Here is a 144,179-nt window from a genome sequence, read left to right on the forward strand (position 1 = left end):
TACTTGGTATTTTCACAATGCTTTTCTGATTGTCACTTTTGAGGATTTTGAGCATAATTTTTGGCTCGCATATGATTTTCCACTAAAGCACCTAATATTTTTAATTGTGACAGATTAACCATATTTTTCATTACACATGTGCATGTTTGTGTTGTAAGATAATAGACACACATTTCATTTATATATTTATTTTTTGTTTCACGTAATTCGTTAAATATCACGCATATAGTGGAGTTTGGGAGATTTCCACATTAGGTCTCGTTTAACTCTTCAGAGTATCAGCATTTATATTTATAGTACACAAAAAGGTTTTAGCGCCAAAGCTCAATTTACTTTTCAGATTTCTAGCCTATTCCCATTTATAGGGATTAGTGATGGACGAACTTCCGACGGGACGTTTCGCGAACGCGAAACGCGAACGGGCACAAACGTTCGCGAAAACGACCGTTCGCCGCGGGCTCCATTGACTTCAATGGGAGGCGAATTTCGCAAACCTTTAGGTCGAATTTGCGGCCACGGGGTAATTATTAGGGGGTAGCACGTAGTCCCACCACCTGGACAATAGCATAATACATGTATGAGGTGAATTTGGGATCGATAACTACAAGCATTTTTTTTTTATTTGGGAAATTGTTCTGACAATTCAGGACTATGGAGCTAATGAAGGCAATGGAGGAGAGGGAAGGTCAGGGACCAGGGTAGGCAAACAAGAGGGTGCAGGAGATACAGAGCACTGACAGCAGCACCGTAATACAGAGCACTGACATCAGCACCGTGACATACAGCGCTGACAGCAGCTCCGTGACATACAGCGCTGACAGCAGCTCCGTGACATACAGCGCTGACAGCAGCTCCGTGACATACAGCGCTGACAGCAGCTCCGTGACATACAGCGCTGACAGCAGCTCCGTGACATACAGCGCTGACAGCAGCACCGTGACATACAGCGCTGACAGCAGCTCCGTGACATACAGCGCTGACAGCAGCTCCGTGACATACAGCGCTGACAGCAGCTCCGTGACATACAGCACTGACAGCAGCTCCGTGACATACAGCGCTGACAGCAGCTCCGTGACATACAGCGCTGACAGCAGCACCGTGACATACAGCGCTGACAGCAGCTCCGTGACATACAGCGCTGACAGCAGCTCCGTGACATACAGCGCTGACAGCAGCTCCGTGACATACAGCGCTGACAGCAGCTCCGTGACATACAGCACTGACAGCAGCTCCGTGACATACAGCGCTGACAGCAGCTCCGTGACATACAGCGCTGACAGCAGCACCGTGACATACAGCGCTGACAGCAGCTCCGTGACATACAGCGCTGACAGCAGCTCCGTGACATACAGCGCTGACAGCAGCTCCGTGACATACAGCACTGACAGCAGCTCCGTGACATACAGCGCTGACAGCAGCTCCGTGACATACAGCGCTGACAGCAGCACCGTGACATACAGCGCTGACAGCAGCTCCGTGACATACAGCGCTGACAGCAGCTCCGTGACATACAGCGCTGACAGCAGCTCCGTGACATACAGCGCTGACAGCAGCTCCGTGACATACAGCGCTGACAGCAGCTCCGTGACATACAGCGCTGACAGCAGCTCCGTGACATACAGCGCTGACAGCAGCTCCGTGACATACAGCGCTGACAGCAGCTCCGTGACATACAGCGCTGACAGCAGCACCGTAAGCAGCCCCAGGAGGAAGTCAGCACAGCACAGGGATGGTGTGATCCCCTCATAATAAGAACCCCCAGGAGGAAGTCAGCACAGCACAGGGATGGTGGGAGCCCCTCATAATAAGAACCCCCAGGAGGAAGTCAGCACAGCACAGGGATGGTGGGAGCCCCTCATAATAAGAACACCCAGGAGGAAGTCAGCACAGCACAGGGATGGTGGGAACCCCTCATAATAAGCAGCCCCAGTAGAAATATGACACCGCTCAACCTCTTCAAAGAGGAGGGTAGGGGCATATAGTACGGTGTGCTTTTTTGGGTCAGGGAAGTGAGCCAAATGAATTAAGAAGGTCTGTGTGCTTGATTCCAAAAATTGTTTATAGACATATACATGGTCTACTGATCACATGTGTTGAATTCCTCCGAGATCCATGCCTCATTCATTTTTAGAAATGTGAGGTAGTTAACACTGTCGTGAGCTAGGCGAGTACGCTTATCGGTCACAATCCCCCCTGCTGCGCTGAACGTCCTTTCGGACAGGACACTGGATGAGGGGCAAGCCAACAGTTCGATTGCAAATTGGGCAAGCTCTGGCCAGAGGTCAAGCCTGCCCACCCAGTAGTCTAGGGGTTCATCACTCCTCAGAGCGTCCACATCGGCCGTTAACCCAATGTAGTCGGACACCTGACGGTCTAGGCGTTCCCTGATGCTGGATCCGGATGACACCTGTCGATGGGTCGGCTGAAAGAATGACCTCATATCCGAAGTCACCAACACATCTTCAAACCGGCCTCTTCTTGCAGGCGCTGTTGGATTGGTACCCGCAAATCCTTCTCTGGGAGTGGGAATTGCTCCTCTGCCAGCGCACGCAAAAGCAGAATGCAGCATTTCTCGAAGCAAGGCCTGGAAGTGCTGCATTCTGACAGCCCTCTGCGACGGCGGTAACATTTCCGCCATTTTGTGTTTGTACCGGGGATCTAAGTACGTTGCCACCCAGTACTGGTCCTTGACCCTCATGCTTTTTATACGGGGGTCCCTATTAAAACACTGGAGCATGAAGGCCCCCATTTGCACTCAAGCGGAAGGTATGTGGTGGTGGTGGTGTTGTTGGTGGTAGTGTCTTTGGGGGTGCACATAGCAGAGAGTGAAGAAGAGGGTGCAGATCGAGAGGATGAGGAGGGTGCAGAAGAATAAGGCTGAGTGAGCCACTCAACCAAGTCTGGTGCGTCCTTTAAAGTAATTGAACGCACCTTCTGCAACTTCCCACTTTGGCTCAAGGCTGTTGCTCCTGCCCTACCCCTACCACCCCTGCGGAAGGGCCTGCCTCTTCCTCTGCCTGTCATTTTTTAAATCACCCTGTGACAAAACTCTTAGTCCCTATACCGCTGAAGGACTGCTGCAGTATAGGGCAGCGGTCAGCAGTAGTGCACGTCAACCCTATGTATTGTGGACCGATAGCGGTCCTTACAGAACAGCAGACTGTACTGCACTCAGGCCTATGTACCGTAGCACCCTATACCAAGTTACCAGTCCTTATAAAAACTTTTGTGGACCAAGCAGGTTGTGTGTTAGTGATTAGCAGACTGTACGTCAGTCCCTATACCAATGAAGGACTGCTGCAGTATAGGGCAGCGGTCAGCAGTAGTGCACGGCAACCCTATGTATTGTGGACCGATAGCGGTCCTTACAGAACAGCAGACTGTACTGCACTCAGGCCTATGTACCGTAGCACCCTATACCAAGTTACCAGTCCTTATAAGAACTTTTGTGGACCAAGCAGGTTGTGTGTTAGTGATTAGCAGACTGTACGTCAGTCCCTATACCAATGAAGGACTGCTGCAGTATAGGGCAGCGGTCAGCAGTAGTGCACGTCAACCCTATGTATTGTGGACCGATAGCGGTCCTTACAGAACAGCAGACTGTACTGCACTCAGGCCTATGTACCGTAGCACCCTATACCAAGTTACCAGTCCTTATAAAAACTTTTGTGGACCAAGCAGGTTGTGTGTTAGTGATTAGCAGACTGTACGTCAGTCCCTATACCAATGAAGGACTGCTGCAGTATAGGGCAGCGGTCAGCAGTAGTGCACGGCAACCCTATGTATTGTGGACCGATAGCGGTCCTTACAGAACAGCAGACTGTACTGCACTCAGGCCTATGTACCGTAGCACCCTATACCAAGTTACCAGTCCTTATAAGAACTTTTGTGGACCAAGCAGGTTGTGTGTTAGTGATTAGCAGACTGTACGTCAGTCCCTATACCAATGAAGGACTGCTGCAGTATAGGGCAGCGGTCAGCAGTAGTGCACGTCAACCCTATGTATTGTGGACCGATAGCGGTCCTTACAGAACAGCAGACTGTACTGCACTCAGGCCTATGTACCGTAGCACCCTATACCAAGTTACCAGTCCTTATAAAAACTTTTGTGGACCAAGCAGGTTGTGTGTTAGTGATTAGCAGACTGTACGTCAGTCCCTATACCAATGAAGGACTGCTGCAGTATAGGGCAGCGGTCAGCAGTAGTGCACGGCAACCCTATGTATTGTGGACCGATAGCGGTCCTTACAGAACAGCAGACTGTAACGCACTCAGGCCTATGTACCGTAGCACCCTATACCAAGTTACCAGTCCTTATAAGAACTTTTGTGGACCAAGCAGGTTGTGTGTTAGTGTTTAGCAGACTGTGCGTCAGTCCCTATACCGCTGAAGGACTGCTGCAGTATAGGGCAGCGGTCAGCAGTAGTGCACGTCAACCCTATGTATTGTGGACCGATAGCGGTCCTTACAGAACAGCAGACTGTAACGCACTCAGGCCTATGTACCGTAGCACCCTATACCAAGTTACCAGTCCTTATAAGAACTTTTGTGGACCAAGCAGGTTGTGTATTAGTGTTTAGCAGACTGTGCGTCAGTCCCTATACCGCTGAAGGACTGCTGCAGTATAGGGCAGCGGTCAGCAGTAGTGCACGGCAACCCTATCTATTGTGGACCGATAGCGGTCCTTACAGAACAGCAGACTGTACCGCACCCAAGCCTATGTACCGTAGCACCCTAGACAGACCAAGTTACCAGTCCTTATAAGAACTTTTGTGGAACAAGTGAGTTGTGAATGATTAGCAGACTGCAGCAGAAGGGCAGCAGTCAAGTATAATATTCTTTCTATATTTGGAAGAAAGAATATTATACGTGTACAAGCCTATTACCGTACCACTGATACCAGTCCTGAAAAGAACCTTTGTGGAACTAATAGTAACAGCAAGTCTTTAAAATTATCCTCACTGCCTGACACACTGCTTCCTGCCTGTCCCTATACAAATTGGCAAAAAAGAGTAGGCTGGAACGATTAGCTGGAACAGCTCTTTTGTGGACCTGATAGTAACAGCTAATGATGATGATGATGATGATGATGAAGAAAGACTAATCTGGCTGAGCTGTCCCTAAAATAGCAGCATACAGCGCTCTGTCCCTTTATCTAAACTGACAAAAGAAACTCAGGCTGCTGACCTAACACCTATACCAGTCCTGAAAAGAACTTTTGTGTACCAAATAGCTAGCGTTTTCTCTGTCCCTACTCCACACAGGATCCTTTCCCTACAGTGACAGAAGAAAGAATGTAAAATGGCCACCGGATCGGGTGTATTTATAGGTTAGGGGGAATGTCCAAGTGTCCATGAGCTGTCATGTCTCAATTGGTTGTCCTGTAACACATGATAAACGTGTCACGAAAGGTTAAAGTTCTTGTATACATTAAACACGTAAGTCCGCCGGGGCGAACGACGGAAAAAGGCGTTCGAACCCGCGGACGGCGAAAGTCGGAAATTCGCCGCGAAACGACCGCCGGGCGAACCGTTCGGCCATCACTAATAGGGATAGGTTTCAAGCACAGGCAGCTTTAACCCCTTATAGTTCACTTCATTTTAGTTATTTTTTAACCTGTCTGGTGAACAGGTAAATTTGTTCATAGCGCAATCTTATTTTTCCCTATAACCAAATTAACCTGTCTAACAGTATGCGTTAAAAACAGGGGTTTAGTCCACACGTATTTGCAAACGCATGCTTGAGCCACAGAGCCACATCAAGGCACCCTGGTATCTGTGGTCCTAACACTAACATAGTGTCCCCACAGTGGAGGCACATGCATTCTGATGTTTAGATGAGGGCAGGTGGACTGAAGGGGAGCCACCCCTCCTTAAAGGTACAGGAACACACCAAACACCCAGCAAGAGCACAATGGCAGCAAAGGTGTTGGTGCATTGCTGGACCAATGCAAACACTACCGTGTTATCAAGAACTTGCCCACCGCCCTCATCTATAGCTGGCTATCGCAGTAAGTGGCTTTGGAAGGCTAAACAATAGGTAACAACAAAGTCTGGGGAATGCCCAGGGAAAAAAACCAAAGCCTACTTACCACCAGCTCACAGACAACCAAATTAACCTGTCTAACAGTATGCGTTAAAAACAGGGGTTTAGTCCACACGCATTTGCAAACGCATGCTTGAGCCACAGAGCCACGTCAAGGCACCCTGGTATCTGTGGTCCTAACACTAACATAGTGTCCCCACAGTGGAGGCACATGCATTCTGATGGTTAGATGATGTATGATGATGTATCTAAATGTACGTTTTTTTCCTTAAAAGACCCTCCTAAAAAAAAATTTCCGTAAAATTCCCTCCTAAACTTGCGGTGCGTGTTATAAGCTGACTTGTGTTATACGCCGATAAATACGGTAAATGTATGCATTAAAACAAAATAATATTTACTTGCAATGGGATTTTTCGTCTTCCATATGGAGAAAATTAACCTGAAATACTAAATAAAAATAAAAAAAATCAGAGAGATCCTCAATCCTACACTTATAGAGACAAATTACAATGTTTTGTCTTACTGGTATACGGTGCCACCGATAATCGCCAAGATCTTTCCTGATGCTTCCCTTCTATGTTTCCGAGGTTGTGGACTGGAACAACCTTCTTATGACTTGTTCTTCTTTTCTTTTCTCTTACCTCAGGTTTTATTTCATTTTTTCAATTCCTTTTTTCATTTTTTTTTTCTTTTCTCTCTTTTCCTTTCCAATTTATCTTTTTTTTTTTTTTACCCCTTACATGGTAAGTTGACTTCATATGTTCAAGGATCAACACTTAAATTCTGTGGATTTCAGTTTACTACTCATCAGACTGTTTATCTGTTAGATCAGTGTTACAATGGTCTACTGTGGTGGATACTGCTTCCTTCAGTTTTTTTTTTTTTAAATATTACAATAAATATAAAAATAATAGTATTATTATATTATATTAATTTATTATACATTTATAATATTATTATAAATGAAAATAAGTCATAAATAAATATTTAAAAAAATAAAAAAAAAGATTGAAACAGAAATACTAAATTAAAAAATCTGTACTTTTCGTCTTGGTAACCATATCTTTTGTCACTGCCTTCCTTCAAGTCAGGGGAGGCCAGTGTATCTTCTGCTAAATCTCTAGGGGTACAGTAAGCCAAAACAGCCCACTCCCTTGTCAAAGCTGTCTGTAGGAGCACATGGAGCCGCTTCATCGCCAGCCATCGCCAGCCATCGCCATGGAAACAGGATAAAGCACAGATCTAGAAATGGCAAGGATGCTAAATATGGTTTGTGATGCATTGCACGATTGTTACATTCGCATGAAGGCCAGACTTGTATTCTATCTATAGCCTAATCAGGCATAAGGAGAAAGAGAAATGATTACAAATTAAGATATTTTAGTTAAATACAACAGTTTAAGCAATAAAATAAAGATTTTACGAAAAGAAAAGAGCCTTATATTACCAAATTGAATTTACCAAGGTATCTACAAACATTTTTCAATTAAATAAAAATAAAACAGAAGGATTTGGGTTGTCCATAAATATGTGAAAATGTATTATTATTTTTTATTGAATTAGAGTGTTATTCAGTTATAGGGGTGCAATGGATTTTCACCGATCCGTGATCTGAACGGGTCAACCTGTTCGGATCGGCACACCACGCGATTCGTGGAGCGCCCCATGGATCGCGTGGCTTTGGAAAGGTCGCGGCTTCGGCCTAGCTCCGGAGCGGTGGCCATCTTGGTACACCCGGCCGCAGCCGCTGTCTCATCTGGAAGTGGCTTTTCGTCGCCGCCATCTTACACCCCACACTCCTGCACAGTAATGATAGAGTGAGAAGGGGGCAAGCGGACATATTGCTACACCCACCGGAGTTTTAGATTTCACAGTCATTTTCAACACAAAACAGAGCTTATATGCTTAAATACAGTATTTGTAAATCCGACGGACTGTTTAGAATAGATGTTAAATTTTAAAAGCAGCAGCAAACCTGCTGACCTTACATGGTTGCTAATGTGACAGAACACCTCTGATTTTCACATTTAACATTTAGTCCGTCGGATTTACAAATACTGTATTTAAGCATATAAGCTCCAATTTGTGTTGAAAATAACTGAAATCTAAAACTCCGGAGGGTGTAACAAGATTTGTCTTGTCTTTTTTTTTTTTTTTTTTTTTTGCTGATCCAAAAAAAAAAAGATCCGATCCGTGACTCTGATCTGGAGAACGATCCGATCCGTGAGTTTTTTGATCAGTTGCACCCCTAGTCAGTTATGAAGTCTTTCCTAAGGCATTATGTTTTCAGCCACGTGACCTTAATTCTCTCATTGGACTCAAACTAAAAATACCTGCCACTTAGATATAATATTAGAGATGAAAATAAAAATACTTATCCTGGTGTGGCTGCTTTATAAATTGAGCCTCATGCATTATTTAAACTCCATTAGCAGCTAAAAATGTGTTTGGTTGTAGTGATGAATGGTTATATTCCAAACAGTGAGGTACTCCTTAAATATTATACAGTATGATGGTAATCCACTCAGGTCTTGTCAAACACAATAGTGATATCAATATAATATCACTTATAAAGACCTGGGGGGTCTGCTCAGTAAAGGATATCACATGTGATATTTGGATCACGTGACCCATTTGATCCAAATATCGTATGCAATATTGAAAATGTTAATTCATTATCAGTTCATGTGGTATTTACCACAAAAATAACATACGCACAATAAATACCATATAAACTAACTTTAGGCTGGGTTCACACTGCTGCGGGGGGAGATCCGGATGTGATTCGCACAGCAAATCACATCCGATCTCCGTAGCAATGCGAGTTCAGCCATACAGATAGTATGGCTGAATTCGCAGCGCTCCCGCAGCAAACTCGCACGGGACCCTTTTTTGGGTCCGCAACAGAATCGGATCGCATGGGGGTTCACACCATGCGATCCGATTCCTGTGCGAGTCGGCAGATCGCACTGCGATATGCCGACGGATCTGGGGGTGTCATTAACATAACATTGACACTCCCAGCCGTCCGCATAGGGCAGTGTGAACTGCCGGCGGGAGTAATGCGATGCGGGAAAACGCCGCGGATTCGCGGCGTTCCCGCATCGCAGCGGTGTGAACCCGGCCTTAATGAGTGAGCACCTACCGGCATCCCAACAACCATGACTCCTTTTGCTAAATTTTCATCTTGTTTCTTGTGATTACCAGCAGAAGCCAGTTAAATCCAGTTGAAGTCAATATCAGATTAGATAAAGAGAAAGTATACCTTTGTCAAGTACTATAGTACAATTGTACGATGACTCTTGGGAAAACACAGAATATTCTTAGAAAGCATGTAATACAAATGGGAAGTACATTTTATTTCCTAAAGGGCAATAGGACAAATATCTCGTATATTACTAACACAACATTTTAGTTATTCATAGCAACCATTCATCTTTTACCAGTATTACCATACTGAGATTTCATTTTTATAGGCTATTCAATTTTCTTTCTTGAAGAATCTCTGTGCACCTCGCTATATAACATTGGATTGTATAAACGAAATTGCATATAATGTGTATGGACAGGATAATAATGGATGGTATATAAATGAAAGAACGTTACTTTAAAGAAGTCTCACTTCAATTTTTATTAGCGTGTTCTGTTCTCTAAGGCAGTGGTCGTCATCCTTTCGGACCTCATGGACCACTAAACTCACAATTTTGAATCCCACAGGCCACTAACGTGAATTTTACATGCCTTACACACAATGCTCCGGCTCTCTGCCCTCCTGCCCCGGATCACACTTCTGCTCTATACATACAGTACTGCGGCTCTCTGCCCCTCCCTCCACACTCCGCATTACATTGCTGCAATACACAGACTCATCATTAGTTCTCACCTCCTCATCCAGTCATGTGCTCAAGCTCCTCCCAAAGTCTGTGATTAGCACAGAAGTCCCCTCCTTCCTCACCTCCCACTAACTGCACTACTCCCGGCGCCTCCCTCTGAGATTACAGTAGCCAAAACTATAGAGGAGGCATCGGGTATCAATGCACACTGACAGCACAGCACTGACTGTCAGCGCGCATTGAGAACAGCACTGGAAACAACATTGGGCAGTATACATCTGCCAGAATGTTGATTTGCAGGGGAACCCCAAATCATGGACCACTTGTTGGCGACCACTGCTCCAAGGAACATAGTTATACCTCCATCTTCCTAGGTGCTGTCTAAGGATAATTACAATTTTTGAATCCTTCTGAGACTTTTTGGCTACTCCTAAAATTCTCACAAGTTTAGTAAACTCTTGAAAATTCCTTTATTTTTACTGTCTTTATAAAAAATTCTGTTCATATATATAATAAATTTTTTCTCACATTGCATGTTTATGTATTTTTTTATTTCACGTAACTAATTCTCATCATGGCCTTCTTTAATTTTGATTGGGCCCTGGGCAAACATTTTCTTGGGGCCCCCCCTCTATTCTGAGACATACAAAAAATAGCAGGTAGACTCAAAATCAGTTTACTGCAGCAGATCCCGCAGTGATTGCAATTGTTTGCCAGAGGTTACAGCCTATCCTTACTGCTCGCTGGCTGGTTGCTAGAGGTTACAACACATAATTTCTGCTTGCCGATTGGTTGCTAGAGGTTAATGCACATCATTACCACTTACTGATTGGCTGCTAGAGATTAAAGCAGATCACTACGGTTCGCTGATTGGTTGCTACAGGTTAATGCACATCATTACCTCTCACTGAGCAGTGGAGCAATCCTAAATAATTGAGCAAGTAAAGGGGCACATTAATACCCTTAATACAGGAGAGTGTCAGAGAGTGCAGACATACTACAGGAGAGGTTCAGAGACTGCAGACATACTGCAGGAGACAATCAGAGACTGCGGACATACTGCAGGAGACAATCAGAGACTGCGGACATACTGCAGGAGACAATCAGAGACTGCGGACATACTGTAGGAGACGATCAGAGACTGCGGACCTACTGCAGGGGACAATCAGAGACTGCGGACCTACTGCAGGAGACAATCAGAGACTGCGGACCTACTGCAGGAGACAATCAGAGACTGCGGACCTACTGCAGGAGACAATCAGAGACTGCGGACCTACTGCAGGAGACAATCAGAGACTGCGGACCTACTGCAGGAGACAATCAGAGACTGCGGACCTACTGCAGGAGACAATCAGAGACTGCGGACATACTGCAGGATACAATCAGAGACTGCGGACATACTGCAGGAGACAATCAGAGACTGCGGACATACTGCAGGAGACAATCAAAGACTGCGGACATACTACAGGAGACAATCAGAGACTGGGGACATACTGCAGGAGACAATCAGAGACTGCAGGCATACTGCAGGAGACAATCAGAGACTGCGGACATACTGCAGGAGACAATCAGAGACTGCGGACATACTGTAGGAGACAATCAGAAACTGCGGACCTACTGCAGGAGACAATCAGAGACTGCGGACCTACTGCAGGAGACAATCAGAGACTGCGGACCTACTGCAGGAGACAATCAGAGACTGCGGACCTACTGCAGGAGACAATCAGAGACTGCGGACCTACTGCAGGATACAATCAGAGACTGCGGACATACTGCAGGATACAATCAGAGACTGCGGACATACTACAGGAGACAATCAGAGACTGCAGACATACTGCAGGAGACAATCAAAGACTGGGGACATACTACAGGAGACAATCAGAGACTGGGGACATACTGCAGGAGACAATCAGAGACTGCGGACATACTGCAGGAGACAATCAGAGACTGCGGACATACTGTAGGAGATGATCAGAGACTGCGGACCTACTGCAGGAGACAATCAGAGACTGCGGACCTACTGCAGGAGACAATCAGAGACTGCGGACCTACTGCAGGAGACAATCAGAGACTGCGGACCTACTGCAGGAGACAATCAGAGACTGTGGACCTACTGCAGGAGACAATCAGAGACTGTGGACCTACTGCAGGAGACAATCAGAGACTGCGGACCTACTGCAGGAGACAATCAGAGACTGCGGACATACTGCAGGATACAATCAGAGACTGCGGACATACTGCAGGAGACAATCAGAGACTGCGGACATACTGCAGGAGACAATCAAAGACTGCGGACATACTACAGGAGACAATCAGAGACTGCAGACATATTGCAGGAGACAATCAGAGACTGCAGACATACTGCAGGAGACAATCAAAGACTGCAGACATACTGCAGGAGACAATCAGAGACTGCGGACCTACTGCAGGAGACAATCAGAGACTGCGGACCTACTGCAGGAGACAATCAGAGACTGCGGACCTACTGCAGGAGACAATCAGAGACTGCGGACCTACTGCAGGAGACAATCAGAGACTGCGTACCTACTGCAGAAGACAATCAGAGACTGCAGACTTCCTGCAGGAGACAGAGACTGCGGACATACTGCAGGAGACAATCAGAGACTGCGGACATACTGCAGGAGACAATAAGAGACTAAGGACATACTGCAGGAGACAATCAGAGACTGGGGACCTACTGCAGGAGACAATCAGAGACTGGGGACATACTGCAGGAGACAATCAGAGACTGCGGACATACTGCAGGAGACAATCAGAGACTGCGGACATACTGCAGGAGACAATCAAAGACTACGGACATACTGCAGGAGACAATCAGAGACTGCGGACCTACTGCAGGAGACAATCAGAGACTGCGGACATACTACAGGAGACAAAGACTGCGGACATACTGCAGGAGACAATCAGAGACTGTGGACATACTGCAGAAGACAATCAGAGACTGCAGACATACTGCAGGAGACAATCAAAGACTGCAGACATACTGCAGGAGACAATCAGAGACTGCGGACCTACTGCAGGAGACAATCAGAGACTGCGGACCTACTGCAGGAGACAATCAGAGACTGCGGACATACTGCAGGAGACAATCAAAGACTGCGGACATACTGCAGAAGACAATCAGAGACTGCAGTAGGTCCTGCAGTAGGTCCGCCCCGTGCAGCCTGTATGCTTGGAACAGAGCGGCTGTAGTGAGTGCCAGTGATCGGAGTGGGAGTGTCAGTGGAGCTCCACTGACGCTCCCACTCCGATCACTGCTCTAACTACAGCTGCTCTGTTCCGAGCATACTGGCTGCACGGGGGCGAGGTCAGAGCGTCAGTGGAGCTTCCGGCCCCGCCCCCTCTCAGCTGGCTAGCGCGGGAATACAGCCTCCCGTGTCCTCTGTGCACTCTGCAAAACCTTCATTGGGGCCCCAATTCGCGGGTAGTAGTGCGGGCCCCCCTACAAACATTGGGCCCAGGGCAGGTGTCCCGTTTGCCCTGCGCTAAAGTCGGCCCTGATTCTCATCATATCTTCCAAATACACCTAATCCTATATCCATGTCAGAGTGGTCCATTGAGGAATTTCTCTACACGTTTCCTCAGGAGAAACGCTCTATAATGTAATGTAATCTATAATGTACCAGTCCAATTGCCAGCCACCACATAGAAGCATGAATGTTCTGTGAAAGCAGCCATCTTCATGCCTGCTGCATATTCGAACGGCCGTAGAGTGAGGAGGGGCGCCCTGTCCTATCTCACAGCTAACTTTAGACAGCACCTGAGAAGATGGGACAAACTACTGCATGTACTCACCCATTCATTTTTATGTTTTTTACTATGTAATTTTTGATTATTTTTTACAGTTTGTTTTGAGCCCTGTTGGGGAGGTTTGGTGAAATATCAGGGGTCTAAACAGACTTCTGATGTTTCACCTTTGAGAGATAGAAAGAAGATTGGGGACACAGCCCTCAATCTCCACATCTGCAGCCTCAGATGCACAAAATTAATGGACAGGAATGGCTCTGTACAGAACTTCCAGTTTATTCAAACTGAAGCATAGTAAACACTGTTTATTATGCTTCAGTTATGAATGGACAGAGTCAGTGATCAGTACCGATCACTGACTCTGTCCATTCAGAAAAGGAAGGGGCTGGTAAATTACATATTTACTGGCCCCTTCCACGCTCTCCATCCTGACACATCACCGACAGCAGCTGGGAGAAGGGAGAGGAGGACCAGAAGAGCTGTGGGGGCAGGAGAGCGCACATGGGGAAAGCAGGACCTGAACAAGAGGGGCAGCAAGGGGGCATCATGTACAGAAACTGATCCCCTCTATTTTCCTCCTGCAATGGCTGAATGCCTGCAGGAGGCAGAGGAGGAGAAGCAAGCTTTCAGCACCTGCAGGGGGGAAACAGAGGGGATCGGTTTCTCTATATGCCATCCCTACTATCCAGGTATACAGAGGAGCCGCATGGGCCCTCTGGAGCATATGGCCGGGTCACAATTGTGACCCCTTTATTTACACCCCCGATTCTATTCCCTGCAAAACAGAACATATGAACAAAAATATTTTCAAATCTATCAAATTTGGAGCAAAGGAAGTATTTTGAACAGCATATGGTGAGATATAGTATACTGCGGTTTATATTTCTGATATCTAAGCTAAAATACGATTAAGTGAACATATACCCATCATTTATGGGCAGTGTATACATATCAGAGTGTGTGGGTAGGATGAATGCTGCAGCAGGCACGTACAACTCTTGGAAACAAAGGGGAGGTGAGATCTCAAGAGCTCTACATTATCAGAGGGTCACCATGCCATGTAAAATTAGGGACGAATGACTGTTAGTGTAGCCCTGGGACTTTGAACTTGTAGACAGCAGTGAACTGAGGACAGATTCATGGTCAGGATGTGGAGTGATGTGTATTAAAGTCCAACTTGCAAATTAATGTGGATTTTCCTTTATCATTGTAATCACTCACCACATTACTGTGTCATGTGAATGTAACATGTTTACCTCCCCTGTACCTATACATAACCTGGTTGTACACCAGCACTTTGAACTATGTACAAACAGCTTTGCAAAAAAAGGTATATGCTGTCTATTTAGCCAATGTTGTTGCCCAGGGGTTGTAAGGTCCTAGAGGGCCCATTTGGGAAGAGTTCAACTTTAAAGGCAATTGTGTCAGTTACCCGGCCACTCATAAGGTGACACCCTATTGCAGTGGTTCTCAACCTGGGGGGTGGGACCCCTTCGAGGGTCGAATGATGATTTGCCAAGGGTCATCAAATCCTGGGCTGTTCCAGAAGCCCACACCGCTCTCCCAGCCTTTTTGCGGCCGCCCAGCTGGGCTGTTCCTGGAGCCTATGGCCACCCAGCTGGGCTGTTCCTAGAGCCTGCGGCCGCCCACTCGGCCTCTTCGCAGCTACCCATTCAGTTCATGGCATGGCTGGGGGGGCAGAGACTTGAGGTTAGCTGACTGGTGAGGAATGAGAAGTGGGAGGGTCTGGAGGAGACCCTATCTCCTGATTTCAACATAGGTGTCACTGCTAAGAGACACCACAAAGTCGGAGACACAGTGAGTAACACTACCTGTGATTATAGTTGCCATTAAATGTCCCCACTACAGTTCTCAGATCAGCAGATGACCTTGACCAAGAGCATCTAAGTTGGCCGATCAGAACTTACCCCAGCATTGCCACCCATCCCAACTCCCCACCAGCATGGCCACTCATCCAATCCCCCGCCAAGGAGTAAGAAAAGGAATAAAAATAGAGAATACATGGAAGGGGGAGGAACAAAGAAAAAGGGAGAGAAGGAATAAGAGAAAGAACAAGAAAGATGGCTTGATGGGGGGAAAAAAACAAGAAATTAGGATAGAGAGAGATAAAAGGGAAGAAAGGAGAAGAGTGGTACAACCTAAAATGTACCATAAGGGGTTTTAACACAGTACGAGAGGAAGGGACTCAGGGAACGCTAAATGTCTGTAGGTTAGGGGCGCAAATGACTTGTCTTGCCTTGGGTGCTGACAACCCACGCTGCGAAAATAAATTTACTGTGAGGGGTCACCACAACTTGGGAGGTTTTATCAAGGGGTCATGGCACTAGAGAGGTTGAGAACCTCTGCCCTAGTGGGTAAGTGCGCACATTATTATTATTATTATACAGGATTTATACAGCGCTTTACAATCTAAAAAGGGAGACAGTGTAATTACAATACCATAAAAGGGTTAAGAGGGCTATGCTCAAAAAAGCTTACAATATAATAGGGTGGGCAAGTGGTACAAAAGGTTATAACTGTGGGGGATGATTTGATGGAATTGAATAAATATTAGTTGGAGGGTGTGATAGGCTTCCTTGCAGAGATGAGTTTTCAGGGATCGCCTAAAGACAGCCAGAGTAGTAGACAGATTGAGGTAGAGAGTTCCAGAGGATGGGAGAGGCTCTGGAGAAGTCCTGGCTGACTGGGGGGTGCCTGTGGGTGCCTGTGTGGCTGCACCCACCCCAAAAAAAAAACACCAGCCGACTATCTGGGGAGGGCAATAGACAATGCTAGGATATATATGCTAGGATATATACTACAGTGCATAGTATGAAAAAGAAATATGGGAATATAGCATGCAGCAAAGTGTATGTTATAAACTTGTGCATTTCAAAGACAAACACAAGTTTAAATGGTTTATTTCGAAAATGCAAGAAAAAAAAAAACAGGGCGTGAATGAAGACGTTAAATAATTAGAGAAAACAAAAATTTGAGATACAAATTTTTGGGTTACCAATTTTTTTTTAGGGTTACCTATAAAAATGTATTCAAGGATTGACCAAGTCAAAAAAATAATGTAGTTTGTGGGCACATAATGAGAGAGAGACAATCAGTAAAAAAGTATACATTTTATATAAAATGTATACTTTTTTACTGATTCTCTCTCTCATTATGTACGCACAAAGTCCGTTCATTTTTTGACTTGGTCAATCCTTGAATATAATATATTTTGGATGTTGGCATGGTGAGGGTCTTCCCTACTTACCTATACAAATTGAATTCTGTAAGTTTTCCCTTTTACAAAGGCACTACAATCATAAATCTGGTACAAACATTTTATTTAAAGCGGGATTCCACCCTAAAGTGGAACCTCCGCTGATCGGATCCCTCCCCCCCTCCGGTGTCACAATTGACACCTTTCAGGGGGGAGGGGGGTGGAGATACCTGTCAAAGACAGGTATTTTCACCCACTTCCGGGCATAGACTCCCACGGGAGTCTACGCCATTTCCTGCCCTGCCGCGCTGTCTGCTGGGACACACACGGAACCCAGTGACAGCGCGGAGATTTCCTATTGCGCGGCGCGGCTCGCGCATGCGCAGTAGGGAACCGGGAAGTGAAGCCGATTCGCTTCACTTCCTGATTCCCTCACCTGGAATGGTGGCGGCAGCAGCCGAGGGCCGAGCGATCGATCGGCCTCGGCTGCCGGCATCGCTGGAACCCGGGACAGGTGAGTGTCCATTTATTAAAAGTCAGCAGCTGTAGTATTTATAGCTGCTGGCTTTTAATATTATTTTTTTTGGTGGAATCCCTCTTTAAGTTGGCACTAAAAATAAGAATGAATGCAAATTTAAAATGTTTACATACAAACGAAAATGCAACATCTGCAAGCTCCCTCGCTAGAACCAAAATCTTCTCACTTGCTTCTGTCATGTGTAAGATCCTTGGCTATTTTGATTGGCCAGGCCGGTGTTCTGCCGAGAACTGTTCCCCCATCAGATAGTGTCCGCACCGTACTGTACAGGCGCAGTGCTTGCGCAGTACGGAGGACAAGGAGACGCCGAAAGTCTCCGAAGATGAACGGCAAATGCGCACTTAAGAGTACCTTCTGCCCTGAGGCCAGGTTAAAGCCCCACCATGCAAGTGGACATACGGTAGATGATGTTAAACAGCACTTAGTAAGAGGGCCCCTCGTGTGCTCGCTTTGCTCGTCATGCTTCGGGCACAGACTCGTTTCGCTCTGCAAATTTTTATTCTAACTCTATGTCCACTTGGATGGTGGGGCTTGACCTGAACCTGGACTCAGTGCGCAGGCGCCGTTCATCTTTGGAGACTTTGGGCATCTCCTTGTCCTGCGTACTGAGCAAGCGCAGTACAGGGCGGACACTATCCGATGGGGGACAGTATTCGACACCGGGATGACATTACCCCTGCACATGCACACAGGCATTAATTCATCTCAGCAGATGCTGAAATTGTATAATTATATATACACGTGCAGCTCAACCGACGCAGTTTGTGGGGAGGACTGTAAGAATTGTTTATTGCAGATGAGACAAAACATGTCTCTTCTGCAATAAAAAAACTTTCCTGCTTACAAATTTTGAATTAACCAACATTCTTATTTAAAGTAGAGCTAAATCTAATCAGTAAAATCTCATACAATCTTAATTACAGACATTTTTTCATTATTTCTAAATCTGCAGCCTTCATTAAAATATTACTGATGATTAGGGATGAGCTTTGAGTTCAAATCAAACTCATGTTCAACTCGAACATTGCCTGTTCACCGAACAGTGAACAATGAACAATTTGGGGTGTTCGCGGCAAATTTGAAAAGCCGCGGAACACCCTGTACAAGTCTATGGGAGAAATCTAATGTGCTAAAGGCTAATATGCAAGTTATTGTCCTAAAAAGTGTTTGGGGACCTGGGTCCTGCCCCAGTGGACATGTATCAATGCAAAAAAAAGTTTTAAAACAGCCATTTTTTCGGGAGCAGTGATTTTAATAATGCTTAAAGTGAAACAATAAAAGTGTAATATTCCTTTAAATTTCGTACCTGGGGGGTGTCTATAGTATGCCTGTGAATAGGGCGCATGTTTCCCGTGCTTAGAACTGTCCCTGCACAAAGTGTCATTTCTGCAGGAAAAAAAGTCATTTAAAATCACTCGCAGCTATAATGAATTGTCGGCTCCCCATAATACAGAGAACAGTCATTGATAAACAAAAAAAAAAAATAGCGTGGGGTTCCCCCAAATTCAATTACCAGGCCCTTCAGGTCTGGTATGGATTTTAAGGGGAACTCCACGGCAAATTAAAAAAAAAATGACGTTGAGTTCCCCATAAAAATACATACCAGACCCTTTATCTGAGCACGCAACCTGCCAGGCCGCAGGAAAAGAGGGGGAACAAGAGAGTGCCCCCCCCTCCTGAACCGTACCAGGCCACATGCCCTCAACATTGGGAGGATGCTTTGGGGGTCTGTGACCCTTCAAAGCACCTTGTCCCCATGTTGATGAGTTGCCGGTGGTTGTGGGGGTCTGCGGGCAGGGGACTTATCAGAATCTGGAAGCCCCCTTTAACAAGGGGACCCCCAGATCCCGCCCCCCTGGTTTGAAATGGTAAGGGGGTACAAAAGAACCCCTACCATTTCACAAAGAAAGTGTAAAAGAATGTTAAAAGAGACACACACACCGTTGCAAAAGTCCTTTATTAAAAATAAACATTTTTAAAAAAAGATTCCAGCAGTGCTAATCCACTCTTTCTACCCAGCAATGGATGATCATCTCTCCGGGGTCCAGCGATGGCTGATCTGATCCAGCGACATGTGATCTCTCCCTCCAGCGCAGTGCATCCATTCTCTGTCTCCACTGGCGGAGACACTGCGGGGATCCCGGCAGCCTGACATTTCTTATATGTTTCCGTTACATCAGAGGGGGGCGGGGTCACCCACACGTCATTGGGGAAGCCAGGCTTTCCCACTTGCGTCAGAGGGGGGTGGGGTCAGGTGACGCATGGCACCGCCCTCCTCATATAAGAAATGTCAGGCTGCTGGGATCCCCGCAGTGTCTCCGCCAGTGGAGACAGAGGATGGATGCGCTGCACTGGAGGGAGACCCCCAAAGCATCCTCCCAATGTTGAGGGCATGTGGCCTAGTACGGTTCAGGAGGGGGGGTGCTCTCTCGCCCCCCCTCTTTTCCTGCGGCCTGCCAGGTTGCGTGCTCGGATAAAGGGTCTGGTATGGATTAGGGGGAACTCCACACCATTTTTTATTTTATTTGGCGTGAAGTTCCCCTTAAAATCCATACCAGACCCTTCTCGGGTCTGGTATGGATATTTAGGGGGTTCAGGTCTGGTATGGATTTTTATGGGGAACCCAACGTCATTTTTTTTTATTTAATGCGGGGTTCCCCTTAATATCCATACCAGACCTGAAGGGCCTGGTAATTGAATTTGGGGGAACCCCACGCTTTTTTATTTATTAATGACTTTCAATGACTGTCCTCTGTATTACGGGGAGCCGACAATTCATTATAGCCGTGAGTGATTTTAAATGACTTTTTTTCCTGCAGAAAAGACACTTTGTGAAGGGACAGTTCTAAGCATGGGAAACATGCGCCCCTTTACAGGCATACTATAGACACCCCCCAGGTACGAAATGTAAAGGAATATTACACTTTTATTGTTTCACTTTAAGCATTATTAAGATCACTGCTCCCGAAAAAAACTGCCATTTTTAAAACTTTTTTTATGCATTGATGTCCCATGGGGCAGGACCCAGGTCCCCAAACACTTTTTAGGACTAACTTGCATATTAGCCTTTAAAATTAGCACTTTAGATTTTGAACATTCCAGTCCCATAGACTTTAATAGGGTTCTAAAGTTCACACAAAGTTTTGGTCTGTTCGCAGGTTCTGGTGCGAACCGAAGTGAGGGGTGTTCGACTGATCCTTACTGATGATCCTGCCATGAAGGTCTTTGATGAAGCACTTCACTTTGCTACTCAGCTTTACGGATTATGTTAAGTTATGATATTGTATACCAGTGACACCTTGTGGACAATGATTGTATTGCATTATGTTCATGAACTGCAGAGAAGCATCTACTGATTTCAACTGTGCACAGTCACCTGCTGAGTATTATTAATTCTAAACTATTGGCATTATCTTAGAGAATTACATTTGGATTCAATTATTTATTGCAATTTGTTGTTATAACACATAGGGGGTTATTTACAAAAGGCAAATCCACTTTGCACTGCAAGTGCACTTGGAAGTGCAGTCGCTCTAAATCTAAGGGGTAGATCTGAAATGAGGGGAAGCTCTGCTGATTTTATCATCCAATCGTGTGCAAGCTAAAATGCTGTTTTTTATTTTCCTTGTCTGACCCCCTCGGATCTACAGCGACTTTACTTCCAAGTGCACTTGCAGTGCAAAGTGGATTTTCCTTTAGTAAATAACCCCCAAAGTTGTCCATTTGTTTTATAAAAAAAAAAAAAGAAGAAAAAAAAAAACACTGACAAGTTGTTTTTACAAAGAAATCATTTTAATATGATTTCAGAGATCAATACATACTTATGTACTTCATAACTACATGTTGCATAATACTGGTAAATGAATAGTTCACCATAAGGCTAGCCTGCAGCATTATACATTATTTTATAACGCAATGTTTAACACTTATACAAGTATAACACTTACTGATGGTACAGTGTAATGGAAGAACACTGGATATGTCATCCTATCGAATGAGAAGGTTGTGCTTATTAAAATGCTACATAGCGATTTTAAAGGGAATGTGATTTGTGCCAGCAAATATCCCTCAACTGGAATGCATGATGAATGCATGGTTAAATTAGTGAATGACAGAAAAGCTATTTGCTTAGAATATGTCAGAAAGCTTTGCAATTTTAATTCTAAGGTTTCATACATGGCCCAAAACATTGCACAGAGATGAATGGCTGGATCCACATCAGTTTTTAGTGAAAAGTTATTTTCTTTAGCACTCCAGTGCTTCTACCTCAATATAATCTGTTACACCTACCCAGCTATATCTGCCCCTGTAGACCCGTTCCTCTTCATCATTTTCCCTGGAGGAAGAGCATAGAAACAGGTCCAAAGCCAAACACACAAGAGATGAGATTATGCTTTTGGCATATATACACATTAGGATAAAAGTGATATTGAACCCCAAAACAAAAAATTAATGTATTTCAGGTTATTAATCCTTACATTTTAGGATTTTATTCCATTTATTTTCACCTGGTGATCCGGCCAGTAACACACTTCCTGTCTGATGCCCCGTACACATGATCGGACTTTCCGCAACAACATTTTTGTTCGAAGGGTGTTGGCTCCAACTTGTCTTGCATACACACGGTTACACAAATGTTGGCCAACAATTACGAATATGGGAATGTGGTGACGTACAAGACGTATGACAAGCCGAGAAAAAGGAAGTTCAATAGCCAGTTCGGCTCCTTCTGCTTGATTCTGAGCATGCGTGAACTTTTGTGTGTTGGACGCACGATCGGAAAATTTGAGAACCTTTTACAACAAATGTTCAATGGAGCATACACACGGTTGGACTTTCAGCCAACAAGCTCACATCCAACATCTGTCGTCGGAAAATCCGATCGTGTGTTCGGGGGCATTAGAGTGTCTCCATTCTATAGAGGAGGAATGGAGATATCTTTGGACAGCAACATTGTCAGTCTGGGGGGACAGTAATGTTAGATGCATTAGCAGATTTAGATGAACTTGACTAACACATTGAAAATGAACTCCAGCTAACACTTTACAAGCAGTTGCAGCAGCAAGTTTTCTATTTGAGCTAAAGATTTCACATGAATGAATAAAAGCTGATCATTGTAAGCACCCCTGTCGGTGGTAAATGGTTTATCTCAACCCTATAAATTACACTTTTGCTGGGCAACTTTGAATGTTAAAGTAAGCCGAAAAATAACAGATTTACTGGCTGGATCGCCAGATGATAATAAACGTATAAAAGCCTAAAAGCTAGAAATTAATGAAGCTGACACATCTAACAAAGTTTTGAGAAGAATATAAATATTAATTTTCACAAAGTCTGCTGCCTCCGTTTTTATGCTGGCAATTTGCATATACTCCAGAAGGTTATCAAGAGTGATCAGATGGATTGCAATTAATTGCAAAGTCCCTCTTTGCCATGAAAATGAACTTAATCCCATAAAAAACATTCTTCTGCATTTATGAAGAAGGCTTCAGGGCGCCCAAGAAAGTCCAGCAAGCACCAGGACAGTTTCCTGCAGTCAATTCAGCTGCGGGATCGGGGCACCACCAGTGCAGAGCTTGCTCAGGAATGGCGGCAGGCAGGTGTGAGTGCATCTGCATGCACAGTGAGGAGAAGACTTTTGGAGGATGGCCTGGTGTTAAGAAGGGCAGCAAAGAAGTCACTTCTCTCCAGGAAAAACATTAGGAATAGACTGATATTCTGCAAAAGGTATTGGACTGCTGAGGACTGGGGTAAAGGCATTTTCTAAGATGAATCCCCTTTCCGATTGTTTGGGGCATCCGGAAAAAAACTTGTCTGGAGAAGAAAAGGTGAGCGCTACCATCAGTCCTGTGTCATGCCAACAGTAAAGAATCCTGAGACCATTCATGTGTGGGGTTGCTTCTTAGCCAAGGGAGTGGACTCACTCACAATTATGCCAAAGAACATCGCCATGAATAAAGAATGGTACAAAAACATCCCCCGAGAGCAACTTCTTCCAACCATCCAAGAACAGTTTGGTGAGGAGCAATGCCTTTTCCAGCATGATGGAGCACCTTGCCATAAGGCAAAAATTATAACTAAGTGGCTTGGGGAACAAAACATCAAAATTGTGGGTCCATGGCTTGGAAAATCCCCAGACCTTAATCCCATTGAGAACTTTTGGTCAATCCTCAAGAGGCGAGTGAACAAAAAAGCCCCCACAAATTCTGACAAACTCCAAGCATTGATAATGCAAGAATGGGCTGCCATCAGTCAGGTTGTGGCCCAGAGATTGATTGACAGCATGACAGGGCGCATTGCAGAGGTCTCGAAAAAGAAGGGTCAACACTGAAAATATTGACTCTTTGCATAAACTTCATGTAATTGTCAATAAAAGCCTTTGACATTTATGAAATGCTAATAATTATACTTCAGTATACCATAGTAACGTCTGACAAAAAGATCTAAAAACTCTGAAGCAGCAAACTTTGTGAAAATTCATATTTGTGTCATTCTCAAAACTTTTGGCCACGGCTGTATATTACATTTTTGTTTTTGGGTTTAATACCACTTTAAGTATCAAAATTATACAGGAGACATCTACTTATCATTCATGCGTCAGGTTGACCATACACTACTCTTGCACATGATATGGCTGATCTGAGTATTGCTAGGAGTAATAAGGTATATCAGCAGTGATGATGCAGCTGACCATGGCAAGGCATGCTAAAAAATCTATTGTGATTCTATCAAATCTATTTCCGAAAGAAAAGACCACAATCTTATTACTGTGTGCATACTAAAAAGAAGGAGTAGCATGTGCATCAATGGCGGATGTAGGGGGATTTTTTAGGAAGTCTCTTACAAGACCTGTCTGTCTTTGGCTAACCAAGCAATAATGTACTGTGATAGAAAGACATAGGAGTGATAGAGTAATAGCCATTGAAATAGTAATATCCGATCTTCATTCAATTTTCTACAAATCAATGCCTGGATTGTGTATTCACCTATTACAGACCGGAAGCCAGCATCACCAATATACCAGCACTATGAACCCATGTTGGAGGACAGAATAGACACATTCAAATTTAATATTGTTTCATATTATTTACATATGAATTGACAATTAACACACAAAATCTAAACATCAAAATGTGTGATCTGATATGCAATTGCCAATAATATGTCAGTATAGTCTTAAAGGAATCCATAAAGGCCTATGTACTATCAAAGAGCAGTTACTGCCTCTAACAGCAACCATTAAGGCAATGACTGGATGACACATGCAGGAAGACACGCTAATATATAATGGGTTACTATGGGTCCTTTCCTGTATACACCTCATTTCTATCTGCACTATTCTATTAGATAAAACCCAAAGACATAAATCCACAATCATCATTTGATCTCGGGGCATTTTTGCATCATGTGTTCAATTTATAAAAATAAAGATTGCATCATCTGAAATTGATATTTTCCACATGAATAAAACATTTAAAGTCGTATTAAACCCCAAACCAAAAATGTAATATACTGCAGCTTACCAATCCTTAGATGTGGTGCTCGCATTTGTTTTTTTTTCCCCTTTATTTTCGCCAGGTGATCTAACCAGTAATGCACCTTCTGTATTAGAATGCCACCACTCTGGATAAAGGAGCACAGGCGGGACAGCAGCATTGTCAGTCTGGGGGAGTGGAGGGTTAAATATACTAGCAGATTTATACACTAACACATTGAAGCCAAACTCCAGATCACACTTTGTAATCAGTTACAACAAACAGTTTATTTTCCTTTTGGGATAAAGATTTTACATAAATAAATAAAAGCTGATCGTTGTAAGGAGAAGTATGGCCAAAGCTTTTTTGGCTGTACGTCTCCTATGGATCATGAGTGGAGTTTGTTCTGCCCTCCTATGACCCGTTTTCAGCCGACAGCGGCTAAAATCTGCTGTCGTCTGACATCAATTAGCTGGTCCAGGCTCTGGAAAGTTCCTGACTATATGGTTGTTATCTGCCCAGAAGCTTGGAATAGCACCTGGCTCAGCCCCTCAGCAATCCACTGAAAACCTGAGCCAGCCCTCCCCCCCTCACAGCCCAGTGCTCCAGTGAGCGCTGGAGGGGAAAGCAGAGAGCTGCTGACTGACCGTCACATCTCTCTGCTCAGAGCGGAGGGGGATAACTGAACGATCAGCAGTGTTTGATCGCTCAGTTCTCACTGCAGAGCTGGATTGATGCTGCATCCACCTAGGTGAGTATACATGTTTATTTTTTATTTTTTCAAATTCTGAACTTCTCTTTTATAAACAACAGGCTTACTGGATGGATCACCAGATGCAAAAAAAAAAAGAAAGCCTACAAAGAAAATGTATCCAGACATCGTATATAAGTATTGGTACAGTGCAAAGGGGTCTGGGACTTCTTTTGTGTGTTTTTTGCACATAGGGCAATCCCTTGAAATGAATAGAAGAAACAGAACACTGGATAGCCGCACTCCAAAAAAGTTCACCTTTATTAAAAAATGGATATCAAAGCATCACAGGGCAATAACTTCACAGCTGCTGACACGTTTCACACCAGATATGGTGCTCACCAGACATATCTGGTGTGAAACGTGTCAGCAGCTGTGCAGTTAGTCTGCATTGCTCTGTGATGCTTTGATATCCATTTTTTAATAAAGGTGAACTTTTTTGGAGTGCGGCTATCCAGTGTTCTGTTTCTTCTATTCATTTCAAGGGATTGCCCTATGTGTAAAAAACACACAAAAGAAGTCCCAGACCCCTTTGCACTGTACCAATACTTTTATTTCTTCCATTATCTCTGTTGCAAACAGAGCCAGCACCCTGCCTGATTGCGGAGACAGCTGTTCTTAGGAGAGGTGATTACTTTGGAGCGGTGCACTCCCATGTTCCCCTTGAAATTAATGGATTGTCCTACACATGATGTGCGGGAACCGTAGGCATGCTATGTCACACCTACATGGTGGGAAGCAAGCCTAAAAAGAGTTTCAGGGATAAATGAAAAGTGAACTGCGACATTTGTATCCTATTTGTAATAATTCAGCGACTCCCTGCTAGCAGGCAGTATTTGGCTACTCTTCTGCCAGGTATACTTACATACTGGGGTAAAGACAGGCAGGGGGGGTTATTTACTAAAGGAAAATCCACTTTGCACTGCAAGTGCACTTGGAAGTAAAGTCGCTGTAGATCCGAGGGGGACATGCAAGCAAAATAAAAAACAGCATTTTAGCTTGCACATGATTGGATGATAAAATCAGCAGAGCTTCCACTCATTTCAGATCTACCCCTTAGATTTAGAGCGACTGCACTTCCAAGGGCACTTGCAGTGCAAAGTGGATTTGCCTTTCGTAAATAACCCCCAGAGGATTCTAATATCCAAAATACTATATATTGTTTAAAAAGCAGATGTTGCTGCAAAGGATCAGTGCTGCTCAAGGTTCCAGTAAAATTAGACAAACCACACCTAAGCTGTGACAGCTATTCACTATAAAGAGTTTACAATAAGGCCCCTTTAATACTGATCTGGTGCACCAGAACCATGGGACATAATAGAAGTCTATGACAAAGTGCAGCTAACCAACACAAAAACCGCACGTACACTGCGCTACACCCGTCCTGCGGGAGAAGGGCTCCAGATCATTGTGAAAGCTCCCTAATTCCTTTTAAAGCTACAATATTATAGGATGTATAAGTGCTGGTGAACTGCACATTTGCAGGAAGACCTATGCAAAAACAGCTTGCTTTGGGAATTCACAGTGAATGGTACAAAGCTGGTGTAAAAGATTGGGGTGCAGAAGCTGTGCAGCTTATGGTCTATGTTATCAAAGCTTTATTTTCCACCTACCATGTCCCTATGAGACCTACCTGAGGCCCCATGCACACTGGGCTTAAAAAAAATGCCTCTTTTACAGGCAATGGACGTTTTTTTTTTAGCCTGTAAACACACCTCTATGTTAGCCTATGGGGGTTATTTACAAAAGGTAAATCCACTTTGCACTACAAGTGCACTTGGAAGTGCAGTCGCTGTGGATCTGAGGGGTAGATCTGAAATTAGGGGAAGCTCTGCTGATTTTATCATCCAATCATATGTAAGCTAAAATGCTGTTTTTTTATTTTTCTTGCACGTCCCCCTCGGATCTACAGCAACTTTACTTTCAGTGCACTTGTAGTGCAAAGTGGATTTGCCTTTAGTAAATAAACCCCCATGTGACTATGCACACATAGACGTTTAGAAGGATATTAGAAGAGGGGCGTTTACAGACTGGGGAAAAAAAACTTCAAAAGCGTGTTCAGGAGAGGAGCAGAAAAAATGCCTGACGCCCCTAAAAGTGTGAGATGCGTTTAGCGATTGAGCATTAATTCATTCATTCCAATAAAGAATACATTTATATTCTTGCCAATGGAATCCATAAATTCTCAAATGTTTGACGCTCCTTAATGCCTTTGCAATACACAGCTTTAGGTGAGCTTTTTTTAGGCTGCTTTTTCTTGTTCTGAGTAAAAAGTTTTTTAGAGAAGAAATTCAAACACATTGGGAGGTTATTTACAATAACTGTACAGAGCAAAACCTGGTGGAGCTCTGCACAGACACCAATCAGCTTCCAGGCTTTAGCCCTGGTTCACATTGAAGCTACTTTAAAATAACGCTACTTCCCTTGAAGTAGCGCAATTTCAAAGTAGTAAAAAGTCAGCGCGATTTCAGGTGCTACTTGATAGACGTCTATGTGGCTTCATGCACAGATGTCTATTGAAGTCGCACCTGAAATCGGCAAAAAGAACTACAGAAAAGACTTTTGCAAATCGGTCGGGCGCCGCAAAATCAGTGTCGTACTGATTGGAACAGTGCCATTGCCTCCAATAGGCTGCAACTTGTTTTGCGATTTGATCTCTCAAATCGAATGACAAATCGATCCAATGTGAACCTAGGCTAATTGTCAAAGCTTAACCACTTCACTCTCCGGAAGATTTGGCTGCTGAATGACCGGGCCATTTTTTGCGATTCAACACTATGTCGATTTAACTAACAATTGCACGGTCGTGCGACGTTGTACGCAAACAAAATTGAAGTCCTTTTTTCCCCATAAATAGAGCTTTCTTTTGGTGGTATTTGATTGCCTCTTTGATTTTTATTTTTTACGTTATAAACAAAAAAAGAGCGTCAATTTTGAAAAAAACGCAATGTTTTTTACTTTTTGCTATAATAAATATTCCCCAAAAATATATAAAAAAAACATTTTTTTTCCCTTAGTTTAGGCCGATATATATTCTTCTACATATTTTTGGTAAAAAAAAAAAATCACCAGAAGCGTATATTGATTGGTTTGTGCAAAAGTTATAGACAAAATAGGGGATAGTTTTAAGGCATCTTTATTATTATTATTTTTATTTACTAGTAATGGCGGTGATCTTGCGATTTTTATCAGGACTGCGACATTATGGTGGACACATCAGACACTTTTGACACATTTTTGGGTCCATTGGCATTTATACAGCGATCAGTGCTATAAAAATGGACTGATTACTGTAAAAATGCCACTGGCAGAGAAGGGGTTAACACTAGGGGGCGATCAAGGGGTCAACTGTGTCCCCTGTTTGTGTTTCTAACTGTAGGGGGAGGGGACTGACCTAGAGGAAGTGACGGATCGTGGTTCCTAGCTAATAGGAAGTCATGATCTGTCAAGCCTCGCAGAACAGAACAGGGAAGTGTTTGTTTACACACACTCGTCCCTGTTCTGCCTCTCGTGCCCACGATCGCTCATGGCCGACGGTCATTGCGACCGTTGGCCACTAACATCAGCACCTCTGCTGTGCTTCCTTCGGCACTTGTGCGCCTGATATCCTGATCAGAGCAAGCTACGCCGGATCACGGGATTGTGCCGACCTGCCGCAGTAAAATGACGATGGCTGCTCGGCAATCAGTTAATTGAACAAGCTGAAGTTCGAAGCTGATTGGCTGCAATGCACAGCCGCATCAGATTCTGAGTGCTCCAGTCTTAGTAAATCTCCCCCACTGTGTGCATGAGGCCTTAAACTGGCCATACATCAGTAGAAAGTTCTTCAAAAATGTTCATTTTGTGAACATTCGTTCAATTTTTTAATGGTTAGTAGAGTAAAATGGATGTTCATTTTGACCCGCATGATTAGAAAATTCGAAAGAGCAAGAAAGAATTTTTTTTCTCATATTTCTAACAGTGAATGTAGTTTTCATTCATGAAATTCCATTCATACCAAAATCAAATGTTAAAAATAAACAGAATTTTAAAGTACTTTGTCTCTGATGACATCATCGAAGGTATGATTTTTTGTACAAACGTTTGTTTGAAAATCTACTGGTTTATCGCCAGCTTCATATATTCATGCAGTTATCACTTGACTTAGCAGAGGTTAATAAGTATAACAATGAAGTAAAGTACAGTAACCAATGAAAATGTGCCTTTCACTAGCTATAGCCTGAACAATAAAATATTTATGTTGATTGGCTGCTATTGGTCTGTACACTCTGCGCACATTTCCTCCATGAATTGGAGTGCAGGTCATATGTTGAAATCAGATGAAGCTTGTGACTCTAATCTATTATCTTCATTGTTATACATATGCAGTACATGATGTACACATTTACGTTCACGCACAATGTTATACATACTGCATATAGGTTAAATGTCTCAGGAGTTTGGTACATATTCAGTAAATAATCTATTAGTGTTCTCAATGAAATACATAGGAATATGTTTAAATATCTGATGTCTCTGTTCTTGTATCTCAAGATATGTTTTAAAGTAGATCTAAACTAGAAAAAAAAAAAAAATTAATTTAACATGGTTATGTGTTTTCAATCTTTTTTGAATATTGTATGATATAAGGTCCATGTTCAAATAACTCCTGTTAAAGGATAAGTGCGCCCTAACACTAAAATCTCTACATCTACAGACACCCACGATCTAACACTAACCTATCTAGACTTGTAAAGAAGAAATCAGTATACATACCTTTTTTTGATCCCATGCTGGGCTGTCACCTGCGGCTTTTCGCTGTGGAGGCAGGTGCAGAGGACACAGCCGACAACGGATTCCCCATAGTCAGTCTATTGGTGATGTCACTTCCCATTCATTTCACAGCTGTTTTCGGCTGTGTCCTCTGCAGAGCTTCCGACCGCTGGAGACTGGATCGGATCGGCTTTAAAAAATGTATGTATACTGATTTCTTCTTTAGAGGGCTAGATAGGCTAGGCTTACATCTAGGGGTGCAACAGATCAAAAAACTCACGGATCGGATCGTTCCTCGGATCAGAGTCATGGATCAGATCATTTTTCGGATCAGCAAATAATAAAATTTGCAAAAACCTGTGAAAATTCCACCACCATATAGTCCCCACTGTAATATCCACAATCTCCCCCACTGTAATATTGGCTGAGTATGGCTGGGTACGGCTGAGCATAGCTGAGTATGGCTGGGCACCGCAGAGTATGGCTGGGCACCGCAGAGTAAGGCTGGGTATCGTAGAGTATGGCTGAGTATCGCAGAGTATGGCTGGGCACCGCAGAGTATGGCTGGGCACCGCAGAGTATGGCTGGGCACTGCAGAGTATTGGCAGGCAGGGTATCGCTAGAGTTATGGCAGGGTATCGCAGAGTATTGCTAGAGTATTGGGGTATTGCTAGAGTATTGCTAGAGTATTGGGGTATTGCTAGAGTATTGGGGTATTGCAGAGTATTGCTAGAGTATTGGGGTATTGCAGAGTATTGCTAGAGTATTGAGGTATTGCAGAGTATTGCTAGAGTATTGGGGTATTGCAGAGTATTGCTAGAGTATTGGGGTATTGCAGAGTATTGCTAGAGTATTGGGGTATTGCAGAGTATTGCTAGAGTATTGAGGTATTGCAGAGTATTGCTAGAGTATTGGGGTATTGCAGAGTATTGCTAGAGTATTGGGGTATTGCAGAGTATTGGCAGGGTATTGCTGGGTACTGCAGGGTATGGAGGGATGGCTGCTTCAATCTCAGGATCTCTCCCCTCCACTGTACAGGTTAGTACAGAGAGGGGAGAGAGGAACCGGTGTCATGACATGACGCTGGTTTGTTTACAAGTGATCGCTCCATCAGAGCGATCAGTGTAAACAGCCTGGGTGTAGAAAGATGGCCGCCACTTTGGAGCTAGGCCGAAGCCGCGGCCTTTCCTAAGGCCGAGACCGCGGAGCGCTCCGCGGATCGCGGCATGTGCCGATCAGAGCGGGGTGACCTGTTCGGATTGCGGATCGGTGACCCCTACTTATATCGTGGATGTCTGTAGATGTAGTCATTTTAGTGTTAAGGTGGACATATCCCTTAAAGGGTGGCGACTGGCTCCAAACTGTGCTCCTGTGTTGTCACTTTCCCACATTACCCATTGCCCACTCTTGGTGGTGACTACAAACATCCATGCCAATACAAATGGAGCAGGCATGGTCCACCATTGTCACCACTAGGAAGCCAGTCAAGGACAATGATATGCAGGGGTGTAAGTGCATGTAGAGAGGAGGTGGCTGAAATGGGCTAAAGGGGTATTCATAGCACTGAGGTGCAAAAAAAAGGTGAAAACACCTTAATACAACTAATACAAACCCCATAATACAACTATGTTATCAAATGTATCTACAATGATGCATCCTGGCCTAGGCCGACAAGGCCCAGGCCTAGGGTAGCACGGAAAGAGTCCCGGCTGGCTTGCAATATACTGTTACTGTAGCGCCAGTCTTATGGGGCAGACTGGGCCGAGAGGCAAATTAGACTAGCGCCCCCATAAAGCGGCAGCACTGCTTCCGATATGCAGCCGGCTAGCATTCCACAACTGGGTGGGGAGGCACCGGTTCTAATTTTGACTGTCCATTCATCCTGGACCACAAACTTTCCTCACTGTTCTGTTTTCTGCTGCACCATTGGCATGGTTATATCTTCTTAGTCCTCTCCATAAAATTATCAGAAATGTATGCTTAAAGTAGAACTATAGGCAACACTTTTTCTTTATTTATTTTTTATCTTGGATAGAGTAAGGGAGGGTTAAACCCCCTGTCAGTTTATTTTTTACCATCCCTGTGCCATTGCAGAGATTTCCCTTCACTTCCTGCCCCATAGCCAAACAGGAAGTGATAGGAAATCTATGCAAATGAAGGCAATCCATTGCCCCCCCCCAGCCCTCAGAACTAGTGTCTACACTCGAAAATTTCAGGGCAGGTCTTAAACAGCAAGGGGTGTGGCCTTGACAGGAAGGGGTGGGTCATATTTAAATTAGGGTGTACAAGAGTTTAGTCAAGCCTAGGGCAGCACAAAACCTAAATACACCACATCTATTTAGAGTTTGAATCTACTTTGAGCATCCTGGTGAGTCATACTGGGAGTCCATATAGATACAGTGGGGGGATTTACTAAAACTTCAGTGTGTAAAATCTGGTGCAGCTCTGTATAGAAAATAGCTCACCTTCAGGGTGCATCGAGTTGCAAAAACGGATAAGGCTTACTTACTTGAAATCAGCAGAATACTCATATGCAGTTAGTGTGCAAAAAATAAATCCCATATTTGGTGCACAGCTACACACTGATTGCACAATCGCTGCTGATTATTCTAGCAGTAAAGAAGTCACACTATTCCATATTCAGTATACTGTATATATATATATATATATATATATATATATATATATATATATATATATATATATATATATATATATACCTTCATTTTAAATGTTCACAGTGACATATTCTCTCAAAGGCAAGAAAAAATCAATACAGCTTTAGTCAGATCACTTACCTGTAATAAAGTATAATCTGACGTTGTACAGGCTGCTGGATTCTGGTAAAAATTTCACTGCGGTGATGTCCTGTCCTCTTCCTGTCTCTGAATTTCCAGCCTGCAATGGTTAACAGCTTTGGGTCTTCAGGCAGAACAGCAGTACAGATGATCCAATGGTGCCCCTCCTTCCTCCTCCTCTAGAGAACAATTTGTTCTCCTCTGAGAACAATTCTTTCATTGACTGCTTGTAACTTTATGAGTGAATCGGGGAGAGAATCATGTGACTGACCAGGCTCTCCTCCATTCACAGATAATGTTACAGGAAGTGTAATCAATGAAGGAAAAGGGAAGGGCTCGTTCCCCATTGGAGCATCTGTATTACTGTTCTGCTTGCAGACATAAAACTGTTAACAATTGCAGAAGTACAGAGACAGGAAGAGGACAGGCATGCATGCAGTGAAGGTTTCGTCAGGATCCAGCTGCCTGAACAATGGGGGACATACAGTACTTTATTACAGGTAAGTGATTTGACTAAAGCTGTAGGGATTTTTTTTGTTTTGTTTTTGCTAAACTTCAGCATTAACAGTACTGGAAAAATGAGCACGAATATCCCTAAAATACCATCCCAACAGCAATCAATGGAACTACATTACTAGAATGACTTACGTGAATAAATCCCAGTTATATTTGGAAAATAATACATGCAAGCTCCAGCATGAATCCAAGACATTTATGAAAAAATGTAAACACTGAATCCAGTTACTATGTCTTGTAAGCACCACATCAGGTTGTACACATCAGATATGTTATAGTACTGATGTGGATTTAGTTATATCCAGGTATATTGTAGAGCTTTATCTAATAACATGCAACAAACAGGAATGTGCAATAAAACACAGCAATCCATTGAAGATCAGCTGCCACTCTACTGTATATAATACACTTAAGATGAATCTCAATTGGATGCTGTGGCAACATGCTATCAGTAAAGCCCCATGGAGCTCCGAGGCTTAACATTTCTTGACGTCCCCTACATTTTTGGATTTCGGTTATCTCCATCAGAAACATTATGTTGGACCATCAAACATTCTTTACAATGTCATACTGCTATAAAGACAAAGAATGATGTATTAAAGTCCAAGACCAGCCCAAACTGTTTTTTTTTTAATAGAGTGGAGAAGGGTTAGAACCTCTGTTGAGTTTTTGCTGCTGGCTGTGTCCCTATAATTGAAATTTCTTTATGTCCCCGGGTGTGATATTGGCAATGCTAATATCCCCAGTGGGGACAAATGCAACTATTACATCTGTCAAACCAGCAACAGGAATTACCCCACAACCTTTTAAAGTTATCTATTCAAGGTACACTACATTCCAAGTATTCCCGTCTTCTGGAAGTTTGAAGTCCTGATTAATTGGGTCTCCTTTAACCCCCAAAACACATCAATAAGTCAATAAACAGTCTTTCCTACTTTCTGTAGAGCATTAAATCTTGGCAGAGGTTCTAACCTTTCCACGCTCAATCCAAAGATTATAAAAAAAGATGTAAAGATAAAATTAGTTTTTCGTTTTGGATAGAGTGGGGAAGGGGTGAAACCTTTGTAAAGTTCTTAATGCCATCTTTGTCCCAGCTGGAGAGATTCACCCCTCTATTTGTCATTCTGACTATTGCAACTGTGACAGAAAGAAGAAGAAAGAACATTTTAGGAGTTATCACCACAGCAAGAGGTGAGGGTAAATCATACGATGGAGACACCTGTTCTGGTGACAATTATCTGGCTAACACCCCTCAATTTGGAGAGATTGCTCCTCACTTCCCATTGACAGGGAGGTAGTGTTCTCTAATACAAAAAGTGAATGAAGATCTCCTTAACAGGACACAGACAGCTTCAAATAAACTGAAAGTAAAACTTAAAAAAAAGTGTTTTTTGCTTTTTAAACACCTTAAAGATGGGTTCCAAGAGGGATAGAAATGAGATGTCTGATTGGGGCTCCTCTATGCAGTAACATAGCATGCCCTCCACAATTTTGTAATCAATAATAGGAATACAACTACTCAATTACTGCATACAGTACTCTGACGGTTGTCTGACCACAGAACACCACTGTACAGCTATGCTGTAATATCAGATTTTGGCAACGAAAATTGTAATCTAGAGTCTTTATCCCAGAAAGCTAGGAAGTGGACTCCCTTCTGGTTTCTACAGTGGTGTGAAAAAGTGTTTGCCCCCTTCCTCATTTCCTGTTCCTTTGCATGTTTGTCACACTTAAGTGTTTCGGAACATCAAACCAATTTAAACAATAGTCAAGGACAACACAAGTAAACACAAAATGCAATTTGTAAATGAAGGTGTTTATTATTAAAGGTGAAAAAAAATCCAAACCATCATGGCCCTGTGTGAAAAAGTGATTACCCCCCTTGTTAAAACATACTATAACTGTGGTTGTCCACACCTGAGTTCAATTTCTCTAGCCACACCCAGGCCTGATTATTGCCACACCTGTTCACAATCAAGGCATCACTTAAATAGGAGCTGCTTGACACAGTAAGGTCCACCATAAGATCCTTAAAAGCTACACATCATGCCGAGACCCAAAGAAATTCAGGAACAATTGAGAAAGAAAGTAATTGAGATCTATCAGTCTGGAAAGGGTTATAAAGCCATTTCCAAAGCTTTGGGAATCCAGCGAACCACAGTGAGAGCCATTATCCACAAATGGCGAAGACATGGAACAGTGGTGAACCTTCCCAGGAGTGGCCGGCCGCCCAAAATTACCCCAAGAGCGCAGCGACGACTCATCTAAGAGGTCACAAAAGACCCCACAACAACGTCCAAGGAACTGCAGGCCTCACTTGCCTCAGTTAAGGTCAGCATTCATGCCTCCACCATCAGGAAAAGACTGGGCAAAAATGGCCTGCATGGCAGAGTTCCAAGGAGAAAACCACTGCTGAGCAAAAAGAACATCAAAGCTCGTCTCAATTTCTCCACAACACATCTTGATGATCCCCAAGACTTTTGGGACAACATTCTGTGGACCGATGAGACAAAAGTGGAACTCTTTGGAAGGTGTGTGTCCAAGTATATCTGGCGTAGAAGGAACACTGCATTTCAGAAAAAGAACATTATACCAACAGTAAAATATGGTGGTGGTAGTGTGATGGTCTGGAGCTGTTTTGCTGCTTCAGGACCTGGAAGACTTGCCGTGATAAAAGGAACTATGAATTCTGCTGTCTACCAAGAGATCCTGAAGGAGAATGTCCGACCATCTGTTCGTGTACTCAAGCTGAAACGAACTTGGGTTCTGCAGCAGGACAATGATCCTAAACATACCAGCAAGTCCACCACCGAATGGCTGAAGAAAAACAAAATGAAGACTTTGGAGTGGCCTAGCCAAAGTTCTGACCTGAATCCTATTGAGATGTTGTGGTATGACCTTAAAAAGGCCGTTCATGCTCGAAAACCCTCTAATGTAACTGAATTAGGACAATTCTGCAAAGATGAGTGGGCCAAAATTCCTCCAGGAGGCTGTAAAAGCCTCATTGCACGTTATCGCAAACACTTGGTTGCAGTTGTTGCTGCTAAGGGTGGCCCAACCAGTAATTAGGTTTAGGGGGCAATCACTTTTTCACACAGGGCCATGATGGTTTGGATTTTTTTTCACCTTTAATAATAAACACCTTCATTTACAAATTGCATTTTGTGTTTACTTGTGTTGTCCTTGACTATTGTTTAAATTGGTTTGATGTTCCGAAACACTTAAGTGTGACAAACATGCAAAGGAACAGGAAATAAGAAAGGGGGCAAACACTTTTTCACACCACTGTATATGATACGGTGACCAGACGTCTCCAGTTTTGGGCAAAAAAACATCCCAATTTCACCCCTAGTTAAAAACAATGTGTTACGATTTCTTTCCAGCATGATCAATGGCGTCCCTGGCCCAGGCAACTGCAGTGTAATCCATTTTAGCAATATTTCTGTCATTGGCCTGGAGCGGGAGGGAAGGAAGGGGCGAGCCTGCTCCCGGCTGTGTCTGGGGACATCGATGATGTCACATATCAATATTACATGGTGCAGGAGGTGAGGATATAGATTTGCTGCATTGCCTTGCTTGGGACAGTAACCTGCAGTACACACCTGGGCTGGCACTCTTGATCCAGAGTAAAGTAGGCCCGGGTGTTTTTAGGTCATAGCCCTTTAAGTCCCTTCTACTGTTTGTCTACAATTTGTCCACACCCAACATTTGGTGTGGCACTCTTTACATGCTGCTAATAACCCCAACCCCTGTTTGGCCCATATCCCACCCCAATAAAAGTGGGCATGTTCAGTAGGGTGTTCCCAGATTGTATTTTGTAAATCTGGTCACCTTACTATATAAATGGCCCCAAACAAACAAGGAATGTCCCTGACCCCTTGATGGAGGCCACATGCATATATGCGGCTGCTCAGCGAGTGGGCCTTAATGCCAAGTGGCCGCATTTATGCGGCCCTGTTAAAACAGCCTGCAGGTAACAGAAAGCTCCTGGTGCATACTAGTGATTGGGACCTTTCTGATCATGTGACCGCTGTGACAGGAAATCATAGCGGTCACATGACCCGAATCCTGCGCCCCCACCTCATGGCTTTTAGGGAGGCGGTCGGCGGGAAGGGGTTAAAGGGAATCTGTGAGGTTCAAAATATGTAAGCAGCCATTACTGAAATTAATTTTACAGGGGCAGGCAGTGCCATCCTTATTCAGCCTATAATACCTAGTAAATCACTGACTTGATCCCAGCGTTTAGGAAGTAAAATCTGAAAATTCTCAATTCCTGAGTGCTTCTTTCAGGTCAGTGACTATGTAATGAGAGGCATGACAACCCTCCTTTCCCTATGTTTCAAAACAGGTCAGAATAACAGTCCACATATTTCTGTAATCATAGGTTCCCTTTAAAAAAGAAAAATATGGTTGTGTGGACTATGGCACATTTAACATCTCCACATGATTCCCATGAGTCAAAATCCAAAAGACCAGCGTTCCAATGTGAAAAAATCTAGTCGTACAATGGCCGTATCTGCTAGTGTATGTGGCCATTATACAATTGCTATAGTGTTTCTCAAGACCTTGAAAATCTCACTATGTGTGCTTTATCCATGCTGGTGTTTAGCCGCTCTTGAACTTTGTAAACAATCCCTAATGTATAAATCTCTGTGTGCTCATTTTATCACCATTGGTGGAGTACCATTTATGAATGAATTGTTCACACACAGAATCTGTGTAATCTTGGGTGTGTTTTCACAAGCACTCACATGCTTCTCAGTTATCATTGGATCCCACAGCAGCAAAATAGTATATCTGTGTATTGGTAATTTATGTTGTCCTTGCACTGAAATCGCTAAGATTCAATGACGTAGAAGCCAAGTTTTGCCACTGACATCTCTCGGCGAAGTCTCATGATCTCCCAGAATATAAACTCAGCTGTGGGGTAAGAGAAAAGATACAGTCTTTAATAGTAATAATAGCATGCAGAGGAAATTTTTTTAATACTGTAAAGAGTAGATACATTTATATAGTTTTAAAGATATAACTGACCATTTGAGGGCAACCATAATGCTGATGTTTTGATGAAGGCTTTTTAGCCGAAATGCGTCAGCCTGTACCCGTGTACCCATGTAACGAAATAAAGGACTTTTATTCAAGAGCATCTGAGTCGCCAGCCCTTTTCTGATTCAAGTACTGCATTTTGGGGCCTGAACGTCCTGGTTAGAGCACCAGTCCACAGTTCATAGGTCATCATATTGGCAGTGGAGCTGGGGTATCATTTTGCTTCTATAATGCTGATGTGGCCCACAATTAAATTGAGTTTGACACCCCATTGTCAGCTCCTACTAGTGTCCAAAATGCAGTATATTTTTCCCATATAGCAAAATGAGAAAACGTTACCACATATTGGCCACTAGATGGAGATGATGATGCCGGCGTTCTATTAAATAGTGCCCTCCATCGAAAAGTGCCCGCACATGTGCAGTACGGAAAGGGCACTCCAGCTGTTTTCCCGATCAGCTAGCGTGATGCTACCATAGCGCATGCGCACATCGTAGGAGGAATTTTTCTACGGGAGAGACCATGTGACAGGCACAGTTGAACACTGGAGGGAGACCATAGCTGTCAGGTCGTGCCTCGCTGTTGCAGGGCAGGTTTACAGTGTGCTGAAGGTCCAATTGTCTGTGTGTTGCAGGGTGGGCTTGGTGTGTTGAACAGCGGGTTTTGCCTGTGTCTAAGGGCAGGTTGAAACACAGACAAAACCCATCTTTCAACACAGCCACAACCCGCCCTGCAACAGCGAGACACAATCTGACAACTACGGTCTCCCTCCGCTGTTTGCATACAGTATATTTAAATTATGCCCGTTAAATGGTATCTCCTGTTGAAAAATGCCTCCTATGATGTACGCATGCGCCATGGTGACGTCACGCCAGCAGATCGGTAAATCACCTGGAGTGCCCTTCCGTACTGCGCATGTGCGGGCACTTTTTGACGGAGGGCAATATTCGATGAAACATTTCAGTGACATTTCATTCAGCTTCCACAAATGCTTTATAAAGAGGCCCCTAAAAATAAAACTGCACTATATATTTTGTTGTATATAAAGATTATTTTAGATTGTAAGCTTTAACAAGCAGGGCCCTCTGATTTTTCCTGTATTAAATTGTATTGTAACTGTACTGTCTGATTTTGTAAAGCGCTGCTATATAAATCCTGTATAATACAGTAATAGAAATGAAGTACACAAATTGTTTGATAAAATAGAAGAGATATATAGTATGGAAGGTCTTAGGTACAGTGAAGGAGGAAGAGAGGGATTTATCAAGAGATGGGAAAAGTGGAAAATGTTTAAACTAACGAAGGAGTATAGCGAGGTAAAATAATCGTAGAGAGGGGGGGGATCGAGTGGTCCTGGGTGGGAGGGGAGGGAAGGTAGGGTTTAGTTGGGGAGGATAAAGGGGTGAAGAGGGAGTTTAGCACTGTAATAATTATGTAAATTAATATCCCTACTTTGTTTTGTGGGGTAAACAATGAACTCTTTTTGTATGGTAAAATTTTGAAAAATAAAGAATAAAAAAAGAAAAAGAAAACAAAAGAAAAGAAATGAAGTACACAAGAAAAGTGGAATTATAGCAGAGCAGACTATGTGACTGCTATAGTGCCCAGAAAATAAGGGGTCCCGGTAAAGACTTCTGTTCAGGTGGCGCGAGTTACAGTTCTGTCCCCTGTATCAGGTTGCTATAAATTCGATAAAGTGTTCGTCATTATTTTATTTTATTTATTTTATTTTCGTCAAACTCTCATTAGTGGGGGGGGGGGGGGGTTTCGAGGAAAGCCGTGCTAAGAAAAATACTGTGGCTGCCTTCTTCTGAAAATAAATAGCGCCTGCTTTTCTGAATTCAGCGCCTTTTCATTTTTTGACCTGAAACATGAAATCAGCTAAAGAAATAGTGTCAGAACTGCTTATCCTGGGTCAGACTATCAAGAAGTACTGAAACTCTCAGATCAGTAAAGCTGGTCATACACAGCTCGAATTTAAGCCAATTAATGTTGAATCGTTCAAAATGTGAGCCATTGGTGGCCTTGCAAGCACAACACAAAGGTCAATTTAAAATCAACAGAGGTAGGTGAACAAATTATCCGGTGAGCAATGACTGCATCAGATGCAGTCACTGTTCTTGTATTCAGGCAGTCGCAATTGCCGTAGCTACCTAAATACAATAACCAGCAGTTTTCAAATTGCCAGTTTAGATTTCCTCCTATTTTCAGATTTTATCAGCAGACATTTTCAAAATAAGTCACAACACAGAAAATAAGTGGAAACTCCTGGCATCCTTCTATATCTGTGGTGGTCAATGTGATTAATGTAAAAGAGCTCAAGGGCAACCCCTGGAATCACCAAACTGCTTCTCAAAATATTAATTTAGTGTAATGCTGCATGCATACTCTCTCTGTCTCTGTTACATAGTTACATTGTAGGTGAGGTTGAAAAAAGACACAAGTCCATCAAGTCCAACCCATGTGTGTGATTGTATGTCAGTATTACATTGTATATCCCTGTATGTTGTGGTCGTTCAGGTGCTTATCTAATAGCTTCTTAAAACTATCAATGACCCCCTGCTGCGACCACCGCCTGTGGAAGGGCATTCCAAATCCTTTCCGCTCTTACAGTAAAGAACCCTCTACGTAGTTTAAGGTTAAACCTCTTTTCTTCTCATTTTAATGAGTGGCTACGAGTCTTGTTAACTCCTGCAAAAAAGTTTTATCCCTATTGCGGGGTCACCAGTACGGTATTTGTAAATTGAGATCATATCCCCTCTCAAGCGTCTCTTCTCCAGAGAGAATATGTTCAGTGCTCGCAAACCTTTCTTCATAACTAATATCCTCCAGACCCTTTATTAGCTTTGTTGCCCTTCTTTATACTCGCTCCATTTCCAGTACATCCTTCCTGAGGACTGGTGCCCAGAACTGGACAGTATACTCCAGGTGCAGCTGGACCAGAGTCTTGTAGAGCGGGAGAATTATCATTTTATCTCTGGAATTAATCCCCTCTTTAATGCATGCCAATATTCTGTTTGCTTTGTTAGCAGCAGCTTGGCATTGCATACCATTGCTGAGCCTATCATCTACTAGGACCCCCAGGTCCTTTTCCATCCTAGATTCCCTCAGAGGTCGCCCCCCCCAGTGTATAGATTGCATTCATATTTTTGCCACCCAAATGCATTATTTTAAATTTTTCTACACTGAACCTCTGTTGGAGGGTTATAACCCTTGTCAGATATTTTTTTGCCATCTGTGTCCCATTGCAAAGATTTCCCTTCACTTCCTGTTCCATAGCCAAAGAGGAAGTGGGAGAGACCCCTGCAAATTAAGGGAATCTTTTGGGGACCCCCAGGTCACCAGAACTAGTGTCCCCATTGGAAGATTTCCCCTTTATTACTTTTCTTGGGACAATCCAAAATTTTGGATTTTCTTTTACTTCTACTTTCAATAATAATAGTAAACAGGACAAATAGAGAAGGTGGATCTCCCTAATGAGGGCACAGACAGCAATAAAAACGAACAGGAGTTGTAATCCTTCTCCACTCTATCCAAAACTAAAAAAATAATTTTGCTTTTAGTTATACTTTAAGGAATGTACCATCATTTAATGCAACAGCTAGCTAGGAACACAACAATTAATGGAGCCCTTTTATGATGACTTCAGGTCTTAGTTCAGCGGAATGTAATGTAGTATCTTGTCTAGCACCCAGAATGTGGACCTATACTACTTCAATTGTATAGAGGACAGGATATAACATGTACTGTAGGTATTTATGTAATGTATAGTATCTGCCCCACACAGACAAGGTTTCAAGGAAGCCGAATGTACACAAGGATACTTACTGTCCTGGCGCACCAGACCTTGCTGTATATACCGAATGTAAGTGAAGAAATTGCACACAGCTGTTATCTAGGAAGAGACAGGAAAGTCAAGTAAGGACTGAAACAGGCAAGTATGCTATATATTCAGAAAAAAAATTGCATCATGTGTATAAAGAATGACGCTGCGCTATAAATTAACTAAACTTAAACTAAAATAAATAAATATAGTATTAAGTGTAGCTATGTGAGCCATGGGAGGCCCAACAATTATCTCTGCTTATGCTGTTAATCCGCACCCGCAAGGTGAGAGGCCATCAAGCACAGAGGTGTCACTGTACTGAAGAAAGAAGTCACATTAATATTTTTTGTGTGTTTTTTTGCACTAAAAGAAGAGACACTAGCAGGGGCGGACTGACCATTTGGCCACTCGGGCACTGCCCGACGGCCCCGGGCTACTAGGGGGCCCCATCAGGGTTGCCAGCCTCAGTAAAACCAGGGACAGTATGTAAAAATCTGTGTTTTTTTACATTTGTCTCTGAAATGTCCCTTACCGACATACTTTTGCTCTAAAAATCCCACGATTATAGCTGCCCCACCTCTCCAGTACCTTCTCAGCCAATAGAAACATGTCTGTGTATACTGTGTGTACATGTATGTGTATACTGTGTGTACATGTATGTGTATACTGTGTGATTGTATACTGTGTGGCCCCATAATCTCTGATTTCCTGGGGGCCCCATAATCTCCTATTGCCCAGGGGCCCCATGAGTTGTCAGTCCACCCCTGGACACTAGTCACTTTTGTGCTGTGTGTACATTGCATGGAATACACACACTTATTGGACTTGATCACGTTTTGATATACTTGTTACTTATCTAGCACACAGACTTAATATTGTATTTATTTATTTTAGTTTAAGTTTAGTTAATTTATAGCGCAGTGTCATTCTTTATACACATTTCTGTTTATGCCACGGACTAGCATATCGGTGCTTGCAGCTATCTACTAAGGTTTTATTTAGTGATTGCGCGAGAACATCTCACATATTTCAATGTTTGCATTATGATGCTACCTTTATATTCAATGTATTGCACAACTGAATAAAAGAATCTTGAAGTAACCCATCTTTTTCATAATATTCCCATTCTTGGGCTTGAAATGTGAGGTACTACACAATTATTTGATTACCCGCTTTATATATTGCCTATTCATCCCTTTCTTCAAGCTGTTGAATTGTATTTAACATATTTATAACACGCACAGGCGTATAACACGCACATTAACTTTAAGAGGGAAGTTTCAGGGAAAAATGAATTTTTAAATAAACAACTTTGAAGCAAAATAAGGGTCAGTGCCCATTAATGCATCCTGATCAGTGCCCATCTGCAGCCTCCCCATCTCCCATCAATGTAGCTTGATCAATGCCCACCTGCAGCCTCAATGCAGCCTGATCAATGCCCATCTGCAGCACATCTCCCATCAATGCAGCCTGATCAATGCCCACCTGCAGCCTCAATGCAGCCTGATCAATGCCCATCTGCAGCCCATCTTGCATCAATGCAGCCTGAATAATGCCCATTTTTGGCCTCAATGCCTATCTGCAGCCTCATCATTTCTCATCAATGCAGTCTAAAAAGTGCAGGAAATCACTAAGCCTTCATCCCCTGTTTACTCGGCTCTCTCTCGGCTCTCAGTTGGCTCACACACACCGTCCCACCCCTGCCATCAACATTGGACAAGCTCCTGTGATAGACAGAACACTGGTCCAATGCCGGTGGCAGAGGCGGGACTGTGTGTGTGACATGAGAGCCGAGTAAACAGAAGATGATGGCTCAGTGAATTCCGGCAGCTCTCGTCCCCCTCTTTCCACTCCGTGGTACACTATCGGCGTATAACGTAAACTGTGGCTTTTCTGCAGTTTAGTTGTGCTTTGCCATAGACTTTTATTACATCTTGCAGGTGTGGTGCACTTTCATAAAGCACACCAAAACGCCTGCATTCAGTTTTGGTGCACTTTTTGCACACCGATCCAGCAGGATATAATATACGTCTATGGTCAGTACAGCTAACCCACAGGAAAGCTGCATTGCGCTGCACCCACAGATCAGTGTGAAAGCAGCCTAATAACCCATTTTTAACATGCACATTGTAAAAGTGTATGTGACATTTAATACACTGACCTATTCCTCTTCCAGCTTCTGCTGGCATCGCTCTTTAGGCTGCTAGAAAGGTCCCAGGCAATGTGCACTTCCTATTATTCCATCTGCGACAGGAACCAGTGTTACATAGAAGCATCAGCTTATGCAGCTCCTGCTCCCTCTGAGGCTGCCTGCTTCCTCTGCTGCTGGCGCCGTGGACTCTGATGCTTTGAGATGATGGGTCGGCAACCTGTTGATCGCAATCTGGTCTTGCTGACCCACCAACTCAGAGCATGGGAATGCGTTTCCCTAGTTTGAGGTCATGGACCACATTAGAGGTTTCTGTAGGCCATGGGTTCAGCACCCTTGATTTAGGATCTTGCCTCACTTTATCCTGTTGACAAAGGCTTTAAAAACCTTGTCCTATAGGTAAAATGACATAAAATGTCATGTGAAGCCAGAGGAGATCAACACATACATTAGTAATACTTACCCTAGCTCTACAGGATGGTGAGATGAAGTAATAATTCCCAGAATCCCCCAGCTTAATACGATGGCGACATGAACGTGAAAGACCACTGAGGGCACATTTTCTGAAAAAAGTACATAATGAGCAATTATTAGCTAACTATTTAGGATGCTCCTTTCATTCAAAGCTGAAATAAGTATGGCTGCTAAAAGGAGCATAACCCTTTAAATTCTTTTAAATATGAAGGTGTTTTTAGTGAGATTATTTGTGAACTTCCATCAAATGCAACTGCATACTAAACTTTGTTACCTAAGGTAAAAAGGACATCTGTCCATTGAGCTCAGCCCTAAAAAGGAAAACACATAAGTATTAACCCCAGCTGAGTTCAAGGAAGAAAAAAAAATATTGAAAACTGGTCCAAATTTTGTTAAAGATGAAAAGATAGTTTTCAATAAAAATTTTTAATGTTTATATATTTGCTGAGTTTATTTGTTGAAATAAACGTACAATTTTTTTGCTTTTGGCGTTACATTTGCAAGGAATGGCCGTTCATAAATGAAGCATGGGAAGAACTGTCATTGGCACACCAAGGATTCCTCAAGGGAGGGTTCAAAGCTTTATTATCGTGGTCACATAGTACATAAAAGGCAACGCTTCAGAGCCATGCAGGGCCCCTTCATCAGGAAAGACTAAGGGGCCCTGCGTGGCTCTGAAAGGTTGCCTTCTGTGACCACGATAATAAAGCTTTGGACCCTCTTTGAGGATTTCTTGATGTGCTGAGGACAGTTCTTCTCTTGGATCGTTTAAAGTTCCCAGCCTGTGGTCATTGCAGCACCCATCAATAATAAATAGCCAATCAAGAAAGTGTGCATGGGGAATATTGCGTTTGGTTTCCTGTTCCTTCATAAATTCTCATCACTGCAGTTGAAAATGTACAGTGATTGGACCCTAACATTCTACTAGTTTATGGATAGTTTAAGTTGCCTAAGTTTGATAGTCTGGATAAGCTAGAACATACTGTCTGTGGTTGACCCTTTGGGGTTGATTTAATAAAATTGGAGAGTGCAAAGTTGCACCAGAATTTGCACTCTTCAGTGCAAAAGTGATGGGCAGTTTTGTCCCTTCAAAGCAGAACAGGTTCTTGTAGTTAGCATGTCCATATCTGTGCAAATTCTGGTGCAGCTGTGCATGGTAACCAATCAGCTTCCAGGTTTTTATGTCAAAGCTTATTTGAACAACCTGAAGTTAGAAGCCGATTGGCTACCATGCACAGCTGCACCAGAATTTGTACAGATATGGACATGCTAACTACAAGAACCAAGTTCTGCTTTGAAGGGACAAAACTGCCCATCACTTAATATACAGACACAGACCCTCCACTTCTCAGCTGCTTATCTATCCATGGATGAGCAGAGTTGGATTTTTTAACTTTTGTTTAACAAAATGTTTTCACAAAAAAGTTTTACATCTTTTGTTGATCTGCTTTATAGAGATATCAAGAAATTGAAGGCATGCATAGTAACCAATAAAGAGAGGCTGGAACATGACACCTATAATTTGGTTGGTCACTATGGACAGCAACAAAATTTCTCATTGGATAAATTTCTAAGATTTATTAGACCCTGTTCACAAATTTGTGTTTTAACACATGGGAACATGCTAAAGCACACTGCTGCCGATTTTGAAAATAGTTCTGTCTGTCTTGCTTTTTTTTGTAATTTTGCTTTATAGATGATTTGATCTTTGTATGGAAAGGGTCGGCCCATGTTTTGGATTAATTTATTGTCTATCTCAATGCCAATCATTTGAATTTGGAACTCACCTATAATGCTGGCATTGAGCTGTCATCCAGCTCACACGATACCGGCTTTGCCAAGAGGGGAATTTATAAGAGCAAGGAGAAACTGTTCCTCTCAAGAGGATTTTTACTACAGAATGCCACGTTGTTTACAGTAGATTGAGAGGGGGATATAAGGGCCACTTAATAGACAGGGGTAGACAGGGGTAGGAAGCTGGTGGAAAATAGGGATCGCAGCGATCTGACCTGGAACTCCCCTGCCTCCAGGAAGGGGATGCGATCCCGTGGCAGTGGAGGTATTCACTTTGTGACTTCGTATTCCCAACAGTACAATCAGATTGCTGCGATCATTAAACACTGCCTCCCTGTTTTGTATGCAAACAAAACTCTATATCATATTTTAAAACAGGGATGTGGGTTTTCTAAAGCCACGTACACACGACTGGACTTTCCAGCAGAAAGGGTCAGACGGAATCATTCCGTTGGGTATTACGATCGTGTGTGGGCTTCATCAGACTTTTTTCTTCAAAAATTGAGACGGACCAAATACGACGCAAAGGCAGCTATTGGCTACTGGCTATTGAACTTCCTTTTCTAGTCCCGTCATACGTCATCACGTTCAAAACGAACAGACTTTGGTCCGTTCATGTGTGGGCAAGTCCGTTCGGTTGGAAATCTATCAGAACTCCGTCGGGAAGTCCGCCGGACCTTTTCTGCCAGAAAGTCCAGTCGTGTGTACGCTGCATAACAGAAAAACTCCCACTCTAGGCACTATGCTTTCTCCTTCTTTATTCCGTTCCCATAGTCCACCCCTCTCCAACTTGTGGTTAGGGGTGGTTGGTTCCTATCTTTGTAGTTTCACCACTGCCTCCCTGTTTTGTATGCAAACAAATCTCTATATCGTATTTTAAAACAGGGATGTGGGTTTTCTAAAGCCGCGTACACACGACCAGACTTTCCAGCAGAAAGGGTCAAACGGAATCATTCCATCGGATATTACGATTGTATGTGGGCTTCAGACTTTTTTCTTCAAAAATTCAGACGGACCAAATACAACGCAAGGGCAGCTATTGGCTACTGGCTATTGAACTTCCTTTTCTAGTCCTGTCATACGTCATTACATTCAAAACGAACAGACTTTGGTCCCTTCATGTGTGGGCAAGTCCATTCGGTTGGAAGTCTGTCGGAACTCCGTCGGGAAGTCCGCCGGACCTTTTCTGCCAGAAAGTCCAGTCGTGTGTACGTGGCATAACAGAGAAGCTCCCACTCTAGGCACTATGCTTTCTCCTTCTTTATTCCGTTCCCATAGTCCACCCCTTTCCAACTTGTGGTTAGGGGTGGTTAGTTCCTATCTTTGTAGTTTCACCATGTGCAAGCAGTGCAAAAGACACATGAAAAGCAAGAGGACATATTCAATAAAAAATTGTATAAACTGTAGCTCAAAAATGGCTGTCTATGTAATTGAATGCAGTACTTGCAAGATGCAGTATGTGGGATGTACTATCCACAATCTGTGTATTAGGGTGTTGGAACATTACAAGGATGCCCTTAATAGCAATGCTAAAATTATTTCAAATGTGTCCAAGCACTTTAGAGCAGTTCATGGTGGAAACCTGTTTTTTTTTTTTTTGTTTCCTTTTTTGGTTTAGCGCAGGTGAAAAGCTATAAGAGGGGGTGATACACACCACATCCTGCTTCAGCGGGAGGTGTGGTGGATTAATAAATGAAATACTCGACTTCCAAGTGGAATTAAAAACAGAATGGATCTTATTTGTTTCTAAAGTAACAGAGTTTGGTATTGGAAAGGTTAATAATCCTTTAATTCCAGCATTTATGTCCCTATTTTTCACCCCCCTTTTCTTCTGGTTCTACCAACCTCACATGTTTTTAATTGATTCTTAATTGATTTTAATCAGGATGCATCACCCCTACTTATTAGAGCAATGTAAAGTTCTCCATATAAGCTTGATTTTATTGTAACTTCGTAGGCTGTGATGCATTAGCTTTTCAGATGTAGCACTGCTGTTAGTGCTCCAATAAAAATACGGTATACAAGAAGAAGCATGGGTGTTGCCAGCATTTTTTGCTTATTTGATGTTTATGGGACACAACAGCCAGTGCGCCAATACTTAGCTCATTATTTTTTCATCTTGAGGTAGAGCTTGGGTGAGTTTCTGTCTATACAGTTTTTTTTATGTCCACTTTTTTGCATTTTGGGTTTATAGAAGTTAATAGCAACACATAACAAAACAAGTAAGATGTATTTTGCATGCATTTTCAACCCCTGGTAACAAGCATAAATAGTTATTTATTGGACAGCATGAAAAATGCATGATGCATGAAAACACAATAAGAAAGCGGGTCAATGCAACACATCAATGTATATTGAAAAACATGTTAAAAAAAAAAAAAAAGCATGAAAACAAAATTGCAAAGCTGTGAACCTAGCCTGAATGTTATAAAACACCTATATAAAAACAGTGATAAAACATATTAACCACTTCAGCCCCGGACAGATTTGCCCCCTTAACGACCAGGCCCTTTTTTGCAATACGGCACTGCGTCGCTTTACCTGACAATTACGCGGTCACGTGATGCTCTACCTAAACAAAATGTATGTCCTTTTTCTCCCACAAATAGAGCTATCTTTTGGTGGTATTTGATCATCTCTGCGGTTTTTATTTTTTGCGCTATTAACAAAAAAGCCCGACAATTTTGGAAAAAAAAAAAAAACAATATTTTTTACTTTTTGCTATAAAATATCCCAATAAATATCCCAAAATAAAAAAATTATGCATCAGTTTAGGCCAATATGTATTCTTCTACAGATTTTTGGTAAAACAAATCGCAATAAGCATATATTGATTGGTTTGCGCAAAAGTTATAGCGTCTACAAAATAGGGAATAGATTTATGGCATTTTTATTATTCTTTTTTTTTTAATAGTAATGGCGGCGATCTGCTATTTTTAGTGGGACTGCGACATTGTGGAGGACAGATCGGACACTTTTGACACTTTTTTGGGACCAGTGACATTTATACAGTGATCAAAGTTAAAAATAGCCACTGATTACTGTATAAATGTCACTGGCAGGGAAGGGGTTAACATTAGGGGGCAATAAAGGGGTTAGCTGTGTTCCCTGGGTGTATTCTAACTCCCTAACCACACATCGGTGTTATTGTCTCAGTATAGCAGTACGTTATTCAGTTCAAGCAAAGAAGATGCAGATTAGTTGCGTATTTACTGGATTAGAGATCAAGTCAAAAGCCATTCTCTGATTAAGACAGCTCATCAGTAGATTAATATTTGTTTATATATCTCACTTACGTTAAGACCTCCACCCGACACCCGCTGAAAAGAATAAAGTGAAAGAGGGTAGTCAGCAGTAGCCTATTTAATTGAAATGTACTTGACACCAGATCTTCATTTTTGGATTTTATTTTTAAATTTTTAAGATTTTGGCCAAAAGAAGGACAATTACCTGGGCCCTCCACGTTCTACAGCTGATGCTTTCACCACGGGAAGTGCAGGTTGAATGACTGGTTCCACGGACAATGTATTGTCTTCTACTGCCGCAAGAACCTGTTCTGCTAACTGTAGAGATATCAAATGCATTGAGTTTTCACAAGGTTCAACAAGTCAATGACACAAATCAAGTATATGAGGAGTCATGCACTGATATGGGTGGAGTATGTCAAAACATATTTGTGATTTAATAATGTCAAATTGAGGTTTAAAAATGAAAGGGACCAGACTTTTCAAATATCCCCTGAATCCTGGGTGCACACTACATAGGATTTTGGTCTGCCAGACCTGGATCTAAGCCCCAAATTCTGCTTGGACATAAGCCCCATCCCTCCTATTTAAAGATGAATTCCAGATATGGAAATGTTTACATAGTTACATTGGGCCAGTATAACCGTGAAATTGGCAAACCTGCAATTCAGCTTTAACAGTCCAAAGCAAGAGCTTTTACTGAGAAAATATATGAGATATCATAGCTGAGACTTCCCGAAGATAGTAATTGTCCAGCTGCCATGCTCATCCAATGGCTTTAACATTTAGTGACCTGGAACAAGTATGCAGTTAAGGCGTTCTGATAGATTATGACTTTGCATATTGCATATTTATTTAATTTCTTTGGCTCAGAAAGCACTGAAGCAAGAGACAGCTGGACTTCTAGCAGTTTTAGAAGGACATCAGAAATGACAGCCGGCATTTTTCTTTCAGCGCTGGTTTCCTTTATTATGCAATGTTAACATTGTATTGAGTGGATGCTGCTCTCCCAGACATTCCAAGACATAACTTTTTAAAGCCCTGACATTTTTAACAAAACATATCATTTGCATGACAATGTTCTATTAATTAATCATGATCATGTTTTTAGGCTTCTTAGATCATAAACACCAGCCCGACTCTTCAACCTGTAGTATCATTTAACTGCGGTCCCTCCATCAATATTATTCAATGCCCATGTAGTATGCCTTACGTTCTCTTTAGCACACCTTAAGGGCTCATGCAGCTTGATGGATCACACCCACTATCAACTGGGTCAGTTTATCATTAGCCTCATTCAAATGCACTTCACATCTGTTTAGCTTAGCCACATCATATTTTACAAGACCATCCACATATACAATTCTTGTTTGTAAAAACATAAAACAGGCCTGATTTTGCTTCTGGGTCAGAATTCAGATTCTACTCACCTCCCTTTTTGCAAAGTCCAAGCAGGGTGTAATATCCTCCTCGTAGATACGTAACAGGAAGGGGCTGGATTTATCTAGAGTTGGGTTTTCCTTCCATCCAAGGAATTCTGAGTACAGGAGGTTGTCCACCTGTGGGAGCAGTACAGTACAGGTCAGATCCCATCAAAGGGAATTGGCATGCAATCTGTAAAAAAATGTATCTGGATAACAAATCCAATACTACCATACTGGGACTAAGCTACAGCCGTAAGGGACTTAAATACATTGGCGGTCACAAATGAACTTTAAAAAAACAAAGCCAATTGGTGAACTTGCAATTTTTAGATTCTCCTGTATTCTGTATGTTCATGCAGATTTGTCCTGTCTGAAAAGAATCAAATACTTTATGAATTGCAAGTACCTGTATATGTTAATTGCATGATTCTTACCAGTTCAGACAAGGTATACATGCAAATATTCAGGAAAATTAAAAAGTGCTGAATCGATTATCTTTAATAAATTACTCCCCAGATATTAAACAGGCAAGATGAAAAATGTCTACAGTTACATTCTGTTCAGACAGGATGGAAAATCAGATCATGTGACAGCTTCATTTTGTTTGAATGTGATCCTAGAGCTGGTTTGATTTTTCCCCTACACAAACCAGAACTTTTAGTTGGGACCAATAGTCTAAGTTCTACAGAGATAACTTTATGGGTTAAAACTTGTGAAGATTGGACAACCTGTTCCTTACTTGTACTGGAAGATCCAATTTTCACCAGATGGAGTAACTGTCATTAAAAAAATGAAAGTGTTAAAATCCCTTTTTGTATTTGCCATCGATAGGGGGATTTACCCACTGCATGTCATGGTGAGTAGTCATCATAACAAAAAGCACCTGTAAACTCAAAGTTTTACAGCTGTCATCAGTATAGGCATAAAGGAGAAATCTTCCTGTAAGGACATCTGTCTGAGAAAGAGGAGATTTCCCCTTACTTTGGAGAGATTCCTCCTAATTCCTGTTGTTTCTGCAAGACAGGAAGTGAAGGTGAATCTCCCCAATAAGGCACACACAAAACAGGGGTTTTAACCATTCCCTACTCTATCTAAAAGTTTTAAATCTAGGCAACTTCCGATCAGAAAAGATAGCTCCAGCTAATAATTCAACCAAATGGTCATTGTGGATTCTTAGGAGCTATTGATCTACCAAGACAATGATGTCACTGGAGGTGTCTGCTGAATGCATTTAGACCATGGAATACAAGTAATAATTCACATATCTCTTGTAAGCTTGTTTGGCAGTCACATTGTAGACACATGATCCAACTGCCATCTTAAGTCTAAGGCCAGTCCTAGGGACAGTACCTGGCGTGAGGATGTAGAGGAGGAAGACTCATCAGAGACAGGCCATCCGGGCTCGTAGGTTATATGGACAACCTTCCCCGGTACAATACAGAGAAGCAATGAAAGAAGAGATGGAACTGCAGAAAACTAAGAGAAAAGAGACAGAGAAAGGAGAAGATAGGAGAGGGGTGAGAGACACAACGACACAAAACGACAGACCCACAAACAAAAGAAACAGATATAGAAAGAGAAAATATGGGAAAAGTGACTGAGAAAAGAAAGACACATAGAACTGCTATCAAATAGAAAATGCTAAGAAGTATAGATGAAGAGGGCAAGGATGGAATAAGAGAAAAGAATATTAACACCTATAGCAATGTGAACACTGGATTATTTTATAACCTGGCAGGATAGCCTAGATACAATACAGTAAAACCTTGGATTGCGAGCATAATTCGTTCCAGAAACATACTTGTAATCCAAAGCACTTGTATATCAAAGCAAATTTCCCCATAAGGAATAATGGAAACTCAAATTATTAGTTCCACAACCATTTATTCATAGGTCCTTCAGCTTATAGTCCATATAAAAAGATTCTAGCAATGTGACCAGGTAGTGTAAACATAAAATGTCCATCCACAAATGGCAGCCTCCACAAGGGGAATAGAAGCAATATCCAACAGGAGCTCCAGAATATAAAACAGAGGAGAGGCATCTCTAAGTGTAAAAATATGTTGCTAAATGTGGTACCTTCATTAAATGTAACCATATTACTACACTTAGAGGTGCCTCTCTTCTCTTTTATACTCAGTTGTGACCTGATGCTACTTGTATATCAAGACATTGCCTGTATATCAAGTCAAAATTTATTAAAACATTTTGCTTGTCTTGCAAAACGCTCTCAAACCAAGTTACTCTCAAACCAAGGTGAGACGTCCAGTCTCAAGCCCTTACTGAAGAAGTCACGGTGGTGTAGTAGCCCATTTGACGTAACGCGTATAGGGGGAAGGAGTCGCAATGGCAGCGTCATCCCATGAGCATCTTGTCGTTTCTATGCATCCTGAGCCTGCACAGCTTTAGTGCTGCGTTTGTGAGTAACACTTTAATGTTTTAATGAGGAAATAACCCGTTTTTTGAGGGAATTTGTACTGGCTGTACAGGATGGTATCTATCCCATCAGCCGGAGGCAGCATGAACGGAATAGGATTCCGTGACCAGTTGATCCGTCTGTATCCCAGAGAGGGAACCTGCTTTTTCTGACCTTCTGGTGAAACAGGGGTCAGAACGTGAGGTGAGCGGCTAGGATACTGAGGTGGAGGAGAGCACTTGCATTTCCAAGGTTCATGCAATAGCGGTGTGTTGTGCGTTTTTGTGCAGAAGACTCTGAGGATTATATTTGTGCATTTGGACTCTTATTTTCATTCAATTCATTTTATTTTTGAGTGTGTGGACTTTATCTTTATTGTCTATTGTTCACTATTCCCATTTAGGGAACACATATATTTCATTATTGTGTATTGTTCCCTATTCCCAGTCACGGAACACGAATATTTGATTGTGCACTCAGTATTTTGCTATATTGCAAGTTAATCATTTATTCTTATTTAAGGATTTATTGGTAGTTATTTAGGAAGTGCAACACTGTTTTGTTATATATATTGTTATCTAAAAGAACAAATGTTAAAGTAAATTTGTAATATGGAATTCGAGAGAAATTTGGAAACTGCCATTGCTGCCTTTTCTTCTGACAATGCCAGCTATCTAGCTGGCATGCTGGCCCTTTAGTTTTAATACCGTCAATGATACTGCTTGGTTGTTCTGGGTCAGTGAGTGTGAAAGCACTGAAACCATTGGATCAGCAGGCCAGTTAGGCAAGTTAGGCAACTAGCATTTTAATGGAAGAAAAGCAAAAGTATCCCCTGTATTACTCTCAGTACTCTCAGCTTTCTTTTATTCAGAACTGACCATTCCGAAGCCTAATTGGTTCGACAGATTACAGATGTTTATATACTGTATGTTATTCAACATTTAAAAAGAAAAACAGTAAAGCTAAATGGTGACACACCAGCCAAAATGACAATTGAACCCAGTGGACGGAAGGGCAGCTCATTGTAGTTTATATACACATAACATTTATAGAGGGAAGATGCAGCCGTAGAAAACCTAATGCTGCATACACACGATCTGAATTTTCGTTGGAAAAAGCTCTGATGGTTTTCCCGTCGGAATTCTGATGAAATTCCGCTCAAACTGTCTTGCCTACACATGGTCACACCAAATTCCGACTGCCAAGAACGCGGTGATGTACAACACGTACGACGGGACTAGAAAAAGGAAGTTCAATACCCAGTAGCCAATAGCTTCCATCTAGTAGTTGAATCTGAGCATGCATGAGTTTTTGCGTGTCGGAATTGCATAAACAGGATCAGAATTTCTGATAGAAAGTTTTTCCATCGGGAAAATTGAGAACATGCTCTCAAATTTTTTCTGATGGGAATTCGGACAGCTAAATTCCAATGGAAAGACTATATAATGACAATGGGGTAGTTACGGCGCTCTCCAGCACCAGTGCAAGAAATCGCTTGCTATTCATAAATAGAAAATCGCATGCTATCTAAGTACAAATGTTCAACCTAAATTCCAATGGAGCCTACACTCGGTCGCATTTTCTGATGAAAAGCTCTCATTGGTCTTTTGCTGGCCGAAATTCCCATCGTGTGTACGCGGAATAAGACTAGTAATGGAAAGTTAAGCAAATCTTCTCCACTGATGATTTGGCAAAGCAAACATATGTGCTTTGTTAGGCTGAGATTTGGTGCTGCTTGATGTATAGTCATTTAGTAAAGGGGACTATTGGATCCCTTACTAGTTAAGTTGAGGAGGATATGTTATCCTGGAGTATGTGTCCTCATCCCTAATCCAAAGACCATAATATGTGTTGTCCTACTGTATTATTGAAGTATCCTCCTTCTTTATAAGGTATTTTATCACAATTGAGAGAAACATAACCAACTAAAGACAAACCAACTTTCACAAGCTGGAGTTCCATAAATTGACATGGAGCCCACTCTGTGAGATACATAAGGGGGTTCCCTTAATAGAGTACAAGTTGACTAGTAAGGTGTCCTAACTTCCCCTTTTACTAGTTCACAGAACAAATCAGAAAGCTTCAAAAAAACACCCACTCCCTGCACATCACTGTGAATCGAAGTTAAATCAAACAAATCCACTCCTGTCTAGACTACATTAAAGCTAAACTGAATATGTCTCAATAGAACTGGTTGTAAAAAATCTGACATTGTGGTTGTCAGTTCGAGGGGAACTGTGAAACTGTACAAATTGAAGAACTACACTCACTGGCCACTTTATAAGGTACACCTTGCTAGTACCGGGTTGGACCCCCTCTTGCCTTCAGAACTGCCTTAATTCTATTCAACAAGGTGTTGGAAACATTCCTCATGGATTTTGGCCCATAGTGAGATGATAACATCACGCAGTTGCTGCAGATATGTCGGCTGCACATCCATGATGCGAATCTCCTGCTACATCCCAAAGGTGTTCTATTGGATGAGATCTGGTGACTGTGGAGGCCATTGGAGTACAGGGACCTCATTGTCATGTTCAAGAAATCAGTGGTGAGATGATTGGAGTTTTGTGACATGGTGCATTATCCTGCTGGAAGGAGCCATCAGAAGGTGGGTACACTGTAGTCATAAAGGGATGGACATGGTCATCAACAATACTCATGTAGGCTGTGGTGTTTAAACAATGCTCAATTGGTATTAAGGGGCCCAAAGTGTGCCAAGAAAATATCCCCCCACACCATTACACCACCAGCCTGAACTTTCATGTTGTTTATGCCAAATTCTGACCCTACCATCTGAATGTCACAGCTGAAGTTGAGACTCATCAGACCAGGCAACGTTTTCGCAATCTTCTATTGTCCAATTATGGTGAGCCTGTGTGAATTGTAGCCTCGGTTTCCTGTTCTTTGCTGAGAGGAGTGGCACCCGGTGTGGTCTTCTGCTGCTGTAACCCATCTGCTTCAAGGTTCAATGTGCTGTGCATTCAGAGTTGGTATTCTGCATACCTTGGTTGTAACGAGTGGTTATTTGAGTTACTGTTGCCTTTCTATCATGTCAAACCAGTCTGCCCATTCTCCTTTGACCTCTGACATCAACAAGACATTTTCCTCCACACAACTGCCGCTCACTGGACATCTTCTTTTTTCTTTTTTCTTTTTTGGACCATTCTCTGTAAACCTTGGAGATGGTTGTGCTTAAAAATCCCAGGAGATCAGCAGTTTTTGCAATATTCAGACCAGCCTGTCTGGCACCAACAACCCTGCCACGTTCAAAGTCACTTAAATCCCTTTTATTCCCCATTCTGATGCTCTGTTTGAACTTCAGCAAGTCATTTTCACCACGTCTAGATGCCTAAATGCATTGAGTTGCTACCCTGTGATTGGCTCATTAGCAATTTGTGTTACCAAGCAATTGAACAGATGCACCTAATAAAGTGACCAGTGAGTGTATATTGGCTGTGGCACAAAATGGTCTAAAAGAGGTCAGTTTTTAGGTTACCCACAGACATGGGACAATCACTGCCTGCTGTTATAACTTATATTTTACAACAATTGTACAATAATTCATGCAATTATGGGAATGAGGTGACTGTGCCAGACAACTGACATCCCTTGGGAAAAAAACAATCAATGGTGTTTGATATTTTCATTTAACTTCAGTTATATTGTCCAGGCTTAAAAATATTTTACCTCAACATTTCATGTTCCTGAAATGTGTCTGTTGTACCATGTGCTTGTGTTAAAGGGTATCCTCTACTAATGGTATTGCTTCCTTTGTGTGAAATACCTGGTGATCCTGCCAGTCCCTTTCCATTCTTATTTTTCTTGTTTGAAACTGACCACGCTAGGCAGGAGACCACCTAGCGTGGTCAATTTTCTGGCTATGTTGAGAGCACAGCCTGCCTGTCCTCCAAAGGCTTCTGCTGTCACCCCCCCCCCCCCCCCCACTCAACAGCCATTTACTGTGAAGACCAGTGTACTGCTGTTTCTCTACCACCAGTTCTCTAAACCCCTTATGCAGCTGAGAACAGAGATTATGTGACCACTAAATTAAAAAAAGGTATTTATAATGTGTTTTTATATATGTACAGTATCTCACAAAAGTAAGTACACTCCTCTTATTTTTAAAAATATTTCTCTCAGTATGAGAGAGTGAGAGCGATAACACCAAATTTAACACACCTGTTTCCCATTCACACCTGAGACCTTGTAAGACTAAGGAATCACATGACATGAGGGAAAATGGCTAATTGGGCCCAATTTGGACATTTTCACTTAGGGATGCACTCAATTTTGTTGCTAGAGGTTTAGACATTAATGGCTGTGTGTTGAGTTATTTTGAGGGGACAGCAAATTTACACTGTTATACAAGCTGCACACTCACTACTTTACATTGTAGCAAAGTGTCATTTCTTCAGTGTTGTCCCATGAAAAGATATAATAAAATATAAAAAAAAAATGGGAGGGGTGTACTCACTTTTGTGAGATACTGTATGTATAAACACATCTTTTGCCTTTCATTTTCATTTTAAACTGAATGTGTTGCTCTATTCCTCCCAGGGGCGGACTGACAACTCATGGGGCCCCCTGGCAATAGGAGATTATGGGGCCCCCAGGCAATCAGACAGGTAGGTACTGGAGAGGTTGGGTAACTATAATCTAAGGATTTTTAGACCAAAAGGATGTCGGTAAGGGACATTTCAGAGACAGATGTAAAAAAAACACAGATTTTTACATACTGTCCCTGGGTTTACTGAGGCTGGCAACCCTGATGGGGCCCCCTAGTGGCACGGGGCCCTCGGGCAGTGCCCGAGTGGCCCAATGGTCAGTCCGCCCCTGATTCCTCCTTCTCTTATATGCATAAAAAAAAAAAAAACTAAACATTTCAAGGATCCAAGAATGAGTGTTAATACACTTTTCATTTTTCTACAGACAATCCTGTTAAGATTATACTAAAGTAAGTAGGGATAGAGAAAGGCAAGCATAGATAACAAGCTGATGGGCAAATAAGGATGAATGATGAAGATATTGGGTTATACCAGAACAGGAAAGTATGATGGAAGACTGTAAGGCAGAATGGAGAGAAACAGAAAGAGTTAGAGAGCATTGAGATGATTTCAGATTTTTGAGTTATGACGCATACATGATATACAATATCCTGTCATACCTGTTTTCTATATACCATAACATAAAGAACATAATATCACTACTAATAAAATGACATAATAATAATAGTAAAAGTATACACTTTGGACGCATTGGGTTTGGATAATATATATTGTATATAAGTTTACACTTGGTATTTACTCTTTTGATGAAAAGCATAATGTTTTTTCTTTTTTTATTCTACAATATATCAATATATATTTAATATATTTAATATATATTTAACAATGGGAGCATACATAAAGCACAGTTTTGCTGAGCAGGCTTTGCTTTCTGATAAGTGAGCCCAGCATGTCCTGCATACCTTTTTGGCTATTGTGTAGCTGATTAATCCGAATATCTGCTAACACAAAGAAGTGACAGGCACCTCCTTTCTGTCATTCAGCTATGTGTGTAATCTGTTCACAAAGTAAGCTATCCAGCTATTCACAACATAGCACTAAATCATCTTAGTGAAATGGGAATTGCCTACAGTCCACCACCTGCCGGCTTCCAGAGGTAAATGTGAAGTATTTATGTGCCATATTCGCCCTCCCAAAAAATTACAATTTATTTTTTAGTTCTCATCCAGATAAAAAATGTAAATATATACAGTACAAAAACACTATACAATATACTATATTATATTGATCTCAAAAGAGAAAGACATTCTTTGTACAAACAGGATATTTGAGAGGACAATACAGGTCCTATGCTCCGCACATGACTGGATATGTGAAATGACAGCCTCAGTCTGGTCTTTAGCCTAGCTTTGCCCCCAACACGTTTCACTCCACCCCTGGAGCTTAATCATTGGCCCATGATTAAGCTCTGGCGGCGGAGTGCAATGTGTTGGGGGCGTGGCTTGGCTAGAGTCCAGGCTGGGGTTCGCATTTCACATATCCACAGGGTCTTGCAGTGTAGTGCGCCGCACAGGACCATTTTTGTCTGTTGTATAATTGGTACTGGAATGAGCTCTGTCTTTGCCAGTGCCGCCAGCGGTGTACTACAGGAGATGACCCGGCTGGAGCCTTGAGTGGCACCTCCTATTTGTTGTTTGGTAACAGATTTATTGGCTTCCAAGATCACCAAAGATATAAACACCTTTATAGCCTCATGGGAAAGTTTCTTGGTTAGCCAAGTCTTGAAAGGCAAGGTCCAAATGTATTTTTATTCTTTATTAAAACAACCCTGACAAAGTATTTGACTATGGCCGAATTCTGCAAGTTACTTCAACACATCCATTTCCACCCGGAAAGTTGGCAAGACCCCACTTGAATAGACCAGGTTATGCATCCATTTAAATATTAAAGTGACCCGTGTTTGATCACATGCACATTTTTCTGTGTTTGGTCTTTTATATACCTAATTAACACAAAAAATCCTTATGCTTTTTTTTCCATCTGATTTTTTTTTTCTTTTAAAAAATCTCTTTATCCTTTATTGAAGCTTTTGAGATTGATCTCTATTTTCCCACCTTTTTCCTTACATTTTATATCCCTGACTTCTTCCTATGTGTTTTTTTTATTATTCAATTTCAAATGTGGAGAAACAGCTACATGACCTTATTCAATTACTATCCTGCTAAATTATGTCTATAAATTATATTCCTCCAGCCAACATTATTTTCAGAGTGCCAAAACATTTCAAAACAATAAAAAGCCGACAGTGGTTCTAGTATTCCCCTAGGTAACTTAAACAGGCATTTTAGCATTGGTCTGTATAGTTGTTGGAGAGTTTTTTTGAGTTCCTGTCTGGTTTCCCTGGAACAGTAAGTAAGGAGAAATCTCTCTAACTGTGGCTTGGACAGCAGTATAGCTTGATGGGTGTTCTAACTCTTTCCAACTTTAGCCAAGACAAAAAAAAAAGTTTTGGTTATAGATATACTTTAATCTTTAGTTGCTCCCCCAACCTTCTGTGGCTATAACATCCTCAACTCTTCTGGAAAGGCTTTCTACAAGATTTTGGAATGGTTTGTGGGTACATTTGCCTTCAACCAAAAGACCAGGCACTAATGTTGGACGAGAAGACCTGACTTGCAATCCATATTTCAAATTAATCTCAAAGGTATTCAGTAGGATTGAGTTCTCTGCAGACCACTTGAGTTCCTTCAAGCCAAACTTGTCAAACCATGTCTTTATGGACCTGGCTTTTGCATCTGAATCAGCAATTTGAAGGGTTGCCCACATACTTTTGTACATGTATTGGTTACTACTAATCCATTTTTGTTATTTTAAGTACTCTTAGATACAACAGAAAACTCTTCCTTAGGTAAGGTTTAATATATGCTGCATAGTCCACTTGAGCTGTCTATCTATCTGGGAACCGTCTTATAACATGGTAATTTAATTTGGAAATGTACCATTATAAAATTCTCATGTTATGGCCTCCTGCTTCCACTTGTGCTGCCTCGCTTATGCCCTGCACACATGGTCGGACATTCTGACCACAAAATCCATCGGATTTTTTCAGATGGATTTTGTCCGAAACTTGTGTTGCATACACACAGTCACACAAAGTTGTCAGAAAATCTGATCGAGGTGACTTAAATCACGTACGAAGGGACTATAGAGAGGCCAATAGCCAATAGCTTTCGTCTCGTAATTTATTCTGAGCATGCGTGGCACTTTGTCCGTTGGAATTCTCCAAGCGCGATCGGAAAAAGTCCGATCGGATTTTGTTGTCGGAAAATTTTAGATCCAGCTCTCAAACTTTTTCTGTCGGAAATTCCGATGGAAAGAGCCCACACACGATCGGATTTTCCGACAACATAATCCGATTGGACCTTTTCCGTCTGAATTTCCCACCATGTGTATGGGGCATTACACTGTTTGGGAAATATTCTCAATGCTGGATTAAAGGTATCATGGACCCTGATCAGTGCTCCAGACATGTACCAGTTTAGCATAACCAAAACCCTAAATGATTTTTTTCTTCTTTCAACAGATTGGGCCTATAATAATCCCGTACAGTATTCTCCATTGAGGTAATTTATTCTACTATCTAAAAAGGAATAGGAAACTACAGCACAGACAATAGTTCCTAAATTACACCTCTTCATAGATGAAGTATTGTTTAGTCTCTAATTATCTTACATCTCTCATGAAATCTCAGCCATGTAGAAAAAAAATACTATATGTGACTTCACCTCTTTGCCCTCTGTGTTGATTGGCTGGGCTGGAAGGGCCGCCGGCACGACAGCAGCACAGCCTGTGCTTTTGTTGCGAGCATGGCCTTTACGTAGTGCATTCTTAGAAGGGCTTTGTAACTGGGGGTGTAGCTCACGGTTTGGGGAAGACGGAGTGGAAGTGATGACCAGTGTCTTCAGAGCAGAAACTTCAGCTTGCAGCATATCAATCTAAAAAAAAGACAGAAGGAATAATCACAAAGGTGAATATATAAAGAAGTTGTAAGCTCATTACTGTCTAAGTAATGTAAAATTACCTTCCCATGGGCTTCTTTCAGTTGCTTTTCAGATGCAGCTTGCTTCATATTAGCTTCACGCACCATTTTATGAGCCTCCTGCCATAAACGATAACATGAAAAAATTTAGAAAGCAAGCTTAATTCCCATGCTGACAGACAGTGGAATTTCTCCCTGCCTTTTCCTTTTGGTTCCTGTCATAGATGTGCACACAGGGTTTGCCAGGTGTGCCTAGGCACACCCTAATCACCGTGTGGTGCAGATTCCCCCTGTTTAAACCCCTGATATTTCACCAAACCTCCATTTACAGGGCTCCTAAAAATTTTGTAAGAAATAATAAAAAAAAAAAAAATTATAAAAATACAAAATAACATAATAAAAATAAAAAACACTGACAACATCCAATGCCCTACTCACACTGTCCACTGCTTTACTGGCACAGTCAGTATATAAACACACATGCACACACAATGTGTGTTTGAGCTTTGAAGTGCACACCCTAATGCAATAGGTTGTGCACACCTATGGTTCCTGTAATATGAATCTTTTCTAATGGATCTTAGATGAAAACACTAGCACAAATAATTTGCACACAGTTTGGAATTAGATGGCAGGATACACATGCTGAGACCCAGAAACAAGGCCACTAGGAGCAGTAAAGGCTTATAAGCCAGGCAAAAGCCCTAAGGGCAGCACATGCCAAGAAACAGGACCTCAAAGTGAGCAGCAATGGCGGAGCTGACTATCCTATTCGCAAATGTGTTTGTGGTACTGCAGCCCACCCAGTTGAAAAACAATTAGCAGTGATAGGATTCTGGATCCATCCTGTCCCACACAAAAAAAATTGTCACCTGATTGACCGATATAGATGTAAAGCTGGGTAATGTTACAGAAAGCCCAACTTGGCCATATGACATAACATTACTTACTGGAACCAGAAAAGCTAAAGACCATTGAAGAAATCTGATGTTGCTTACAAACACGCCTGTGTGCAGGGCCGGACTTACCATTGGGCTTGACTGGGCTCCGGGCTACGTTCTAAATACCGTATCTTCTTTACGTTTTAAACACCAGGCGTCCGCGCTATAGCTGAAAGACGGCTGCAGCGCGGACTCTAATTGCCAGGAGGACGTCCCTGGACGGCCTCCTGTTTACTTCCCCAATGCGAGCCGCCGCGGGCATGTATCAGGGAAGTTCTGTGTTGGCCGTGTCCCTTGGACACAGCCAATCACAAATCGTGCTAAATGGCCAATCACAGAGGCCATTTAGCACTCAATCGCAGTGTACTATGGGAGAGACAGCGTGTGAGGAGGGACAGCGAACGGCAGCGTCAAGGTAAAAAAAAAGGGGGAAAATAAAGTGCTCACAGTACCATCTGTCAGTGCCATCTGTCCCCAATGCCACCTGTCAGTGCCATCTGTCCCCAGTGCCACGTATAAGTGCCATCTGTCATCAGTGCCACGTATAAGTGCCATCTGTCATCAGTGTCACGTGTAATCAGTGCCACCTATTAGTGTCACCTGTCAGTGTCACGTATTAGTGCCATCTGTCATCAGTGCCACGTATTAATGTAATCTGTCATCAGTGCCATGTATTAGTGGCATGTGTCATCAGTGCCACATATTAGTGCCATCTGTCATCAGTGTCACGTGTCATCAGTGCCACATATTAGTGCCATCTGTCATCAGTGCCACATCAGTGTCACTTGTCATCAGTGCCGCGTATCAGTGCCATCTTTCATCAGTGCCACATTTAGTTGTTTGTTCAGAATCGTGATTTTTATTTTTATTCTCAGTTTATCTTGAATTGTGTAGCTCTAATACATAGCTTGTGTATGTATCATTTTGTTCTATTTAAAATAATATATAGAAGGTAGGGCCCGAAAGTGACTCAAGCCCAGGGGCCCCCACCACCCTAAGTCCCGCCCCGCCTGTGTGGATAAGGAAACTAGAGTAGTACTCCACCAGGGCAGTTAAAAAGATTTCCTTCAATAGAAAAAAATAAAAAATCAACAGAAGCCAGTTTGATAGGGAAGTACAAAATAAGAACAGGGAGATCAGTTCTTGACCACGGAGGCTGTGGAGGCCTCAGAACACTAGTCAGCTTTCACTAGTCAGGTCAGACGACCGCTTCAAACATACGGTAATTGTCTGGAATTCTAAGGTAATATGTTGCATCTGTCAAGCAGGAAATAGAACCCGCTAGATTTAGAGGACATGTGGTTTTATTCCCGTTACACTGAAAAGATTCAGCTGTGTTTACAGCTTTATAGACACAACAGAGAAATTCTTGATATGACTAGGTCATGTTGAAGGCTGTTCTTTTCAAACTCTGTATTGGCTATTCAAGCTCAAATGCATGCGTTAAACGCAATGCCAAGAAAAGCTGGTCAAACACAACCTCTGGACTGTCATATGTACAACTCAATTAGGGTCAATGGGAAATTGAGTTTACAAAAGTATGGGATCCTAGCTCTACCTCTTGTCCAGTGTGTTCAGTGAAAACACCAGTCTCATGGTTCAGCTCCTGTTTGCCCTCCAAAATCAGAAAAGTGTTCATGGAGTCTGTATTTAATTCACCAATTATTATTTAAATTCCAAGCAGGTACAAGCAATCCAATATAGCAGTCGTCATTAAATGGCGGCCCACGGTCCGAGTCCGAACCGAACTGAGCTTCTGCCCGTACCGCCGTGCCGCCAGCATACTACTAAATTGAAGCACACTGGTTTGCTGGGACCGCGGGTTTCCCCAGCAACCAGTGACGCTGCACGCATGCGCCCGCCCCCTGCTCCTGACCGCGTCTCTCAAAGCTGAAGAGAGACGCGCTCACGGGCAGTAGGGGTGTGACGTCACATGCGCGCCCCACCCCCCTGCTGCCCGCGGTTCCCTATTCCCGGGTCCTGGCTCTCCTTGCCAGGCAGTTTCAGTTGTGCCCTCGCTCCTGTAGTAAAGGTATGTGGGCACATTATGGATAATTCATTCGTTTTTATTGTGCACACTGTTGGGCATATTTTAAGGGGCACACTGATAGGTATATTATTAATATGCACAATGCTGGGCTTTTTTTGTAAGGAGCACATGGGTATATTTTTTATGTGCACACTGATGGGCATGTTTTGTTAAGGTGGCCCTTAACAAAATATGCCCATCAGTGTGCACACTAAAAATATACCTATCAGCGTGCCCCTTAACATAAAATAAGGGTCACGCTGATGGGCACCTTTTATGTTAAGGGGTACTCCGATGGACAAATTTTATTTTGCGGGGCACGCTGATGGGTATATTTTTAATGTGCACATCAATGGGCATATTTTGTTAAGGGGCACACTGATGGGCACAACAAAATGTGCCCTACAAAATATGCCCATCGATGTGCACATTAAAATTATACCCATCAGCGTGCCCTGCAAAATAAAATTTGTCCATCGGAGTACCCCTTAACATAAAAGGTGCCCATCAGCGTGACCCTTATTTTATGTTAAGGGTCACGCTGATAGGTATATTTTTATTGTGCACACCGATGGGCATATTTTGTTAAGGGGCACCTTAACAAAACATGCCCATCAGTGTGCACATAAAAAATATACCCATGTGCTCCTTACAAAAAAAGCCCAGCATTGTGCATATTAATAATATACCTATCAGCATGCCCCTTAAAATAAAATTTGTCCATCAGAGAGCCTCCTAACATAATAGGCGGCCATCAGTGTGACCCTTATTTCATGTTAAGGGGCATGCTGATGGGCATATTTTATTTTAAGAGCAACACTGATGGGTACATTTTATATTAAAAGGGGCACTCTGATGGGTAAATTTTAAGTTAAGGGGCGCGTTTTGTTGTGTCCATCAGAGTGCCCCTTAATATAAAATGTGCCCATCAGCATGACCCTTATTTTATGTTAAGGGGCACCCTGATGTGCACAGTTTATGTTAAGGGGGACTCTGATGGGGACATCTGATGTAAGGGGACACTCTGACAGGAATGCCTGATGTAAAGGGGCACTGTGATGGGGGCACCTGATGTAAAGGGGCACTGTGATGAGGACACCTGATGTAAAGGGGCACTGTGATGGGGACACCTGATGTAAAGGGGCACTGTGATGGGGACACCTGATGTAAAGGGGCACTGTGATGGGGGCACCTGATGTAAAGGGGCACTGTGATGGGGCACCCGATTTAAAGACGCACTGTGATGGGGGCACCTGATGTAAAGGGGCACTGTGATGGGGACACCTGATGTAAAGGGGCACTGTGATGGGGACACCTGATGTAAAGGGGCACTGTGATGGGGACACCTGATGTAAAGGGGCACTGTAATGGGGACACCTGATGTAAAGGGGCACTGTGATGGGGACACCTGATGTAAAGGGGCACTGTGATGGGGACACCTGATGTAAAGGGGCACTGTGATGGGGACACCAGATTTAACTTGACAATAAATATTGTTGAAATGCTAAGGAAATTGTACATTTCTCATGTTTTTGATAGATATACAGTTACTACAATATTTTCTGAGTCATAGCACAGACTTGAGAATCGGACCTCCTTGAATTTTAATTCATTACCCCTGCAATATAGTAACAGACACTAATGCATTTTGGCTCAAAGAGCCTTAATTATAGCTCATTTGTGGATCACATATAGATTCCGGTCTGAACACTTTTCTCAATGGATATTGCTGACCTGAAATTGATCATATGTAGGAAAATAATGGCCATCAACATGAGCCCTTAATTACCATAAATACATAATCATACCTTTCACATGCAAGACATCATTGGGGCTGTATCATATTGATTTCTTTAGTGTAATGGCAGGGCCACAGCTAGATTGCAGAGATTCAAATAATTCCTTACATAGCTGGGTATCCTCACACATCAAATGACAGGGAAATATAGGAGCACACCAGATTCTATACTGTGAAAAGTCAATAAACAAGTGTCCCAGACTAAACTGCTCAGATTAAATTAATCAAACTTCTCCCTGCAAAGGCCTACAAAGACCCATTGGCATTGGGTATGTATGTTCCATGTACAGTATCTCACAAAAGTGAGTACACTCCTCACATTTTTAAATGTTTTATTATATCTTTTCATATGAAAACACTGAATAAATGACACTTTGCTACAATGTAAAGAGTGAGTGTACAGCTTGTGTAACAGTGTAAATTTGCTGTCCCCTCAAAATAACTCAACACACAGCCATTAATGTCTAAACCGGGGGCAACAAAAGTGAGTACACCGCTAAGTGAAAATGTCTAAATTGGGCCCAAAGTGTCAATATTTTGTGTGGCCACCATTATTTTCCAGCACTGCCTTAATCCTCTTGGGAATGGAGTTCATCAGAGCTTCACAGGTTGTCATTGGAGTCCTCTTCCACTCCTCCATGACAATATCACAGAGCTGGTGGATGTTAGAGACCTTGCGCCCCTCCACCTTCTGTTTGAGGATGCCCCACAGATACTCAATAGGGTTTGGGTCTGGAGACATGTTAGGCCAATCCATCAACTTTACCCTCAGCTTCGTTAGCAAGGCAGTGCTCTTCTGGGAGGTGTGTTTGGGGTCGTTATCATGTTGAAATACTGCCCTCCAAAGGTAGGGGTTCATGCTCTGCTTCAGTATGTCACAATACATGTTGGCATTCATGGTTCCCGCAATGAACTGTAGCTCCCCAGTACCGGCAGCACTCATGCAGCCCCAGACATGACACTCCCACCACCATGCTTGACTGTAGGCAAGACACACTTGTCTTTGTACTCCTCACCTGGTTGCTGCCATACATGCTTGACACCATCTGAACTAAATAAGTTTATCTTGATCTCATCAGATTACAGGACATGGTTCCAGTAATCCATGTCCTTAGTCTGCTTTTCTTCAGCAAACTGTTTGTGTACTTTCTTGTGCATCATCTTTAGAAGAGGCTTCCTTCTGGGATGACAGCCATGCAGACCAATTTGATGCAGTGTGCGGTGAATGGTCTGAGCACTGACAGGCTGACCCCCCACCCCTTCAATCTCTGCAGCAAAGCTGGCAGCACTCATACGTCTATAAGACAACCTCTGGATATGACACTGAGCATGTGCACTCAACTTCTTTGGTCGACCATGGCGAGGTCTGTTCTGAGTGGAGCCTGTCCTGTTAAACTGTTGTATGGTCTTGGCCACCATGCTGCAGCTCAGTTTCAGGGTCTTGGCAACCTTTTTATAGCCTAGGCCATTTTTATGTAGAGCAACAATTCATTTTTTCTGGTCCTCAGAGAGTTCTTTGCCATGAGGTGCCATGTTGAATATCCAGTGACCAGTATGAGAGAGTGAGAGTAATAACACCAAATTTAATACACCTGCTCCCCATTCACACCTGAGACCTTGTAACACTAACGAGTCAAGTGACAACGGGGAGGGAAAATGGCTAATTGGGTCCCATTTGGACATTTTTACTTAGGGGTGTACTCAATTTTGTTGCCAGTGGTTTAGACATTAATGGCTGCATGTTGAGTTAATTTGAGGGGACAGCAAATTTACACTGTTATACAAGCTGTACACTCATATTTACAAAATTGTGAGAGGTATACTCACTTTTGTGAGATCCCCTGTAAAGGGCACATATGTGCCAGACCCCTGCATGGCCATGTCCATTCTATGCTTGATGCATGTGCCCAGGACAGCTACTATTTTCTTTATGTGCAATACTTCACTGAATACAGGAGCACCACCGGGACATAAATATTTTAAATTAATGTCTGTGAGAACCAATTTTTGAGTCTTATAATACAAGTTTTTATATTTATATTCTACAACTGCCTGGTGTCAACATCCTTTTGCAGGTCAAGGTGGAGGTCAACAATACAACATTTTTAACTACAAGTATATATCGTATATAGGCACTTACAGAATGTTAACCAGCTTCCAAATATATAAATGGGTAGATGAAATGTTGAGCTTGTTGGGTTAACTAAGAGGAGAGAGGGGTAAGGGGCATCAAAATATACCTCGAAAAGACTAGCTGTCAGCTCCTCTAGTTCTTGTTCCAGCTGCTCTCTGACTTTTGATAACCTCTCACACTCTTCATCTCTCAGCTTCAACTCCTATGGTGAGAAAAAGAGATACATGATAAGCATCTTGTAATATCTACATCATCGAAGGCATTGTGTTAGACACAAATCTGGTTGTATATAAAGAACAACTATAGCACATAAAACATACCAGAAAAGAGGTGTTTTTTGTAGCTATGATACTTTTTTGTAAGGATGATATTAAAGAAGTTAGTTTGAAGAAGAGGTTGGCATGAGTCATTGTAATGCACTAGGGTGCTGAATGGTAATGGAGCTGGTCACCCAAATTTTTCACATCTGATCTGCCCTAGTCAAAGGTAAATAGTATAAATATGCACATAACTAAACTCAACTACTAAATCTCAATAGGATTTGCAATGTAGGCACCTAGAGATGGCCTCAAATGCCATCACACATCTTGATGGGTACCCTGGAACCAGTGCCAGGACAAGGTCATCTAGAGCCCAGGGTGAACATGCCAAACTGCACCTCCTTGCAAGATGTATAAGCATTGTATCAGCAAACCCCCCCCCCCCCCCCCCAAAAAAAAAAAAACACAGAGCACACATTTCCAAGCTTACTATCAAAAATAAATTCCCCCACCTCCCAGTACAAATCTGCCCCATGCTAAAACCCCCTCTCTCAGCATAAATCTCCCCCCACCCCCTAACTTAAACACCAACTCCCCAAAAATGTCACCCCTCCTTGCACAATTCCCCTCCTAGTACTGTACAAATCTTCTACTACGTCAAATCCCCCCAGTATAAATTCCCCCCTCCTAGCACAAATCTTCTCCCCCCCTTCCCTCCTCCCAACAGAAATCCCCTAAATCACCAGTCTTAGCACCCCCCCCCCCACACACACCAAATTTACCCTCCTAAAACAATACAGTAAAACCTTGGATTGAGAGCATAATTAGTTCTAGAAACATGCTTATAATCCAAAGCACTTGTATATCAAAGAAAATTTCCCCATAAGAAATAATGGAAACAGAAAACTTCAGTTTATAGTCCATATAAAAAGATTATAGCAATGTGATAGATTGTGTAACCATAAAATGTCCATCCACAAATGGCAGCCTCCACAAGGGGATTATATGCAAAATCCAGCAGGAGCTTCAGGGTATAAAAGAGAAGAGAGGCGCCTCTAATGCCCCGTACACACGAGAGGGATTAAGTCTGACAGACTTCCGACGGAGTTCTAGCGGAGTTCCGCCGGAGTTCTGGCGGACTTTTCGACCGAACGGACTTGACCACACACCATCACACCAAACTCCGACGGAGTCGAACGTGATGACGTACGACTGGATTCGACGTAGGAAGTTCATAGACAGTAGCCAATAGCTGCCCTAGCGTCGGTTTTAGTCCGTCGGAGTAGCACACACACGAGCGAATTTTTCGAAGGGGACCGGGTCCGGCGGAGTTCCGTCGGGAAAATTTGAAGCATGCTTCATTTCTAAAGTCCGTCAGACTTTTGCGAAGCTAAAGTCCGTTGCAGCCCACACACGAGCGGATAGTCCGCCGGACTCAGTCCGTCGGAGTTTGGATGTCGAAAAGTCCGCTCGTGTGTACGGGGCATAAGTGTAGCAATATGGTTAATTTATTATCATCAACCATGTGAGTTGACAAATGTTACACCTTCATTAAATGTAACCATATTACTATGCTTAGAGGAGCCCCTCTTATTTTTTATACTCAGCTGTGACGCTACTTATATATCAAGACATCGCTTGTATATCAAGTCAAAATGTATTAAAAAATTTTGCTTGTCTTGCAAAATGCCCTCAAACCAAGTTACTGTCAAACCAAGGTTTTACTTGTACTTACCCCCTGCCGCCCCACAAATTCCCCTTTCCAACACAAATTCACTCCCTTTAACTTCCCTGTGCCCCCCCCCCCCCCACACACACACACACACACACACACACACACACACACACTTTACATGATATCATAGTGCCCAGGGCAGCCGCCCCTCCTTCCCACCCCTGTCCTGACCCTGCCTGGAACTCCCAAAAAATGTCCATTATGCAATACTAACTCAAGCTTCTGAAGCCAAGCTTGAGTGTACCCTTCTGCCTCACTCACATCACTACTGATCAGTGCGGATGCTCATCACAGTGATAGCTTAATAGTGAGGTGCTGCACTGGCTTTGTCCAATGAGCTTGTTAGATTGCTAAAATTAGATTATATCTATGCTTACACTTTGAATGTGATACTTCCAAAATACTCTTCATCCATTCAAGTACTAAGTACAATATATACGTGCCCTACCCTTGCCGTTTAGAAAAGATTTTTTAAAAAAAACACGTAAATAAAGTCTGTAGGCAATAAGGCATCAAAGGAAAAGGGTACATAAACTTTTACAACACAGAGGCTTAAAATATATTTCAAAAAAATAAAAGTGCAGCTGTTGCCCATAGCAGTTTATTAGATTTCTAATACAAGTTGCAAACTAGCTAAAGCTTAAACTTTCACATTTATGATACATTTCAGTCTGTAAACAATTCATAGTTCCTAGTCAGTCAATAATGGTCAGAGACAAAGGAAAATGTTCTGGTTTAGCCCTTTTTAAAAACTTGGCAGCATTTAACATGAAAGACTATGGCAATGGCGGCTGGTGCTCCAAATTTATTCGGGGGGGGGTGCAAACAAACTGAAAAATTAAACTGTAATGTAGGACTGTAAATAGCCATTTATCAGGTGATTACGGTATGTATCATGACTGCTGGATAAAACTGTGTCCATCAAATGCAGCCTCACTGTGCCCATCAATTGCAGCCGCACTGTGCCCATCAATTGCAGCCTCACTGCGCCCATAAATTGCAGCCTCACTGTGCCCATCATGTGCAGCCTCACTGTGCCCATCACAGTAGGCCAATCACATCCACATTTCAAGTAAAAGAAAATAAAACCACTTAACTTAAGGTGTCCACATCAGAGCCCCCTTTACAGCAGGTACCACCCTTTACATCAGCTGTCCCAATAAATGTCCCCTTTACAACAGGTGTCCCCATCAGCATCCCCCTATACATCGGGTGTTCCCATCAGTATCCCCCTATAAATCAGATGTCCCCATTGGAGTCCTCCTTTACTGTACATCAGGTGTCACCATCAGAGTCCCCCTTTACATCAGATGTCCTCATCGAAGGCCCCCTTCACATCAGGTGTCACCACCAGAGTCCCCCTTTACAGCAGATGTCACCATCAGAGTCCATCTTTACAGCAGATGTCACCATCAGAGTCCCCCTTCACATCAGATGCCCCCATCAGAGTCCCTCTTTACAGCAGATGTCCCCATCAGAGTGCCCCTTGACATCAGATGCTACCTTTAGAGTCCCCCTTTACAGCAGATGTCCCCCTCTCCCCCTTGTACACACAGCTCTCAAAGCAAGTCAATAAAGATGCAATAAAAAATTAATATCAATTAAAATATAAAAAAATATATATATATAAACATGAAGATATATAGGTGTGCAATTCCTCAATCAAAAAATATTACTTTATTGCATATAAACGTCAAAATATAATAATGAATCAATATTCCATATAATACAGTCCAGTGCAAAAAGGTGTTGATAAATAATCTCTTTAAATGTGCAAACAAGGTAAATGTGTGTCCAGGTGCAAAATAAATTCCAGGTGATGTGATCACAATTATAGCCCCCTTCTTTTTTCTATTTTCAATCCACACACAGTGTGCCCAGCCTCTCGCCTGCAAGGAAGACCCCAATGGGTCTAATCAAGCATCTATACAATCCTCAGTGGCAATCTCCTCTCCTTTTTATTTGGAAATGGCATGGATGTAGCTGCAGACACTGGAGGCTCCTCTCCTGTATGGTTCCCATCTTTAAGACCTCTCTCCAACTCTCCTCCCATTCAGGGGTCATGTGTAGGGATAAAAGGAATTTCCATAAGGACTTTTTCAAGGGTCAAGTGATTATGATGCAACGCGTTGGGCGGAGCTGGGTGATGTCGTTTCCAGCCGACACTGGAAGTCCTTGTTTTAACACTGTTGAATGCTTCACGTTTGACATGTGAGATATTACTTTTAAAATAAAATACTTTTATTGAAATACTACACTATGGAAATTCCATAGTCGGATGCTGAAGACAAAGGGCAGCCAAACAGTGGGGTTAATTTACTAAAACTGGAGAGTGCAAAATCTGCTACAGCTGTGCATGGTAGCCAATCAGCTTGTAACTTCAGCTTATTCAATTAAAATTTTACGGGAAAAAAATCCTGGAAGCTGATTGGTGTCTATGCACAAGAATGGCAGCCATTGATTAGAATGTGACATGTGGTTGTAATTCCTAAACATATTTTACCTTAATGCATTCCTTCTAATAAAATTTAAAAATGTATAGGCATCAGTATTCCCCCTCATCCCCAGTTTTACTTATCTGAGCCCTCATTTGATCCAGTGCTGTGCATGTCTACAGCTCTTCTCTCTCCTCACTTCCTTATCTCTCGGGCTTTACTGAGGCAGCAGGAGCCATTGACTCCCACTGCTGTCAAAGTCAGTGACGAGGGAGCAGGGGGCAGGGCCGAGTCCCACTGTTTGTGTCAATAGACAGAGACAGCAAGGCTCAGGAGTGAGCCTACATGAGTGTACTTATAGAAAGTGGCTTTCCATTCCCAGACGTAGCCTAATAAGGGGAAACGTGTTGGAAGGAGATGGGAGCTGTGATGTGATGATCCATACTTGTTGATGATCTCTTGGTTGAATTACCCTCTCTATTGCCTAAATGTATCCTAGTTGCTGTAAGTGCATTGTTTTAGCTTTAAATAAACCTTTTATAAATGTATTATGCAATGAGTCTTCACTATGTTTAAACCCCACACATACACCGACTGGAGAGCATCAAGCGAGTCCAGGCTGGAGAGTGCAAGCCTGGGAAGGTAATTAGGAGATTGCTGGATTGATCCATCGAGGAGGTCAGGTTAAATACAGGAGGTATCTACATATCTGTTCATCTCATGCGATATATGATCTCTTATAACTTGGAGATCATTGGGATCTGGTAAGCGGCACATTTAATTATATTTGGAAAAATGGATTGAAAAAATTCTGGAAGTGGTTCACTTGATTTCTGAAAGTGGTTCACTTGATTTCATAGAACGATTTGAACATGGATTGAAATGAAAACACCAGGATACTTTATATGTTGTTTTTTTTGATAAAAATATATATTTTTATAATTTTTTTTGATGAATTTTTATTTAGAATTTTTGATGAATTATTTTCTGATGAATTTGGTTTCACATTATTTTATTATGTTGGTTTAATCACATGGTGGTCATTTTTGTGTTTACTCATAATACTCCACTTTACTGATTCACACGAGACCAGGGGCATTGCTAGGTCTACAAAAGATCTGGGGCTAGAGCCCATAGCAACGTAAAGAATGTCATGTGCATGGGCAGGCATACACATGTATATACAGTAATATACGTGTGCGTGTATATATCCCCCGAGAGCCCCTTTTTGCATCAGGGTCCCCAGAGAGCCTCCCCTTGCATCAGGGTCCCCAGAGAGCCTCCCCCTTGCATCAGGGTCCCCAGAGAGCCTCCCTCTTGCATCAGGGTCCCAAGAGAGCCTCCCCCTTGCATCAAGGTCCCCAGAGAACCCCCCCCCCTTGCATCAGGGTCCCCAGAGAGCCTCCCCCTTAAAATCAGGGTCCCCAGAGAGCCTCCCTCTTAAAATCAGGGTCCCCATTTACTTCATGGTCCCCAGAGAGCCTCCCCTCCCCTTGGGTACCCCTGCAGAGACTCGGGGCTATGGGCCCCAGATTCGGGGATATAGCCCCAAAAGCCACCCCCTAGTGACACCACTGCATATTTTGAGCACCGTATCTTCCCCTCCTCATATTCAAGAAGTAGTAAAAGTGCAGCAGTCGTACCTATATTTAGCGCAAAAGTTTTCCATACTATTTTTTCTATGGGGGGCACTCAGCAGAGGGGAGGAGCCAAGAGCACCAGTGGGGGACCTGAGAAAAGGATGTTATGGGCCACTCTGTGCAATTCCATTGTGCAAAGCAGGTGAGTATAAACCTGTTTGTTATTTTATTGATCAAAAATAAGCATTTACAATCGCTGCAAAGTGATAACATCACCTTTCAGCACCTCTAAGGCCTATAAAGTTTATGAGTAGGGTTAGGTAGTATTCTGTGCCATACTTATGGTTTAAAGGATTCTGGACTACTGGCAGAAAGGTCTTTTATTTGGGGTGGAGTGGCCTGGCACATTATATTAAAACCTCAATGAAAATCGAAACACTTATGCCACGTACACACGACTGGACTTTGCGGCAGACTAGGTCCAACGGTCTTCCCGACGGACTTTTGATGGAGTTCCAAACGGACCTTCTGAACAAACGGACTTGGCCACACACGAACGGACTAAGTCTTTTCAAAAGTCAGTTTGTTTTGAACGTGATGAGGTAAGATGGGACTAAAAAGGGAAGTTCAATAGCCAGTAGCCAATAGCTTCCCTTGCGTCGTATTTGGTCCGTCGGACCAGCATACAGACAAACGTTTTTTCCAATAGGACAGATTTGAAATATGTTCTATTTCTAGGTCAGTGGGATTTTTTTTTGTGTGAAAAATGATCGAATTAGCCCACACACGATCAGATTGTCCTGCCGGAAAGTCCGGTCGTGGGTACGCGGCATCAGGAGAGTAGACTGGCCCAGTTAAGTGTCTTTTGGAGGGGTATGGTGTGTCCGGGGGTGTGGCCGGATGGAGATGGGCGTGAGTGAGTGAGTAGGAGTGCGAGTGTGTCCGAGCTCCTAGCCTCCGCCCTGCGATGCGAGGAACGCAGCTCGCTGGTGGATACAGCTGCCGCTCCCTGGCTCCCTCTATCGTAGCTTCGTAACGAACGCTTGACTTGGAGCATGCGTTATCACGACGGCTGCCCAGCACTGACGGAGATCGTTGAAAGAACCCGAGGAGGACTCCGCGCTAGGTTTCGCTACCGCGGGAGCCCGGTCGGAGATCCGGTCGGAGATCCGAGGATAGACGAACGCTTACAACGCAGCACGAGGACACGCGGAGAGAGCACTACGATCGCCTCGGACGAGCAAACCTCCCGGAGACATCCGCCAGCTCTATGGATGAAAGAACTTTGGTTGCAGTGTGGTGAGAAACACTATATAACCTAGCGGGACGAAAGTTAAGAACCTGTGTAGTAGAGACTTGGTTACTTCTTAATGTTTGCCTCTCCCTATCTGCTCTACTTCTGATAATCGCTGGCCGAAGCATGTTTACCCCATAAATATAATTAATGTAGGATTCAGGTGCCGCGCGCTTGGTGAATTGGCTGGCCCCCCTCAAGGTCCTTTTGCTAAAAAATCGGGCCTTTTTGCTGGGAGAATTGATTTAGCGATACAAACTGCTATATTACTACCTTCCGCTGGTTTGGTGACTCCTCTACGTGGACTTTACCATGCTTAGCAAAAGAGCGGTAGAAGATACATCCCATGGAGAGGGAAATCAAAAAACACGTGCTGCCAAAGAAAAGCTAAATCAAGCCTCTGCGGCCTTGAAACTCGAGCGCTTTGCACATGTAACTTCCCCAGGCAGGAAAGTTCAACACCATCCACCAGGTCAATTTAAAACGCAGGGGCCAGTGGGGGACAGAAGGAGTGCAGGTCGCCCTTCACTGGATCCTGGTACCCCACTGCCGGGAGGTGGGGTAGGTGAGCCATCCCAGGAGGACAGTAGTACGGCCCAAAAACCCGGGGGGGGGGTGGGGAACCGACTTTACGAGAGATACTGCTGGCGGTTAATGATTGTAAGAATTCTATTTCTGGGCTGGACAGTCAACTGAGTAATATCCAAAACGAACTGCACGCAATGAGTCAACAATTAAGCAATACCATCGACAGAATAGACGCCCTAGAGGGAAGATTAAGCACGGTGGAAGATGAATTATCCCCCTCCAGGAAAAAATAGCTACTCTTCAGAAATAAATTCTCGCACAGGCATCAAAAATTGATGACATGGACAATAAGAACCGCAGGAACAATGTGCGACTAATTGGCTTGCCAGAGGGAAGCGAGGGCCCAGACCCCGTAATTTTTTTGGAAAATTGGTTTAAGGAATTACTGGGAGATGTCTCCTTCTCCTCGCCCTCTAGCATCGAAAGAGCCTACAGAGTTCCTCCTAGATCCCACTTCTCGGAGGGACGCTGTAGGCCAATGATATTGAAATTTATTAATTATAACGATCGAGTGATCTTGATGCGGAGGGTTAGGGGATTGGGAGACATCTTCTACAAGGAGACTAGGGTGTCATTCTATCCAGATTTTTCACCGGACTTACAGAAACTGAGAGCGGAGTTTATTCCTGTTAAACGCACCCTGAAATCGCATAAGATAATGTATGCCCTATTGTATCCAGCCCGACTCCGAGTGTCTGCTTTGGGCTCAACAATTTTCTTCAACTCCCCGCAGGAGGCCGTGAACTGGCTGGAGGAACACAAAGAGGCCCTTTAATGATACTTAGAGTCGGCCTGTATTAGCCTTTTTTTTTTTTTTTTCGGTTATTGGGGGGGGGGGGGGAGAGGAGAGGTTGTTTTTTCTGGAGAGGCGGGAAGAGGGGGGTGTGGGGGTTGGGGGGGGGGGGCTGCAAGGGGGAATGTAAATTTTTGTATGTGTATTTTTGAAAATAATTTTGTTTATGTACCCATCTCGCTGAAGGATTGGGGAGCCTTAATGCTACAACTGGTTGCTTTGGTGAGATGGGCAAAACGATATGATAAATTGATTAGTAATGGGGTAAAATACTATGGAGTATAGAGCACTGCGATATCACAAAGTAAATTAACAGCCTATATAATTTCATATTAGAAGCAGTAAACGAGGTGTCATGGAAGAGTTGGGAGGGGGGGGCTGAGGGAGGGGGAGGAGAGAAAAGGAAGAGGATACATCCCCCCCTTTTTTTTTTGCATTACGAGAAATTGAGCACTATAAGAGGAGTTGTATTGTGTATAAAGACACGGTTATAGACACGGTGGGAAGGTGGGGGTGTGGGGGTTGGAGGGGGGGTTGTATGAGAGAATATAATTTTATGTAGGTATGCTATTGGAAATAATTTTATTTGTGAACCCATCTTGGTAAAGGGACGGGGGGTTAAATTGTTGCCGCCCGCTGCTTGAGCAGGGTGGGAAAAATGAAATGATTAAAGTTGGGGTATAGTACTATGGATATAGAACACTGTGATGCCATATGGCGAAAAAATAGCACACACAATTCTACACTAGAAGGGGTAATGAGACTTTATAGTTGAGTTGGGAGTGTGGGATTTGGGGGGCGTGGGTTGGGGGGGGGATCTATATATAAGCTTCTTTTTTTCTTTCTTTTTCCCTTTTTTTTATTTTTTATTTATTTTTTATTTATTTTTTTCGGTAGGGCATGATGGGTGCTATGGAGGGATTATGATCCCACCCTATAAGAATTTTGATGGGGAGTGATAAGATCACGTGGGGGGATGGTGAGCTCGGACACTTTTGAATGGGGTATGATTATACCGGCTACAATTGAGACCCCTAAGGGTGGCTCAGATGGGCAGGGTTGGGTGGGGGGCGGGAGGGAGGGGAGTCTTCGAACACACGCTGTGAGTAACGGGGCGGCGATGAGGGGCAGGTTGAGAAGGGGAGTGGCGACGGGGAGAGGAAGCGGTTCCCTCTCCCCTTACCCCCTCCCCTTCATGGGCATATTAACCACTGGAGTCGATGAGTGGGAGGAATATCATTGGAGTCGATGGGTAGGTGGAATATAACCTCGTGGAACGTGAGGGGCTTGGGAGACCCTAAGAAACGGAGGTCTGTGATGTTGGAGCTGGAGGGAAGAGGACCTGGTTTACTCTTTTTGCAGGAAACCCATCTGACTCCAACTACGGCCCCTCTGCTCCATGATCGGAAATTCCAGGCATACTACCACTCCTTTTATTCATCGTACTCCTGCGGCGTGAGCGTGTTGGTATGGAAGGGCACGGATTTTTTATGTAAAGAGTCCAAGATAGATGGGGAGGGGAGATTTGTTTTCTTGCACTGTCAGGTGGCTGGGCAAGAATGTATTCTAGCAAATATCTATATACCCCCTCCTTTCAAATTAGAGGTTATGGATACATTTCTCATGTTCAGCTTGGGCAAAATGGGTGTCCCATGGATAATTGCTGGGGATTTCAATGAAACTATAGATAAACGCCTAGATAGATTCCCTTGTCCAACTGGGAATAGAACAGGTCGATTACACAAACTTCTTATGGAAGTTGGTTTAAGAGACATCTGGCGTATGCGACACCCCCAGGATAGGCAGTATTCCTGTTTCTCTAGTACCCATCAGACGCTATCAAGAATAGACATGGGCTTGGGGAACAATGAGGCAGTGGGAGTGGTGGTAGACATAGAATACGGGGTACGGGGGATCTCAGACCATTCCCCTTTGGCTATAACTTTAAACACGGGAGAGTGCGCCCCACTGAGAGAATGGAGAATAAACCCCGCTTGGCTGGAACTAATTGATAGATCCAACCTTTTAGGAGATCAAATAGGGGAATTTCTCCAGACTAACAGGGGGACAGCGGCATCTGGAGTGGTTTGGGATTCCCTAAAAGCCTTTCTTAGAGGAATACTCATACAGAATATTGTAAGTACAAAACGGGAATCCCGAGACCAAGAGGGGAAAATCCGAAATGATGTTATTCAGGCTGAGAGAGAGTTTGTGGAGGATCCATCGCCGGGGAAACAACAGATTTGGGAGGATAACCAACAGATATATAAAATGGCACTTCTAAAAAGGGTAGAAAATCAACGCATTTTCCAACGCCAATATTATTTTGGCAAAGGGGAGAAGGTGGGTCGAGCTCTTTCTCTATTGACTCGTACCAATAGCCCCCCCACAGGAATACAGGCAATTAAAACACAGAAGGGTGACCTTGTCTCTAGGCCCTCCGAGGTTATGAAGGTGCTGGGTGATTATTACAGAACCTTACATAAATCAACCACACAGGGACGGGAGGCTCTGGACACTAACTTTTTGCAGCAAACAGATATTCCCGTGCTTTCAGACCAGGATAAATTGAATCTAGATCTACCACTTACTTTGGAAGAACTAAAAGGTGCAATGAATAGTATGCCCAATTGTAAATCTCCTGGTCCCGATGGCCTTCCAGTGGAAATTTATAAGCGATACAGCGAACAGCTGATCCCGGCACTACTGGAAACGTTAAACTATGCACTAGAGGCGGGGGAACTCCCCGCTTCAATGAGCGAGGCTAATATCACCTTAATCCTTAAAGAGGGGAAGGACCAACATGAGGTCTCGTCATACCGGCCGATATCTCTGCTATGCTCAGATATAAAAATTCTAGCCAAGGCCCTAGCAATTCGGTTAAATAGTTGTATACATAAATTAATACATCCAGACCAGTCTGGGTTTGTCCCAGGCAGAACAACTAATACTAATATTAGAAGGGTCTTTCTAAACCTACAAATACCTAGAGATAGCGACAACCCAGGTGCCATACTAGCGTTGGATGCCACCAAGGCTTTCGACAGCCTGGAGTGGGACTACCTCTGGGGCGTATTAGAACGTTTCGGCTTTGGCCCCCAATTCATCCAGTGGGTAAAACTACTATACAGGGGACCCAGGGCCAAGATTAAAATGGGGACCCTATTTTCTGAAGTGTTCTACCTAGAAAGAGGTACGAGACAGGGATGCCCGCTGTCTCCCCTCCTGTTCGTGCTAGCTATGGAACCCCTGGCTGTGATGGCGAGAACACGCTCGGACATCCGGGGATTCCGGCGCGGACTAGAGGAGGAGAAGCTGGCTTTGTTTGCAGATGACGTCTTGTTTTTCCTTGACGATGTGCGCTTCACTCTGAATAGGGTAGTACGGCTGATGGATGAATTTGGGCAGCAATCAGGCTTGGTCATCAATTGGAGTAAATCAGCCCTTATGCCACTATCGGAGTTTGAAGACCAAACATCGTCTATAGTTGAGGGACTAGAAGTGGTACCCAAGCTGAAATACTTGGGTGTCTGGATTCCCATAGAGATAGACCGGTATGTTGAGGAGAATCTGGTACCATTATTGGCAAAGCTGAAACAGAAGGTTAATAGCTGGTGTCGCCTTCCCCTGTCGGTGGCAGGGCGTTGTAATTTAGTAAAAATTATTTGGCAGCCACAGATCCTATATATCCTCCACAATTCCCCAGTCTGGATTAACCAGAAATGGTTTAACAGACTGGAGGGATTAATTCGAGAATTAATATGGAAAAAGAGACAGCCTCGGATTCGGCTGCGGACGCTGCAGCTCCCGGTGGAAAAGGGAGGAGTAGCGTTGCCACATTTAAGAACATACTTTCTATCAGCCCAGCTCCAGCATTTGACTGGGGCTGGACTGGAAGAGGGTGGCTGTCCAAATCATAAATTGATGATTAATAATGCATATCATAGAACTCTAGTTGAAGTTCTGGAGGCTAATTCATTCGCTTGTAAATGCTCCACCAATGCCTTGGCGAGGAAAGTATGGCAGATAGCTAAGCAACTCTTGGCCTATGGGGGGGTAACTGAGTATACCCCCCTATGGAACAACGGAGAACTGGCCGAATTAAACTTTATAGCCCGGTCCCTGGAGTGGGAGAGGAGGGGGATTAGAAGACTGGTGCATCTCTATCAGGGGAACACTATGAAATCTTTCGAAGACCTTCGCCAGGAATACGGCATCTCCAATAAAACATTTTATATATATTTGCAAGTGAGGCATGGGATACATTCACAGTATGGCACACTTATTATTGAGAGGACAAAGAACCCCTTGTTACAGAGATTCCTCGAGCAAGGACAAACAAAGGGCCAGATCTCTAGCTTATATACAAAACTCAGGGATAAAGTTTTGAATGGAGAAGGACCGGATAAGAGCAGGAGGGGATGGGAGGAAGACTTGGGTCCAATTGAGCAGGAACAATGGGACGAGATCCTAGCACAGGGGAATTTGGTGTCTATCTCCCCATCGCAGCGTATGTCCCATAAGCTCTTCCTATATAGGGCATACTATACCCCTAAAAAAATGCGGAGGATAAGTAGTAAGTCTAACGGGGAGTGCCCTAGATGTAGAGCACCAGGAGATCTGCTCCATATGGTATGGAAGTGCCCAAAACTATATCGGTACTGGATAGAAATTGTGCACAGAATAAATAGAATTTTTAACACCACCTTAGAACCTGAAGCTAGGACTTGTCTATTAGGGATTATGGAAATGGGTGGAATCTCTGCTGCAACAAAAATATCTATATTAGGATGCCTGTACCAGGCCAGACGCTTAATTGCGATGAATTGGCAGGCAAAGAATCCTCCAGCACTGCAAGCATGGATAAATGCCATTAATTCTATAATTTGGTGCGAACGGGCAATGTATATTAGACAAAATAACCTTAAAAAATTCAAGCTGCTATGGAATCCATGGTTGAGGGACATCGGCTTCCCCCTAGATGAGATAGTGGAGGATGGGACCTAGAGTGCACCTATTGGTCTCAGGTCGGGGGCGGTCTGGGAGCCTACTGGAAGCTCCTTATTTCTGTCCCTGAATGGATTCGCCACTCCGTTATTGGCTACCCAAATAAGCTTGTTTGGATTTAGCAGCGTGTGTTCGAAGAACAGGGGTATGGGGGGAGGAGGGGATAGCCTTACAGGGGCGTTAGCGATAATTAGAGGGACAGATATGACTACGTCATTGGCGTTAAGTAGTTTCTTTGGAAGAAAAACTCGGTATTTTTGGCTGATATGTATACCCCCTCTATGTACGCAAAACCATGTTTTATTTACGTATGTATAAGTTAAATTTCTTTTTTAATAAAAAACAATTAAATTAAAAAAAAAAAAAAAGTATCTTTTGGAGGCTTAATTTTTTGTTTTAGCTGAAGTCTTTACAATGGGACTACTGATCTATAAAATGCTATAGAGTTTGTCCCTCAGCTATTTGGATGAACACCTGCAACCCTTTGTTACTCTAATCCTCATTCCTCATACACGGAAAAATAAAAATGTCAAAAAAGACAACTTTTTGGATTGCGTGTATTCTGCAATGCAGCACTTTAGAACAGTCTTCACTTCATTGCTCAAGAAGCGTGATCTCTGTTGATTTTCAAAATCCATCTGCAAACACACGTTCAGCCTAGTCTCTCATTGACTTCACACCTCTCCCATTTAGATAATAAACAGTAAAATGTATGAAGCTCTCTAGTTCCATGGGAGACTTTACTATACACATTTGTTTTTGTTATGTACTGTAATATGGATTTGGCTGGTATAGGCATTAGCTCAGAGTTTTTTATGTTCGTAAAACTAATAGTGCTCAGCTTGCCTTTAAAATCACTTTATTTTTGGGAGGAGGAAACATGAGTTAGCAGAGAGGGTCTAGCACCTTGAACAGCCATAAAACACTATAGGTGCAAAACCTAAGCAGCAAACAAGCAAAGGCCGCAATTGGGCTAATTTACTACAAGAATAATATTCTTCTGTTTAACTTTATTTTTCTACTGATCAATTCTTATTGTGTATATCTAAATCCAAGAACAAACAATTGAATAGGTTGCAGTTCCCCGGCCAGATGTAATTGCATCAGTTTCCTTTTTAAGGCTTTTTTTCTTTTATCATCTAGTGATTCTTTTCGTTACATGCCTCCAATACTGTATAAATGGAGGGGCAGCATTGCCATCCTAGGACAGGAAATGTGTTAGCATTACAGAACACCTTCCCCTCTTCTTGTCTCCATAACATGGGGGTGTCCTGTAGTCCACAGAACTGAGCAGGGCCAAAAACAGTTTTTGATATTACAGTACAACACAAGCAGAGTGTACAGGAGGTTAGAAGTTCATTGGATTTTAGCAGGATTAATAGGTATTTTTTGCATTTATTGAACAGATATAACAAAATAATTTAAATAGTATATTCATAGAAAACAGACCAAATGAAAGTGGTTTATTGTCAGTTGGTGACATTCTATCACTCGGGGCTTCTAATAACATAACATAACTGATAACCCAGAAACAAAAGTGTGACAGTTTGGTTAATGACAAAGGAGTTAGGAAATACCCATTCACTAGAGCTTTTACAATAGTTTTACCCCAGAGAAATCCTTTATTTTCAGTTCCAAGGAACCCCTACTAAAATAAGTTCACATGGGGTCATTTGGAAAATGCCTATCCATTGGTAGTCAGTGGGAATAATCCCCACCCTTTCAATGGTATTTGGAATGGCACTTACAGACAGCTAAAAAGATCATTGGTGTCGTGCTGCTGTCTCTACCAAGTGGTGTTGGCCCTGGAACTATGCAGACACCACCAGTTGGAAGAGCAACCAGCTTCAGTTCAAGGAACCTCTTGCATCCTCTGGAGGAACCCTATGTTCCAAGGAACCCCCGGCTGAGAATTCCTGCACATCAGTAAACAAGATAGAGGCTGGTAGGTTATACAAACCCCTGGTGTCTCTGAAGGCTTGAGATATGAAAGATAAAATACACTTACAGTACAAAGTAATGACCTGATCAGAACATGTAACTAGGTAAATCAACTCCCAATAGAGAACAGGTACAGATACAGCAATTATCACTACTGGAAAGCCGGCAAAAGGTGAGGCAGTATGTGGTGATGGGAAAAGTTGTAAAGGATATTCAGCACTCGAGGGGTTAAACTGCTAAACGTCATCCAGAGTGGTAAGCACTACATGGGCACTGAGTTTTCAGCTTGGACAAAAGTACCTCCATTTACACGTTTCAAAGTCCTCAGGGTCCTGAAACATGCAAGATATTTTGCTTTTGTCCAAGCTACAAACCCAATTGACATGTAGTGTTTAGTATTCTGGGTGAGGTTCAGCAGTTTACCCCCTGGTCTTCTCAATGTCATTTACATATTTTTCCACCACTGCAATCTCTTCATTTGCCACCTTTACAGAAGTATTAGTTGTTGCATCCGTAAAGTGACCTGACATCCGATGGAAGTTAATTTACTTGTTTACATGCCCTTAGCATGTAGTAATTGCAATTTATCTTTCTTGTATCGATTAAAGGTGTTAGGGTAATGCAATAAGGCTGATTTACTATAGGAGTTATACAAAGTGTTACATTACTTATTCTCATTTTGACACCACATCCCAGTAATGAAGACTATTGTAACAACTGAGCCAAATTGGGACTTTAAAGTTGCTATAACATTAACCATAGAAAATTTGATGTACCAAAACATAAAAAAAACATGTTTTTTTAACAATATACAATCCCGTAAAATTATACTCATAAAAAATTGGGTATACCAGCAATACCACAAAAAATATACATTACCTAGCATACATTTACCCCTCAGAGTTTTGGGAAGAACATTGTAATTCAAGGCAAACAGAAATCGATGGTAACGTGTTTCGTAGATCTTGTCTACTTCCTCAGACCGAATATACATGCAGTATAAAATACAAATTGTTTACACTAGAATTCCAGCTACAACCTAACTAATCTTAAAAATGCTCCTTCATCCCTGTATCATGTAAGAAAAATCTGTATACGGTACTTATTTTACTATTTACTTACTTTACTATTTTCAGGCCGCTTTGGTCACATTATCTGGCTCCCCCTGTCAGCCAGTGCCAGCTGCAGGGGAGAGGAGGGAGCACCAAAAACAGATGGACCAAAGTAAACATGTGGAAGGTGCTTACTGCGCCTATAGGAGGACAAGCAGAGAGCACCTTCGCTAGTGCCCCAAAGGCAGGCTGAGGCTGTTAGTTAATGCAAATATCAGAGAGCAGTACTCCATCTTAAACTTCCCCATACAGGCATAATTACCTCTTTGTAATCCATGGCTTAGCTTCTTTAACACTTTATATTGTACCCTACAGACAACAGTTCCTCATTATACAGTGCCTTAAAAAAGTATTCATACCCCTTAAAATGTACCACATTTTGTTATGTTACAACCAAAAACATAAATGTATTTTATTGGGATTTTATGTGATAGACCAACACAAAGTGGCACATAATTGTGAAGTGAAAGGAAAATGATAAATGGTTTTTGAAATGTTTTACAAATAAATATCTGAAAAGTGTGGCAATTACAGCTGCAAGTCTTTTTGGGGATGTCTCTACCAGCTTTGCACATCTAGAGAGTGAAATTTTTGCCCATTCTCTTTTGCAAAATAGCTCAAGCTCTGTCAGGTTGGATGGAGAGCGTCTGTGAACAGCAATTTTCAAGTCTTGCCACAGATTCTCAATTGGATTTAGGTCTGGACTTTGACTGGGCCATTCTAACACATGAATATGCTTTGATCTAAACCAGTGGTCGTCAACCCTATCCTCAGGGCCCACTAACATTTTGAAAACCATTTATCATTTCCCTTCCACTTCACAATTATGTGCCACTTTGTGTTGGTTTATCACATAAAATCCCAATAAAATATATTTACGTTTTTGGTTGTAACATGACAAAATGTGGAAAATTTCAAGGGGGATACTTTTTCAAGGCACTGTACGTCAACGTTTAAGGCATTGCCATTAATTGCCGGGAGCTCCCTATTCTCTGCTGACAATGGCTGACACAGGGGAGATCATGTAACTGCAATAGAGCAGCCTGAAAATAGGTGAGTATAGAGATCTTTCCTACACAGGTTAGTCAAAATAGGTGTTAAGAGGTGGGAGGGGACATTTTTAAAGTGATACTAAAGTCTCAGTTTTTTTTGTTAAAAATAACAAACATGTCATACCTGGTCTGTGTAGTGGTTTGGCACAGAGCAGCCCAGATCCTCCTCCTCTCAGGTCCCTCTTCGGAGCTCCTGGTCCCTCCCTCCTGTTGAGTGCCCCCACAGCAAGCAGATTGCTATGGGGGCACCAGAGCTGAGTCCTGGCTCCCTGTGTCCATTCAGACATGGAGCCAGGACTCAGCCTCACCCCCTCCCTCTCCTCACTGACTTTGATTGACAGCAGCGGGAGTCAATGGCACTGCACTGCCGTCTCAGCCAATGAGGAGGGAAAGTCTTGGGCAGCCGAGACACTCCTACAACATCACTTGATCGAGATGGGCTCAGGTAAGTATTAGGGGGGATGCTGCACACCGAAGGCTTTTTATCTAAATACATAGAATGTATTAAGATAATAAACCTTCTGAATGTACAACCACTTTAAGATTAGTTAGGTAGAGTCTGGATTTTTACTTTACAGTGTATGTGTGGTACTCTGTGCGGCTTTTCCAAACCTCCTGGGGGAATTGCCAGGGACATAAAAAGGCTAGACAGACCATGCCATACTAACCGGTGCTTATACTAGAGCTTTTCTATGTTTAGTCAGCCGTATGGAAGAATAGGGTCCTTTGCCACAAGCCACATCACACACCAATTCACAAATTTGATGCAATTGTTACAATAGTTTCCTATAAGGAGCTGAGAATCTTCACTTAAAAAATTGAATGAAGATTCACTTTAATTATCCAATCATGAGCAGCTGAAATAAATGAACTGGACCACTCGACAAACTAATAAGATGGTTACTGTAAATATCGTAGAGCCTAAGAACTGTGGGTAGAATCCTACAAGCCATCTTTTTTTGACCCAGTCATTGCTCTTGTAGATGTTGGAAGTAGCAACCAGAAGTAACAGGCATGCGAGTATTGAGAAGTATTGTCCCCCCCCCTTTTTTTTTTACTTTCTTTTTCTCTCCCCTTCCCGGTCCTGGTTGGAGGTGAGCGGGTCTCGCTCTCGGTCAGTTGATGTACATTGACTTTTTTGTCCCTCCAGCTCTTTGTTCCCATATATATTACACCCCTCCATTCCTTTCCTAGAACACGGAGCAGACCTCCTACTCCAGTATTATTTCTGCTATGTTGTATTATTTTGACAATTCTGGTCCACTTGTGCTCTGTGCAATCATTTATTCTGCCACTTTTCCATATAACACTTGTTAGGCCGCGTACACACGCGGGCACTGTTCGCCCAACTTTGTCCGCTGAACAGTGTTTCGGCGGACAGTCCGCTCGTGTGTGGGCTTTCAGCGGACAGTTTCAGCGAACAGTCCGCTGAACAAGGTTTTTCGGAAATTCCGAAAAACTGTCCGCTGAAACCTTGTTTCAGCGAACAATCCCCTCGTGTGTAGGCTTGTTCGTCAAACTAAGTTCCGCGCATGCTCAGAAAGGATTTACACGCCGAAAGTTATAATGCAGTGTATAGGACGTCGTATTTTTCGTCCCGTCGTACGTGCCGTTCACGTCATCGCGCACGGTTTCAGCAAACTGTTCGTCCGTCGTGTGTGGCCATGTCCGTCCATGCTAATTTTGAGCGGACTGTTTGCCGAAACTGTTTGACGGACAAAGTTGGGCGAACAGTCCCCGCGTGTGTACGCGGCCTTATTGTTAGCATTTTGATATGTTTCTATTTCTCTTGCTATGTTTGTCCAACTTCCTTTTTTTTTTTTTTATTTGAAATTCCAGTAAAAATGTATTGAACACAACAAATTAACTTGCTTTTGACATAGCTGGGTATTTGAAGTAAGTCTTCACTCATTTCCCTGAATGACAGCATAAAACTGTCGGTATTTTACTATAATGTAAGCCAAAAGATATATTATGTATTAGTTAACCACACTAATTAGATAGGATGAAAAATAATATCAAGTACAAAAAACAGTTCTTAGCCAATCCCTTATAACATACCATCTTGTGTAATGTGACTATACAGTGACTCTTCAACGTTAAAATAATTTTTGTTTGTGATAACAGGGCCGTGTATTATCTATACCCCCCACACCTTCTTTGCAGATCTACACCCATTACAGAAAAGCTAAAAAGCTCTAAAATGTAAGACAGAGAAGATATTCTTGGTATATACAAATATGCTATAACACGGTGAATGCATTTTTTGATGTGTTTTAATCTCATGAGAGTTAAAGAACCTGTATATATATATATACTGCCATTGCTGCCTTCTCTAGCTGTTTCTGGGCTCTCATGTTGATGCTTTTGCTTCAATACTCACAGTGCACACACACACACACACACACACACACACACACACACACACACACACACACACACACACACACACATTGGGCATGGTTCAACTAAAGCAGGGGACTCCAAACTTTCTAAAGAAATGGCCACTTTACTGTACTACAGACAGTAAATGGCTAAGTGGGAGTGAATAATGCCCGTTTTTGGAATTAGGGGGAGAAATAGTTGGTGTCAGTAGTAGGAATAGTGCTCCATTTTTGCTGGAAGGAATTATTCCCAATAGCTGGTGTCAGTGGAAGGAATAGTGCCCCATTGTTGGTGTCAGAGGCAGGAATTATGCCCCATTGTTGGTGTCAGTGGCAGGAATAATGCCACAAGAGCTAGATAAAGGCATGTAAAGGGCAGCATTCGCCGCAGTTTGCAGACCACTAAACTAAACCATGCCTGAGTTTGACTGTTTACCCTCCCCACTCCCCTGCTGGTCTGCGCTCATAAGACAGTGTTCCCGGGTACACATACATCATCAAAATGCGATTCTTTATAATGTATGAAGGGAAGCTTTCCATAGTCACTTATTTTGCCAAATCTCAGAGTTTTTGTGTTTTTTATCCAGTTCATGTATGCTCTTCTCTGCCCAGATTTGCAGTAAACAATCCACTTCTGCTATTAACCACAAGGAGCCTTTAGATGCCATGTTTTGCCCATGTGACTGGCACACAAATGATATCAGAATGCTCTATGTCCTTTCTTTGGCACACTTCTGGTAAGGTTTGCCTTGACACTGAAGTGAACTGCTCCAGACCACAAGTGAGATGTGGGTAAGCATGGTACGTTTAACCATTTCCAGGCCCAGTTCATCGCATTAACAATACACAAAACAACTGGGCAAGGGAGAGCGAACCAGTGAAACGCATTGATACACAGGGGTTGACTCATTTTACATGGTGTAAAGACCTACTCTCTTAGTACTTTTTCCATGTTGTCTACAATTTACACACATGTCAACATATATTTTTAAGCTCTATGTTTTTGCTCTTTTGCTAAATTCTTTTATTGTATTATATTAAATAAAGTTTATACCTTTTATATATTTCATGCAGTCTCAATTGCTTTTAAAGTCCAAATTTTAAGGCTTTTTCCCTTTTCTACGTACCTGGGTACAGTTAAAACTGCTAATGTGAGTATACCCTGATAGTAACTCACCTATAACACATATAGCAGCTTTTGTTTTACTTTCATTTGCTGGATACTTGTCCCACTTTATGAGACAGAAGTACTGAAGGTAAATACAGCCAATCAACTAGCATTTGGAGAAGAAAACTAGCAATGGCAGCCCAATGTACAGTAAAACCTTGGATTGCGAGCATAATTCGTTCCAAAAACATGCTTGTTATCCAAAGCACGTGTATATCAAAGTGAATTTCCCCCATAAGAGATAATGGAAACTCAAATGATTCGTTACACAACCATTTATTCATAGGTCCTTCATTTTATAGTCCATCTAAAAAGATTCCAGCAATGTGATCAGGTTGTGTAACTCTAAAATGTCCATTCACAAATGGCAGCCTTCACAAGGGGATTAGAAGCAAAATCCAGCAGGAGCTCCAGAGTATAAAAGAGAAGAGAGGCGCCTCTAAGCGTAGCAATATGTTGCTAAATGTTGTACCTTCATTAAATGTAATCATATTGCTACACTTAGAGGCGCCTCTCTTCTCTTTTATACTCAGTTGTGACATGATGCTACTTGTACATCAAGACATCGCTTGTTTATCAAGTAAAAATGTATTTAAAAATTTTGCTTGTCTTGCTGAATGCTCTCAAACCAAGTTACTCTCAAACCAAGGTTTTAATGTCTCTGGGGTACTTTAAGCTGGTGTTCATAGACAGATTGGATTGCCTATAGCCTAAAACAATTTTGTTATTCATCTATTTTATAGATACTTAATTGAAATGTTAGAAATGTTACATAATGATAAATCAAAACTATTGCTATACAACATTATGATTTCATAATTGCACAGAAAACAATTCTCCTCTATTTCAGAAGAAAGCAGAAGTATGTATTTGTTCCCATAAAACCTGACACATCAGAATAACTACAATGTTCCATGGAAATAGCGCCTTCACTAAACTCTGAGTCAAAAATAGCCCAGTGCCCCTCTATACCAAGTTTTAATATGCTTAGACAACCAAACTGATAGTTTTCCAAGAGAATCATGTCAATATTTTCTTTGCTTAGAGAGGAAGTAAATCCGAGTGGGTTTTATTTCCTCTTTATTTCTCTGCAAAGGTAAAGCATAATGGGCTACTATGCATCACATAGTAGCTCATTATGTGCCACTTACCTGAAACCGAAGCCCGTGATGTCACCGCTGTCCCCACTAGCAGGGAGCTTCCATCTTCATCCCTCTACCTTCCGGGGCCGCGAACTTCAGCTCTGTAACTGGCCGGAGTCGCGTGACGTCACTCCCGCACATGCACACGGGAGCCGCCAGTCACACCATGACCCCTAATAGAAATGGCAATCGCCATAGTCATTGGTGCTCGGGTCTTTCGTAAATATCTCCTAAACCGTGGAGGTTTAGGAGATATTTCAAGCACCTACAGATAAGTCTTAATATAGGCTTACCTGTAGGTAAAAGTGTTAAGCCGCGTACACACGGGCGGACTGTCTGTCCAACTTAGTCCGCCGAAACACATTTCAGCAGACAGTCCGCTCGTGTGTGGGCTTCAGCGGACTTTTTCAGCGTGCAGTCTGGCGGACTAAGTATTTCGGAAATTCCGTAATATTTTCCGTCCAACTTTGGTTTCAGCGGACAGTCCGCTCGTGAGTAGGCTAGTTGGACGGACTAAGTATGGCGCATGCTCAGAAAGGATTTACACGGCGGAAGGTTGCATTGCTGTGTATTGGACGTCCTATTTCTAGTCCCGTCGTATGTGCTGTACACGTCATCGCGCAAGCTTTCAACGGACTGTTTGTTCATCGTGTGTGGTCAAGTCCGTTCATTCGAAAGTAGGACGGACTGTCCGTCGGATTGTCTGACGGACTTAGTTGGCCAGACAGTCCGCCCGTGTGTACGCGGCTTTACTAAACCCACAACAGTAAAATATGTCTGTATATGCAGCATAGAATACTTGTTATACTCACTGCGGAACCTAAGGGGTTAATCCTTTGCATTGTGGAAATAGGCTGTTTTGTCCTCTATGCATAGATCCCTCCCTCCTGCACTGACTATCTGAGGAATGCCAGCTATCACAGGCAGAGTAGCTGACCTGCACATGCTCAGTTGTGTCTTTTGTGCTGGACAGAATAATTACTTGTTCTCAGAGATAGCCAGGTCTCATGATATGTTCAACACATATGTGGGCATGTATACAGGCTGAAGTGGAAATCTCCTCCTACCTGAACTCTAAGCACTGGAGAAACTGTGCAGTTTATCACTGACCGTGGTATACAGATCAGCAAAAAAAGTATATAGTGGCAATATTTTCATGTAAAAAGAAGATGTATAAGATATGGTTACTGTTGGGGGGGGGGGGGCAGATGAACTATTTTCATATTACTGGATTTAGTAACATTTTAAAACAGTAAATAGCCAGGGGTGGATACACCATTTGTCCAGACTGTGTAGCTACACAAGAGTCCTATGGGATTTTGAAACCCATTTACTTGAGATGTGGGCCAACTAGATGCAGAGACTTCACTCCATGTCACATAGATCTGAACACAGACCAGAAGGAAATTTTAGACATTTTACAATGCCCTATGTCAGTGGTTCTCAACTCCTGTCCTCAGGGCCCACTAACAGGCCAGATTTTAAATAATACCCTGGGGAGATGCAGACTAGAATACTGCAATCACTGAGCAGCAAATTATATCACCTGTGATGTATTTCAGTTATCTTGCAAAACTGGGCTGTTAGGCTGGATTCACACTTATGCATTTTTTGTGCTTTTTTCATTTTGCAGATTTGCGCTACAGATCGTGTTCCATAGGAAACCATGTTAAATGGACTCTAGTGAAAATATGCAAAATGCAAAAAGCACTAAAACTGCATAGGTGTGAATCCAGCCTTAGTGGGTCCTGAGGACAGGAGTTTAGAACCACTGCCTTATGTGATACTGGTAATTTACAGGTAGTGTCAGGCAGATATAAATACAAAGAATTACTGCTCTAAGGTAATGACTTCTCCCAAAACAGCTGTCTCCACAATCCCACAGAGTGCTGGCTCTGTTTGCAACAGGAACTGAAGTAGAAAAGATGTAGCTGGATAGCCGCACCACAAATTATTCAACTTTTATTTAAAAAATGTAATTAAAATAATAGCATCTAGGCTGGTAAACAGACTAACTGCACAGCCGCTGACATGTTTCACACCGAACACGGTGCTTTGTCATAGCTAATGAGCAGAATATACATACAGAGCTATATACACACACACACAAGCAATTAGACAAATGAATAAAATACGTGTATGACAAGATAACAATTAAGGAAACACCTGTGAACATCCAAAATCTGAAGATTAACATTTAAATGGATGAAAGGAAAAAGCCTTTTTCACCTAAAACACCAAAATTAAGCTGACACTTTGAAAGCATACATAATGGTAATAAATGACATGATAAATCTAGGTGAAGAGGTATAGGTGTAACCTAAAAAAATAAAAAATGACATAAGTAAAAACATTTTTCATTTTGTATGTAAAAAAAATATATATTTTCACACGCATCGGCAGACACACAAAAAAAAAGAGAGAAAGAAACAAACTCTCAATGTGTGTGCATGCCGATGTATGGGGCTCATTGAATGTCAAAACCACCAGAGAAAAACACACAAAAAATATTCCCTAAAAATATTCCCTAAAAATGACACATCCCAAAAAAGGTTTCATAATAGAAAGATTGCAAATATCTAATTATTGGATGTGTCTACTTAGGTCTTCTCCTATGATACAATGCATAGATATAAAAAATAAAAGTAAATATAGGAGTAGACCAAATAAGCGATCGATATCGAATGTTCTAAAACCAAGGGCAAATTCAATGGGAATATCATTATACCAACAGATATGAGGAGCTGATGCAAAAACCCAGTTGATTGATCAAACACCCAACATAATATATCAGCTGTGTGCTCATCAAATGAATGACAAACATGTCTAATAGGTTATTAATTAACATAAAAAATACTGATATTCATAATCACTGCAGAGAAAAATGCTGCAATATATGCATACAGCCCTATTCAAAAAAACAGTCTCAATCGAATAATTGGCCTGTCCTCAATGTAAAGCAATTATAATACATGGAAAATAGTGAATAAACTCTGGCAGAAACATAATAAAATGAGCCCAGCAGAACCAGATGAAAAAACCTGTCAGCACCAGACCGACAATCAGTGAAATGGGAGCCATACACATTAGCTTAGTAAATACTGGGCAATCAATATGTGGAAAATTCACTCATAAAAGAATGAAATGTCCCACTCAAAGTTAAGGCCCATATGCTGCCTCGTATGGAGATGGAATATCCAATAAACCTCCCTCTTGCACAACAGACTAAACCTATCAACCCCTCTTTTAGATAAAGTGACTTTTTCCACCCCCTGAATGCGTAAGCCACTGACATCCTTATCATGGCAAAGATTCCAATGATTCGCCACATTAGTGGGGTGGTTTTTGGAAATGTCATAGAGGTGGTCATATAATCTGTCTCTCAGTCTTCGTGTTGTGCATCCAAAGTACTGTATGCAACATTGTTCACACGTAACCACGTAAATAACAAATTTAGTGTTACAGTTAATGAAGGCCATGGCTTTAAAATCCTTATTCAGAGACCTAGAAAGGATGGTATCGCCTCGTAAAATGTGGGGGCAACATGGACAATTATTGCCCCCACATCGAAACGATCCCTTAAACTGTAACCAATTGGGGCGTTGAACGCTACTCGTATAGAGGCTGGGGGACAACATGTCACCAATAGTTGGGGCCCTGTGGGAGACTGATCTAATACCCTTAGATAGAATTTGAGCATAGACAGGATCGTTGTAGAGAATAGGTAAATATTTCTCCACGATCCCTTTAATTTTACTAAAATCTAAACTATAAGGCGTGGAGAACACCGGAATTTTTATGGATTTGTCAGATACCCGCCTTCTCCCATCTCAATTCTTGACCTTATCAGGAAGGAGATGACATCTATCCGTATTAAGGGATATATTGAATGCCCTATAAAGTACAGGGGCTGAATAACCTCTTTCTATGAAACGATTTTTCATAGCAGAGGCTTCTTTCAAAAAAGATGATTCATCACTACATACCCGTTTTAACCTCAAAAACTGACCCACAGGGATGCCCTTAATGGTATGCCTTGGATGGCCTGAATCAGCCCTTAACAAGGAATTACCAGCAGAAGGCTTCCTGAAAAGTTTGGAGGAAATAGATTCCCCCTCACCCATCAGAACAACATCCAGAAATTCAATTTGTTTAGGGTCCATAACACCTGTAAATTTAAGATTGAGGGTGTTTTCATTAAGATACAGAAGCCATTCATCTAATTCACCAACACTCCTGGTGCACACAAAGATTAAATCATCTATATAGCGACGGAAAAACTTAATCTCAGAACGATGGGGACAACCAGCGCCAAAAATGCGGGGCCTCTCCCACCAACCCATGTACAAATTAGCAAGGGAGGAGGAGAATTTAGCGCCCATCGAGGCCCCACAATTCTGGAGATAGTAGTCCCCATCGAACATAAAAAAATTGTGAGTTAATAAATACTCTAAACAACATAAAACAAACTTTTGGTGCACCAAGGAGTGTTGTCTATGATGTCTAAGAAAAAAGGCTACGGCCTGAATCCCTAGAGAGTGGGGGATAGATGAATAAAGGCTAGCCACATCACAAGTAATCCACACAAAATCCGAATCCTATTTAATAGGTTGAATATCAGACAAAAGCGGCTTAGTATCTCTCAAAAAAACGGGTAAATCAGAAACCAGTGGCTGTAACTGGTAATCAACCCACTCCCCCAAGCGCTCAGTGACCCAATGCCTGCCACTATAGGTCTACCTAACAAGGGTTGACAACCCTTGTGCAGCTTGGGTAAATGATGAAAAATGGGCATGATCGGGGCGTCAGGGATAAACACATCTCTCTCAACTTGAGTGAAAATGCCTGCTGTGACTGCTCTATCCAAAAGTGCATTAAGATCCTTCCTAAAGGTGGACGTAGGATCCCCCTTTAGCTTCAAATAAGTTTTGTCATCCGACAATTGGCGGATTGCTTCATCCCTATACGTACATGAATCTAGCACCACAACAGAGCCCCCCTTATCGGCATTTTTTATCACAATACCTTTGTTGGCACTCAGATGGGTAAGAGCCTCTTTTTCAACACTAGATAAATTATTGGGTCTGGAGCAACTTTTTTCATCTGGTTCTGCTGGGCTCATTTTATTATGTTTCTGCCAGAGTTTATTCACTATTTTCCATGTATTATAAGTGCTTTACATTGAGGACAGGCCAATTATTCGATTGAGACTGTTTTTTAAATAGGGCTGTATGCATATATTGCAGCATTTTTCTCTGCAGTGATTATGAATATCAGTATTTTTTATGTTAATTAATAACCTATTAGACATGTTTGTCATTCGTTTGATGATCACACAGCTGATATATTATGTTGGGTGTATGATCAATCAACTGGGTTTTTGCATCAGCTCCTCATATCTGTCGGTATAATGATATTCGCATTGAATTTGCCCTTGGTTTTAGAACATTCGATATCGATCGCTTATTTGGTCTATTCCTATATTTACTTTTATTTTTTATATCTATGCATTGTATCATAGGAGAAGACCTAAGTAGACACATCCAATAATGAGATATTTGCAATCTTTCTATTATGAAAACTTTTTTGGGATGTGTAATTTTTAGGGAATATTTTTAGGGAATATTTTTTTGTGTGTTTTTCTCTGGTGGTTTTGACATTCAATGAGCCCCATACATCAGCATGCACACACATTGAGAGTTTGTTTCTTTCTCTCTTTTTTTTGTGTGTCTGCCGATGCGTGTGAAAATATATATTTTTTTTACATACAAAATGAAAAATGTTTTTACTTATGTCATTTTTTATTTTTTTAGGTTACACCTATACCTCTTCACCTAAGGATAAGATTTATCATGTCATTCATTTATTACTATTATGTATGCTTTCAACGTGTCAGCTTGATTTTGGTGTTTTAAGTGAAAAATGCTTTTTCCTTTCATCCATTTAAATGTTAATCTTCAGACTTTGGATGTTCACAGATGTTTCCTTAATTGCTATCTTGTCATACACGTATTTTATTCATTTGTCTAATTGCTTGTGTGTGTGTGTATATAGCTCTGTATGTATATTCTGCTCATTAGCTATTACTAAGCACCGTGTTCGGTGTGAAACATGTCAGTGGCTGTGCAGTTAGTCTGTTTACCAGCCTAGATGCTATTATTTTAATTACATTTTTGAAATAAAGTTGAATAATTTGGAGTGCGGCTATCCAGCTACATCTTTTCTACTTCAGGTAGTGTCAGGCAACAAGAATCTTTGCTCCCTTCTTGACCAACACTGAGGTTAGAGGAATTAGTCTACTGGACCCTAGTAGTAGAAGTAGTTCTCAAGACTGAAAGGAGTAGTCTTCAAAAAAAATTGAAGGAAAGGCAGCTTTCTAGGTAGTGCTAGGCAGAAGTGGGTATGCAGGATGCCAAGGGTAAGCAAAGAAAAAGGAGGAAAACGCCATGCAAATTCCTAGTAAGTCCAGTAGGCCTTGTCATTATAAGTCACAAAAGTAACTAACGTGTTTCAGAGGCTCTCTGGTCTCCCTTCATCAAGGTTTATAAGGGTGGGGAAAATTGTATAGTATAACGGTCCCAGGTAGGCTGATTAGGGGTATTAGAAGATGTTTGTGGAAGGCTCACCATAATGGAGTTAGACATTTTTCTGGTGCTCTCCTCCTTTTACTTTACTTATCAATGACCAGCAGTGGGGCATGCTGAATGCTCCATTTGACAGTGGAGGGGCTGTTTCATGTATGATCTCAGCTGCATTATATGAGCCATTTAGGGCATCACAGGGGACCCTTTTCACCTTCTGGCACAGAGGCCTGTCCACTACTGTACATAACATAAAGGCAAAAAAATAAAAATGCTGACTTGGGTCGAATTTTGAAAGAATTTTCTTTCTAAGGCCGCGTACACACGGGCGGATTGTCTGGCCAACTAAGTTCGTCAGACAATCCGACAGACAGTCCGTCCAAACTTTTGAATGAACGGACTTGCCCACACACGGCACTTTTTGAGCGGACTAATACGGCGGACTAAGTCCGCCATACAATCCGCTCTACTTGAAATGAACGGACTTGCCCACACACGCGGAGGAAAGTCCGCTCATTTCAAGCGCGTCTCCAGGTAGGCGGGGCCCGCGAAGGAGACGTCGCGGGCCCCGCCGCCTGGTATGGACTTAAAGGGGAACCCCAACGCCGAAAAAAAACGGCGTGGGGGTGCCCCCCAAGTCCACAACAGACCCTTGTCCGAGCACGCTACCTGGCCGGCCAGGAAAGGGGGGCGAGCGAGCGCCCCCCCCTCCTGAGCCGTACCAGGCCGCGTGCCCTCAACATGGGGGGTGCCTTGGGGAAGGGGGGGCCGCGCGGCCCCCCCACCCCAAAGCACCTTGTCCCCATGTTGATGAGGACAAGGGCCTCTTCCCGACAACCCTGGCCGTTGGTTGTCGGGGTCTGCGGGCGGGGGGCTTATCGGAATCCGGGAGCCCCCTTTAATAAGGGGGCCCCCGGATACCGGCCCCCCACCCTATGTGAATGAGTATGGGGTACAATGTACCCCTACCCATTCACCTGTGAAATAAAAGTACCAAAAAAAAACACAACACACGAGATAAAATATTTTATTGCACAGCTCCGGGGGTCTTCCGTCTTCGGGGGTCTTCTCGCCGGACTCCTCCGCTATCTTCTTGTAGCTATTTTGCTAGCGGAGGAGTCCGGCTTTCTTCCTCCCCGCCGCCGGCCTCTTCTCCCGACTTCGGGGGTCTTGTCCCCTTCTTCGGTTCTTCTGCCGGGCCACCGCGCCTTCTTATAGCTCTTTTACAGGCGGTGGCCCGGTCTTCTGTCGCCGCTGTCGCTGTCGCCGCCGCCTTCCGTTCTTCTTCTTCTTCTTCTTCTCCAGGAGATGTTGCCTCGACGATCTCTCCGGCCGGAATGCCAGAGCCGCGCTGCGTGGCCACTTATATAGTGACAATGGGGCGGTGTCACATGGTATATGTCACATGGGTTGGTGTCACATGGTGACCCCGCCCCCTTACGATGTCATAGTCCCCATGTGACATCAACCCATGTGACCAACCCATGTGACATATACCATGTGACACCGCCCCATTGTCACTATATAAGTGGCCGCGCAGCGCGGCTCTGGCATTCCGGCCGGAGAGATCGTCGAGGCAACATCTCCTGGAGAAGAAGAAGAAGAATAAGAACGGAAGGCGGCGGCGGCGGCGGCGACAGCGGCGACAGAAGACCGGGCCACCGCCTGTAAAAGAGCTATAAGAAGGCGCGGTGGCCCGGCAGAAGAACCGAAGAGGGGGACAAGACCCCCGAAGTCGGGAGAAGAGGCCGGCGGCGGGGAGGAAGAAAGCCGGACTCCTCCGCTAGCAAAAGAGCTACAAGAAGATAGCGGAGGAGTCCGGCGAGAAGACCCCCGAAGACGGAGCTGTGCAATAAAATATTTTATCTCGTGTGTTGTGTTTTTTTTTTGGTACTTTTATTTTACAGGTGAATGGGTAGGGGTACATTGTACCCCATACTCATTCACATAGGGTGGGGGGACGGATTCCGATAAGCCCCCCGCCCGCAGACCCCGACAACCAACGGCCAGGGTTGTCGGGAAGAGGCCCTTGTCCTCATCAACATGGGGACAAGGTGCTTTGGGGTGGGGGGGCCGCGCGGCCCCCCCTTCCCCAAGGCACCCCCCATGTTGAGGGCACGCGGCCTGGTACGGCTCAGGAGGGGGGGGCGCTCGCTCGCCCCCCTTTCCTGGCTGGCCGGGTAGCGTGCTCGGACAAGGGTCTGTTGTGGACTTGGGGGGCACCCCCACGCCGATTTTTTTCGGCGTTGGGGTTCCCCTTTAAGTCCATACCAGGCGGCGGGGCCCGCGACGTCTCCGTCGCGTGCTCCGCCTACCTGGATACCCGCTCGAAATGAGCAGACTTTTCTCCGGGTGGGAAAAGTCCGCTCATTTCGAAAGTACAGCGGACTGGCACACACACGGGCGGACTGTCCGCTCAAACCAAGTTTGAACGGACAATCTTACGGAAATTCCATAAGACTTTGTTCGTCAGACTGTCTGCTGAAAAAGTCCGCTGAAGCCCACACACGAGCGGACTGTCCGCTCAAATGTGTTTCGGCGGACTAAGTTGGGCAGACAGTCCGCCCGTGTGTACGCGGCCTCAGGCTGGATTCACACCTATGCATTTTAAATCATGTTCTGTAGCGCAAATCTGCAAAATGCAAAAAGCACTAAAAATGCATAGGAGTGAATCCAGCCTAAAATCTTATCTAAGAATTTTCGTTCATATTTCGCACCATTAGTGGGCTGCAGCAACAGCCAATTTTCGTGCGTCAATCAAATGATTTTAAAATCAACGATGGGAGAATCGTGCGAGAAATGTAATCAAAAAAATGCCCATGTGAAAAAAAAGAAAATTCCTGGAAAGAAACAAAAGAAGATTCCCAGCCACGAAAATTATTTTCTGTAGCAACATGAGGTGAAACTGAGGGCTTGGTTGGCTGAATTTCGAAATCAATGGTGATTTCTGATTTTCAAAAGAAAATTCTTTCCAAATTCGACCATGTATGACCAGCCTTATACACACGACCGGACTTTTTGACAGCAAAGGTCCGACGGAACGAGTCCGTTGGACAATTCGATCGTGTGTGTGCTCCATCGGACCTTTACTTGCCAAAAATCCGGTGGACTTTAGAAATAGAACATGTTTTAAATTTTTCCACCGGAACTCCGCCGGACTGAAAAATCAGTTCGCATGTATGCTAGTCCGACGCTAGGGCAGCTATTGGCTACTGGCTATGAACTTCCTTATTCTAGTCCGGTAGTACATTATCACGTTCGAATCCGTTGGACTTTGGTGTGATTGTGTGTGGCCAAGTCCGTTCATTCGGAAAGTCCGTCGGAACTCAGCCGAAAGTCCGTCGGAAAGACCGTCGGACCTAGTCCCTCGAAAAGTCCAGTCGTGTGTACGCGGCATTAGTGTGGCTCTGAAACTGGTGCCTTAAAATTGAGCTGAATCTCAATTCACCCGAATTATTATTTTCAATAATAAATAAAAATTTGTAAAAAAAAAAAAATTAAATTGCAAAATAAAAAAAGAATTTTTTTTAAATTGTAAAGGGCATATTCACACGTATTCTCTGGAAAATGCTTAACCCTGCTCCCCCCCCCCCCCATATTACACTGGTGGTTCAGCACAGTTCAATTTCTTAATGCTGCGTTACGTCCTTCATGCTGCACCCCATCACATTATGGGTGCAATGCGAGCGAGGTACCAGCGCAGGAGGGGGCTGACAGGCAGGGGGGGGGGGGGGTCAGCAAAATGTACTTTCACCTGTGTAGCCTAAATTCATTGCACCAACCCCATAACCAATATAGAAAACACTGATAATTCCATAATTCCATGACACATAAAATTACCTTCTGAGCCTTGAGCAGCTCCTCTCTCAGGATCTCTGACCCCTTCTCCCTGATCTCCACAGAGGAGCTACGTAGCCGAGATAAATCATAGGTCGGCTTCTCCATACCTCGCTCAGGGACTGATCTTGAAGTTTCAGGTTTGGACGATGTAGACCAATCCTCAAAAGGGGGTGAGTGCTGAAGCTGTGGACCCCCATCCAGGACAGGAGCCTTCCTGTGTGAAAACACAAGAAACCGAGTCTGGTGGGAGCAATATATAGAGAAAATGGATCTAAATTTTAAAAAAAAACTGTGACTTTAAAAATAACCAAGACAAGGGGAGAATGCAGAAAGAAAGCTAATATCACTGCCGCCAGGAAACTGACTATGAATGAAATTTCCTGTCATTCACATAGAATGCTAAGCTAGAGATCGACATCCTCAATCAATGAGCAATTCACACAATGACTAACACAATATCTAGAAATATATATATCATTTGTGATTGAGAATTATGCAGTAAAATCATCCTGGAATATCAACAACACTCTACAAATGTTAAAATCTTCACTCTTTGATACCAGCAAACCTACAGACCTACAAGAATGAGGCTTAGAATAAGAATAAAAGTAAAACAAAAAAATAATAAAAAATGTTTTCATTGAAAATATATAGAAAATAGTAAGTGTACTATATTCAACTTAGTCAGTATTATACTGTATACAGTATGTGTAGAATATCCATAAAGATGCAAAGGCTAGCATAAACTATGTAATGTATGTATGTAAAGTAACACTAAATCTCCTTAGTTTCCAAAAATAATCCATACACTTCCATAACGTAATAGCCTTGTAATCTATTTATTAAATTGTTTCTTACTGTGTTTTTCTGCTTCTTTGTAAAGACCTCATTGGGCTCCCAACCCTCTCCTTTTCCCCTCACCTCCATTTGTTTGGAATGAGTAGTGCACATTAGTTGTGGTCATGTGGATTTCTCTGGAAACAATCTACTACCAACTTGGTCTGCTTTGTCTGTACAGTTTGAATGCAATTCTGCAAACTGTGCAAGGGAACAGTTAATATGGTTCTAAAGCCATAACAGTTTTTACCTTAAGGCAAGGAATGCAGTTAGGCAATTTTGGTCCCTCAACCCTGCACCTAATATTTACCTGAGCCCTCATTTGGTCCAGCACCGTGCACATCTGCAGCTCTTCTCTCCCCTCACTTCCATGTCTCACTGGCTTTGCTTGGACACTGTGGGCCATTGGCTTCCAGTGCTGTCAATCAAAGCCAGTGACAAGGGAGAGAGGCGGATCCCACTGTCTGTCCATGGATGCAGCAGCGGGGCTAGGGAGTGAGCCTGCACGAGTGCCCCCATTGAAAGTGCCTTCCCATGGGGGCACTGTACAGAGAGGAGCCAGGAGCGCCAGCAAGGGACCCGAGAAGAGGAGGGGTCACTCTATGCAATACCATTGCAGGTAAGTATAGGGATGTTTGTTTTGTTTTTGTTTTTTTTCCATTACAACCACTTTAAGTGGTTGTAAAGAAAAATGTGCCACTTTAAATGTGCCTGGGACCATGTGGAAGAGGTGGTCCTGGGAACAGTTCACGTAGTCTGAGACAGTTTGCTTCAGTATGATTGTAAACTGTACGTGAGCACACCATACATCACAGGGATCACTGTGGTCTGGTCTGGTTGGCAGAGGTGATGATATAAATGTGCCCCAGAGAAAACTGCTTAAAGCGGGAGTCCGCCGGGACTCCGCTTTTTTTTTTTTTTTTTTAAAAGCCAGCAGCTACAAATACTGCCACTTACCTGTCCAGCACGCCCGCGATGTCGGCACCCGAAACCGATCTTTAGATCGTCACTCGGGTGCTGCCGCCGCCATCTTGGGTATGGGAATCAGGAAATGGAGCCTTTCGGCTTCATTTCCCGGTTCCCTACTGCGCATGCGCGAGTTCCGCTGCGCAATAAGGACGGTCCCCGCTGCCTCTGGGATCTGTGTGTTTCCCAGCAGGCAGCGGGGCACTTGCGGAAATGGGCGTAATCTACGCCCCTTTCCGCAGAGAGCTATCCCGGAAGTGGGTGCAGTTACCTGGATTATCCAGGTAACTGCACCCCCCTCCCCCCTGAAACTTTTATTGTGGCACCGGAGGGGGGGAGGATTCCGATGAGCGGAAGGTCCATTTTAGGGTGGACCTCCGTTTTAAAGCCCAGTGTGAGTGTAGACCAGCAGGGGATTGGGAAGGGAAGACAACCAAACTCAGTGTCAGTGCACCCTTACACAACCCAGATCTGAATTAAAAGATGTCCCTAATTAAAGCTAATGCCGCATACACACGACCTGACTTTCCGGCAGACTAGGTCCGACAGAATCAATCCTAACGTGTGTGGGCTAATCCAATCGTTTTTCATTAAAAAAAATCCAACAGACCTAGAAATAAAACATATTTCAAGTCTGTGCGACGGACTCAATCCCTATCGGGAAAACCATTCGTCTGTATGCTGGTCCGACGGACCAAATACGACGCAAGGGAAACTATTGGCTACTGGTTATTGAACTTCATTTTTTTAGTCCCGTCTTACGTCATCACTTTCAAAGCGAACTAACTTTCGAACGGACTTAGTCCGTTCGTGTGTAGCCAAGTCCGTTAGTTCAGAAAGTCAGTTGGAACTCCGCCGAAAGTCCGTCGGGAAGACCATCGGACCTAGTCTGCCGGAAAGTCCGGTCGTGTGTACACAGCATAACACAACCCAGATCTGAATGAAAAGATGTCCCTAATTAAAGCTTAGTCATCTTTCTGATAGTAAAAAAAAAAAAAAAAAAGTGCTGTGCAACCATCCAAAAACTGGTCACAATAAACCAAACAATGTTAACATTGTGTACGCACCCCAAAAAATGCATTCATATTAACATCAGTGCTATATAACCCTTATTGTGATCACTTCCGGGGTGATCACAATAAAGTTTATATAGCATTGATGTTAAAATGAACACGTTTTTGGGGTGTGTACACAGTGTTAATATTGGTTCATTGTGACCAGTTGGCTGCGTAGCACTTTTTTTCTTTTTTACTCTTTTTGGATGGTGTGAGAATACACACAACAGTATGGGCAGCAATAAAATTAGTAGCTATTATTTGAATAATAAAGTGGGCAGGATTGAGCAGAGAATAATTTACAGTTCATCTTCCTGAACATGTTTCATGTTACACGGACACGGAGTCCTCACTCTGAAATCCCCTCTTCACTCACAAAATCCAGGGGTTCTTCTCCCCTATAGTCCCTGTATATTTGAATTTGGCGTTCCTGTGTGGCTCCACCTATACAGCAGTATCATTCATTCCCAGGAATCTATGCATAAAAAAACTACAAGTCCCATCTTCCACCTTGGCAGATGGACTGTAGATCTCAAAGGTGCACAAGTTTGGTGACGCCACTGCACTTGTAGTTCATCGATAGTCCTCCAGTTCTGTAAGGATCGGCTTGCACTAGAGAGGACCGTTCGCTTCCAACTGTGCCAGGGGGCACTGTAGTGAGCAATTCAGCACATCACGCGGCTCCCTTTTTTTTGTGCTTTGAGAAAACTTTATTTGAACTTTACAAAACGTACACTTAATTTATGTTGCTGTACAGCAGCTCAATGAGCTGCACTGCTGTACAAAACTATATGATTCTGTACAGTGCTCTGCAATAATATGCACTATGTCTAAGCGCAGTTCTGGTTTGCTTTGCAGTGTGAATGGGATATGCAGGAAACAAGTGTTTTCTGTTTGTCCTTGCAGTGACAGATGTTTTACAATGCAGTGAAATGTCTAATGCCCTGTACACACAGTCTGACATTCCGACGACAAAATCCGTCGGATTTATTCTGACGGATTTTGGCCCAAACTTGTCTTGCATACACACGGTCGCACAAAGTTGTCTGAAAATCCAATCGTTCAGAACGAGGTGATGTAGAACACGTACGAGGGGTTTATAAAGAGACCAGTAGCCAATAGCTTTCTTCTTGTAATTTATTCTGAGCATGCGTGGCACTTTGTCCGCCGGAATTGTCTACACACAATCGGAATTTAAACGATTTTGTTGTCAGAAAATTTTAGATCCAGCTCTCAAACTTTGTGTGTCGGAAATTCCGATGGAAAAAGTCAGATGGACCCCACACACGATCAGATTTTCCGACAACAAGATCCGATTGCACATTTTCCTGTCAGAAAGCCCGACCGTGTGTACAGGGCATATCACTGCACAGTGTGTGAATTAGCCCTAATTGATGGTTCACAGACCTGAGCTAGAGGAAAAGTCTACAGAACCTGCGATCTACTGAACCCAGATCCAATGCTTTGCAGGCTCCAATGCAACAAAAATAATACAATGCATTTTTTTCTCTTTGCAGTTATTTTTCTTTGCAAAAGGTGGAATTCTTTAATCTAAAATAGTTAGCAGTTCACAGCTATTTTGAGTGTCCTGAGTGGCACAAATTGCTCCTCCATAATCTATGACATTCTAAAGTCCACTGCTTCTTCCATCACTAAACTTATTAACTGGATTGTGAAGTGAACACAAGCATAGCCGATCGGTTATGTGAGCTATCTGCGCCACTCCAGTATAGAACGCTTGGTCATTATTTGGGTCGCAGAGGACCGCACAGATGTCCTGCATTAATGGAACACAATTTACATTGATCTTACCCTCCTGTCCACATCCCACCAGCTGACACTCTCTCCTCCAGGCTGTCTCAGGGAGGGGACATCCAGAAAAGGGTTAGCGAGGTCGGACGGACACAAGTAAAAGATGGAGGTGGAAGTTGAAGAGACGAAAACGGGATGGATGGAAATGACGAATGCAGAGAATAGAAGGGTACAGATGTTGGCGTAGAGCTGATGTTGCACCGTAGAGTTTCAGTGCATCCCACATAAGTATGTGTGTGTCTCCCGCCTGTCACTTCCTCCCACCCCCCCTCTCTGCGGCACACAGAGGAAACACTTCCAGCTGCAGGGAGCGAGGGTGGACAGGGGGAGAGGACGGGAGGAAGAGGGGGCTACACAGAGACAAGTGCAGAAACAAGGAAATCAACTGACAGATGATGCAGATAAGAGAAGCTGAAAAGAAAAAAAAAGAAAAAAATAACACATTAGCACCTCCATATATTAATGATCTGAAAATACGTTCAATGATTGAATAAACATACGTACATGGTTAGCAGAGTGTGTATTCCCTGTAAGACAGCATTTGTTTGCATACAACGTGCAGAGCCCTTTGCTGCGCTGGATGATCAGTTAATTGTATAGTAGCTCCTAACCCACCTACACATGGATTTGATCACATGACCTCCATCTGTTTCCCATTGCAGTAGTGTACGCTGCCTGCTACGTCACATGATAATCATGTGACACACCCAAGGGACATTTTTGGATAGAAGTGAATGCAAATTTCAGTTCCTTTTCCGAAAGCTAGTGAAAATCACTTTTACAAGCAGCCGGCCAGAGAGTCAGAGAGGATCTAATCAGTTTCATTGTCTGCGTTCCCTGTGCTGACAGATCCCAGCACTCAGAAATCTTCCACATAGTATAATTCTAGAGCAAGAAGGAAAATATATATTGCTTTAGTAGGGATTGTTAACAGTACTGAGTGTTTTGTATAGTAATGTAATAATTAATCAGAAATCAACTATCATAAAAAAAACAAAAAACAAATTCTATTAATTGCATGTAATTAATAGAATTGTAATAATAGTTTTCAAGAGCAGGAAGGAAAATATACTGTATATTGCTTTATTAGTGATTACCAGTACTGGGTATTTTGTATCCTGTTTGTTTAATTATTCAATAATCAAATTTGATCAAAAATCAAGTTTTGTAAAAAATATATTTCGTTAACTGCATGCCGTTAACCACTTGCATACCGGACACTCTCACCCCCTTCCTGCCCAGGCCAATTTTCAGCTTTCAGCGCTGCCGCACTTTGAATGACAACTGCGCAACTTGAATGTCATGCAACACTGTACCCATATACATTCTTTATCATCTTTTTGAGACAGATTGAGCTTTCTTTTAGTGCTATTTAATCACCACTGGGTTTTTGCTAAACAGATGAAAAAAAGAGAGAAAATCTTGAAAAAAAAATTTTTTCTCAGTGTCTGTTATACAATTTTGCAAATAAGTCTTTTTTTTTTCTTCACTGATGTGCGGTGATGAGGCTTCACTGATGGACACTGATAGGCTGCATTGATAGGCACTCATGAGGCTGCACTGATGAGGCTGCACTGATGGGCACTAATGAGGCTGTACTGATGGGCACAAATGAGGCAGCACTGATGAGGCTGCACTGATGGGCACTAATGAGGCTGCACAGATGGTCACTAATAAACTTCACTATTGGGCACTGATGAGGCGGCACTGATAAGCTGCACTGGTGGGCACTGATGTAGAGGCAATGATGAGGCTGTACTGATAAGCTGCGCTGAATATTAGTGCCCTGATTATCAGTGTAAACATTGACAGCCTTTCCAGTTATCGGCAATCCTTTGCTCACACAGACACATTGCGTGAGGAGAGGACTGCCAATAACTGGCAAGTCTATGATTGGACACATGGTAAAGGGCCGCTGTGATTGGCCCTTTACCCCAATCTGTGATCAGATGTGTCCAAAGGACATGGAGGTCACAGAGCGTACCCGATGCATGCCCCAGGGGGCACTCAGGGGGCGGGGTCCTGGGAGGACGTCCATAGACGCCAGAACTAGATGACTGCGCTGTAGCCATCATTCGTCTATAGCGCGGTTGGCAAGTGGTTAATACCTGTAATAATAATTTTCTAAATATTCCCTTTTCTTTTACAATTTTATGCAGAATAAGTGTCAGGGACATGTTGGCCACAGCACAGCCAAAGTTCAGAGGCAGAGGCGGATATGCATGTGCAGATGCGCTCCTACAGGTGCCCGTTTTGCCGGTTATAGGCAAACATCTATGCTCAAAAATATTAGCACGTACAGGCAAATGCATATGTGCATTTGCGCGCGTGTTAGCCATTAATGCTTGTGCCAAATGGCCTATATAAGGGCAGCAGCTGCTCTAGTACTTTGCTGTCTGATCTGCAGTTTTACCTGTATACCCATTCCTGTGAACTCTGCTTGATTGCTGTGTTTGACCCGACTTTTCCTGACCACGCTTGCTCTCCACCTATCCTCGGCTTTCTTTTAAGACTTTGTTATTTGTCTCATCTTCCTGATATCCTGTTGCCAACCTCTGCGTGCACATTGACCATTCTCTGCCTGCCATTTACTGTATGCTGGTCTCTGATAATCCGTTGCCAACCTGGCTTGTCTGACCCTGCATCCAGTTATCCATCTGTCCTGCTCTATATGGTGCCTGGTGTTGCCGGTCCTCCATCTGCTGTGTTTCTGCATCTACTATTCCTGCTGCCATCCGCTACTTCAGCCATCCAGCCCAGCTCTGGTGATGCACCTGCCACACATCTCTGCAACCAACGGAAGCTCTTTCAGGCACTCTTACCTCACCGCACTCTCGCGGCCACTGTCGCAACTCCAGTGGCCCTTGAGCCACGGCTGTACGTGAGGTCTTCCGCTAAACGCCAGGCTCTGCCACAAGGTACGTGACAATAAGCTATCTGGTAAAAGTGACAGGGGTTGGGAAAAACTATAAAACAGCCAAAGGTGCTTGAAGGGGAACTTCAGTCTCCCACCCCCAATGGTGCTGCCATTTTGAAGGTCCAGCACATGTGCAGGTATGCTGATGGGCTCTGTCTGGCTTTTGAGACCCGGCAGAGACCTGTAGCACATTTGTACATGCACTGAGTTTATCAGCACATGTGCAGGCAACCAGAGATCATGGCCTGCATAACTGTGCCATCTTCATGCATGCAGGTGGAAAACCCCATGCATGTGCAGATGTGCTGAAGGTCTGTGCTGGGTCCCAAAAGCCAGGCAGAGCTGCTCAGCACATTTGTGTACACGTGGAATTGAGCAAAACATTATTCTTGCTGAGGTGAGAAAGGAAGAAGTGCTGCGCTGCAGTATTAAAAAGAAGTGTGGGAGACAGAGGGGGCTGAAGTCATGTGCAAATAATTTGTTTTTTGGGATAAAGGTCCACTTTAAATAACATGAGCAACATTATTATTATTTTTTTATTAAAACCCAGTAATATGGGTAGTGTTGTAAGTGTCTCTGGCAATATAATTTAAATAAATTAAATATATGCTGCAGCCATATAGGTGAGTATGAATGTTTCATTTTTTTCACTTCCCACACTTCTGTCTTCTAGACACACATTAAATAACACCAAATAATGCATTATTTTTTTAATATATGCAGTTTTTCACAAAAGTAAGTAAACCCTCACATTTTTATAAATATCAGAGACTGGGTCGCAGGGCAGTATTCCAACATAACGACCCCCAAACACACCTCCAAGACTACCATTGCCTTGCTAAAGAGGGTTAAGGCAGTGTTGGAAAATAATGGTAGCCACAGAAAATATTGACACTTTGGGCCCAATTTGGGTTGTACTCGCTTTTGTTGCCATCGGTTTAGACATTAATGGCTGTGTGTTGAGTTATTTTGAGAGGGCAGAAAATGTACACTGTTATACAAGCTGTACACTCACTACTTCACATTATAGCAAAGTGCCATTTCTTCAGTGTTGTCACATGAAAAGATTTAATAAAACATTTACAAAAATGTGAGGGGTGTACTTTTGTGAGGTACTATATATACAGTATATTATAGTGTGATACTAGCAGCTGACCGTAAAGGACAGTGGATGCCTACACAAGTTTATCAGCAAGCTTCACAAACTATAAAATGTCTGCAGGGCCCCCTTGTGGCAGGTCGTTAAGCCAGTTCCCACCAGCGCCTCTTGTAAAAAAATTTCAGCAGTAAAGGGTCAGAAGCTTTATGCCTACAGACCATGTTAGCAAACACATACTTCACTACTAACCAAGGGCTCCTAAAGTTCTCTGGTTATAGGTCGAGTTCATTGGGGATCATGCCAAACACCCGAACCTAAAAGATACCAGGTTCGCAGGTTGCAAGGTGCGTGGTTTCACTGGGGAACCCATCCCACCACCACCAAATCACCAAGCCTACCTTTACCAGGCCACCACTCATTTCCTGACCAAAATCGGTTTTAATGTCCATACCCCCCAGATATGGGCTGTACTGATAACTAATAAAAAAGAACAGATGACCAGTTCAGCACTTATGCCGCATACACACGACTGTTTTTTCCGTCAGAATAAACTCTGGAGTTCCACTGAAACGGTTTTGACTACACACGATCACAACAAAGTCCGATTGTTTAGAACGCGGTGACGTACAACACGTACGAAAGGACTAGAAAAAGGAAGTTCAATAGCCAGTAGCCAATAGCTGCCCTTGCGTAGTTTCTGGTCCGTCGGAACAGCATACAGACGAACGGCTTTCCCAATAGGAATTGATTCAGTTGAAAAGATTTAAAATATGTTCTCTTTCTAGGTCCGTAAGAATTTTTGGGGGAAAAAAGTCCAATGAGGCCCACACATGATCAGAATATCTGATGAAAAGATTCCGTCTGACTTTTTCTGCCGGAATGTCTGACCGTGTGTACACGGCATTAGGGTTTGTTTACACTATCAGTTGGGGGGGGGGGGGTTATTATTGTTAGCTGCATTAAGATGCTCACAAAGTCAGGCTGGGTTCACACCTAGGATTTCCCCGCATCCAATTTGCATAGAAGGAGAATGTGAACGGCTATCTATGGAGCCGGTTCACATATCTCCGGGGCAGCTGCGGAGTGCACTGCACAGAAACGTACGTCTTTGGCTCCATTTCCTGAATTTGACCCTGATTCATCCCTCAACCGAAGAATGGGGACCCACAGCATTCCTGTGTGATCCGCAGCCGGTCCCAGTGTGAACCGAGCCTTAAACTTTGTTTTTTCGTGCTGACAATTTCCACAAAACACTTCACCCAGACACAGCGCATTTAAAACATTCACAGCTTAATTTAAGTGAACAGTCATTTGCATCAATATTTGAGTATAGTTCATTCCAATGTGGGGTGGTATAGAATGGGTGCTGTAGTACCCACATAACTGACCAGGAATATTTCCTTCAGTAATTCCCAAATTTTTCTCTAATTTAGGGGATGGCTGTGATTTAACCCCCCCCCCCCCGAAATGGTACCCGCATTTAGGGCCCTGCGTTCTGAACCTGGTGCCCCACACAGGGCCCTAAACAGGGGTACCCCAGGTATAACGTTCAGCCCTTTCCAACTGTAGATTATGATAGGCTGCCTGCAAAGGGACTGGATACTGTACTTGTACAAGGGGCCTTACAAATTGTGTGCAAAATGAGCTTTCTACCTCTACATAGATAGGTCTTGCATATGTTGGACAGGAATTCTAGAATCTACATATCCAAGGGGTCCCCGATTTTCGAACAGGTTAGGGACTGCCTGTTTGTTCCTAAGTCGGATTTGTTCGTAATTCAGACACGCATGCACAGAACGGCATTTTTCAACGTTTTCCAACGTCGTTTTCCAATGGTTTTTCTGCTTTGTCCACTGTTTTCCGACATCGTTTTCCGATGTTTTCCGCTGTTTTCCGTTGTGCCCGTCGGTGCCACTTGCCGTTTGTAAATAGGAGTTGTTCGCAAGTTGGAGGTTCGTAACTCAGAGACCCCCTGTAATAGGGGTGGAGACATGAATGTTTGAAACTACATAGATTTTTTTTCAGATTGGCCTATTAAGCCCACATGGTGCTGGTTAAAAAAAAACAAAGACACTAAGGGGTCTATGTATATACATTGTTATGCATTGCTTGAACGAATGTGACACACAATTGCTCAGCTATAACAAAACTTGCCATATTCTATGTTATAGAACAGTGGTCTCCAAACTGCGGCCCAGGGGCTGGATGTGGCCCTTTGTTTGCCTTTATCCGGCCCTCGGGGCACCATTCCTCCCACTGATACCAACAGTGGGCCATTAGTCCTGCCAATGACACCAATGATTAGGCATTATGATGGGGCACTATTCCTTCCACTGGCACCAATGATGGGGCACTATTCCTTCCACTGACTCCAATGATGGGACACTATTCTTTTCACTGACACCAATGATGGGGCACTGTTCCTTCCACTGACACCAATGATGGGGCACTATTCCTTCCACTGACACCAATGATGGGGCACTGTTCCTTCCACTGACTCCAATGATGGGACACTATTCCTTTCACGGACACCAATGATGGGGCACTATTCCTTCCACTGACACCAATGATGGGGCACTGTTCCTTCCACTGACTCCAATGATGGGACACTATTCCTTTCACTGACACCAATGATGGGGCACTGTTCCTTCCACTGACACCAATGATGGGGCACTATTCCTTCCACTGACACCAATGACGGAGCACTATTCCTTCCACTGACACCAATGATAGGACACTATTCCTTCCACTGACACCAATGATGGAGCACTATTTCTTCACACTGACAACAATAATGTTACACTATTCCTCTCATTAAAACCAATGATGGAGCATGGTTTATGCCGGCCATACACGATTCGAATTTTGAAAGAATTTTCTTTCAAAAATCGTATCTAAGAATTTTCGTATGAATTTCGCACCATTAGTGGGCTGCAGCAACAGCCGATTTTCATGCGGAAATCAAATTTGAGGAATCGGAAATGTTGGAAATTTTTTGAAAAACGAATGATATTCTAATCAATGATGGGAGAATCGTGCGAGAAATGAAATAAGAAAAGAAAATTTACGGAGAGAAAAGAAGATTCCCAGCCACGAAAATTACTTTTTGTAGCAACATGAGGTGAAATTAAAGGCTAGGTCGGCCGAATTTCGAAAATCAATGGTGGCGCCATAGGATCACAAAAAAAACAACTTTCTGATTTTGAGAAGAAAATTTGTTTGAATGTCTGGCCTGCCTTACTCCCACTGATGCTGGGGCATTTTCTACTCACGGCCACAGCCTGTCCCCCCTAAAGCCTGAAGGACAGGTAACTGGCTCTTTGTTTAGAAACTTTGGAGACCTCTGTTAAAGAACTATATTGAATGACCCCAGCACCATCTAAAGGCCAAAATGTGGTATTTGCTTTTGAGTACCTAAATGCAGAAAGAAAATAATTTTGCCCATTAGATATGGCTTGGATCATATGAGTTAATTCTATAACATAGAATATGGAAAGCTTCCTCGTAGCTGAGCGGATGTGTGCTACATTCCTTCAGGGATCTGTCTATACATAGACCCCTAATCGAGTCAAGCTATTTCTTCCTAAAAATAGAAAAGGGGAAAAAAATATCTCTAATGCTGCGTACACACGACCGGACTCTTTGACAGCAAAGGTCCGATGGAACGAGTCCGTCGGACAATTTGATCGTGTGTGGGGCTCCATCGGACCTTTGCTTGCCAAAAATCCGGCGGACTTTAGAAATATAATATGTTTTAAATTTTCCACCGGAACTCCGCCGGACAGAGAAATCCGTTCGTGTGTATGCTAGTCCAACGGATAAAAACCGACGCTAGGGCAGCTATTGGCTACTGGCTATGAACTTCCTTATTCTAGTCCGGTCGTACGTCATCACGTTCGAATCCGTCGGACTTTGGTGTGATTGTGTGTGGCCAAGTCCGATCATTCGGGAAGTCCGTCGGAACTCCGCCGAAAGTCAGTCGGACCTAGTCCCTCGAAAAGTCAGTTCGTGTGTACGCGGCATTACCCACAAAAAATGATGACTCCTGAAAGACATGTATAAAGATCTACAGTTGTCTCCTCCAACCTTCTCGGATTTTTTCACGTTCACTCCCTAAGCTTTCATCATCCAAATTCACAGTAGTTCCAGGATTGAGGCTGAGGAATTCTCATTAAATTAGGGAACTTTTAGAATGGCTGCCAGGGTTTCATTGCTTTCTTTGTCACTGCTGGGAGATCCGTGCATTTTACTCCACTCCATTAGGATCCTTGCACACTGGGTGTTTGTTCAGCATTTCTAAACGCCTTTCTCCTTGCAGGAGAAAAGCAGAATCAAAAACTTGCCTAAAGTAGTGTTTTTGCAGCACATCAAGCGCTTGGGCGTTCATTCATTTAACTGAATAGTATATTCATTTATTCTGGCAATTGAAATGAAAAAAACGCTCAAGCCTGGCTGGAACTATTACATGCTTATGTAATGTTGTTTTATGTGACTAGATACGCATTATGCCCCATACACACGGTCGGACATTCTGACCACAAAATCCATCGGATTTTTTCAGACGGATTTTGACCGAAACTTGTCTTGCATACACACGGTCGCACAAAGTCATCGGAAAATCCGATTGTTCGGAACGAGGTGACGTACAAAACGTATGACGGGACTATGTAGAGGCCAGTAGCCAATTGCTTTCATCTCCAAATTTTTTCTGAGCATGCGTAGCACTTTGTGCGTTGGAATTCTCTACACACAATCGGAAAAAGTCAGATCGGATTTTAGATCCAACTCTCAAACTTTTTCCTGTCGGAAACTCCAATGGAAAAAGTCCAATAGAACCCACACACGATCAGATTTTCAGACAACATAATCCAATCTGACTTTTTCCTGTCTGAATTTCCGACCGTGTGTATGGGGCATTACACTGGTTTAACCAGCTGACCTCCAGGAGATTTACCCCTCTTCATAACCAGGACATTTTTTGCGATATGGCACTGCGTTACTTTAACTGGCAATTGCGCGGTCATGCAATGCTGTACCCAAATGAAATTTATATCATTTTTTCCCCACAAATAAAGTTTTTTTTATGGTATTTGATCACCTTTGTTTTTTACTTTTTGCGCTATAACCAAAATACCAACAGTATTGAAAGAAATAAAAAAAATTACTTTCTGCTATAAAACATATCCAATAAAAAATAATTAAAAATTGAATGTCTTCATAAATTTAGGCCAATGTGTACTCTGCTACATACTTTTGGTTTAAAAAATCCCAATAAGCATATATTAATTGATTTGCACAAAAGATGTCTACAAACGATGGGATATATACTGAAATTTGTATTTATTTTTAAGTCTTTATACTAGCAATAGCGGTGATCAGCGGCTTATAGCAGGACTGAGATATTTAAGTTTCCTTTATCAACCACTGCGTCTGTGGTCCTGAATGTTGGTGTCCTCAATGCTAAGAAATACGGGCAGATATTTATCCATTATGCCATACCATCAGGGAGGCGTGCGATTGGCCCCAAATGTATTCTGCAGTAGGACAAGGAACCCAGACATGCAGCCAATGTCATTACGAACTATCTTCAGCACAAAGAAGAACAAGGAGTCCTGGAAGTAATTTTTTTGGCGCCCACAGAGCCCTGATCTCAACATCATGGAGACAGAAGTATTTGAGGCAGCCTAAATCCACAGAAGATCTGTGGTTAGTTCTCCAAGATTTTTGGAACAATCTACCTGCCAAGTTCATTCAAAAACTGTGTGCAAGTGTACCTAGAAGAATTGATGCAGTTTTGAATGCAAAGAGCGGGTCACAACAAATATTGATTTGATTTGGGTTTCTGTTCTGTTCATTTACTTTCCATTTTGTTAATTGATAAAATAAAACTATTAGCACTTCTATTTCTGAAAAAAAAATTTCACACTTGCCTAAAACTTTTGCACAGTACTGTAGGTGTCGCTGGGACAGGGACACCCAAACACCTATACAAATTTAGCAGATTTTTTTATTTTTTCCACTCTTTCACACGAGGGCGTTTTGAGGGTGCTATAGCGTTAGAAATATCGCCTGCAATCTGCCCGTAAACTGCTGCTCCATTGTTTCCAGTGTGAAAGTCCAAGGGCTTTCACACTGGAAGGGTGCGCTGGCAGGAAGTCAGAAAAAGTCCTGCCAGCAGCTTCTTTGGAGCGTGTTTACCGCGTGTTTACCGCTCCTCCACCGCTGCTCCCCATTGAAATCAATAGGGCAGCGCTGCAATACTGCCGGCAAAACGCCACCATTGCGGGTGGTTTTAACCCTTTCTCGACTGCTAGCGGGGGTAAAAGCGCCCAGATAGCGGCCAAAATGTGCTGCAAATCCGACAGTAAAACGCCTCTAAAAATAGCGGCGTTTTACCGCTGACGCTATGGGAGGCTTGGTGTGAAAGCTTAGGTAGAGGCGTTTTTGTTGCTGTCTCCATTAGTGAGATCTCCTTATGTCCCTGAAATACCCTGTCACCAGGACAGGAAGTTAGAGGAAATCTCATCAGTGGTGTAACAAACAATACACACCTGACAGAGCATGTAGTCCTTACCCACTCCTGTTTGGACTGAAAGGCCAGTTTATGGACTGCTTCTTGTCTTCTCTTTGCCAACATTTAGGGGGCTAAAGGAGCGAATAAACAAAAATAGGAGTTGGGTCAGTGTTTTTTACAAACTCCCATAACTTGAGAACCCCCTGTATTATAAAATAGTCATTAGTTTGATTAGAATTTTGTAAGATGATTGTTTCTCCATATTTGTATGGCTCTGTATGGCTTTCTACCCACTGCTGCCTCCATGTGGTAACACAGATTATTGCACAGTATTATGTCAATCTGTTGTATTGAATTGCTGGCGGTGTTTAAATAGCACTGTAAAGCAGATGCAAGACTAAAGTCTACAAAAAACATTATGCAAAATATGAACCTGAGCCACAAGACATCACTCCATTATAACCTAATGCAGAACTCCAAACACATTTTTTTCTTTCGATAGAATAGGAGACTTCTCCTGTGTTATGGAGAGGGGGAGGTGTTATATAGTCCCAATGCACTCCATTCCTAGGGTGACAATGCTGCTCCTCCTATATACTGTACAGTTGTAACCCTAGGACAGGAAGTGTGTTCCTGGCAGGATCATCAGGTGAAAAAACAAAAAGTGTAAAAAAAAAACCTGAATAATACAGTCGCCATATGGCCGCAATACATTTATTTTCTTGGGTTTATAGACGCTTTATATGTCATGCTATTTCAAAATCATCATTGTTCCCTTCAACATAACATGACAAAGCTTGGATATGTACACAAATGTGTTTAACACGCCAGGACTGTATTTTTTTTTATACCTCAGAGCAACAAAGTATATAGAGTTATAGAATCAACCAACACTCAGCATTGTCAGTTAATAATTTAGAATGGCAAGGTGACTTACTTGTTTCTCAGAGTTCAGGCTGTGGATCTGTCATCTATACCTTTGTTCATTACCTAAAACTTATCTCCAGGCAAGCAGCTAAAGATAAAATACATATATAGGATCTATTTTACCATCCAAAAGATTTGTATTTCTGTTCATCCAGTAATAAGATTACACAGGTCTGCCACAAAGCAGAAGAGCGCTTTCAGGTCTCCTCCCATCCCCCAGCCTGTGAATGGAATGATCAGTGAAAGAAGCAGACTGATAGGATCTGTCTGACACTTTGCTCTCTCCTCCTATCAGTGTGCTCCTTGCCTTGCAGCATTACTGTCTGGCTCCTTGTGATACTTCCCCTATGTGAGCTCTGCTTTATAGGAAGCTGCAAAAGGCTATATCAATTCAATTCATAACAACTTTAGGACCCATTCACACCACATGATTTGTTGGGCTTCTTTGTGAGATGCAGGACCTAATGCAATGACAAGCTATAATCTGCTGTTTCCAATAGACCCAGTTCACACCAACACTATGGGTGAAAATTTAACTTGCTGAGTATTTTGGCTATGAAAGAAAACACACATCAAAGCAACATATTAAAAAGGTATACCCATGCACATCAACTCAAGTGCACTTTATCCATGCTAAATGCATCAAACTGTGTAAATCCACTTCTTATAATGTGTATGTATATATATGTGTATGTATGTATATATATATATATATATATATATATATATATATTGGCTGGGAAAAAAAAAGATTAATTCCTCGATTAATCCTTAATTTTTTCAATGTCCGTGATGTCACCGATTCTCAGACGGAACTTCCTGAAGACCTGGAAGCCGGTGTAGAGGTGAGTACCGATCAAAATAATTTCGACTCCTCCCTCAAGTGCCTCCGTCTGCTAACGAAGGGAAGGGGGGAGGAGTCTGGTGACATCGATGTCCGTGGTGTCACCGGACAGCCTGGACAGTGATGGCGAATATGGATGTGGTTAACTGGGATCATTCAGTGAGCTAAGGGTAGGCAAATTTGATAACCTCCATTTTTAACGTTGTAAAAAAAACAAAATGTAAACACTCTAGTATGTCTGCGTGACTGGCTAAAGTGATGCCTACTTGCCTGACAGTCAATATAATAGATACGTTTTATAATTAAAGTTAAACTAACTTTCTACATTTTTCTTAAAGTTTATTTTAAAAATGACTTACGTCAGTGCTACAGTTTGAATTGAAAACGTATTTGTGTGAACTGTGAAATGAAGTCATGGATTGTGGAAACTAACTAGTGTCGGGTGATTGTATATAGTGTATTCCACATTTACCACTGACTAGGGATGAGCTTCGTGTTCGAGTCGAACGTACGTTCGACTCGAACATTGGCTGTTCGTCCGTTCGACGAAGTCCGAACATTTTGGTCCGTTCGCGCCAAATTCGTGTGGCGCTCACGGCCCACAATGCACTGCGATGGCGCAGTGCATTGCTGGCTCATGATTGGCCAAGCATGCACTGTGACCCCACTTGCCATCTGCAGGAGTTATTGGAAGTTGTGTGTGCCTCCAGCACAGCACAGTATACATCTGTATATACCCCTTTATCTCTGGTGTTCTATAAAAAAAGCATCTGCAGGAGTTAGTGGGTGTTGTGTGCCTCTAGCACAATATACACTACCCAACTGCTTTTTTACCCAACTCCCTTCAGGCCATTAACATGTCTGGAAGGCCAGCAAGGAGAGGCAGACAGGCGCGAGCCGATAAAAGAGGGCAAGCAGGCTCTGTGTCTAGAGACAACAGTGCTGTTCGTGGACGCGGTGCATTGTCATCAGCACGTGGCCATGGGACACGCTTGTCCTTCTTTTCGGCAGCTGGTCATGTTGAGCCGCAACATGCCAACGACTTGGTAGAGTGGATGACCAAGCCCTCTTCATCCTCCTCATCCTCTCTCACCCAGTCTCAGGGTACTAGCAAAGCAGCTGCCAACACATCGTCTTCCCTCCTCTCAATGTCATTATCAGTGACTCCTTCCCTAGACCCACCACGTCCTCCTGAGGAGTCTCCTAAACTCTTTGAGCACAGTGTTGGGTACATGCTCCAGGAGGATGCCCAGTGTTTTGTGGGCTCTGATGATGACACTCAGCTAGAGGAAGGCAGTAGCGTGAGCGCAGAGAGAGGGGATGCTCAAGAAGGACAGCAATCTGGCAGTCATGTTCCACAAGCTGCAGCATACTGCCAGGTTTGCTACAGCGATGAAGAGGGAGGGGATGATGAGGGCACTGACTCCACGTGGGTGCCTGGAAGGAGAGAGGAGGAGGAGGAGGAGGAGGCACATGTCCAACGAGGCAGGATGCCCTCCGGGGGCCAGCTTAGGGGCAGCACACCGACTGAATCACACCGCTGCCTCTGCGCGTTATTCTAAAAGTTCTTTGGTGTGGCCTTTTTTGAGACGAGTGCATCAGATCGCACCGCTGCTATTTGCAACATATGTCTCAAGCGTATCTCACGTGGCCAAAACATCAGCCGCTTGGGCACCACATGCTTGACCAGACATATGTTGACCTGCCATGCAGCTCGTTGGCAAGCGTACCTCAAAGACCCACACCAAAGAACAAAGCGGACCTCTCCTTGCTCCTCATCAGCTGGCATCTCCAACCCCACTAGACCTTCAGTCCTCTCTGAAACCTGCTCTGAGAGGAATGAAGGTGTAGAATTAGGTGTGTCACAGCCAAGTGCTTCCGGGAACTCTGCTAGCGGTACACCCACGTCCGATTATAGCAGGCAAATGTCCCTGCCCCAGCTGCTGGACCGGCGAAAGAAGTTCACTCCCAGCCATCCACATGCCCAGCGGTTGAATGCTAGCTTGGCTAAATTGCTAGCACTTCAACTGCTGCCTTTTCAGTTGGTAGACTCGGCCCCCTTCCGTGAGTTTGTACAATGTGCGGTTCCTCAGTGGCAGGTCCCCAAACGCCACTTTTTCTCACGGAAGGCGATTCCGGCTCTCTACCGGCATGTGGAAGGCAATGTCCTTGCCTTGCTGGACAGAGCGGTCAGCGGTAAGGTGCATATTACCGCTGACTCATGGTCCAGCAGGCATGGACAGGGACGTTACCTGTCTTTCACGGCCCATTGGGTCACTCTTCTGGCAGCAGGGAAGGATGCAGGACAAGGTGCAGTAGTGTTGGAGGTTGTTCCACCATCACGCCTCCAAAATGCTACTATTGGTTGTGACACACCTCTCTCCTCCACCCCCTCCTCTTCTTCTTCCTCCATGGCCTCTTCCAGTGCTCTGTCCTCAGAACCAGCGGTGCTCCGTAGGAGTTCCAGGGGCTACACAAGTACGCAGGCCAAACGATGCCATGCCGTGCTTGCGCTGGTTTGTTTGGGGGACAGGAGCCACACTGGGGCGGATGTTTTTTCAGCTCTGCAGGGGCAGGCCGAGAGGTGGTTGACGCCACGCCAGCTTAAGCCAGGAATGGTGGTTTGCGACAATGGCACCAACCTCCTCTCCGCCCTCCGACAGGGACAACTGACCCATGTGCCCTGTGTAGCTCACGTCCTTAACCTGGTGGTGCAGCGGTTCTTGGGCAGGTACCCCGGCTTACAGGATGTCCTGAAGCAGGCCAGGAAAGTCTGTGTGCATTTCCGCCGATCATTTAATGCCTGTGCTCGGCTGGCTAAGCTCGAAAAGAAGTTAAACCTGCCCAAGAACCGCCTTATATGTGACATGCCCACCAGATGGAACTCAACATTGGCCATGCTGCAGCGGCTGCACACGCAGCAGAGGGCCATCAATGAGTACCTGTGCGACTACGGCACCAGGACAGGGTCAGGGGAGCTTGGTTTTTTCTCACCACGCCAGTGGGGCATGATCAGGGATGCATGCACTGTCCTGTCACCGTTTGAGGAGGCCACAAGGATGGTGAGCAGTGACAGTGCATGCATCAGTGACACTGTACCTCTTGTCCACCTCTTGGAGCATACGCTGCGTGGAATAATGGACAGGGCACTTGAGGCAGAACAGAGGCAGGAAGAGGAGGACTTCCTTGCCTCTCAAGGCCCCCTTTATCCAGACAGTGTTCCTGCTGTCCCACCCATCACACAGGAAGAGGATGAGGAGGAGGAAGAGGAGGAGGAGGATGATTGTGTCAGCATGGAGGTGGAGGCTGGCACTCAGCATCAGCAGTCTTGTAGGGATGATTTACAGTCCCAAGAAACACGTGGACTTGTACGTGGCTGGGAGGAGGTAGCTGCGGATCATGTTGTCTTTAGTGACCCAGAGGACTCCAGACCGAATGCCTCAGCTAACCTACGCTGCATGGCCTCCCTGATCCTGCAAAGCCTGCGGAAGGATCCTCGTATTCTTCGGATGAAGGAGAGGGACCATTACTGGCTGGCCACTCTCCTTGATCCACGGTACAAGGGTAAGGTTGCCGACCTTATCTTGCCATCGCAGAGGGAGCAGAGGATGAGACATCTCCGGGAGGCCTTGCAGAAAGGTCTGTGCAACGCGTTCCCAGAGACTGGGAGGTTACAAACTCCTGGTCCTGGACAACGTGTTGCTGAGGCATCGGTCAGAAGGAGCGGTGGAGAAGGTGGCCGTCTGACTGATGCTTTCAGACAATTTTTTAGTCCGCAGCCCCAAGGTATGATTGGTTCCAGCACCCATCGCCAGTGTCTGATTTACATGGTGCAGGAATACCTAGGGGCAAGGTCAGACTTGGAAACCTTTCCCACCGAAAATCCTCTGGCTTACTGGGTCTTGAGGATGGATCACTGGCCAGAGCTTGCACAGTATGCAATTGAGCTACTGGCCTGTCCTGCATCCAGCGTTCTTTCGGAACGCACCTTCAGTGCTGCTGGTGGCTTTGTTACCGATCACAGGGTGCGCCTGTCCACCGAATCAGTTGATCGACTGACCTTCATCAAGATGAATCAGTCTTGGATCACCCACAGCTACCAAGCACCTGAAGCTGATGTAACAGAATAATTTTTTTTGAAATATCACATCCCTTCAAGACTGCCTATGCTGATGCTGAGTGACTGTCCTGTTATGTTGATTATCTATCCTCTTCCTCCTCCGCTGATATGTTGGAAGAACATTTCTGGTTCTGGTTGATGCCATCAGCCCAATTTTTCTGCCCCTGTTTAACAGGGGCATTTAAGTACAATTTTTGATGCAATGCTTTGCAGCAGGGCTAATTCCTGCAATAAAACTAGAGTATATGGCAGAGGTTGCAGTGTGGTGGCACCAGCACCAGTGCCTAAGGCCCAATTTTTCTGTCCCTGTTTAACAGGGGTGTTTAATTACAATTTTTGATGCAATGCTTTGCAGCAGGGCTAATTCCTGCAATAAAACTAGAGTATATGGCAGAGGTTGCAGTGTGGTGGCACCAGCACCAGTGCCTAAGGCCCAATTTTTCTGCCCCTGTTTAACAGGGGCGTTTAATTACAATTTTTGATGCAATGCTTTGCAGCAGGGCTAATTCCTGCAATAAAACTAGAGTATATGGCAGAGGTTGCAGTGTGGTGGCACCAGCACCAGTGCCTAAGGCCCAATTTTTCTGCCCCTGTTTAACAGGGGCGTTTAATTACAATTTTTGATGCAATGCTTTGCAGCATAGCTAATTCCTGCAATAAAACTAGAGTATATGGCAGAGGTTGCAGTGTGGTGGCACCAGCACCAGTGCCTAAGGCCCAATTTTTCTTCCCCTGTTTAACAGGGGCGTTTAATTACAATTTTTGATGCAATGCTTTGCAGCAGGGCTAATTCCTGCAATCAAACAAGAGTATATGGGAGAGGTTGCAGTGTGGTGGCACCAGCACCAGTGCCTAAGGCCCAATTTTTCTGCCCCTGTTTAACAGGGGCGTTTAATTACAATTTTTGATGCAATGCTTTGCAGCAGGGCTAATTCCTGCAATAAAACAAGAGTATATGGCAGAGGTTGCAGTGTGGTGGCACCAGCACCAGTGCCCAAGGCCCAATTTTTCTGCCCCTGTTTAACAGGGGCGTTTAATTACAATTTTTGATGCAATGCTTTGCAGCAGGGCTAATTCCTGCAATAAAACTAGAGTATATGGGAGAGGTTGCAGTGTGGTGGCACCAGCAGCAGTGCCTAAGGCCAAATTTTTCTGCCCCTGTTTAACAGGGACATGTAATTACAATTCTTGATATAATATTTCACAGGAGGGCCCGTTCCTGTGCCCACCCAGAGTAACTGTGAGGACTTATAGTGTTGTGGCACCAGCACCACAACCACCAAAGGTCAATTTTTCTACCACTGTTCAACAATGGCATGTAATTACAATTCTTGATATAATCGTTCACAACAGGGCGCTCCAGCGCCCAGCAAGAGTCACTTTGAGGGCTTACAATGTTGTGGCAAAACCAACACCTTGTTCCGCCATTTCTGCAGAGCATATAGGGCAGGCCCCTACTTTCAAACATTCAATTTACAAACATCTCCTACTTGCAAACGGAAGGAGACAACAGCAAGTGAGATGAAAAAAGATGTACGACAAAACAAATTATACAGGGGTGATAACCCTTCCCTATGTTTTCCAAAAAGCTTAAAAATAGTTTTTTTGACTGGAGCTACACTTTAAAAATGTACCAGTTGAAAATTACAAACAGATTCAACTTAACACAACAAACCTACACAGTCCCTGTCTTGTTTGCACCGCCTGTATACTGCTGTTCTGAGTATATAGGGCCAGGGGGCCACACGCATTTCCTTTTTTTTTTAATATGGGTACGGGGTTCCCCTTAATATGCGTACAAGACCTAAAGGGGCTGGTAATGGGCAGGGAGGGCTACCCATGCCATTTTTCTCAATGATTTTCAACCATATTGCAGGAACCAGATATAACATTAAAACCGCAAGCAGTTTTAAATGGTGTTATTTCCGTTTAATGTCATTTTGTGCAGGGACTGTTCTAAACACGGGAAACACGTGGCACTTCACAGGCATACTATAGACACCCCCCAGGCACCATATTTAAAGGAATATTTCACTTTTTTTTTCACTTTAATCGTCATTAAAATCAGTGCTCCCGCCAAAACGGCCATTTTTAAAAACATTTTAGGCATTGACCCATGTCCCCTGGGGCAGGAGCCAGGTCCCCAAACCCTTTTTAAGACAGTATCTTGCATATTAGCCATTAAAATTAGCACTTTTCATTTCGAACGTTCGAGTCCCATAGACTTCAATGGGGTTCTAAAGTTCGTTCGAATTTGGGGTCCGTTCGAAAGTTCTGGTATGAACCGAACCGGGGGGTGTTCGGCTCATCCCTACCACTGACTAATGCAGAGTTGCAATGCAAGGGGATCAGCTAAAAGTAGTTGGATCTGTATGTGTGTTATAATTAATTGAAATTAGTCGATTAATCGATTTAAAAAAAAAGGATTAATCGAACACGAAAATTTTAATCAGTAACAGCCCTAATATATATATATATATATATATATATATATATATCGTATTTTCCGGCGTATAAGACTTTTACACTTAAAAAAACTGGGCAAAAATCGAGGGTCGTCTTATACGCCGGATCAGCCCCTCGGATGCCAGCTCGGATTGGCTTTGAGAGTCAGAGGCGCGGGCTGATGATGATACAGCCTCTGCCAATCCAAGCAGGCTTTGTATTCATTAATATAATACATCGCTCGCCGTGATTGGTTCCAGCAAAAGCAGGGAGAAGGATATGGCGCCAGCTCCTGCTCCAGCAAGAAGGACGAAATATGAAGCGTCGGAAGCCTCGGAAGGGGGTCGTCTTATACAGTAAGTAAAAAAAAAATGCTTAAACAACTGTAAGATTAGGGGGTCGTCTTATATGCCCGGTCGTTTTATACACCGGCATATACGGTATATATATATATATAGATATCTACCATTGACTAATGCAGAGTTGCAATGCAAGGGGATCAGCTAAAAGTAGTATATATATATATATATATATATATATATATATATATATATATATATACACTATATACGTTTCTTATTAAGGCTGGATTCACACCCCTGCACTATTTCTTTATGTACTTCATTGAAACCAAGGGAAACATTAAAACTCATCCCAACAGGTGTTACGATATGCATAATGATGCACATCAATACGTCATTGCGCACACCTAAACGCATAATGACGCACAATAAAGCTAAAGAAGTAAATAAACAAAATAGGAGTTGGGCGTTGTTGCAAATAAATGCAAGCTAATAACTTCCCTGCACTATTGCTGTATAGAATTACGTAACATGATTGTTCTACACATTTGCATGCTTGTCTGCCTTTTCTTCCCACTGCTGCCCCCATGTGGTAACACATATTAATGCATAGTATATGCATTAAAGCAGAGTTCCACCCAAAAGTGGAACTTCTGCTTTAACCACTACAATACAGGGCACTTTCACCCCCTTCCTTCCCAGCCCAATTTTCAGCTTTCATCGCTCTAGCGCTTTCAGTGACAATTGCGCGGTCATGCTACACTGTACCCAAATGAAATTGTTATCATTTTGTTCGCACAAATAGAGCTTTATTTTGGTGTTATTTATTCACGACTCCGTTTTTTTTTTTTTGCGATATAAGCGCAAAAAAAGCGGAAATTTGGAAAAAAAACAATATTTTCTTTTTTCTATTTGAAAAGAAATCCAATAAAATCAAATTTTGTCATAAATTTAAGCCAAAATGTATTCTGCTACATGTTTTTGGTAAAAAAAATTCCGTTAAGTGTATAATAATTGGTTTGTGTGATCACGGACATATGTACGCAAATGATCATGTACATATGTGTGCAGGTGATCACGTACATATGTGTGCAGATAATCATTGGGACATGTGATTTTAGTGGGACATATGTGGGGGACATGTTTTTATTATTAGGGACATGTGTTTTTATTATTTGGGGACATGTATGTTTTGGGGACATGTGTGTTTTGGGGACATATGTGGGGACTGTGTTTGTACTGTGTGGTGTGTTGTGTGTTGACACTACACTGATGATCAGTGAGTAAAAAGCTGTAAAAAGCAGCCCATACTCACTGATCATCAGCCGGCTGCAGCGTTCTGCTCTCCTCTCCTCAGCGATGACTTCCGTGTGAGGAGAGGAGAGCCGATTGCCTAGCAACCGGCTGTTTGTTTACATCACATGACGGCCGTGATTGGACACGGCCGTCATGTGATCAGGAGGGTCAATCACAGAGCCCTCCTGCCGATCCGAGATGTGCCGTGTCCGGGTGACACGAGCACATCGGGATCGCGCCGCTGTGCGGGCACGCGCGCGCGCGATCCCGCTACTTCTGAAGGACGTTCCTGAACGTCCTATCAGGAGTAGACGGATCCCACCCGGCCGTATATATGCATTGGCCGGGTGGGAAGTGGTTAAGTACTTCTGACCCCTTGCCTTGCCACATTTTACATGTAACTGGTTTTGACAAGTACCCAGCTCCCACTTCTGCTCCTCACCCCAAGGCGACTCCTCCTCACCCCTAGACAGCCCCTCCCTCACTGCAATCTTCTGGGACAGCTCCCAGAAGTTTGAACGGCCATTCACGACACGCAGCGCTACTCACGTAGTGCGCACCCGGCTGGGAAGCCACAGGCTGTCAGTCAGATGCCGACAGTAGTAATGCCGGCACTGCGGACAGGCGGGGGAGAGAAGAGAGGCTCCAGGCATACGCATCGCTGGACCGTGGGATAGGTGAGTGTGTGTTTATTAAAAGTCAGCAGCTACACTTTTTGTAGCTGCTGACTTTTAATAAACACAGAACCGGTGGAACTCCGCTTTAAAGGGGTTGTAAACCCTCAAGGTTTTTCACCTTAATGCATTCTATGAATTAAGATCAATAACCTTCTCTGCTGCATCCCCCCTTTTACTTGCCTGAAGCCGATCGTTCCAGCGACAGCGACGAGCACAGAAGTTCCAGCCGTTGCCTTGGGTCCTCATTGGATAGATTCATAGCAGCAGGAGCCGGGGGTGGGGCTGCATACTGCTATGTGGTGTGAATGGACACAGCAGCAGAATTCAGAAGTGTGCCCGCATGGGTGTCCCAATGGAATGCGGGTCTCCAAGGGGGCACTCGAGAAGAGAAGGAGCCAGAATCGCTGCTGGGGGAACACAGAAAAGGAGGATCGGGGCCGCTATGTGCAAAACCCTTGCACAGAGGAGGTAAGTATGATATGTTTGTTATTTAAAAAAAAAAAAAACCTTTACAACCCCTTTAAGAATTATGTTAAATTGAATAACTGTCTATACATAGTACTGACTACCATATATACTCGAGTATAAGCCGAGTTTTTCAGCACATTTTTTTGGACTGAAAAAACCCCCTCGGCTTATACCCGAGTCACTGTGCCCATCTGCAGCCTCATGCGCCTGATCTCCCGGAGCTGTAACATGCAGTCTAGTCGGCAGCCTTACAGTGTAACAAAGCCCCGCCTTCTCCTCATCCACGATAGGTGGAATACTGACTCACTGCTGGGAAACTGAATCAGAGTTCCGTCATGGATGAGGAGGAGGCGGGGCTTTGTTACACTGGATGGCCGCCGACTAGACTGACTGCATGTTACAGCATCGGAGATCAGGTACATGAGGCTGCAGATGGACACAGTGCAGGGAGATGGTCAAAGTGAGGCTGCAGATGGACACAGTGCAGGGAGATGGGCAGAGTGAGGCTGAACAAGGACACAGTGCAGGGAGATGGGCAGAGTGAGGCTGCACAAGGACACAGTGCAGGGAGATGGACAGAGTGAGGCTGCACATGGACACAGTGCAGGGAGATGGACAGAGTGAGGCTGCACATGGACACAGTGCAGGGAGATGGGCTGAGTGAGGCCTGCAGATGGACACAGTGAGGCCTGCAGATGGGCAGAGTGAGGAATGCAGATTTACACAGTGAGGCATGCAGATGGACACAGTGAGGCATGCAGATGGACACAGTGAGGCATGCAGATGGGCAGAGTGAGGAATGCAGATGGGCAGAGGGAGGAATGCAGATGGGCAGAGCGAGGAATGCAGATGGACAGAGTAAGGAATGCAGATGGACATGGTGAGGCATGCAGATGGGCATAGTGAGGAATGCAGATGGGCAGAATGAGGAATGCAGATGGACACAGTGAGGCATGCAGATGGGCACAGTGAGGCTGCAGATGGGCACAGTGAGGCTGCAGATGGGCATTGTTGACCCTCTTTTCCACTTACAGTAGCTGCTGCATTTCTCACCCTAGGCGTATAATCGAGTCAATAAGTTTTCCCAGTTTTTTGTAGTAAAATTAGGTGCCCCGGCTTATATTCGGGTTGGCCTATACTCGAGTATATACGGTATAATTTGCTTCTGTCGGACCAGCTGCTGTACAAACGTGGCACAGTGTTGGCCAGTTTCTATAGAATTAGCCAATCCCACCTGACATTTGACCCTTGTGTACTAGGCTTTAGAGTGGGGTGAAGGATCTAAAATTGTATTGTCATGTATCTTTGTTATGATGCTTCTCCAGTTGTTTAGGTCATGTGGCACAGTGGTGTAGTGGTTAGAACTCTCACCTAGCAGTAAGAAGGGTCACTGGTTCAAATCCCAACCACAACACTACCTACCTGGAGTTTGCATGTTCTCCCTGTGCCTGCGTGGGTTTCCTCCAGGTACTCCGGTTTCCTCCCACCCTCCAAAGACATGCAGGTAGGTTAATTGGCTTCTGTCCAAAATTGTCCCTAGTATATAAATGGGGACCTTGGATTGTGGGCTCCCTGAGGGTAGGGACCAATGTGAGTGTGCAATGTACAGTGATGGGGACAACTGTAGACACTCAGGATGGACTGGTGTCTTTAGTCAACCTTACTAACTATGTAACTATGTATTTTCCATGTTTTCAATTTTAATAATTTTCTATTCAATAAATTTACTTTTTAATTACTTTATTACATTACCATTGAGTGCCTTCAAAGTCCCACCCCCAGGGGATTTTTCGCCTCTGCTGGGGCACGTAAAGCCACAGCAACCCCTCTCTTTCTTTGTTCCCCCTGCTGCTCTATTCAGCTTTTTGGATGGGTGCAGTGTGGTGTGGCTGGCAGAAAAAACACAGAGTCCGATTTGCAGAGAACGTTGTATTGTAACAGCCAAGTCAACAATACAAACAGGTTCGGCGTTAAGTTTACCCGACCAGGGACACTTACAACCGAGAAGCAGATTAACAGTGGACAGAAGACTCCGAGATGCCAACAGCATCTTAAATATGGTCTTAAAAAGACTCTGGCTGACCCAATATGGCTGCCAAAGTCACATGAGGTGTAGCCATCCAAGGAAATAGCTGCTTCCCTAAGACCGAGGAAACCATAGAGAAACCAAACCAAGATCCTCTTGACTTCTTTACTCAGGTGCATTGCTGCTACAGTTGAGCACCACCTGCAGTGGAGAATAAAGACTGCATCTGCCTACAAGCTTCTGGAAGTAGGATAATCCCCTCATTAATGTAAGAATAGCCCAAGTCATAGCTTACACAGAGCCATGGACTCTCTCTATGTGACAACACTGGTGCTTGGCGATTGGCCCAGTACAGTCAAGAAGTGGGTCACATGCCCCTTCATACCCAGACAAACCAGGTATTTTCTTCATTCCCAGCAGCTGAACAGAGGAGCGGGGAAGTAAAGGAAAGATAATGTGATGCTGTGGAAGGAGAAGTGAAGTGTTAGAGCCTCTGTCAGGTTTTTATTGCCACCCGTGTCCCTACTAGAAGATTTCTCATTACTAAAACTCAGAGTTAGAACTGAATGAATGAATGAATGAAATACTTGTATAGCGCACAATGCGAACTGAATCGCCTCTAGAACTCTTACAATGCTTTTAGTGCTATCTGTGCCTTTCTCCCCAGTGACAACCACAGCCCCCCTTATTTCTTGTAAGGCATCACAGTGACAGGAAGCAGAGGAAAATCTCACAATTGGGGTACGGGCTGAAAAAAATCAAAGAAGTACACTCTTTCCCACAATGGTTGGAGTTTGGCATCAAAGCTGAACTATGGACACAAAAGCCTTCATTTAAATATACCGTATTTTTTTAGTAGCCACAAAGGATATCAATCCATTTTTGTGCACCAAACACCTTAGCAAACTCATACACTATATGACTTTGTAAAAGTAGAAGTGGCATCATCACTGTGCCGTACACAGCCTGTGCAGAGAGCAGAGATGTGGGAGGGACCCAGCAAGCCACACCCACTATAGACTGCCTGCAGAAAACTACAGGAAGGGGTGGAGACAAGACTAGTCACTCTGCACATGGAGAGAGAACAGCAGCGACTGGTCCGTGTCACATAGGGAAAGTTTCACACTGGATTACTGAACAGATCTGCAAGAGATACACAAAGCCTTAGGCCGCGTACACACGAGAGGATTGTCCGTCCAACTAAGTCCCTCAGACAATCCGACAGACAGTCCGTCCTACTTTCGAATGAACGGACTTGACCACACACGATGAACAGACAGTCCGCCGAAAGCTTGCACGATGACGTGTACAGCACGTACGACGGGACTAGAAATACGACGTCCAATACACTGCAATGCAACCTTTCGCCGTGTAAATCCTTTCTGAGCATGCGCCATACTTAGTCCATCGAACTAGCCTACTCACGAGCGGACTGTCCGCTGAAACGTGGATCCATATCTCGGGCCGATATTTGACTTCCAAGATAATATGGTACCCGGGCTTCATCATCCGAAGAAACAATGTTTTGCCTATAAGTCCTCTCCTTTTGAAAGACTGGGCTCTGGGAAAACCAGACTTGGTGTACTATTTAAACAGTGGCATGAAAGTTTCTGGCAGAGTCTTTTACAAGGTCCAGGTAAGAGGTTCCTCTGAGAAGGAACCCAAAAAATCCTGAAGGTTGGCACAACTCTGCCCGCCATGATGGGTGAAGGCTGGAATCTGTCTGTTTTCAGCAGTTCCTGCAGCGGGGACAGGTAAGAGAAGTTAATCCTATATAAATCATATATTATGGATTTCTTCATGTGGGTAGTTAATGTCTTACCTGGTTTCCGCCACTAGAGTGAGTAAGAGCAGCCTGATGCATACTTACATGCCTTTCAAGTGCACACGCTGCAGACTCTGCCACAATAAGGTAAAGAAAGGAGGTTCCACGCAGTCTGGAGGTTCCGCGCAGCTCTATAGGTGGTCCTCTTCCCCCCCTCGGACGCCGGCAGTCCTCGTGTGCGCGCGCGTGCACGCACGCTGGGCGAGCTCCCATACTAATGGAAGAGGGGGGGTGTGGTTGCGTGCACGCGCTTTACTGCGCAGGTGCCAAAGCAGCAATTTTAAAAAGCCCAGAACGCCAGCGGGCTGTAAGTGGAGGACACAGAGCTGTGGGCAGTAAGCATCCTAAGGGGTTGGATCCAGGCAAACCTAAGACACCTACTCAGCATCAGGTTGTGCAGTTTAAGCATATATGTTTATTGTGAGACTTGTAGCACAACAGTGATTGCACTTTTGTATTAGTACCTCTGCTTTGTAGCTTAGGACTATGTCTCCTCGTAAGAGGGTCTCAGGGGGAGGTAACAAGGGCACTGGTAAATCACTGACTAGGTCTAGGGGTCCTAAATGCCTGTAGATTACCATCCCCCCCACAAGACTGGAGCCAGCCTCACAGGATGAGTCAGTGCCCCTGTCAGGTTTTGCAGCCTCTCCTAATGTTTCAGCCCCAGCGTATGTCACTGAAGACTCTCTTAAGGCTACATTGGAGGGTTTTGAAGGGAGAATCATGAATTTTATTTCAGCTTCCCTGAAAAATAACAGAAAAAGGGGTAGATCCCCTCCCTCTGCTGAAATTCCTCTTTCAGATGACACCTCTGACAATGAGGAGAGATACCTATCATGGGATAGGGATCAAGAGCAGGCGGATGAATCAGAGGAAGAGGAGAGAGTCCCCTCCTCCCAGGCACTTAGAAAGCAGGTTCAATATTATACTGAATTGGTGCGTACAACTTTCAGAATGCCCGCTGCTGAGGCCGCTACATCCTCTGTTTCTTCCCTGGGAGTCAGGAGAATCCCACAGACAGCCCTTTTCTTTCCAATTCATCCCTTAATGGATAAATTGTTGTATGAGGATTGGGGACATCCCGATAAACTGTTTGCTCCTCCTAAAAGGTTTTCTATGCTTTATCTTCTGAAGGAAAGTTTCACAAAGAAATGGGGGGTCCCATCTGTCGATTCGGCTGTTTCTTGTGTGAATAGAAACCTGACCTGTCCTTTGGATAATGCTCAGGTATTTAAGGATCCAACTGATAAGAAGCTGGAAACGTTATTGAAAGCCTCCTTTTCCATGGCTGGCGCTGTAGTGCAGCCTACAGTCGCAACTGTGGGGTTGTGTCAGTTCCTCAAGGAACAGGTTAAGCAGATGCTTGGCCTACTTCCCAGTGAGGAAGTGGAGAATTATGCAGAAATACCTAAAATTCTGTGTTTTATGATTGATGCGATTTTGGATTTTGTCCAACAAGCATCTCGTTTGTCTCTCCTGTTGGTACACATGCGAAGGTCCCTATGGCTAAAAAATTGGGCAGCTGAGCTGTCGTGTAAAAAATATTTGACTGGAAGAAAGGCCCAAGGTCACGCCCAGGGGCAGAAAAAGACTTGGGGGCGAAAGCCTGCCAAGCAGAGCCCAAAAGCTTCCTTGTGAAGGGGCGCCCCCACTCAGCCGAGTGGGGGGAAGGCTCCTGCAGTTTGCAGAAGCCTGGCGGGAAGAGATTCGGGACAAATGGGTAACCTCCTCTGGGCTACAAGTAGGGATGAGCCGAACACCCCCCTGTTCGGTTCGCACCAGAACCTGCAAACAGACCTAAACTTCGTGTGAACTTTAGAACCCTATTAAAGTCTATGGGACTCGAACGTTCACAATCTAAAGTGCTCATTTTAAAGGGTAATATGCAAGTTACTGTCCTAAAAAGTGTTTGGGGACCTGGGTCCTGCCCCAGGGGACATGGATCAATGCAAAAAAAAGTTTTAAAAACGGCCGTTTTTTCAGGAGCAGTGATTTTAATAATGATTAAAGTGAAACAATAAAAGTGTAATATTCCTTTAAATTTCGTAGCTGGGGGGTATCTATAGTATGCCTGTGAAGGGGCGCATGTTTCTGGTGCTTAGAACTGTCCCTGCACAAAGTGTCATTTGTGCAGGAAAAAAAGTCTTTTAAAATCACTTGCGGCTAAATTGTCGGCTCCCCGTAATACAGAGAACACTCAATGAGTGTTCTCTGTATTTGCCGACAATTCATTCATTCATTCATTGATAAAAAAAAAAAGTGTGGGGGTTCCCCTAAATTCAATTACCAGGCCCTTCAGGTCTGACATGGATATTAAGGGGAACCCCGTGTCAAATTAAAAAAAAAAATTGACGTGGGGGTCCCCCTAAATATCCATACCAGACCCTTCAGGTCTGATATGGATATTAAGGGGAACCCCGCATCAAATTAAAAAAAAAAATTGACGTGGGGGTCCCCCTAAAAATCCATACCAGACCCTTTATCCGAGCACGCAACCTGGCAGGCCGCAGGAAAAGAGGGGGGACGAGAGAGTGGCCCCCCTCCCTCCTGAACCGTACCAGGCCACATACCCTCAACATTGGGAGGATGCTTTGGGGGTCTGTGACCCCTCAAAGCACCTTGTCCCCATGTTGATGAGGACAAGGGCCTCATCCTCACAACCCTGGCCGGTGGTTGTGAGGGTCTGCGGGCGGGGGGCTTATCAGAATCTGGAAGCCCCCTTTAACAAGGGGACCCCCAGATCCCGGCCACCCCCCTGTTTGAAATGGTAAGGGGGTACAAAAGTACCCCTACCATTTCACAAAGAAAGTGTCAAAATGGTTAAATAAGACAAACACACTTTTGAAAAATTCCTTTATTAAAAATAAAAAAAAGATTCCAGCGGTGCTAATCCACTCTTGCTATCCAGCGATGGATCTCCGGGGTCCAGCGATGGATGATCATATCCAGCGACGGGGGATCTCTCAGTCCAGCGCTGTCCATACATCCTTCTTCTGTCTCCACTGCGGAGACTGCGGAGATCCCAGCACTGACGTTTCTTATATTAGGAGGGCGGGGCCACTCGTCACCTGACCCCGCCCCCTCTGACGCTGGTGAAGGGAGCCAGGGGTTCCCCAGTGACGTGTGGGTGACCCCGCCCCCTCTGATGTAACGGAAACCTGCGTTACATCAGAGGGGGCGGGGTCACCCACACGTCACTGGGGAACCCCTGGCTTCCCTCTCCAGCGTCAGAGGGGTGGGGTCAGGTGACGGGTGGCCCCGCCCTCCTAATATAAGAAACGTCAGCGCTGGGATCTCCGCAGTTTCCGCAGTGGAGACAAAAGAAGAATGTATGGACAGCGCTGGACTGAGAGATCCCCCGTCGCTGGATATGATCATCCATCGCTGGACCCCGGAGATCCGTCGCTGGATAGCAAGAGTGGATTAGCACCGCTGGAATCTTTTTTTTATTTTTTTTTATTTTTAATAAAGGAATTTTTCAAAAGTGTGTTTGTCTTATTTAACCATTTTGACACTTTCTTTGTGAAATGGTAGGGGTACTTTTGTACCCCCTTACCATTTCAAACAGGGGGGGGCGGGATCTGGGGGTCCCCTTGTTAAAGGGGGCTTCCAGATTCTGATAAGCCCCCCGCCCGCAGACCCTCACAACCAGTGCTTTGAGGGGTCACAGACCCCCAAAGCATCCTCCCAATGTTGAGGGTATGTGGCCTGCTACGGTTCAGGAGGGAGGGGGGGCGCTCTCTCGTCCCCCCTCTTTTCCTGCGGCCTGCCAGGTTGCGTGCTCGGATAAAGGGTCTGGTATGGATTTTTAGGGGGACCCCCACGTCAATTTTTTTTTTAATTTGATGCGGGGTTCCCCTTAATATCCATATCAGACCTGAAGGGTCTGGTATGGATATTTAGGGGGACCCCCACGTCAATTTTTTTAAAAAATTTGACACGGGGTTCCCCTTAATATCCATGTCAGACCTGAAGGGCCTGGTAATTGAATTTAAGGGAACCCCCACGCTTTTTTTTTTTTTTTTTATCAATGAATGAATGAATTGTCGGCTAATACAGAGAACACTCATTGAGTGTTCTCTGTATTACGGGGAGCCGACAATTTAGCCGCAAGTGATTTTAAAAGACTTTTTTTCCTGCACAAATGACACTTTGTGCAGGGACAGTTCTAAGCAGCAGAAACATGCGCCCCTTCACAGGCATACTCTAGATACCCCCCAGCTACGAAATTTAAAGGAATATTACACTTTTATTGTTTCACTTTAATCATTATTAAAATCACTGCTCCTGAAAAAACGGCCGTTTTTAAAACTTTTTTTTGCATTGATCCATGTCCCCTGGGGCAGGACCCGGGTCCCCAAACACTTTTTAGGACAGTAACCTGCATATTACCCTTTAAAAAGAGCACTTTAGATTTCTCCCATAGACTTGTATAGGGTGTTCCGGCTTTTCGAATTTGCTGCGAACAGCCCAAATTGTTCACTGTTCGCTGAACAGGCGAACAGGCAATGTTCGAGTAGAACATGAGTTCGACTCGAACTCGAAGCTTATCCCTAGCTACAAGCTAGAGTTCCAGGAGATTCCACCTTCTCGCTTCTTAAGGTCAAGGATCCCCAAGGATCCAGTAAGCAAAAACCGCTATTTCTGGCCTTAAATCACTTGCTATCCCAGGGGGTGATAGTGGAAGTGGACCCAAAAGAACAGGATTCAGGCTTTTACTCAAATCTCTTCACCGTTCCAAAGCCAAATGGAGATGTCAGACCTATCCTGGATCTAAAGGATCTGAACCAGTTTTTGCACATTCGGTCTTTCCGAATGCAGTCAATACGTTCTGTGGTCTCTTCCCTGCAAGGGGGAGAGTTTATGGCATCAATAGATATCAAGGATGCATATCTTCATGTGCTAATTTTTCCCGCACACCAAAAGTATCTAAGGTTCGCGATAGATCAGCGCCATTTTCAATTTGTGGCGCTGCCATTCGGTCTCGCTACAGCTCCTCAAGTCTTCACAAAGATTCTAGACCCTTTCTTGGCAAACCTAAGAGCTCAGGGTATAACCGTGTTGGCTTATCTAGACGATTTGCTACTCATAGAGCAAACAGTAGCACGCTTGAACCACAGTGTTATCAAGACATTAGAACACCTGAAACACCTAGGTTGGATTATAAACCTAGAAAAGTCGTCCCTGCAGCCTGCTACCAGGTTGGAGTATCTGGGCATGGTCATCGACACCGCTCAGGGCAGGGTGTTTCTACCAAGGCCAAAGGCCATGGCTATAGGGGTTCTGGTGCACCTAATTCTCGGCAGAAAGACTTCCCCCATTCGGCTGTGTATGAGACTGTTAGGGAAAATGGTTGCCTCCTTCGAGGCCGTTCCATTCGCCCAGTTTCACTCAAGGCCTTTGCAAAGATGCATCCTTGCGGCTTGGAACAAGAAGCCCCAGGCCTTGGACCTTCCTATGTGTCTATCCCCAGGGACACACAAGAGTCTCGTTTGGTGGTTACAGACCAAGAATCTGCTGAAAGGCAACATTTTTCTTCCCCTTCCATGGAAGATTGTAACTACAGATGCCAGCCTCACAGGCTGGGGAGCAGTGTTGGAGGAAGTATGCACGCAAGGGAAATGGTCTGCGACCGAAAAGCTACTGCCCATAAATATTCTGGAAATTTGGGCAGTTTATATGGCCCTCATGAACTGGTCCTACAGACTACAGGGTCTCCCTGTTCGAATTCAGTCCGACAATGCCACAGCTGTGGCCTATATCAATCACCAGGGTTGCACCAGGAGTCTGGTTGCACAAAGAGAGGTGAATCGCATACTTGCTTGGGCAGAGAGGCATGTTCCATGCCTTTCTGCAGTCTTCATTCCAGGAGTGGAAAATTGACAAGCAGTGTTTCTAAGCCGCCAACAGTTATGCCCAGGAGAATGGGCTCTACACCCCGACATATTTCAGACCATATGTCACAAGTGGGACGCTCCAGACGTAGATCTGTTTGCGTTCAGATTCAACAGGAAACTGGAAAAATTTGTGTCAAGGACAAGAGATGTACTTCGCTCAGGGGTCAGATGCTCTGACAGTTCCCTGGGATCGGTACAATCTAATTTATGCCTTCCCACCATACCCGCTTCTGTCACGGTTCCTGAGAAGAGTCAAGAGGGAAAAAAAGTTGGTTCTTTTGGTAGCCCCGGCTTGGCCCAGTCGACCTTGGTACACAGTGATCATGAAATTGGCAGTAGGCAGGCCTTGGATCCTTCCTCTCCAGCCAGATCTGCTCTCGCAGGGTCCAATTTACCATCCTGCTTTACATGGTCTGAATTTAACGGTTTGGCTGCTGAGACCCACATTGTGAGAGATTGTGGTCTCTGAGCCAGTCCTTTCTACTCTGGTCAATGCCAGAAAGCCGGCCTCCAGGCTTATTTACTACAAAATCTGGAAGGCATATGTTTCCTCGTGTGAACCCAGGGAAAGGCATCCTAGAAAGTATGTCATTAGCAGGATCTTGGCTTTCCTCCAGTCAGGCCTAGAAATAAATTTGGCCGTAAGCACTATCAAGGTGCAGATTTCAGCCTTGTCAGTTTTTTTCCAGAAGCCACTTGCATCACATTCTCTTGTGCGGGCTTTCATCCAGGGGGCCATGCGGTTAAGGCCGCCAGTCAAACCTCCGGTATGCCCATGGGATCTGAATTTGGTTCTCTTGGCATTGCAGGGACAACCATTTTAACCATTGCATCAGGCTTCATTAGTTCTTTTGACTAAAAAATAGGTTTTCTTGATAGCCATATCCTCGGCTAGAAGAGTGTCAGAGCTGGCAGCTCTCTCAAGAAAGGAATCTTATCTAATTATTCATAAGGACCGGGTAGTGATGCGTCCTAATAGGTCCTTTCTGTCTAAGATGGTTTCAGGATTCCATTTAAATCAAGATGTAATCCTACCATCCTTTTTTCCAGATCCACAGTCCGCAGAAGAGTCTTTCCACACTCTAGATGTAGTAAGGGCAATCAGTATCTATCTCCAGGCAACTGCTCAGATAAGAAAGACTGATTGCTTATTTATTTTTCCGAAAGGCCCTAGGAAGAGCCAGGCGGCATCAAAATCCACTCTCTCAAGATGGATTAGACAGGTTATTCTTCAGGCCTATAGTGTAAAGGGGAAGAGTCCTCCTTTTCAAGTGAAAGCACACTCAACTAGGGCTGTAAGTGCTTCTTGAGCAGTGCATCACCAGGCCTCCCTGGCTCAGATCTGTAAGGCTGCAACTTGGTCATCAGTCCACACATTCACCAGATTTTATCAGGTGGATGTCAGAGGGCAAGAGGATACCGCCTTTGGGCGCAGTGTACTGCAGGCTGCGGTTTAGATCCTCTGGTCCATGGCGGTCTATATTTCTGATCTGTGTCTCCCTCCCCTCAAACTGAGCATTGCTTTGGGACATCCCACTATGTAATGAAGCTCCTGTGTCCCGTGATGTATGATCAAGAAAATAGGATTTTTATATACAGCTTACCTGTAAAATCCTTTTCTTGAGAGTACATCACGGGACACAGGGCTCCCGCCCCTCTTGGGTTTTTACATGGTTTCTTATTGCTTTTCTACAAAACTGAGGTGCCTCCCATATGGGAGGGGCTATATAGGGGAGGAATTCTCCTTAATTGGGTGTTAGCCAGTGTCCAATCACCAGAGGTGCCTATATAACCCACTATGTAATGAAGCTCTTGTGTCCCGTGATGTACTCTCAAGAAAAGGATTTTACAGGTAAGCTGTATATAAAAATCCTATTATCCTGGAGAGCAGCTTTTAGGAGTCACAGAGCTGGAACATATATTAATATAAGGGTATGCCAACACATTACTGGCTAGATACAAATAGTCAACCAAATATTAATATAATAGCCCAGATTCTGCATCTTCAATAAACAAGAAAACGATGGCAGCTTCCCGCATTTCCACCCTTACGTGTTCACTTTAACCCCTTCCCGCCGACCGCCCCATATATGCGGGCCTCATGGAAGTGGGATTTTTCCTGTGGGGCTGCATATATGCAAATCTCTCTTTGTGCTGGAAGCGCACCACACAGCGTGTTCCCAGCACAGACACTGGGCTCTCACCAAGAGCCCTGGGTCAAGTACCAACGATCGGGACCCGTAACTCCCGATTCCGGGTCATCCGATCACTGTAATAGCCTCTGATTGGCTATCACAGTGATCAGGCAATGTGAGCCCACGCCTCTGTTTACTGCCTCTTTTGAATGAAGAGAAAGATACATTCTATCTTCCCCTCCTTGCAGGAGAGGAAAATGTAAACAAAGCAAAGTGTATAAAAAAATAAAAATAAATTACAAAGAATAAAAAATAAAGAAGAAATTTTAAAAATATAACAAGATCAAGGTTTGTCAGGGTTAATGTTAGGGTAAAGGTTGGGCTCAAAGGTCACAGTCAGCATATTTTGAGTAGAATAAAAAAAAATAAAAAATTAAATAAGTATCAGTGTTATGCCCTGTACACACGGTCGGACTTTCCAACGGAAAATGTGCGATCGGATCGTGTTGTCGAAAAATCCGATAGTATGTGGGCTCCATCTGAACTTTTTCCATCTGAATTTCCGACACACAAAGTTTGAGAGCTGGATCTAAAATTTTCCAACAACAAAATGCGATTGTTTAAATTTCGATCGTGTGTATACAATTACGACGGACAAAGTGCCATGCATGCTCAGAATAAACTGCGAGACAAAAGCTATTGGCTACTGCCCTCTTTATAGCCCTGTCATACGTGTTGTACGTCACCTCGTTCTGAATGATCAGATTTTCCAACAACTTTGTGTGACTGTGTGTATGCAAAACAAGTTTGGGCCAAAATCCGTCAGATTTTGTCATTGGAATGTCTGTCTGCGTGTACAGGGCATTAGTGCGTTTTAGGCAGGATAAAAAAATGCTAAATGCGCACTATTGCTTCTGGGCTATACTGCGGGTACAAACAACAACTAACATACACATATGTGGCATTGCTGCAATCACCAGGAGCAGGAGAATTTATTTTGGGTTGTTCTTTGGTGAACAAATTATGATAATAGCAAGAAATATACAGCTAAATTGAATTAATATTTTGGGCCAGTTTTCCTTTGATAATAAAAAAAAAAAAATCAGGAGATATCCGTTACCATTTACCACTAAAAGAAAGCCCAATGTGTCCTGAAAAAAACATGGTATAATCCACCTGGATACACAAAGAAGTTGTGACGATATGTACAGTTTTACTAACACGTGTCAAAGTTGCAAAATCGTGCTTAGTCATTTAAATTTGTTTTACCCTTAGGCGTGAAGGGGTTAAGATGGACCTTCAGTGCCCTATGTTTCTGCATCATTGGAGACTGCTGCAAAGTAAATGATTTTCATGATTTTGACCTTTGAAATTTAAATTTGGAGGTTGTTAGCAAATGATGATAAGATAATGGTCTGGCACTAAAAGACTCAGCTAATCCAGATACCCAAAATGAATTGTGTTTCATCATGGTTATATATTTGTTGTATCAAAGTCTCTTCCTTGACCCCTTCACCGATATACTGTATTTGCCAAAAAGCAGCTTTCTATGTTTTTTATGCTGAATTCTTTGCAAGACATTGAAGTGCCAATGTTTCCCATTCCATAAATTGTCCTTAATTAAACACTAGAAGTCCCCCTTGCAGTGCAAGGGTTAATTGCTCCTTTATGTCTAGGATGACCAAGCGCCACAGTTATACTTACCCAATCCTCATTGCTTGACCAGTCCCCGCAATCTCTTCTCCCCTATGCTTCAGTGGTTAAAGGTTCTCTGATGTCATCAAGACTGGCGCAGGGACCATAGCTCTGCATTGGTTTTGAAGAAGCTTAAGAGAGTTCATTGCCCGAGCATGGAGGAGTGCCATTGTGAAATGCATGAAAAACAATAAAAAAAAATTTATTTCCACCACAATAATATATTAATAAACATATACAGTTGTGCTTACAAGTTTACATACCCTTTCAGAATTTATGATTTCTTGGCCATTTTTCAGAGAATATGAATGATAACACAAAAACTTTTCTTCCACTCATGGTTAGTGTTTGGCTGAAGCCATTTATTATCAATCAACTGCGTTTACTCTTTTTACATCATAATGGCAACAGAAACTACCCAAATGACCCTGATCAGAAGCTTACATACCCTGGTGATTTTGTCCTGATAACATGCACACAAGTTGACAAAAAGGAGTTTGAATGGCTATTAAAGGTAATCATCCTCACCTGTGATCTGTTTGCTTGTAATTAGTGTGCGTGTATATATAAAAGGTCAAAGTTTCTGGACTCCTGACAGACCCTTGCATCTTTCATCCAGTGCTGCACTGACATTTCTGGATTCTGAGTCATGGGAAAAACAAAAAGAATTGTCAAAGGATCTACGGGAAAAGATAGTTGAACTGTATAATCAGGCAAGGTATATGAAAAGATATCCAAGGAATTGAGAATGCCAATCAGCAGTGTTCAAACTATAATCAAGATGTGGACAATGAGGAGTTCTGTTGAAACCAAACCACGGTCAGGTAGACCAACTAAAGTTTCAGCCACAACTGCCAGGAAAATTGTTCGGGATGCAAGGAAAAACCCACAAATAACTTCAGGTGAAGTACAGGACTCTCTGAAAACATGTGGTGTGGCTGTTTCAAGATGCACAATAAGGAGGCACTTGAAGAAAGATGGGCTGCAAGGTCTAGTCGCATGAAGAAAGCCATTACTCTGCAAATGCCACAAAGTATCCCACAATCTGCAAAACAGCACAGAGACAAGCCTCAAACCTTCTGGCACAAAGTCATTTGGAGTGATGAGACCAAAATTTAGCTTTTTACCCACAGCCATAAACACTACATTTGGAGAGGAGTTAACAAGGCCTATGATGAAAGGTACACACCATTCCTACTGTGAAACACGGAGGTGGATCGCTGATGTTTTGGGGATGTGTGAGCTACAAAAGAACAGGAAATTTGGTCAAAATTGATGGCAAGATGAATGCAGTAAAAAATAACAAAAAATACTGGAGGAACATTTGCATTCATCAGCCAGGAAGCTGTGCATGGCACGTACTTGGACATTCCAACATGACAATGATCCAAAACACAAGGCCAAGACGACCTGTCATTGGCTATAGCAGAATAAAGTGAAGGTTCTGGAGTGGCCATCTCAGTCTCCTGACCTCAATATCAATGAGCCACTCTGGGGAGATCTCAAGCATGCAGTTCATGCAAGACAGCCCAAGAATTTACAAGAACTGGAGGCTTTTTGCCAAGATAAATGGGCAGCTTTACCATCTGAGAAGATAAAGAGCCTCCTCCACAAATACCACAAAAGACTTCAAACTGTTATTGATGTTATAGGTGACAATACACGGTATTAAGAACTGGGGTATGTAAACTTTGATCAGGGTAATTTGAGTAGTTTCTATTGTCATTATGGTTTAAAAAGAGTTAGCTAAACACTAACCATGAGTGAAACAAAAGTTTTTGTGTTATCATTCATATTCTCTGAAAAATGGCCAAGAAATCATAAATTCTGCCAGGGTGTGTAAACTTATGAGCACAGCTGTATATAAAAATATTTTTCTATTTTTTCTACATCTACA

At 43.4% G+C, this 144,179-nt stretch overlaps 1 protein-coding gene across 2 annotated transcripts; it reads right to left on the reverse strand.

The window, feature by feature from the left end:
• Positions 1–36,883: 36,883 nt before the first annotated feature.
• On the reverse strand, positions 36,884–107,741 carry RAB3IL1 (RAB3A interacting protein like 1). 2 transcript variants are annotated; one of them, XM_077460772.1, is made up of 12 exons: positions 107,600–107,741; positions 107,096–107,506; positions 102,426–102,639; positions 69,620–69,715; positions 62,654–62,731; positions 62,358–62,567; positions 51,658–51,786; positions 50,433–50,545; positions 50,279–50,302; positions 45,178–45,277; positions 42,568–42,634; positions 36,884–38,613 (listed from the first exon to the last, which is right to left on the reverse strand). In XM_077460772.1, exons 2-12 carry the CDS (start codon positions 107,107–107,109, stop codon positions 38,531–38,533), a joined length of 1,128 nt encoding a protein of 375 aa, XP_077316898.1. In that variant the 5' UTR covers positions 107,110–107,506; positions 107,600–107,741; the 3' UTR covers positions 36,884–38,530. The 2 variants fall into 2 exon arrangements, with proteins under 2 accessions (XP_077316898.1, XP_077316899.1); XM_077460773.1 differs by lacking the exon at positions 50,279–50,302.
• Between the last annotated feature and the right edge of the window lie 36,438 nt (positions 107,742–144,179).

The sequence above is a fragment of the Lithobates pipiens genome, unplaced genomic scaffold (assembly GCF_037356315.1).
Source record: "Lithobates pipiens isolate NorthernLeopardFrog02 unplaced genomic scaffold, aLitPip1_a1.2 Scaffold_10, whole genome shotgun sequence".
NCBI lineage: Eukaryota > Metazoa > Chordata > Amphibia > Anura > Ranidae > Lithobates > Lithobates pipiens.

Coding starts and splice junctions, on each gene's coding strand:
- RAB3IL1 (XM_077460772.1), bottom strand. Junction 51,787..62,357: donor TCAACACAGAGGGCAAAGAG/GTGAAGTCACAT, acceptor CTGCTCCCACAG/GTGGACAACCTCCTGTACTC. Junction 50,303..50,432: donor GTAGAACGTGGAGGGCCCAG/GTAATTGTCCTT, acceptor TATTCTTTTCAG/CGGGTGTCGGGTGGAGGTCT.